Below are 105,522 nucleotides of genomic sequence, written 5' to 3'. Positions count from 1 at the left end.
TGAATTGTGTTCCGCGATGTAACGTGCATCACTGATGAATACCAACGAATGAAGATGAGATTGAGCTCCACCCATTCTATGACGTAAGCGGTCAAACATCTCACTCAGCGTTTAAACATAGATTTATGTCAGCTCAGCAAAACATAGAATATATGTTGGACTTTTTTTTCGTATAAATTTGTTTAGGCACAATTTTTGAAAGGTATAAAAATAACAGTTTATTCATGAGCTTAGAATATTGAACTATTATAAGGATACAAACGTATGCATTCATTCAATTCCTTGTTCCACATTTATCCACTGCAACATGTTGTCCCATATAAACTGATAATTAGATTATTCACATGTAGTGGCACATATCAGTCATGCTTCGCCATAAAAATAATGTTTGTTATTAAGAATTTATTAAGGGAAAAATTAGTTCAACTGAGAAATATCTTTTTAAAAATTAATTATTGAATAAAAACAAATAAAAAATCTTATACTCAATGATTAAATATGAGATTAAGATTCCTTCTTACCCTGAGCATAACTGTGATGTAGAAACTACAAAATAGTGCAAAAGAATGTATGCAGCAAATATCAATGTTGACGACAGTATAAGATCCATTTTAGAACTTTTGCATTTTTAATGCATTTCCTTGTTTGATTCATCACTCCCAGAACGACTTTTGGAATGGTTTGTGTTTGTACTTACATGTTTCCGTGACATTCAAGTAATTAATTTCTATCAATAGATTTTCTATGATTATATTTCAATGTTTGTAATTAATATGATAGAAATAAAGATGCTTTACTTCTTTTAATAAGGCAAGGAGCTAATTGAAGGATGTCAGTTTTTTTTAATTACTCATCTGTTTTATATCATTACATTTATTTCTATTCTGATTTACTACATGTATACTATTCTATATCCTATTCTGAATTCTAATTTGTAGTTATACCTAATTGTAAAGTTTTGATATAATAGGAGCGCATGTTGTTTGGCATTCTACCATATGGATGTTCATCAGTCGTGTTGTTTTTCCTCCGGGCCACTGCGGTTCATTAAACAAAGCTTTACTAGAAAAAATGAAATGAATTAGTTATTTCGTGGTTCAAATTTTAGAGAAATAAAAAAATAGAGAAAATGCCATCGATTGGAAGCTATAAATCTTTTTTTTCAGGTAAGGAATTGAATATCTTGGAATTCGACACGAAAAAAAAAACTACAGTCAAACCTCATTTTTCTGCCATGTCTCCTTTTTGATATCTTCCTCCTAGATGGGACCTTTTTGTGAGAGTCTTAAGCTGATTTAGTATCAGTAAGAAACTATTCGAGAATTAAATAGGTTTACGTGTTTTATTTAATATTGTTTATACATGTACGCTCATGTTAAACAAAAAACCCAAGTACAATTAAACTCTGTTTTCTTCATTTTTTTTTTCTAAAAGTTTATGTGATAAAGAAGTATTTATTATAATGATCAATTGATTAAACTCTTTGCAAAACATAGTTTTTTTTTACAAGCCTTCATGGCGCAGATTTGTATCTTCTGGTATTTCAAGTAGAGTAGCGATGTTTGTAAACCACTAGGCACCAGTCAGTAGTATTTCGAGATTCTTGATTGTCGATTGTGTGGTGAGTGTTACAGTTGTTACATGTAGAACAGTCTATGTAGTTAAATAAAACCGTGAAGGTGTCTCAAATCTTTGTGATTTGGCTTTGATTCGGCTATATGCTATTTCTTTATTCCTAATTTTGACACGGATATTCTTAAACATAATTATGACTTCTGTTAATAAGATATGAATAAAAGATTACCAAAAACGAATAGTGATTATACTTTTAAAAATATAAACATTACAATTTATGAAGAAAGCATAAATCACAAGCCGCAAAATCTATTTTAAAATTGATCAAGCAAATTCACGAATACTAAGATTTTAGTTCCTTGCACCATTTATTGAAAATTCTGTAAAGAAAATTTTAGTTACAATGTAATTGAAGACCTGTATTCATATGCATGATTCTATACAAATCATTCCTTTAAAAAGAATACGTGTTGCATTATACAATGAAAAGAAGTGAAAGAAATCTACTTAAATTTATTATACTTAGGCACATTTTTATAATCATTCTGATACACTTTTTTAATTTAAGGTAGGACAAAACACCCGTAGAATCTATCATATCTTGTGAAAAAATCCTATATATTGATCACCTTGGGGCTTTCATTTTGGAATGTGTTTACTCTATCTAAGTGCAAAAAACAAGCATGTAACAGTATTTTATAAAATGCACTGTGTGTAACTTTTGTTCCATAAACTGTAAAGGGTTGATATTTGGACACATATATCAGGTGTCTATCTTCTTTATGTACTACAAAGGTCATGGTCATATCAAGAGGTAAAAAGTCAAATATTGAATCGTCATCTACTGAATCTTTTAGTTGTTTTTTTCTTTTTGCTAATGAAAATTTTTTAATCGCCAAAAAATCTAACGCACTGTTTTAATTTTCTTTATTTTTACAAATTTTATTTTAGGACCCATTTGAATCATTCTGTTAATTTTTTGCAAAAATTGAATAATACATTTTCTCTCTAGAAAACTTAAATTGTCGGAAAGTTACATGTGAATTTTTAATTCCGACGCTATGTATGTTCTATTTTTACTTAATATTTTATTCAAAATTTCCAGTATCAATATGACTTACTGATTTAAAGTAAGAAAAAGGTTATCTTTATTAAAAGTATAACACAAAATTGTAATAGATCAATTGATAATTCTTAAATAAGGCTCAATCACAAGTCGAATGTTTGAGCTCACAATCATCTTACAGGTCTGTTGGCAATATTTCAGACTATGTGGGTAAAAAATGTGTGGTTGAATTTCTTTCATATCATATATATAAGTTTCAGAAAATTGAATTTGAGGAAAAATTTGGCCTATCTTTTGTGTCCTACCTTAAAGGTACGTTTCATGTATAGAAGAAATGATTAATAAAATCATAAAAACAAATCTTATAGCAAAATTTATAAATTATATTAGGCCTTTATAGAAAAAGAGACTAGACACTACTTAATCTCTGAGCAGAAGCACTGTAGAGGATAATGCATATATAAATAAGAAGAAATAAGCCTGCAACAATTAAAAGCCCCACGATACTGAAAATCATTGATGATGACGCGTTCTCTATCTGCACTTGATCCTTTTTCTTCATGCAATTCTTACCCTCGCTTGTTTCTTGTGAGGCATCTGAAAGTGCACATTACGAATTATATTCTCTTAAAATATAATTCGGAAACATCTAATTTTTTGATAATGTTTAAATATCATAAATTGTTCATTATTCATGTGCATAGGTTTAATCAAATAACAAATGCTTTGATTATGTTCTTGAGAGCATTTATAAACAAAAATAGTAAAAAAAAGAAGCAATCATAGCTAAGGAAATTTCCCTTACCGGTAGTCCTTATACCAGAATCTGTAGAAAAGCTTTCAAATAATTTTGAGGTTTCAGTTGGAACAAGGTAACTTGAATATACTTCAGAAGAGGAACGGTGAGTAGAATTCAAGTCTAAATTAAAATGTAGATTATACATGTATGGTGTAATATCAGGCTTCAAATCATATGATTAAAATAAAAACATATGTTACATAACTTAAATAAAAAAAAATTTCTGAGCCAATGCTCTTTACTAAATTAACCACGCTCTGATGGAAATATACACTATTATATTAATGTACACAAGTTCAATTGATAAATAGGAAGTTTCAAATGCATTCAAAAATAAACCCCACCAGGAAAAAATATGCTAAAATTTCGAGCACCTGCAATGAGAAATTCTTGAGAAACCTAACACAAAAATGCGTTATGTATCATATACATACAGGCAGATGCATATATAAACAGGACGCTCACATTGAATTAAAAAAATGAATCCTACCATATGTCATGCCTCAGCAAAGAATGTTCTAAAATTTCAAGTATCTGCAATGGTCTTCAAATTTGAAATATCTTCAAATATGTTTCGATCATACAGACTGACAAACAAGGGAAAAACAAAATACCCCGTTTCCTATATCATAACAAGCTTAGAAGGGAAATGTGTTTTTAATCTTAATGAACACAAAAATATAATAAGTTCTGATTTTGCAGAATTTTCTATGCTTTTACTTTGGATTCCTTGAGCCATGAACACTTAAAATTCCGACGTGAAAGAAATGGGAAAGAAGGGGAAAAAATCAAAATTAGCATCTACAATTTATTTCTCTGTCTAGCACGAATAACAATATTATGAAATTTTCAGTACGTTGACTTTTACATCATGTAGAAGAATAACTTTCTCTTAAATAAATCTGACGTAACTGAGAAATCTAATAACTTAAAGCAACAAATAAATGTAAATTTGAAAAAAAAAGTTACTTTCACATCCTGTAGATGGATTACAATACTTTTCATCACAGGAACAGTGAAGTTGGCATTCTTTTCCATAGTTAGGGTATCGGCAAATAATTTAATTTTGCTTGTATTCTTGCCTCTCATTGGTTGATTTCCAAAAAGGAACGCATAACATTTTGTATAATCTGGTTTGGTATGGGGACACACCCCCTTGACAACCAGCATAATCATCTGTATCCATCAATCCCCTCATTTCCAGTCCTTGGGATTTATGGAAAATTCCAGATTTAATGAATGTACCTTTAATTTCAAACAGTTACTCGATCTTACCTCATGTAAACAAGCATCATGGCTGCTAGATCTATATGTCCGTTTTTACCTCCCCTTGCTTCCCATCACTTCCGTTACTACGGTTGTATTATTGCGCGGTAAATTTGAACTCATAAAAACAACACAATTTTACACCCCCAGTTGAATAATTATTTTAAAATTAAATTATAAGGAATGACTCTAATTCTTGGCCAAATTATCGAGTATAATATGGTTTGGGTCAGTTTACGCTTTTTTATAATCCGCTTCGCGGATTATAAAGCGTAAACTGACCCAAACCATATTATACTCGATAATTTGGCCAAGAATTAGAGTCATTCCTTAAATAAACTGACAATAATCACCATACCTTCCTAATTCACACTCTTCAGCTATAAACAGAAAAAAATATTTTAACTTTGTGCGGTGCAACATACATAGCAAGATTGTTGAAGCCATTTATCAAAAACGTACCTGATGTTTTTTTGCAGCCATAAACATGATGACAACGTTCAACAGCGCAATGACACGTCTCCTGGCATCTAACGCCGAATGATGGAGGAGGGCATTTAGACATACAGTTTTGGCCATAAAAACCATTCTTGCAAGCTTTAAAGAAATTTACTTTTTAAGCTTACTGTAAAAGGAGTATTAACTAGAAGAAATTCAATGCTTTTTGTTGATAAGTACACTTTCTTTGTTTTGTTTTACATTAAAAAAGGAAACAAGTTCATTTCTTTGTTCCACATATTAGGACGTAATGAAGGATGATTCATCGTTCTTTCCGAAACACGGTTTCATATGATATCGAATTTGTACAATAAATATATTCTAGACTAAATGTATTGTGTCACTATCACATCGCACAGTGAGCAAAGCCTTATAAACTTATAAAACTATATTGGTCATCTTGCCATTTTATATCTTCCTTGAATAAAATTACATTGTATGGAAATTTTCAATAACAGTATTCTCTTATGCGGGTTTTATTTTGCATTTAGTATCAGTTAAGTAAATTAATGTTTCAATTTGTTACTTACCCTCACCATAAGTAAGGTGTAGAAATCATGAAATATGAAAAAGTAAGGACGAAAAATTTTATAGGGAACGGAATGCAACGTATTTAATCACCTTAGACAGCCTGTGTAAATAATGTACTATTGCATTGTGCTTGGAAAACATGGCTCTATTAATTGAATTTAGTGTTGCGATCTATGTTTGATGTAAATATCGGGTTCTACAGAGAAGTACATTCATAAAGATGAAATATAATATTTCTGTACCTATTTATAAAAATGTAGAAATAATTAATGCTTCAAAAATGTTCCTTCATTTAGTTTATAAGTATTAATTTATGTCATACATTAAGGTCCATAACATACATATGCTATATATGCTGTTCTCATTGAATAATTTTTGCTAAAAAGCAAACTAATGAAACAAACAACCAACGTGTGCAGTTAGGAACTGTTCATTCAAAACAATTCCGACAAATCCGCTACAGCATTCCATACCATTGTGCCTATGTAATTAGAGTATAATTTCATTTAAAAAATATTAGATTAAGACAAATTTGAACGTTGTTGAATATGCAACACTTAGAAGGTTGGATGATCGGAAGAAAAAATAAACCTTTTGCAAATCAGTGCTGTAGACTTCTCAAACTGGATATCAATTATCAATGTACAAAATAAAGCCGAAATACACATAGTGTAAATCATGTTGAAATGCAGCGTTTTCTCATATGACAAGATTAAAATGAATCACGTTTCCTGTCGACAATTAGAAGGCATGACTATTTTCTGCTTTTTATATATTTCCCTGTAATCCTATTCATCAAAGAGAGATGTGATCAAAAGTAACTTATTTTTTTTAACTTCCGTGAGAGTATTTTCGTGTTAATACATAAAAGTAAAATGATTGAAACACATACACATCGAATTTACTAGGAAGCAGATTTATGCCAAATAACTACAATTGTTTTTAAACTTTAATATAAGTATGGAAATAAGAACAATACAAGGAGATGAAGTAAAAGAACTTAAATTACGCGCGTGCATTTTCAGTGTTAATTTTTGTGCACTGTTTAAACTTGACTACAAGAAAGAAAATGAAAACTTTTTTATAGAAATTAATAATACAAACGGATGCAGTCTTTCAATATTTCATTCCACAGATATCCAAAACAACAGATGGAAGATCCGATGGGTCTGCAAAATATTTTACGCTAGACAACAAAATGTCAACATGTGTATATATTTAGTATTACTTGATAGTAAAAAGTAGGAAAAAATGTTTTTTATTAATTTACAGAATAAATTAACATCAACCCAAATAATACAAAAAAGTTAAATATCTAAGATATTGGAAAAACATTTCTTACCCATCACATCTGTTTGAAGATGATACATGTAACTGCCTTAGTAAAGAATAAAATAAATACTGGAATAAGTATTCTCTAAACAAATTGTTCTGTGTCATGGATACCATGCTTCCATTAACATTCCCTTTGTAGGCAAAAGTTATTAATTGCCTGTCGATTTTATACTCATTTTCATTGGAATGAAAAATAAATGAAATTGTTTCCTATTTATGTTCTATAATTTGCTTGCAAACAGGACATGTGATTATTTTTTCTGTTGAAATAAACTAAATGCTCTTTGTTAAAAAAATATATAGAATAAATTAAATAATCAAAAGAAATAAGGAAAACAATACTCATTTAACGAAATAAAAGGGTAAAAGGAGATTGTTTTCAAAGTGCTTTTTCAACAAAAAAAAAAATCCAATTGATGATGAAAATAACTTTAAAGGGATCTATTGAAACAACCTCATTTAAATTAACTCAAACTATAAACACTTTGTCAATTTACATGCTAAACTCATTTTTCAAGGGATTGTTAAAAAATAACCCACTATAATTTGCCAGTGCAGGAATCAATTATTATTAATACTACGCAATAAATGTAAATTAATTCTTTATGCTGATGACAGTGCTATTTTTTATGCACACAGAGATCGTACTATTATTGCTTTAAAATTGGGTATTGTTCTTGACAAATGTACTTCATGGTTAGAAATCTGTATTGACAAGTTTCTTTCATGTGAAAATATTGTTTTAAGTATCATATAAAAAGTTAATGCTTGACTTAAGTTTTTATATAGAAATGCATCTAGTCTTAGTACACAGTCTAGAAAGACCCTAATGTTCTGCCTTGATACAATGTTATTTTGACTATGCCTGTTCTTCTTGTGGAATAAACAAGCAACTTAAGCACAGATTACAAGTAAACCAGATCTAGAACAACGTAGTACGGTTCATTTTAAACCTTGGTCCTAGAGAGAGTACTTCTAATAATATTTTAAATTCTCTAAATATGTTAAGTATGGAGGATAGAGCTAAACAATAAAGATTAAATCATGTTTCTAATATATATCATGGTAATGCACCAGCTTATCTCCTTGATCACTTTGTATTAAATAATAATATTACAAGAAGTGAAACAAATAAGAATTTTATTATACCAAAGATAAAAGGGAAAGAGTCTTCATATTTTCCCTATAATGCTATCAAAGATTGGAATACATTGACACTTGAGATCAAAGAGGTGAAAACAAAACAAAGTTTTAAAGCTGTAAGATCTTTTTTTATCTACAAATGCTAGTGTTACTACATGAAAAGCTTGTCTACGCCTAATCTTATTGTTATTATTTATCTTTTCTTATATAAATATAGCCCTTTCATGAAGTCAATCCATAGATATATCGACTTCACAGAAAAGCATATTGACCGAGCACGAAGTGTGAGGTCAATATGCTTTTCTGTGAAGTCGATAAATCTATGGATCGACTTCATGAAAGGGCTACATTTGTTATATTATTTTTTACAGATGTTGATTAAGAAAAAACAATTTGAAAAATGGAAACAAATCACAAGTTTTCTCTCTTAAACACTTGAATCAAAATGAATTTAGCTGTTCAATATAAATGTGTTTCCTTTACATTTTATGAGTAATTTGGTGGATTTACTAATTGAAAATACTACAAATGTACATCTTTTTGATAATGTTTTGTATCAATTTTGACAAAGATATTCAATTTGTTCTAATATTAAGTAGATCCTTATTCAGGCCATTGTTATGTCTTATCAATTACAGAACATTACAAATTTAAATATACAGATTGAAGTATATATTTTTTCAGAAACATCAAGTCGTATATTGTATTAGCTATAATTGTGAAATAAATACTATTAATTTTTTGTTTTACAGAAAATTGCCTCCATTTTAAGAAACATCAAGTCGATATGCATTTCAGATTCTATAAATAGTAACTCAAGTGCTGTTATATACTTAATCATGTGACCAAGTTTAAGCCAAACCGAGGGCTTGGAATATATGATTAAAATAATATAGTATTATAAGCATTTTGTGATAATTATAAAGATAAAAATGTACTATTGTAAACATCTCATTTTTCAAAGCATTATGCTATTCTCATAAAAGTACCTTAATTTTTGTTATTTTTTTTTGTTTACTAACGTGGCTGTTATTTGTAGACCCCATTGGAAATAAGCTTTTTTAAAAGGCTTTTAAGGGCTATCCTCAGGTACTATCTATCATCTGTATGTCATGCAACTTGTTTAGTAATAATTACATGTAATTGTTAAATCAGATCCTCTTTAAGTAGCATAGTGCTGAGATAATGTGTATTTTTTCTATTAGTAGGCTAATATGTAATGTTCTAAATGTGAATTGTGACATTCTATGATATTATTACCTGAATAAAATGAAATGTGTTTTCCTTATTAACAGTTTCCTCAACTGACCTACACTGTAAATATTTTTTATTTGTTTCATTGATATTTTTCAAAGTTCATTATGGGTTTAACATTTATGGTTTCTTATATTAAGAAGAAAAAAAAACATTCAAAAAATGATTAGAAAATACACTTATTGGAAACTGATGCCTAAAAGAATATAAAAAGTGTATCTGTGACTCAACATTTATAAATGCAACAAGACACAGACAATGTCTGATCAACAACATATTTTAATAGTTGTTATTACAAGAGAGATAGTAAAGTGACGCACAATGATTTATTGAATTAATGGTAAAATAAACATAGTTATGAATACTTTAAAGAGCAAGAGCCACGTTATACATAAAATAGCCCTGAACTTATATCAATTAATTAACTATCACCCTCTTTCCCATTTCATATATCAAAATAAAATAGACACTTGGTGCTTTAATTTTTTAATTTTGTTTCTGAGAATCCACAAATTGGAAAACAGGTTTGAGAAATTGCAACGTTCTTGAAATTTGCAGAAAACATGCGTATTTGACTACCTTCAGCAAAGAATTAAAATATGAGCACAGCCCAAGATCCAAAAAATAAAACATGTTTTATGATCTTCAGAAACAGAGCTTTCATTATATATTTGCATATTTTGGATCCGAGGTTGTGCTCTATATGAAGTATTGAAAAAACGCTTCACTTTTAGGTGATTTTCAAAGGAATATGCAGGATATGAGGAAAATGACGCATTTTATGACGTCATAATGCATTGACTTGATGGGAAATTACGTCACGATTAATAGATACATGGTCACCAACACTCCAAGTGATAAATACTGCATTTGCAACCTAGACCGAGCGGTTTTGATTTTTCAAAAATTCTCAGGGCCAAGTAATGCCCAAAGTGGCTCTGGCTCTTTGTCTTAATCTGTTCAAAAATGAAGGTATCTGAAAATTTAGTAATTTTACAAAATTCCTCTAAGTCTTAAAGTTTATATTTACTTGTATAGTTGCAACAAGAGTCATAAACAATTTGGTTTTCAATTCAAGACTACACGACGAGTCATAGACAATTTGATTTTCAATTCAAGAATACACGACGTCTGCTCTTTAACCATTAATTTTTGTTTTCAAATTTTGGAATTATGTCTTTGTATTCAATTTATACTAATTATTTCCTCCTTTACCACGCCTATTTTTAAAAATGCTTTTGAATTTTTTTAATGGTCTTTAAATTGTACTTGATGCACCAAATTTTCATCAATGGCTGACCCTGGGGAAAATCTATTGGCTGCTCCCCTATCTTTACCTTATACAATTAGTTACAAAAACTACAACCCACGCCTGCCAATGAATACATTTTTTGGAGCCGTACGTGTGAAATATGATTCCTCTTGTGGCAATCATATATGCATTTTTTTTATCCGTAAAACTTTATTTATTTTTTTCCGGACAAAATACAAGAACTATATAAAGTTTGAAAATAAAAAGGTACACAGTTTAGCTTAAGTTATCAAATTATCACTGTTTATTTCCTAACTATGATTGTATCTTCCTCTGTTTATTGTTTTTTATACTCTTGTCGACGATAATGGTATTCTCTAGTATCCTTCTAGTAGAGTCGGATATACATGTAGATTATCATAAACTTGATTACATATACACTAGACAAAATTGCTAACACACCATTAAAGAGAATTAACTTTTAAAAATTGTTTATGATGTATTTGATATATATGTTACTTTAACAAAAAAAAGGCATATTCATGTCAAACTTTAAAATAACTACAATGTTTACTGAAGTGTGACCAATTCATAGAAAAACATAGAATAGTGTCTATTCCATTTTCGAAGAAAAAAATCTTTTTTTTCTTTATTTTTGTGTTCTTAGATTTTCACAAATTAAAAACTCAGAACAAAGTTACATTATATGCGGCGTTTGACGCTAGAAGAGCTTGCTAAAGCAGACAGTATAACGTCTGCATAGGGTTCCTTTAGAGAAATTTGTAAAAAATGAAAACAATTAAAATGTTTATGAATTTCACTCATGAAAATTTGTTGAAAATAGATTATCAAACATAAAATGTTTTTTTTTTTTGGCTTTAACGAGGCTGGGGTGTGGCAGCCATATTCAGACTATTTTTATCTCCTTTAAAAGGAGAGCTCCATATGAAGATATAGAAAATGATCAAATTTTAAAACTAAAATGTATGATTTTTTTCTTTGTGAAATGATAGTAGACAGCTTAAGTTACCATATCTAAAAAAATAAGTTAAATCTGGTGGTTAATTTGTGATTAATTTGTTGACCCTCCAGCCTCCTTAAGTTAGCAACAGACAATAAGTTGAAAATTGTTATACAAAACTAGGTCAAGCGGAAGTGAGTAGATTTGTTATGAACATTAAGGCATTAATGATTACTAGGCTATATGAGAGTCAATGAATGTTTGTTATTTGATTTATAACTAGGAGAATACTCCTGTGGCAACCCCAAAACCATGTATAGCCATAGTGATCAAGAATTTCATATCTGGGCAAAACCGGTGTGCAGTGCACAGCTGGAAATTGCTTTTCGAAGAAGAAGGTTATTCAAGGGTCTTTTCATGATACTGTACCAAGGCATTGTCAATCCCACTGTTTTGGAAATAATGCCGTATTATATACACCAGTACTGATCAAGCAAATGTTCAATCCACAAATAAAAGAATAAACAAGTGGTGCGTTAGCAATTTTGTCTAGTGTATGTTTTTTGTCGGAATATTTCCTGTAAATTCGCTGTTGACTTGTGTTTCAGGATGCAATTAGCAATGTACTTGTTTCGAATACAATTTGTATGTGAAAGAGGGGTTAAATCTTTACTGTTCTAAATAACTATTAGATTTTACATTATTGGTCCACGCAGTAAATATATAAGCGAGGTTAAACCGGATGCCGTGGGCGTACGACAGGCTACGCATGCGCGAGAATGCTTGAGAATTATCCCCTTTGGCAACTTGTCTGTAGAACAATTCGCCCTATTCGAATTAGAATATGCCATTCATTGGCAAATCGCGCTTTTAAATCCGCATACCGTATTTATAAATTCATTGGCGGATCCGAATTTCTCTCTTATACATATACTTTTATATAGAAACTAAACATTGATTCTATGACACAAGCATTTTACAATTAGGAAGAACTTGCAGTATATAGATACATGTAGATTAACAACTTGAATAAAAAACGTCATTCAACGAATATTTCTAGCTTTTAAAAGCATTAGTTTTGCCCATCAATGCTCGCAAAATAATTTGGTATTTCATCAATCCAAATACCGTTTGATAGAGGTCTGTAGCAACGGTTTTTAATGTGTGTGTGTGGGGAAGGGGAGGGGGGGGGGCTCCGACAACAAAAAAAATCTGCGTACTACAGAGCTGTGCTACACGTGTACCATTAGATCTATTTTTCCCATGATAGAACAGGTGTCAAGTCCCAGTCATTATGGGTTGCATGTATCAAAATAGCCCGATTTATTAAACTGACAAAACTAAAGGCTAATCGGAAATAAAATTTAACAATTTTGTTTTGAGACTACAATCAGTTAAAAGTAGGCAGATCATTGTAGAAAATGTGAATTTTGGTCAGAAACACATGTACTAAGTATATGGTCCAAGTGTTGCAGTCCTTTTTGAAAAACACCAACTTGTTTATTAAAATTATTCGTTTAACTTTTTATGACTTTTGTGATTTATTGGAAAAAAATAATTTCCGCGTAGGAGGAATTGTTTGAGACCATTTGAGCTGTGTTTTTATTCCTCAACAAAAGCTATCGAATGACGGACTATATTCTCCTATAATTCCGAAAACGATGGAATTGTATCTTTTTTTTATATGGGGAGTATTTGAACTACTTTATAGAAAATTAGAGATGTTAGATTTTGACTTCATCATAAGTGTTTTATCACGTCACAATTGAATTCAATACTTGTTCATTTGCATCTAAAGGATAAAAAAGTACTAGTTATGCCAAACTCATTGTATTTTTTACCGATCTTTTTCCTAGTGAAATCAATAAATTTAGAGGAAACCGATTTATAATTAAAGAAAAGGACAAGATAGGGTAACAGCTGAATCTGGCCCCTTATTGATATAAAAATCAAAACACTGGTAAAAGTGTGATAGTTTGTAGTTAAAATGTTAAAATTATGCTTATTTGCAAACAAGCACTAATTTAGATCCAAAGCTTGCATGGAAACCACCAGAAGGTGGCGAAGTAGGACATTTTCCAGAATCAATTCTGGTGGAATTTCATCATATTTGAGTTACTTTTCTCTTCGGAAAACATAGCGCACAAGCTTGCCTACATGTATCTGAGATTCTTACACATAAACTGCATCTGATAATAGTTTATAAAATATATAAATTTGGTAGATAGACAAGATTGTGCTCTATGTTCTACAAAAGAAAATTTGCTGCAAAATCGATGAAAATTTGTATAAAATGAGAAATTCGAAAATTGACCTATTTCCTGACCTCTCTGTGACCTCTGTATATTCTATATCTTCGAACCAATACTCATTTTATGGCAAGCTGACAACAGGTTCTTATGGATAAACTGTTAAATCATTTTGAAAGACACCCAAAATCGGGGGTCAAATAATGGTCTTACCCCATCTTGACCTTTGTTGAAAGTGTTTGTTTTGTTACTGTAGTAAAAGAAAATTCGTAAATAATGTCCGCAGCTTTTTTTATCTTCGAAATAACTTTATAGGAATAAACTTTATTTTGTGGTATCTTTTTTATACGCCAAGATCGAAAGATCCAAGGCGTATATTGTTTTTGTCCTGTCTGTCTGTCTGTTTGTCTGCAAACTTTAACCTTTGCCATAATTTTTTATCCATTAATAGTTGAGACTTCATATTTGATATGCATACTCCACTAATTAAGCTCCTTCAAATGACACCAAGATCAATGACCTTGTGACTTTAACTGTGACCTATATGCTAAAAGTAGTTTTTTTGCAAACTTCAACCTTCGCCATGACTTTCGAACTATACAAGATAGAGACTTCATATTTGGTAGCATACACCACTGATAAAGGTCATTTAAATTACATCATGGTCAATGACCTTGTGACCTTGACTGTGACCTATGCGCTGAATATAGCTTTTTTGTCGGCAAACTTTAACATTCGCCATAACTTTTGAACGAAGAAAGATAGAGACTTAATATTTGGCATGTATTCTCCACCAATTAAGCCCTTTCACATGACACCAAGGTCAATGACCTTGTGACCTTGACTGTGTCCTTTATGCTAAAAACAGCTATTTTTAACCTTCACTATCACTATAGAACCATAAGAGATAGAGACTTCATATTTGGTATGCATTTTCACTAATCAAGTTCTTTCAAATGACACCAAAATCAATGACCTTGAGAACTTGACTCTGACGTATATACTTAAATTATGTTTTTTTTTAAACTTTGTTGCCGCCGTGCGCAAAGTGTTTCACAAATACATCTTGTTTAATTTAGTTATTTGATTCAATACATTGTAGTAACGAATAATTTGGAAGAACTACATGTACAAGTGCAGGAGAAAGTAGAATATTGCTACATTGATAAGTAAAATTGAAATTGATAAGAAATATTCATCTAGTTTTGTCATGCAGTTTATTTTCTAGCTGACTTTTATAATCTATAATCAATAAAACATTCACATCTATCATACTAGTGAAACGAATGTTTGAATCTCTTATATTAAAAAGGAAACGTAAAAATTGTCAATCATTTCCTTAACGGTTAAAATCTACTTAACAACTTAAGAAGAAAAAAAATCGGAGCTCTTATGTTTTTGAAATATTAAAAGAATAATTGATTTTCCCTCGAATTCAATTTTAATAATAATTATATATCAAAGAAAGATATAGGCACTAAAATATTTCTCTTTTTAAATAATATGCGACGCTGAATGTTAAACGATAAATAAGGATATCTTAAGACTTTTGGCTACTATACGTTCTTAAAGTCTAATTAACAAAAAAGGGAGCTCATGTTTTTTTAATTAAAAAAAATGAACGAATTTCCCTTGAACTCAGTTTTAATAATAATTATATATTTAAGCAAGATATTTCGTTACAAGCACTAAAATAATTCACTTTCAAATAATATGCAATGCTGTGTGTAAAACGATGAATAAAGATATCTGGAAGCTTTTTGTTACCATACATTCTTAGCAAAAGTCATCCTCTAATTGCTTTTGTCCGGGAACAGAACAATCCAAAATATTAATATGGATTGCGAAAGATCTTTCTCCAAATGACAGCAATTCACTTTTTGGAAATGCTAGATGGCGACATGTTTTTCTTGATGCAGGTTGCATTTAGTGCCCAAAAAGAGAAAACTTTGCTTCGAAGTAAGAATAGTAATGGACATGAAACTTTTAAGCAATTAACATGTAAATCGTTATGATTTGGGGAAAATCTTTAGCACTGAGAATTTTTTTGTTTTGGACCAGGTCTTCTAACAGTCTATTTGAATTTCCATAGGACAAATTGCTCCCTGATATAAGCAGGCCTTTTTTGTATTCATATGAAGCAGAATTTGTGCAAAATCTTATGCGTGAAAAGAAGAAAACTCTTTTGTCCTGTTGAGTTTGAAATAAAATATATCACATTCTCGGAAACATCTGTTTCATTTTAGTATATCTTACTACAATAAACGTTATTGGTTATCCAGGGTTCCCCACTGTTTGAAAATTTACTGTGTTGTAGAGTTTAAGCGAAGCACCAACATTTTGCGGTATTTTCACGATCAAATTCGCAAATGAATCACTATTCGTTGTAATCACAGGTGCCTGTGGACAGGACAACCCCCCCCCCCCCCGAAATTCAACCCCAGGCCTTAAATTATATTTATTACACTTATTCAACATATGTACAATACGAAAAAAAAATCATAAAACTTCAAGAAAAATTGCTCCACAAAAAAAAATACCCCATAATACATTATAAGAGAGTGAGGTATGCCACTCCGGTTTGTTTACGTTGTAACCCCAATGATTTTCTGGGTTAAAACACTTATTTATTTAATTAAACCTAAAATGTCGATTTACACCGTCTCTGCATATATTTCTGTCTTGGTCCATGCTATCAGATTGACTTTGCATCTCGCAGGAATCCCATAATTTCTCCTTAAACTGCATTCCAATCAGAACGTTGAAATTTCCTTAGGTAAACGCAACGGATGTGCATAAAGAATGTTTCACTTACGACGATAACGTCCATGAAAATTTTGACTTGACGTTATAATCTCTCTCGGTGTTATCATAATTCAAAGGTGGGGATACAACGTAAACAAATCGGAGTGGTATACCTTTCTCTCGTATTATGTATAGAGGGGTGATTTTGTGATGCAATTAATTTGGTGGTTTTACGATTTTTTGTAATAAATAGAATTTGTGAAAAAAATGTCCAATAAGCCCTGGGATTTAATATCGAGAGGAAGGGGCTCCTGTCCACAAGTTCCTGTGCATCATTTAAATGATTTCGGTACTATATTATTTTTGACTTACAGTGCTAACATATTTCCAGAGCCGTGGCTCTAGAGAAAAGACATATATAAATATATATTTTTAAAGAATACAAATGTACTTTAATGCAATTACCAATTAACAGTTACATGGAAGTGTGAAAACAAATTATTTGATTGATTACTGATTGATTGTGTAAAGTGAGGCCAAAGTGCTATACCTCTTATAATTGAAAGACGGTAGAATTGTTTCTTAGAGAGACTTTATATGTTTGGATTTTCTGAATATCACATTTTACTGTGTCGGCAAAATTTTTTCTGTGTCGCTCCCATAAAATTTTAATCGCTACTGTGTAGGAGGAAATTTTACTGTGTCTGGACCAACACAATAAAACAGCTCATGGAGAACCCTGAGTTATCGAGCAACCAGGCTTTAAGATAAACTTGATGAATTCAACTTCAAACGTCAACTTGCCTGACTTATGCAGCAATACACCTTTGTCACTTGCATTCGAACTATATATCTCTCAGTCGATTCGATACGGTAGAACGCAATAATTTCTAAAATATGGTATGTTATTGACAAACAGGTTGATGAAGCACACGAAAATAATTATTCTTGTTTAAAGTCATCATTTCGTAAGTTACATTGTCGATACAATAACCTTGATAGCAAAATAAAATACAATAGAAAAATCATTACCGATAAGTCAAACGCTTATTGACTTAGGCCATTTTTACAAACTGATTTGTCCACGATTTTTCCCATAATTTCCCATACATAACAAGAAACACGCAGCGGGCGTGACCAGTCGGAAGTGGATGCTCACTCCTCCATGGCACCTGATCCCACCTCTGATTTTTTAACAGAGATCCAGTTATGCTATGCTCAATTTTATATTGTTTGATGTTTGATGGGCTTTAAAGCTTGACTAATATTCGTTAACTCAAAATATTTCATTTCTTTTTTTTTTTTTAAACTAACAATTTTTTGCGTAGTATATATGTAAACAATTCAGTTGAGATTAACCTTCTCTAGCAATACTGTTTTTATTTCATGTTTGGTTGAAAACGGAACAAATAGCAAGTTTAAAGCATTCGTTCATGTTAATTGTTATTGCAGAAAAGTAATGTATAAAACTTTTGCTCATTATTTTTTTTGCAATATTTGCATGTAACAAGTGTGCATTGGTCAGTAGAAGCTATATATGTCAACTATAGTTTTGTTAATGTATAATTGATATGGTTCTTTAAAGGAAATAAAAAAAGTTATAAAACATGATAAACATAATAACCTTTACTTCAAATTCAATTTTAAAACAGTTTTAATTTATCATTCTTACAATTACCATTTTTTTTAATACATTAGGCATTATAAAATAAACATTAAATCATTCTTTACATTTCTGTACTTATATTCATACCAGAGTAACATGTACATCTCACGATAAATGTAAGCATATATAATATAAGTAAGAGGATGGCTACGATCCCGAGACTGATTATTCCATACACCATGGAGTTCAGTTCTTCATCTGTACTTGATGCAATGTCAGAGAGGTGACGATTCATTACGCTACCGCTATGGGTGTTACTGAGGCCATTGGAATTTGTGGCTAAATTAGAATTAAAAATGGAAAATGTTCTTTCTTTCAATAAAATGTTTTTCTTGCGTTGTTATTTTTCAAATAAAATTGCAGCTGTCGCAGAAAAAAATATGTAAGTTTCAGTGGGTTACGTAATTTTTATTTCAAAATATCTGTTCCTGTACTAATAAACAGAGCGGGCCTTTTTTTAATTTATATTCATAAGCGTATATAGACATTCTTATAAATCATAAATTAAAATTTGGCATTTTTGATATGTTAAAAAAATCATTTTTATGTCATATATATTTTTATGCTATATTGTGATTTATTAATAGAAGAGCACTGCTAAAGAAATATATATCCAGGAATAACAAAAAAAAAACAAAAAAAAAACAAATAATAATAAAAAAAAAACAAACAAAAAAAAAATACAAAACAAAGACCGTATTTTTGATAAGAAATGAAAAACTAACATTAACAAAAATATAATCATTAGTGTCATTGCATCGATCAGGCGTTGGAGAAGAAACTTAATTCAGAAGGAAAAATATAGTTTATTTACCATTTGATGAAGAAGGTACAGTTGATTCAGAATGGTGTTGTTCAACAACTACTATTATTAATTTATCAAAGTATGTAAATTAATGTACATGTGTAAGTACATGTGTATATTAAAATCATTTGCACATGAAAGTAAAATATAGTTTTAAATTGAAACTTTTGTATACGAATTAAAAGTACGTGACGAATTTTTTATCTTCTGTGGTCCAGTTTTCTTCAAACAAGAATCACCCGCTCCATGTAAAATTTCTATAAGAGCAACTTCAAATGATATTTTTCTCTATTATTGAAAATATAATATTTCGTCGATAGTATCTATAATTTGTTGTTTGATTTTAGTGATTATGATCATTTGTGAACAATATATTTATGCATTTACTTAAATGTTTGGATTTATTTTATTAAAAGCTACATGTATATAATGAGATGTAAATGCTTTATAGAAATACACCTTCCTGGGTTTTCTCCGGACTAGACTCTGTTACAGTCGAAGTTTCTAAATCTGTAATTCTAGCTGAAAATTCTTCTGAGGATGTCAGAAGAGTAGAAGTTGATGCTAAGGTGTATGGTGTGGTATGTTTAGCTATTAAAAAGTATCAAGAAGAATTAATATAGACCTTCTGAAAATGTAAGTACAGTGTAAAAGTAGCGAATAAAGACATACATCGTCTTTACTAAGTCTATATATAACAAAGTATAAATCATTTCTCAAAATTCAAGAATATAATCTATGTTTCATAATCATAGAACATTAATTGAAACTATATGTACGTTTCGACTTTCAATATGTTCGTAAGAAATATGTGCCTTTATTTCCTTAAACTATATCCTTTTATTTTTATCGAATAACCTGCATGAAAGGGAAACGAATATTAACAATTTATAGACAAACAATACAACATTGTTTACTCTACAGTACTCGTACCGTTAAGGTTCACCGGACCAGAGCAGTGCATGCACAGAGTACACTGCAATACTTCTGGGAAGCCTTACCGTACCTGCGTCTTTAAATTTTACAAAACATCCTTTTGTGTGAGTACAATTATCTTTGGAACAGTTGCCATGTTACTGAAATCCGTAATCAAAGCTAGGGTATCAGCACATTATTCGAAACGTACTTACTGTTGCAACCGTAAACATGGTGACATTTTTCAACAGAACATTTACACATGGACTCGCAGTTGACACCGAATGTTGGAGGAGGTCAAGGAAAATTGCAATCATGACCAAAATAACCTTTTGCACAAGCTGTAAAGGAATTCCAAGACATGAATTAAGCTAATGCGCAACTGAATCACTATTCATAATAATAACCAAAGAATACATGTACACATTTTTTTTAAGAATCGCTAGTTCGTTACACATATGGTATGGTGGTACATATTGATATAAGTAAAAACACGTGTTCTGAAAAGCAGAGGAAATTCTGGTCGATACAGTCGAATTACTTAACATTTTTTAGAGTAAATTTGCTGTGATTATTAGTCAGTTTTCTTGATCGTATTACCAAATTACAAAAAAAAAGAAACTTCAGAATAGGAAAATACATTTAAGAGTTCCTTATTTGAACATGTTGAACATTTTAAGCAATTCATTTACATCAATTAAATGACTTCGGTACGATGTTATGTTAGACTTACGTTGCTAACATAATCCTAAAGCTCTATATAAAAGACTGATTTAATTTTTTTTCTTAAAAAGCAATACATTCTATTTTAATGCAACTACCAACCGTTACAAGGAAGTGTGAAAACAAATTATTGATGTTTGTTTCTTCATGCGTAAAGTCCGGCGAGGGTCTTGGAGATAATTGATTATGCAAGCTAAATTAAGGTGAAGCTCCAGTAATTAAGTGCTCCACCGTTTAGAATTGAAAGACGGTAAAATTGTTTGATTAAATTCCAAGTTAGAGAGAATTTATGTTTTGATTTTTAATTATCACAGATCTGACTGTGTCGGCAATTTTTTTACTGTGTCACAAGCATAAAATTTGAATCGTAACTGTGTCGGAGAAAAATTTTACTTGTCGGAAGCAACACAGAAAAACAGCTCATGGAGAACCCTGATTGGACAGTTTATGAATGAGTATTTTGAATTATTATTAATATACAAACGTATGCATTTATTCACTGCCTTGTTCCACACATATCCACTGCAACATGTTTTCCCACCTATCCTGGTAAGCAAAATATTCACATGTACATGTATTAGCACACAAATATTGTGTTTTACGACATGTATTATGTTTATTATAAAGAATTCATTTCAGGAAATATAACCTTAATTAGAAAATGTCTTCTAACAAAAATAGATAAAGTCAAAAAGAACAAAAACAACAACAAACTAATTTTCAATCATTGCATTGACATTCAACAATCACTTACAGTAATTTTCCCCAAAGCCTTTTACAATATCTATTGTTTTATAAAATATATAATTTTTAAATTATCTACAGATTTAAATTCTTCCTTACCCTCCGCATATCTGTGATGTAGAAACTAGAAAATAGTGCAAGAAAAAGTATCCAATATACATCAATGTAGTTCGTAGAGTAAGATCCATTTTAGAAATTTAACAATATTTTAGCATTTCCTTGTTTGGTTTATTATTTCCAAAACGATCTAAAAATTAATTAGATATGTAATTACATGTTTCCGTGACAATCAAATATCTCATCTCTATAAACAAATTTTTAATGATTTTATTTCAATTTATGCAGCTAAAATGAAACAACGGTGTTTTCTTTACTTCTTTAATAACGTCTGATTTGAAGACAATCATTTTTTTTCTTCATTGGTCATCATTCATTTTTGTTTATTTTTGTATTCTACATAGTCTTTGATTAATATAATTAACTTTTTTCTGTATCTTTCCCTTCAAAAAGAATAAGAAATAGATTTAAATGATAAAAATATAAATACCGGTATATCTAATTATTGATATATAAGTTTACGAAACAGGAGAGATAATAGCAGTTTCGATTAAAGTCATCATTTCGAAAGTTATACAGTCGATACATTGACCTCGTCAGCAAATATAATTTATCATTGAGTCAAATGCTGACTGACATTTTTCACACTTGTTGTTAGTCCAGTATTTATACAGTGATCTGATGACGGACTTCTCCGTTATTTCCCTATCATGTCAAGGAGCACACGGTCGGTGTGACCGGTTGGCAGATAATGCTCACTCCTTCATGGCACCAGATCCAACTTCTGATGTTTTGGAGGTCCGTGATTGCTCTGCCCCCATTGTGTTTGTTTTCTTGACTTTGATATTGAATATAGTTCGTTATCTCAGTATATTTCATTAATTAGATGTTACGTTACAGAAATAGAGGAAATACAACCGGTTGAAAGATACCTATGCCTGTTTTGTATGTTTATAGGATGGTTCTCAGTAAACTGCTTCTTTTGCTTTAATTTCATATCAATTGGTGTTAAGCAAAGGCCTCGCTTATTGGACAACCTTTTTTGAAATTAAATCATATGAATCAGAGAAACAGGAATTATTTACACACGTATTCAAAGATAAATTTTAAGTTTTCACTATTTTTTCCATAGGAAACTTTACACCTTTAGTGCCTGAACTGTATACTATTATTTTGCATGTCTTTGTTGAAATAACAGATTAGAATATACGATTAAATATACTTCTCTCTGTGGTTTGTGAAGTATCCTGCTTATGGATAGTTACCAGATGTTAGTTACATGTTTTTTCCCATCTAATCAGCATCCAGAAACACGGTCAATGAACGACGATGTTATGAATGAACTACAGATAGCTCAGAATCGTATCTTATGACAAAAGTAATACCAAATGAGAAGAATAATAATATAGGTCTGGAATTTTATATCTCAGAACACGTTAAGATAAACGCATTCAACCCTCAACGTACTAGAAGTAACAGATGGGATCTTAATATAAATAAAATAAAAAAGCTAAATTATTTTTCAACAAGAGAAATACTAGTATTAAGAAGTATTTAATCAAATTTATTTACTAAACGTTGTCCTTACAGTCAAGTACAATTACATGTGTATAAATTCAGTCTTATAAACTTTTCTTAAAGTATTTTGACAAAGTTTACGTATCATTCCAAAACAAGTTGATTTTGTTTACAAAAATATTTGTTGACAATCTCTCTGGGCGTAGAATTGTATCGTCTAGTATCTTCTGGTATTTCAAGTTCTTTGACTTTGTTGGTACACCACCAGAGACCAGTCGATAGCATTTCCAGACACTTGAGCGTTTGGTCATAAACAAATAGTCTTTTGAAATTAACCATGAAGCTGTTTCGAATTTTTGTAATCGGTTTTGAGAATCGCGTTTGAATTTATAGACAATACATGAATTTCTCCTAGATTAACACAAAAACAACAATTTCATTTTTCTACTAGAAATATAGACTGACTTCAACATTTTCTGCCTGATATACCAAAAAATACGATTCTTTTCCTGTACCTGAGGCTGTATCAAAGAGGTGAATCATTAACGAATGTCTCTCGTTGTAATATTGCTATGTATGGTTGCATCAGAGACTGGATAAAAAATATGAATATGATAAAATGAAAATTAATGTTCGTTTATAGGAAGCCGTGTAATATTTCTTTGATAGTATCCTTTAACCTTTTTTAAGGAAAGTTTATCTGTTGAACAAAGTGATACATATTTTATTGATTGTAAATTTTCAATGAAATTACTTCAATTATTTATTTACTCTAAGTAATGATTAAACTAATTGCTAATCGATTTTCAAACAACTTAAGTATATGTGTATATGGATAATTAGTTCATGTATGGATTTATGTATTTGGAAAATTTTATTTGCTTTCTGGTTTTGCTGTATGTTCTCTACAGCCCGACAGGTGAATGCAACTTTTAATCCTACATGTACGAATCCCTTTACCTTTCCTTCCAAATGTTGGGAAAGGTCAATGTGAAAAGCAATTCACACCATAAAATCTATCCATACATTCTTGTAAACATAACAAAATGTGGTGTTAAAAAAAACCTTGATACAATTTTACATCTTTTCTGCACTGTTTATTCATTAAGATAAGAGGCATCACAATAATATAATAATTAACTAACTGAAAGAACATGGAATTTTTTTTTTCGAAATTAATAAAACGGATGCAGTCTTTTAATGTTTCATTCCACATATATATAAAACAACAGACGGAAGATCCATCGGATCTACAAAAAATATATCTCACTTGACCAGAAATATATACCATAGCATTGTGTTACTTAATAGTAAAAGGTACAAAAAGGCCCTTTTTACATATACAGAAAAAAACATCAACTCAAACAATATATAGATGTTTATTATCTAGGATATTTGAAAACATTGCTCATCCATCACATCTGTTTGAAGATGATACATGTAACAGCCTAAGTAAAGTATAGAATAAATGCTTGAAAAGGTATTTCATACACCAATTGTTCTGCGTCATCGATACCATGTTTTCATTAACATCCCCTTTTTGGGCAAAAGATATCAATTAAGTCAATTTTATAATCATTTTACGTGAAATGTAACAATAACAGAAATTGTTTCCTATTTATACTCTACAATTTTAATTGCAATTAGGGCATGTGATTTTTTTTATTGAAATTAACTTAACCTTTTTTTATATTCAGTTATTCATGTAATCAAAAGCAATAAGGAATTTCAAAACAATACTCATTCATCAAAATAAAAAAAGGTAAAAAAAAAAAAAAAAAAAAAAAAAAAGGTATAAGGAGAATATTTTCAACATGCCTGTTCACAGAAAATTCCAATGGATGATTAAAATATTTTTTACCAACAGAGCAATATTAAAACAGGCTTATTTCCATTAATTCAAAGGATAAACACGTGCACTTTGTCAATTCACCTACTATGTGTGTATTATTTTAACTCATTTATCAAGGGATTGTTAAAAAAGACCCATAATAATAATCAAGTACAGGAATCTATCATTTTTAACACTACGAAATTTGTTTCCTTATTAATAGTTTCCTTAAATGACCTAAATATCCATTATCCTCAAATGACTTAATATTTATTATCTATTTCTTTTAGAAAAATCTATTGGCCTTTCCTCTGTTTTTCACCCTATACAATAGTAAAACAAACTGCAGAAGTACAAGGCATGCATGTCAATAAATAAATTTATTGGAAATGCACGGATGAAATGTGATCCCTCTTGTGGCAACCATTCATGTATTTTTTTTTTCATTTTATTTTTCCAGCCAAAATATAATAACTATATTTATTTAAAGATTGAAACACAAAGGTACACAATTTAGCTAAAGTTATTATCAAATGATTACTATTTATTCCTAAATATGATTGCATTGCTAGTATGTTTTTGCTTTTATACTCTTTCTGGAATTATGGTATTCTCTACTATTCCCAGAGTCGTACATGTATGTAAATTATTATAAACTTGATTACATATATGTTTCCATGGGAATATTTCCTGTAAATTCGTTATTTACTTGTAGTACAGGATGCAATTAGCAAGGTACTTTTTCGAGTACAATATATATTTTTAAAAAAATAGGAAACTGATTTTAAATTCATTTATTTACAACAATTCGTTTATCTTTTTATACTTGTGATGAAAAAAAAATTCCTGCTTTGGAGATCATTTGAACTCTGTTTTTACTTGTCAACAAATCTGTCAAATAACGGGCGATATTCTCCAAAACTCGACGACGAGGGAAACATAATCTTGATGACTCTAACATTTCAATCGTCGACTTTCCTTACTAACATACATACATCTATTTTTACGTCCTATGGTCGAAACAATAACCTTGTCAAATGCTTACAGACTTTTTTCATACTGATTGTCATGCCATTTTTTACACACTAAGTTGTCCAAGACCCCCCCCCCCCAAAAAAAAGAGAAGGATCACATCTTCATGGCGGGTGTGACCGGTCTGTATGGGATGCTAATACCTCCATGGCACCTGATCCAACCTCTGATTTTTTTAATGGATGTCCTTGTTTTACATGCTCAATTGTTTTTGTTTGATGGAATTTTAACTGTTCGTTATTTACATTACATACAATACATTTATCTATTTTTTTAAAAATAGGTAAAGAGGTAATGTTTCGCATAGTATATAGAAAAACAATTCAGTTAAGTTTAATCTTGTCTATCAATCCTGTTTCATTTCATGTTTTGTTGAAAACTGAGCAATTAATGTATATAAAGCTTTCCATCATAATTTTCCTTTCTGCAATATTTAAGTGTACAATTGGTCAGTAGAAGTAATATATGTCAACGTTGTTTTATTAGTGCATAGTTGATGTAGTTTCAAAAAAGAATGCATAAAAAAAGCAACCAAAATGAAAAACATAAAACAAAAACATGAAAGCTTTTCACTTTTAAATCATTTTTAAAAAGTACTAATTTTAACTTAAACTAGTTTTAATTTATCATTTTTTCAAGTCCTACAGTTTAGTAATACAGTAAGCATCATAAAACAAATAAAAAAAAAAACATATATCTAAATCTCTGCACACATAATCATACCAGTTTTATATCTCTCTATGTATGTTATCATATTCAATACTATCAAAAAGAAAGCTACGGTCCCAAGAGTGATTATTCCATACACAAAAGAGTTCAGTTCTTTATCTGTACTTGAGGCAATGTCAGAGAGTTGACGATTCATTACGCCATTACTGTTTCCATAGGTGTTACTAAGGCCATTTGAATTTGTGGCTAAATTAGAATCAAAATAATAAAATTTTTTGCTTATTCAATATCATTCGGGGTTTCTTTTTTGTAAAGTTAATATTGCAGCTGTCACAAAAAATAATATAAATGTAATCTTCAGCGGGTTACGTATTTTTTTTTTTACCAAAATAGCTACATCGTTTGTTCCTCTACTTATAAACATAGAGGGATTTTTTTTTATAATTTATATCTATATGTGTATATAGACATATCAAGTAAAATTGAACACATTAAAGAGGAGACAATTGATGTTGATGCCAATGATATAGGGTTGTTTTTTATATGAAAGAGTAAACCTTAAGAATTCAATGAATGTATAGCAGAAAAATGGTCATTCTTTGATCAAAAAAAAAAAAAGAAAGAAAGGCGATAATATTTTTAAGGGGGCCGACTGTGGTTTTATTGTGTGAAAACTTCAATAGCGAAACTATTCATTTTTATACCATATATAAGTTAACTTACATTAACTTAAGTGTACTTGCAAAGCGTGGGGGGAAATCTACCGCCCAGGTATTTTCAAGGGACCGTCTCAAAATACAGGTACATTTACTATAGGAATATATGGGAAACTGCAAAATTTTCACACTAAAATAGACTTTTTGCTCAAACTATAATATATGATGTGTACATGTGTAATATTATATTGTACATTATATGGAAGAACCAAAAAAAAAATGGATAGTTTGCAGCATTCAATCCTCATCTGTAATTACAATTTAGATAATGTTAATGTGACAAACTCAGATTTTTGAATTTCTTGTAACTACGATTGGAACTCCACACAGGTAATAATAATAAGATAATGCATATGTACATTACCAACAATAGGACTGCTTTAACTAAAATTCCAACAAAAGTGACAAAAATTAAATGAGTGACGAATTTTCAATCTACAGCCGTCCATTTTTTTTCAAACAAAAATCATTCGTTCCTTGCGAAATATCTATAAGAGCAACTTTAGAATATTTTTCTTTACTATTGAAAATATTGTTTTCTTTCGATAGTTTTAATAATTTGTTGTTTGATTTTGGTGATTATTATCATTTGTGTGCTATATATTTATCCATTTAATTTATTGTTCGAACTTATTTTACATTTAAAACAGTACTGTAAGATGTATATGATATTGAAATATACCCTCCTGGGTTCTCTCCAGACTAGATTCTGATACAGCCGAGGTGTCTGGTCCTTTAGTTGGAGCTGGAAATACTTCTGATGATGTTAGAAGAGTAGCTGATGATTTTAGGTGATATGGTGTGGTATTTTCAGCTAATAAACAAGCGATAAAAAATATTTTGACCATCAAAAATTGCAAATACAAGTAGCAAAAAAAAGCGTACTACACATTAACTTAGTATAAATCATTCATCGAGAGAAAAATTAATGCTTTTTAACATTTGAACAATAATAAAAAATATATATGTATGTAACCACTTTCAAGTTTAACTGAAAAAAATCTGCTTTTGTTTCGTTACACTATTTTCTTAATCTAAAATGACCCAGATAGAAAGGGAAAGAAAAATAAATACTTTCTGCCTGGTAGATTCACAATGTACATGTATAAGTAAAATACTGTTTTTTTTCCTTTAAATTATACCTTTACATCCTTTAGAGGGATCACAATGTTCTTTGGTACAGTTGCATTGTAATTGGCATTCGTCACCATAGCTAGGGTATCGACAGGTCTTCTCACAATTATAACCCAACTTTCCATATTCACAACCAACTATTTGCATATATTTTTTTTAAATAATTGTATCGAATTTTATCATTTTAATTTTCAGATAGCAATTAAACGAGGATATATTCTTAAGAATATGAATAAATACCATTGCAGCCGTAAACATGGTGGCATTTTTCAACCAAACAATTGCACATGGACAGGCACAGGACACCGTAATAGGGAGGTGGACAAGCTAATCTGCAACCGTGACCAAAATAACCCTTCGCACAAGCTGAAAACGGATATAAAGACATGGAATAAACAAATAAATCAGTATTTGACAGTTCCTTAATACGACTGAAATATTAAACTATTATAAAGATACAAACGTATGCATTGCTTCAATGCCTTGTTCCATATATATCCACTGCAACATGTTTTTCCAACTAACCTGGTAAGCAAAATATTCATATGTACATGTATTAGGACTCAAATATTGTTTTTACCATTCATATTCTGTTCATAATTAAGAATTTATCTAGGGGCCTATAACTGTAATTAGAAAATATTTCCTTAAAAAATTAATAAAAACAAAAACGATGACAACAAACTAATTTTAAATCATTGGCATTCAACAATCAATTTCCCCCAATGCCTTTACCGTTTCTTTTGTTTTATATAATATATCATTGTTACAATATATACAGATTTAAATTCCTCCTTACCCTCCGCATATCTGTGCTGTAGTAACAAGAAAACAGTGCAATAAAAAGTATTCAATATGCATCAACGTGGTATATAGAGTGAGACCCATCTTAGAAATTTTACAATATCATAGCATTTCCTTGTTTGATTTATGATTTCCAGAACGATCTAAAATTTTTAAGTCTGTACTTACATGTTTCCGTTACAATCAAATATTTGATCTCTATAAACATCATTTTAATTATTATATTTCAACTTATGCAACTAAAATGAAACATTGCTATATTTTGACTTCTTTAAATAACGTGTTACTTCAAGACAATCAGTTTTATTTTCTTAACTGGACATCATGTTTTTGCATTTTTTTTTTTCTTAATAGTCTTCAATCAATATAACTAACTTTTTCTGTATTTGAATACTGGTATATCTAATTACTGATAAACAAGTTTGTGAAACCACAGAAATAATATGAGTTTCGTTAAAAGTCATCATTTTGAAAGTTATACAGTCGATACATTGACCTCGTCAACAAATATAATTTATCATTGAGTCAAATGCTGACTGACGTTTTTCATACTTATTGTTAGTCCTATATATATACACTGAGATGATGACGGATTTCTGCGTTATTTCCCTATCATGACAAGAAGCACACGCGGCGGGTGTGACCGGTTGACAGGGGATGCTCACTCCTCCATGGCACATGATCCAACCTCTGATGTTTTGGAGGTCCCTGGTTGCTCTGTCCCCTATTGTGTTTTGTTATATTGACTTTGATATTGGATACTGTTCGTAATCTCCGTCTATTTCATGAATTAGTTGTCATGTTACAGAAATAGAGGAAATACAACCGGCTAAGGTATACCGATGTCTCTTTTGTATATGGGATTGTTCTCAGTAAACTGCTTCTTCTGCTTTAGTTTCAATCAAATTGGCATTAAGCAATGTCCTCGCTTATTGAACAACCATTTTAAAGTTAATGTGATTTAACCACTTAAGGTTAAATCCATTTATCAAAGTGCCATTAAGCTTTATAGTACGGCGGCTTTTCGAGGTATCATTCCGGTCCTGGGCCTGTATTTAGTGCCATCCTGTACTCAGGGTTTTGGGGTTATTAGTTGAACCCAAGCACCAAAACCTATGACATCGAGCGCAAAAAATCAAGTTTCTTCAAAATTTCACCCCCCCCCCACAACCACACCCTTTAATAAAGGTAACATGTTAACGAAAATTATCTGCTGCTTTATCGTGTTTTGTTCTGTTTTCTTTTCCATATAATATAAAACCTTAATCCATACCCACAGCAATGACTTGCCCAAATCGTTACCGCTGAAAATGCATCCTACCTGGAGGAACATATTGCCCAAGCGGATATTTGGCTCAACAAACCTATATTCTTAAGAGCGAGTCTACGAGAAAATCATGCAAAATTAAAATTTGTCACACAAGTCACATTTTAAAAAGATGATTCTAAATACATAATTTTGAAGAGAATGGACCTATGAAACTATTGTGAAAAAAAATTCAACAAAGGTGCCCTCCTAATCGAGATAGCCCCGAATCTATTTATAGCCCACTGGTGGGTTGGATTTTCAAGGAAAAATAGCACTTTTATAAGCCCTTCAAAAAAATAAAATAAAACAATGATTTTGAAAAATTTTGTGTTCCATGTTGAATTAATAAGTTTAACTTTTTTGTTTATAGTTGAATTTTGTTTACCAGATCTTATTCATTTGGGAAATTCAAAATGTTTTACAAGTTTGCCTTTCCAGAAAGCCTGAAATATCATCTCTTTGGTATCAATAATGTCAAAGAAATAAAACAGAAAGGGAGATATTTTAATGCAATGAATATATGGATTATTACACCTGAAGTTCCCAAATGACTTATTCAGCAAACTCCACAGTAAAGTACGCAGTTTCTTTTGGCCGCAGTATATATATATATATATGGAAAGCATGGACGTCTGCGAGAGCACCCAAGGCGATTTTTCGTGAAATTTCATTCTAGCGGTCTTTGTGGTTCTGGGTGTTTACAATTTACTTAAATTCAAATACTTTCCTTGATTCTGCTTGAACTATATTTTCTTAACACAATACGGAATTATCAACAATAATTATCATTCATTTAAAAGCAGCTAATCATTAAAGTTTGACAGGAATTAATTTAATAAATCCAATTACAGACTAAAAAATTAACATAAAATTAGCGTTGACCACTCTTCATTCATTACCGTCTTCCAAGGAAGACGGTATTGTATAGTTGAAGTTTTTTACAGTCTTTGGACTATACACTTCCTCTCTTTTGTGATTGGTAGAAATTCCATGATTAGAAAATTTTCATTTATTTCATTGGTTGAAATGCTGTTCAAGGCAAGGGAGATAACTTTCTGATGATCTATTTTTCGTACGACTTAACAATTTTGCAAGTTTTCCAATCTTAAAAAAATGACAAAACGAACAACAAAATGAGCAGTAATTATTTCTTAATAACATGATGTCTTTTTATAGCAATAAATAAAAAGGTCTCTTTAATTTCATTATAAATAAAATTTGATAGTTATTGCTTGCAGGCTTTACAATTTGTTATTATTCTTTTCCCCTTTCTTGTTTGAAGAGTGAATGGGAATCAGTCGAGGTTTGCCGAAAGCTCTCGGCCAGTCAAAGTTTACGGAGATGACCGAGCGACAACCGTGGTAGGGCTAATGCCCGTAAAAAGCTAATTTAGAAATACAAAATCAAGAAATTCAAAAGAATTATACGGCCTGTTAAGTGTAGATCTGTTTACTGTTTAAAATTGTTGCTAAAGACGGTAAGCTTTTTTGAAAAGCTCTACTTGTTTTTTTTGCAGAATCTACTTTTGTGCGAGAACCAGTTTTCCCTTCCCGTCAACAAATCTATATATAGAAATCACGTCATTGTCGATTCTCCTTGTGTGGCTTACCCATTTACAATTGTAATAAGGCATAGTACTGAGGATCAATATATATACGACACACCGAAACTATAGATATTTATAAGCATCGTACTTCTTTTCTAAATTTTCCTTGGCTTTCAAGGAAAAACCCCTACATAAACAAATACATGGGCGCAGACATTTGGGCGCAGACATTTTGGACACCCAAAGTTGTGCGGAGGAGAAAATGCTACCTGGCGCGTGATTGGTCAATAAGAGAAAAGACTTGATATGTATTTGACAAGTGAAATAAAGTTGATAAAAATGTAATATCAAGACTTGGGTTTCTTTGAGATATGTAGGAGTTACAGGTAAAAATTTGAAAGGAGGGGTGCCCTTTGGTTAGAGATTTTCATTTGGTGTCAAACGCACCTTGTTGTAAACAAATGGAAATTGAAAGTAAAAGTGCCGCGTGACGGTATATTTTTTCTGGCATGTTTTGTTTTCCAATATCTCGAACTTTCACGACAAAAAGGCCATTTGCCCGAAATTCAATATATGTATGAGTGACAGGGGCTCAAGTTTGTATGGAAGTCTATGGGAAAACATTTAGTGGTGGTGTTTGTCCAATAGAATAGGTATGTATTTCATGGAAAAACATTGATTACAGCCAAAAAATAAATCAGTTCCTATTTTTTTGGCATTGAGATCATATTTTAATTAGTTTTTACTATTTCTTAAAAAAAATAGAGGGTTTGGGTAAATTGAGGTCCACAATGGGGGCTGCACATGGTGAAAAAATGCAAAAAATTTTGCCCTAGCTCTCATATTTTCAATAAATGTACATGTAAATAATTTTAAATAAATATTTCTGCTGAAATTTGCTGTGAATATTGTAAATAATACAATATTGATGTTTATGGGCATCATCAATACACAGAACATATGAATATCCCCCTCGCAGTTTGAGAAATTCATTTAAATCCATTTATTTTATGAGTGCAGACATTGGAACAGATTGACTAATCCTCTTTCAAATTTGTGTAAATTAGAGTTGATTGAATAATTTATAACAAAATTAGACTGCTGTTAAGTAATTAGGTTACTTTGTTTTTACTTAAGGGGCCTAATCCAGCAACAAAGCCAATTTCAGTCATGTAATCAGTGCTGGCTTGATATAAAAATTATAGTTTGGGGAAAACTTAGAGATTACTAGTAGGAAATTTAATTTAGATTACTGTAAAATATATTTTAGCAGAAAATACATTGAAAATCAAAGAAATTTGCAAAATTATTATTGCAGAAATGATGAAAAAAGTGTCTGAATATCCTTCCTCTTTGCCATATCCAATCTTGTTATTCTGCAGAAAAGAGAGGGGGGGGTTGTACTCTAGATAATGATTCTGGAATATGAAGGAATTTTTTTAAAATGTGGTTTATTTCAACAACAAGAGTCATGCTTATCTGCAGTTATTTTTTTTCAATTTCTTCGATATTTTTAAAAATAATTATCTCAGTAAATTCTATTTAAACATGAATATTTTAAAGCTATTTCATCACTAATGCTTATAAAAAATTCAAAAGATGGTGTAAATAATAAAAAAATATAATATAAGCTACTACATGCATTTATCAGTATGCTTTTATAAAATAAAATGTATTTCAGCGATGCATTGCCAAGAAGGAGGAGATTAATGAACCCTCTCCTCTTACAATGAACAACACATGGACACTCTCAGGATGGTCCCTTTGCTTTCATTAAGAGTTCCAAGGTATGGTTTTCCTAGAAAATCTAGTTAATCTCTTAATATTTAAGTTATTTAGAACTTTTGATAGATTATTAGAAAATAAATTTCTTCAGAACTGCAGTTATTTAAGGATGTACAACACACCTACCCCAAAAAATTCCTGTCGTTTAATTTTCGTTATTTTTGTATATCTAGTACATGACTATATCTACTGCATGTATGCATATTTTTTTTTGACATACATATCATCAAAACAATTTTTAAAGACCTTAAACTGAAAAACTATGAATTTTCTAAGCCTTGAAAATTGCGTATATTTCAAATTCAATTTTTTTTGTGAAAAAACCTGTCGTTTAATTTTGGTAAAAAACTTTCTTTAGGTAGCTGGTAGTAAAAATAATCTTCATAATTTTTTATATAATTTTTGTACGACCAGTTTTGATTTAATAGCGGAAAATTACCCCCTCCCCCTTTCTCAATAAATCACGTTCCCGCGCGTCTTTCAGACGGGGGTCGATCACTTTGTTATATGAATCTACAAATACACATTTAAAAAAAATAAAATGGAATATTGCTTTTGCTTCAAAAATATATTAACTTACAAATTTAAAAGTTCTCATGTGTAAAGCGTATTTAAATGTAGATTTTTAGGCAATTTTTGAATACCCCTTTCACCCCCACCCCTTCCTTTTTTGCGTCGCAGACCATTAGCGTTTGACGAAACATCGTTTACAATGCAAATATACTGGTATTTCGTCAAAAATCCCGGAGGTATGCATTAGTTTTTAAGAATAAATATTGATTACTCTTTTTATATGTACAGTGTATCAGGAAAAAATTACTGAAAGATTTTAGTGTTTAGTCCATCTACGTATGCGTTATGCATTCCATATCACATGAAATCTGGATACGAATTCAAGTTTTCTTGAACTTGAATATGTTGATTTTTAATTTTATTTCTTTAATTTTCTTCATTATAAAAATGGTGTATATCAACTCTCCTGTGATATAAATGGAACAAGTAACAGCTTTTCAAAAAGCTTGCCTGACGTAATCAATCAATATCTGTAAGAGAAGTGATAAACCTTTTGAGCAATACTTTTTAGCTCACCTGAGCCAAAGGCTCAAGTGAGCTTTTCTGATCAAAATTTGTCCGTTGTCTGTCGTTGTCGTAGTCGTTGGCGTCGTCGTTGTCGTTAACTTTTCACATTTTCATCTTCTTCTCAAGAACAACTGGGCCAATTTCAACCAAACTTGCTACAAAGTAGCCTTGGGTAAAGGGGATTCAAGTTTGTTCATTTGAAGGGCCACGCCCTTTTCCAAGGGGAGATAATAATGAATTATAGAAAAAATAATGGCATTTTTAAAAAATCTTCTTCTCAATAACCACTGGGCCAGAAAAGATGAAACACATGTGGAATCATCCTCAGGTAGTGTAGATTCATGTTTGTTCAAATCATGACCCCCAGGGGTAGGGTGGGGCAAAAATGGCCGATCAAAGTTTTACATAGGAATATATAGGAAAAATCTTTAAAAATCTTCTTCTTAAGAACCACTGGGCCAGAAAAGATGAAACTCATGTGGAATCATCCTCAGGTAGAGTAGATTCAAGTTTGTTCAAATCATGACCCCCAGAGGTAGAGTGGGGCCAAAATGGCCGATCAAAGTTTTACATATATAGGAAAAATCTTTAAAAATTTTCTTCTCAAGAACCACTGGGTCAGGAAAGATGATGATCATATGAAATCATCCTCAGGTAGTGTAGATTCAAGTTTGTTCAAATCATGACCCCCAGGTGTAGGATGGAGCCAAAATGGCTGCTCAAAGTTTTACATAGGAATATATATGAAAAATCTTTAAAAATCTTCTCAAGAACCACTGGGTCAGGAAATATGAAACTCATTTGAAATCATCCTCAGGTAGTGTAGATTCAAGTTTGTTCAAATCATGACCACCGGGTTTATGTTGGGGCCAAAATAGCCGATCAAAGTTTAAGATAGGAATATATAGGAAAAATCTTCTTCTCAAGAACCATTGAGACAGGGAAGATGAAACTGCTGTGGAATCATCCCCAGGTAGTGTAGATTCAAGTTTGTTCAAATCAGTACCCCCGGCGGTAGGGTGGGGCCAAATGGCCGATAAAAGTTTTACATAGGAATATCTAGGGAAACCTTCTAAAATCTTCTTTTCTAGTACTTGAAAGCAGTGCTTAGTGATATTTAAAGGGAATCATCTTTAGGTAGTGTGGATTCAAGCTTTGTTCAAATCATGATCCCCTGGGGGTTAAAATTCAAGCCCCAATCCTCAGTAAACTTTCAGTTCTGATCTGATGTGTGCTTTTTCCTAGCCAATTGCTCAGGTGAGCAATGTGGCCCCTGGGCATCTTGTTTGTGTTTGAAATATGTCTTTTTATTTGAGAACCTTGTAAAAATATTTAATCATTTAACTTGTAAAAGAACGATGCCTTTGCTGCATTCTGAAGAGTTGTTAACAGAATGGTTAATGTATGTGGGTTTTCTGCCAATCGCAACTTTTCGGTCCCACTCCTCGGGCCTTATCTAGGGAAGGAGAGCACAAATGTATTGTTAATTTATACGCCATGACACCCCCCCTTTTCACAATCTTTGAAATAAAGCATGGATGATGTATATAGACCTATTTTCTGTGGAAAATGGAGTTAACTTTATTCAATGTAATGATATTATCTAAAATATACTATAGAAGGGACTTCTAACTCCGTTTTTACTATGAACAGGTAACTGATGTATAAATTTTTAACATCCGATAATGTCGATACATTCGAGTTTGACCTCTGACGAAAAGACCCGAGATGATGCGATTGCCTTTTCTGCAAGTAGATTGATCTACCCCTGGATCTAAATTTAAAGCTACACCTATTCTGAAATCTGTTGTCATATCATTCATTGTGAACATTTTAGAGAATGGATATAACTAAATACATATGTTGTAGGAAAGCATTTTCTCCAATGAAGTAAACAGTAGTAGTTTGTGTTCATTGATCTTTTTTTTTTCTGAAACGTGGGTACTATAATTTTTTGAGAACGAAATAGGTAAATCCAACATTAAGGCCTTCGTGGAAAAGAAATCCAAGATTTCGCACAGGTAATTTCTTTCGTCAAATCGTCTGGAACCTGGTTGAACTGCGTCGATCGTTTGTGGTGATTGGACTAGTCCATCAAAATATGGAATAAACCAACAGAGGGGAAACAAATTAGAGAAATTATTTCTTTTGTTTTGCATGTCCATATTCTGATACATACTATTCATATGTTGTTTTAAGGAATAAGATATAATTTGTAGATAGAATTTCTGAATCATAAGAAGATGGAGGTTACAATAACAACTTTATTTAATTCCATGGAAGTTAGCACCCCAATTCATACAAAAGAACAATCCAAGAAAAGGCGCGAAGATCGCTTACTCGTGACATTTGGCGCGAAAAGAGCGATTCACCCCTTTTGTAGAACATAAATGGACTGATCCAGTAGTATAGAAATGCAGAAAAAAAGAAACACGGACACGTTGAAACGGTAAATCACATGGAATAATCTGTTTCATGCAAACAGAGTAAACAAAGTAAATACTGCATTATTTTGCATCAGTAAAATCATTGTTTCCCTGGAAAAAAGTTTCTTTTAAAATGCAGGTAAAAGATTTCCAATGTAAATCAGCTTTCACAAAATCTAGCTCTCTGGGTATGATCTATTAGTTTCGGATCAAGCAATTATCAATCCTTATACAGCCTGACGCCGTGACGTCAGGCAATAATTGTAGTTTCTTTCATGTCATTATTTCAAACGAGACAGTATGTGGCCGTCGGGATACATCGACATTTGCATCAGATGTACATACACCCCTCATGATATTGTACGCATTTCTTTCAATGTCGTTGCTTCTAAAGTTAAAATGAAAATTCCGTATTTGTCCACATTAACTCCAAAATATCAAACGTTAAACTCTTCATCTGTTTCAATTTATATCAAATCCCACATTGATATATTTTTTTTAATCTTATAGGCTACGTTTTGTTTTGATTCGAGGAAATGCGAACCGACATTGTTGACAGAAAGTCAAAGTTACGATTTGCTGCAATAGGATATTCATAAATGTAGACAAGTAACAGCTTTTCAAAAAGCTTGCCTGACTTAATCAATCAATATCTGTAGAGAAGTGATAAACCTTTTGAGGAATACTTTTTTGTGTTTGAAATATGTCTTTATTTGAGAACCTTGTAAAAATATTTAATTATTTAACTTGTAGAAGAACGATGCTTTTACTGCATTCTGAAGAGTTGTTAACAGAATAGTTAAGACGTTGCGCACGGTGTTGGTGTCATTTTCGGTAACGTCAAAATGACGTTATTTTACGTGAAGTTCTAGAAAATTAATTTGACGTTACTTTTTTGCTTACATTTTTTATGAAGGAAAAAATAATCCAGTAATGCCGCCAATTATATAATGCAGTTCATTGAAAATACATGCATGGTAGGAAAAATAAACTTGTTCGACATTGCATTTTAAATTTACATGCTTTTTATTTTATTGATATAAATTCAAAACAATTCCATATCATATCAGTAGGCGCAAAACCACTCCTTTGTTTTCAGTAAATTGTATGATCGTAGATATGTTGCTGATTTAGCATTTAATAAAATTTTTTTTTTCGTTTAAAGTCCCTATTCCCATCCCATCTTTAACCTCCACCATCACTCAGACCCTTACATACTGAGTACCTGTATCTAACAGTAGATCTAAATATTTCAAATAATTCAATTTAAAAAAAGGAGAGGAATCGATTCTGAGAATTGACCTCTCCCTCACTTTAACTTGTCCATAAAAGAATTTTTGATGAAGTGCAGTTTAGAGGCTTCAGTTGCATTTATTCGAAAAATATTTCAGTTTTCTCCTCTCCCCCCTTTTCATCCCCCCTTTTTTATGCGTTGCAACGTATGTGCCTAGCACACAGATCAACGATCGTAGGTTTCATACTCCTTTGGATATCTATGCAGTTTACCTGTTTTTGTGATTGTATGCCTTTTTCATACTTATAAATGGAAGTAAAAGAGTGATTCAAAGAGCGTTTTGAGTATGCTTTCATTAAGATTCAGATTTAATTAATAATTAATGTATGTTGATGCTGAGGAATTTTGGTGCCGGCGGGGTCAGATTTTAATCAGATTAAGGAGATTGTATAGAGTCATTATCCTTTCCCATACATGAAGGATATGGAGATAAACTAGACTTTGATTAAATGAATGGTTACTTAGTACCATTTTGGTCAGTTTAAATGAGTTTAAAAGCATTTTTAAAAAGTTAAGAAAAAATGAAACATTACTAAATAAATTATTACTAAATAAATTATGAAAAAGGAAGAAAGAACATTGCTAACAGGCACGTAACAAGGGGTCGTGCCCCCCCCCCCATTTATTTTAAAATAACTTTTACTATTGAAATGTTCATTCAAAGCCCCCCCCCATTTTGGCAAAATAATATAAGGGTAATGTAGTAATTGTATGAAGAAAAGAAAATTTGATACTAAGAAGTTTGCGTTGAAAGATGTTCGCCTTCAACCCCCCACCCCCACCCAAATGAAATAGGATTTTCGAGTTTGGGCAAACAAAATTTCTCTTTTCTTTTGGCTTGACAACTTTTTTTTGGTAAGTAATATTTATATCCGGCTGCACCCCTCCCCCACACCCCCCCACTTTCACAAAGGATGCTACGTCACTAGCTATAGCTTATGACCCAATATATTAATGAAAAATATTTTTATGTAATAGATCATATTAAGTAAAATTTTAGTGGTTAAGAAGGGGCGGAGGGAGCGAATTAATGTGATCTAATTTACTTAGAACCTATTTCGCTTTTTCATTTGCTAATTAGTCAGCCCGTGGAGTTACTGCATAGACATAAAATCTTAACAATTAAGTGATAGAAAATTTAGTAGCAGCTTATTGGATGAAAAAGCGGGTTAGGTTCTAATGAAAGAAAAATTGCAAGAAACTAGCTTTATTTCGCCATAACCTGTTTCAGAATGTCGTCAATTTCGAATGTAAACACCTTTTTTTTAACATGATAAAAAACAACTTTGTTTTATTTCATACGATGCTACCGGGTTAATGACAAAAAGAATTAATTTTCAAATTATGAAGTGAAAACCTGATACTTTATCTACATTACAACTTCCAACACCCCCTAACCCTTATTCAATATTGGACTATTCAATGTAAACCCGCCATGTATAGAACAGTTTACGCCAGCATCAAATAGAGTTGACACACTTTACTGTCAGGTAATTCAAATTTGAAATCACACCCTTACATAAATTTTGGTTTGATTGATTTTTTTCTGGTGTCTTTATTCGAACTCTGAATGGTACTATTGTACAGATTTTTGACAAGGATATATACTGATACAGTGTACTAGTATATAGTGTACATGTTTTGCTTCTATATATTAATACAACTTTCAAAACTTAAAATTATTCTTAAAATTAATCATTATTGGTATAGTTTTCTTTTATCCATATCAGGCTCATTAGCTATAAGAGTAAAATTTTGGAGAGAAAAAAAATCTTTTGACGTTTTAGATTACATTTTATGCATTGAACGTAATAACGTACGTCAAAACGCCATATTTTTACGTCTGTGACATAACATGTTGACTTTTATTTTTTGGTAGGATTTTGTCACCATTCCATTGAAATTAATTTGGAATATACCAATAACTTTTTGAAGAGATGCACATTTCATAAAAATCCTCTAATTTTCAATATGTCTATTTTTAATGACTACTTATACGATTTATGTCACAACATTCATACAATTATAGTTAGATTTATTACTTTTGGGCAATGTGTGACATTTATTGTTGACTTTGTAAAACCCCTCTAAAACAAATACTTCTTTATAGAATCAATTAATTTTCATATCTACGTAAAGTTTTGATTTTGCACATTTAGTAATAAATGTTGTTTTGTAGTAAATTAGAAAAATTAATTCTTAACACTAAAGTAATTCATGGAGTGTAGCATTTAAATGTGACGTTTTTGCCGTAAAATTCAATTGTGACATATAGCTACATGTTGTACATATATGTGACATGGCAATTATTATCAAAATTTAAGATGCCGCAAGTTAAAATTCTGTCTAGAGGACTTTTCCTTAATAACATGGCAACATTTTGTAGAATTTAAAATAAATTTCAACATTAATTTTTCACCCAGCATTACAAAATTGGGGATTTTACGAATCTTAAAAACTCTGTGACATTGATGAACCTCCAAACTTTGTGACACGCCATCTTATTCCATATATTCAAAATAAATCGGCTTAATAGCAGAAACCCAACATACATATCCACAAAAACGATCCGTCTAATTTAAAATATGCTTCCTTGCACACAAAAAGGATCATTGAGATGCAATTTCAAAATTGATTAAGCTCATGAAATTATTTTTTTAAGTAACCGAAGACTTTTTATGTGTATCCCATATTTCGTCGATTTACGCGCGTCTACACCTCTGTCTTGGATTCTGAGAAACGCGTTCAGAACATACGGATTGAATAACATCACAATTGCTAGAATTTACATCAATTACATCATATTTTGAATTTTTCTGCCAAATTTTATGTTTGTATTGTTTGTTTTATGGAAGTTATCAAAATTTTGTTATTGCATGTGCGACGCTCCTGTTACCCGTCTACATGCGTTTTTGACGTAATTGACTGAATAAACGAATTAATATATTGGTTAAATGGAATTTTTTTAACAATATTTTTGTTAAAATGTATTAAGTATACAAATACCGACCGAATGATATATAGTTTTCATATGGTGAATTGTTTTAAAATCATGAAAATAGGACAAATGCCGCCGCAATAGCGATTTTTGACCTTTTGACACCAACATCGTGACCGACGTCTAACAATGTGGGTTTTCTGCTAATCGCAACTCCTCGGTCCCACTCCTCGGGCCTTATCTAGGGAAGAAGACCACAATTGTATTGTTAATTTATACGCCATGACACCCCCCCCCCCTTTTTTACAAACTTTGAAATAAAACCATGGATGATGTATATAGACCTATTTTTTGTGGAATATGGAGTTAACTTTATTCAATGTAATGATATTATCTAAAATTACTATAGAAGGGACTTCTAACTCCGTTTTTACTATGAACAGGAAATGTGTAAATTTTTAACATCCGATGAAGTTGATACATTCGAGTTTGTTTTTCGACCTCTGACGAAAAGACCCGAGATGATGCGATTGCCTTTTCTGGAGGTAGATTGCTCTACCCCTGGATCTAAATTTAAAAAAAGCCACACCTATTTTGAAATCTGTTGTCAAATCATTCATTGTGAACATTTTAGAGAATTGATATAACTAAAACATATGTTGTAGGAAAGCATTTTCTCCAATGAAGTAAACAGTAGTAGTTTGTGTTCATTGCTCTTTTTTTTCTGAAAGGTGGTTACTATAATTTTTTTAGAACGAAATAGGTAAAACCAACATTAAGGCCTTTGTGGAAAAGAAATCCAAGATTTCGCACAGGTTTCTTTCGTCAAATCGTCTGGAATCTGGTTGAACTGCGTCGATCGTTTGTGGTGATTGGACTAGTCCATTAAAATTTGGAATAAACCAACAGAGGGGAAACAAATTAGAGAAATCATTTTTTTTGTTTTGCATGTCCATATTCTGATACATACTATTCATATGATGTTTTAAGGAATAAGATAAAATTTGTAGACAGAATTTCTGAATCATATGAAGATATAGGTTACAATAACAATTATTCCATGGAAGTTAACACCCCATTCATACAATAGAACAATCCAAGAAAAGGCTCGAAGATCGCTTACTCGTGACATTTGGCGCGAAAAGAGCGATTCACCTCTTTTGTAGAATGTAAATGGACTGATCCAGTAGTATAGAAATGCAGAAAAAAAGATACACGGACACGTTGAAACGGTAAATCACAGGCATTAATCTGTTTCATACAAACAGAGTAAACAAAGTAAATACTGCATTATTCTGCATCAGTAAAATCATTGTTTCCCTGAAAAATGTTTCTTTTAAAATGCAGGTGAAAGATTTCCAATGTAAATCAGTTTGCACAAAATCAAGCTCTCATGGTATGATCTATTAGTTTCGGATCAAGCAATTATCAATCCTTATACAGCCTGACGCCGTGACGTCAGGCAATAATTTCAGTGCAAGTGAACAATTCTTTTCAATTCTATACTTACATTGTGTATATGAGGTCTATAGTATTCAATTCTCTGATTTATCAGGTCTTGCTGTAAATGTATCTGATTCTGTGGAAAACCGTGAATAAGGTGAGGAAAATGAACATCTCCTACATTTTTAGAGTTGTTCCTCTTTGATCAGTAAGGGTCTGAGAACAACATCGATTTTACATTGTAAAAAGTTTATTGTTTATTTATTGTTGTTTTATTTAATTAAAGAAGAAAAACAAGATTTATATCGTGTATGCACAAATTGTAATGAAGACCATTAATCGGAATGTTATATAGCCAATTGTACAAAAAAAAAATGAAAATTTTGGCAATGTAAAATAAAATTTTCAGAATAAAAAAAAATGCTGCGCTTTGATCAAAAATCAATTTATAGTATATGAAATGAAATGAAATAAACATTAAGAGATGGTATTAACTATTTTACGGAGTTTAATCGGGTTAATTAAAAAAAATACTTATTGATTGAGTATGGTACGCACAATCACAGCCAAGCCCCATATCCCAATTTTCTTTCATGGTTGATATACATCGGGATCGTTTTACTCGTCGTTTTGACGCTTTATTTTTGACGTTAAACTTGACGTCACGTCAAACGTTCAATTGAAATCGCAAGAGTTATCTTCCCCAGTGTGTTGTACGTCTTTAAGCACTTTGCTTACAATTGAGCACTGTTTTCAATCAGACAATATGATTTATCTGCCCTTGGCATTTAATCAATTTATCAATTATGTCAATAATAAGAAATGATATACAAATGAAATTCTTTGCCTTTCATGAGAATATACATATTTAACATCAATTCCATGAAATGTCCATGAAAATTGGCTAAAATGTAGGTCACCCCCCTTCAAAATTAAAATTTTTTTAGTGGGGATGTATTTGATTCTCTGATGCCAGCAACCCACTGCTGATAGATTTTTTTTAATCTTATGTACATTTGAACTACATATAATTCTCTTTCTTTCCATTGATTATTTTATCTACATTAGATTTCACTCTTTCCATAACCCAGCGTTTTCTTACAAAAACCTGCTGATTTTCTTCATTTTCCATTAATAACGGGTACCTGCTACCCTGAATGATTAACATGATCTACCTTGAGAAATTTTTAGAGATAATAAGAAAAACAAGCAAAACACATGCGAGATTAATCATTTTATTTTAAAAGTTTGAAAGAAAAATAGAAAAAATGCTTCAATTTATTGACATTTTTTCTGTTTTACAGATGAGGGTCTGATTGACTGGGGTGTGAAATGTAACAGCCAATGGTGTACTTAAGCTAAGACTGTCAGTCCCAATATTCAAGAGGTGAGATAAGCAATGGATATGTGTTCTAAATTTACTAAATTGACCACTTTTTATAAATGTTTCTTTTACTCTATAGGAAAAACCCCTACATAAACAAATACATGGGCGCAGACATTTTGGACACCCAAAGTTGTGCGGAGGAGAAAATGCTACCTGGCGCGTGATTGGTCAATAAGAGAAAAGACTTGATATGTATTTGACAAGTGAAATAAAGTTGATAAAAATGTAATATCAAGACTTGGGTTTCTTTGAGATATGTAGGAGTTACAGGTAAAAATTTGAAAGGAGGGGTGCCCTTTGGTTAGAGATTTTCATTTGGTGTCAAACGCACCTTGTTGAAAACAAATGGAAATTGAAAGTAAAAGTGCCGCGTGACGGTACATTTTCTCTGGCATGTTTTGTTTTCCAATATCTCGAACTTTCACGACAAAAAGGCCATTTGCCCGAAATTTAATATATGTATGAGTGACAGGGGCTCAAGTTTGTATGGAAGTCTATGGGAAAACATTTAGTGGTGTTTGTCCTCAAATAGGCTTAAACCGAAAATAGATCACACACTCCTAAGCTAGTTCTTCTAAAAGAAAACCAGTTTACAGGCTACTTGGAACTCTGTAAAACATCGAGGACTCCCGAAAGAGTAATGGAGGCTTACACTAGGACTTCACTTCCGGCATACAATCTTAATGTGTCATCATCTCCCGAGGGAGATGAAGATGACATGACAATAAGAGAAAATTCATTTGACTTTTCATATCTCTATGAGAAACGCAGTGCTGTGTTTGATACAACGGGTGAACTTTTGTTTATAATTATCTGTCTGCTTTAATGAGTTATTTTTATAAAACATCTTTCAAGGAATTTCTTGGATTTACAATGAATCTCAAGATATACACTTTTGAATCTCTTTATTTTTTACCGGAATTATCGATCTTTTCGAACTCTTCAGTGCATGAAGAGTAAAAAAGTCATTATTTACATGGAAGGAAAATGGCAGCGATGTCGTCGGGTATGTGTGATTTTGGTGAAGATTGTGAAGAAACGGCGATTTATTATTTTAAAGACTGTGTTAAACAAACCTTTTACCACCTCAGATATTTGGACTCTAACTCTAAGGGTATAGATCTGCCCGAAAATTATTTAATTCTATCCAGAGCGGGTGTCAATGTAATCACACTAGCATTTGTAACTAAACAAGAAACAGATATGCGCTTGTTCTGCACTGGAAACGGAGCAAGAGATCTTGTGTACATCCCTTTCATGGTTCATCTAAAACGAAACCAGACTGATCGAGGCATCACACCAGTTTTGAGCCGGGAACTTTGGTTGCATCTACAGCTATCAGTCCCAATAGGTGAAGGTAATAAGAAATTTGTCAAACTGACCAAGTTATGAAAGAATATCCTTGAATTATTATACTTAAACTTATTTTTTTTCCTAAACAAGTCTTGAATATATATGATGCCTAAACTTGCTACTTATGTAGTTAAAAGTTTATGGCAACAAAATACTTTAACAATAGGTTTAGCTGCAGCAGATCTGTTGCTCTCCGAAAAAATACACATTAATGACATCCCGTAGAGCTATTGTGCCACCCATTGAAAAAAATGTATATTTATTGCGCACAACAAAGTGCACTCCGTTCTGGATTAATTCTTCCAAATTCTTACCTCAGTTGCAAAAATCTAGATTTCAAAAAAATCTTACTCCTCTAAAAAGTACTCTTGTAGTTTACATATGTACGAAGCGTGTTGGACTGAATTATCTTGCAAATCAAAATGGCAGTATAAATAGGAATAATTTTCAATGATCTCAATTTTAGGGCCAGAAGACCTATTAAAAAGTAGTAATTAACCCGAACGAAATTCAGAGACGTATTACGCCTGGATTTTTTGCAAATCCTGGCGTACAAGAGACGTATTCTTAAAAATACGGTTCATTTTCAGGCGTACACGTATTTTTGCCAGAAATACGTCTCCTTATTTCTAGGCGTAATTTCTAAATCCGGGCGTATTTTCTACTTAGTCTCTTTGGCACAAGGAATTTAAAACTTAGAAAATTTTAAAAGGCGTATTTTTGAAAATTCTGGTGGATTTTTCAACTTAGCCAAAAAAACTTAGTCAACTCATTCTCTTTTTTAAAAAGTATTGAGTTACATAAGAAACATTTTTATGATATTATATAACTGAAACAAAAAACAAAATATTGCATGATTATATACATTACAATATTGCATTTAGTTTGTAATTACCTATATTAGATATTATTCAAATCAATTATTTTTCATAAATTAAACTGATTTTTTTTTTTTAGAACTTTGTCCCATGGACCTGAAATTTTGTCATTCCCATCCAGAAATCATAAAACTGTTTAGCTTAAACTAGGGGGTTGTAAACAACAGCATCTGAATCCAAGTATTTGCGCCAATTTTAAACCACCAGGCAGGTCATGCCAAGAACAATGAGATTAGAGAAAGCCACAACAAAGCACAGATGGTGTAGAAGAGGTAATTATTTTGAAAACACAGCTTAACATTGAAACTTTTTATCTATGAAAATAAAAGACAGCTGAATTCGCTTTTGATTTGCAGAGCCAGATGTTAATGATTGAAAATTGGGTCAGTAGTATTTTGAATTACATAAATTATTTTCTAGTGTTTTTTCTTTTTATACGCCCGTCTTAAGACGGGACGTATTATGTTATAGGCTTCGTGTCCGTCCGTCTGTCTGTCTGTTAGCTTTTTCGTTTCCGGCTCATAATTTTAATACTACTAGGCCTAGGATTATCAAACTTTGTCATCTGATGCATCTTGGGTAGAAGGTGTATCGCGCACAAAAAGTAGGTCGCTCTGACCTTTAATTAAGAAGTTATAGCCAATTATGGAAAAATTCTTTCTGGCCCATAACTAGAAAACCATTAGACCTACAATCATCAAACTTGGCCAGTTTATGCATCTTAGGTAGAAGGTGTGTCGCGACCTACTTCAAGGTCACTGTGACCTTTAATTTAAGTGAATTTTTTAAAAAAAAATGTGTCTTTTTACTATTCATTTACACATCCCAAATAATGTAAGAATATTGCACTGTTCTTAGTAAAAAAGTGTTAAATCAAGAAAATACTTATTTTTTCTAAGCATATACTTGACAGCAATCTATAACAAATATAATGTATGTCAGAGAAATCCTGCCTCTCCCATGAGTGTAATTATCAAGCACTGGTCAAGAAGAATTTTGATAACAGAAAGTTGCATGTCAAATTAGAGAGAAATTAATGGGTTTTGAGTGCTAGGAGCAAACTGACAGAGCATTGGTGTTATCTGTATCCCTTGAGTATTGGCCAAATGGGTAAGCCTGTTTGATTAAAAATAGCTCTTGTTGACTAGCTTAAGTTTTAAAATGAATTTGATGAAAAGTAATTAAAACTAATTTGATATTGCATAATAGACTAATCTGATATTATGTAATATTATTAATTTAAAAACTAATTTTATGGGGTGGGGTGGAATCAGCATGTCTATATGAATTACATATTAAAACCTCTCGGACATTAAATCTCAACAAAAAAAAATCTTTGAGTATTTTATATGTTTTTTTTAAAAAAAATTATAGTAGATAGTGCAGACCCATTCATCTCTTGGTAGTAATGAGTAGACAAGCATCCAGTTAAAGATTAATTAATGAGTTCAATGTAGGAAGGTTAGCTGTCTCAGTCGCTCCAATTAAGCAGTCTTATCTGTACCCTTTGGGGATTAGACAGAAGAACTGCTGGTCAGTTTATAACGTGTCATTTGATGACCAGCCTTTTCTTTTCAAAATTAATTTGGTATAGATTAAGTTGTTAAGACTAATTTGATGATGGGCATTTGACAAGGTCTAACACAACCAGCACAGAAATCTATCAGTGATGTAATATTTATTATAATTGATGCCTACATCACAGGGGATGGATAAATATTTTAAGGAATGGAAAAATCATCGAAATCTTAGAATCAAGGTTGATGTGATTTTCTTGCACCTAAACTGTTCAAGAAAATTTTTTGACGGGCGTATCATGCTGTGGCGCGGCACTTTATTCCAGAAAATGATTTACATCTAAATCCTTATCACAGTTGAAAAATTGATTGAATGATGAAATGGTCATAAGAGAAGGAGAAAAGATATTGCAATATTAAGAGTTGACCAGCAGCATTTAGCTTTCCATATTTTATTGCAATAATGCCAGTGAACTGCAGCCATTGGAAGATAATGCATCAGGAAGAAGAAGACTGTTTGCAATGCCAGTTATAAAACATTCAAACATCTTTTTGTGAATATTTCAATCTATGAAAATGTGATTGGGGAATGTGATGTGAAACGTGAATGACAGAATCGCTTGTGATTTGCATCTTTTATGCCAATTTAGGAGTAAAAAGAATGACAGGAGTACTCGGCATGATTCTCAAAACTGTGATTCACTGTGATTACTGGAATGTTTCAACTGTTTTACTATAAAACTCAGCCTTGGATGTTAAAATGCTGTGAAATGGTTAATATAATTCTAACATGTAACTGTGCTTTGAAATAGTAAATGTAAGATTATGATTTTTTTAAATTTTAATGACAATCCTTTATTTGAATCTCATTCACATTTTATCACACTGAAAAATATTCAGAAAATAAAAGTGATGTATGCTAAGCTTAATTTGTCTAATCTTTTTTAGCATATGTAGTCAAAAATCTTTGTACTAAAGTTGATTGTACATTTATATTCATGCTATAGTTGTAGCTCCCATTGCAGTAATATAATTAATATTTGATTCAAATCTAATTAAAGCAGGCGTATTTTTTGTACAGGCGTATTTTTTTTGTACGGGCGTATTCTTTAATACGGGCGTATTTATTTTGCAGGCGTATTTTTAGGGGTATGCTTGAAATCTAGGCGTAATTCTATTATTAAAATTTCCAGGCGTACTCATTTGCATATTTCGGCCAAAAATACGGGAGGATTACGCCTCCTGTACGCCCGTATTTTACATTATACGCCTGGTTTTATTATATTCATTTCAATAGAGATTTCCACAAGGATTTTAGATTAAAATACGCCTGGATTTTTTTGAAAATATGTGACTTAATTTTCGTACGGGATTATGTTTTGATGTAGAAATAGGGAAAGAACGTGCTAGGAACACACGGATACACACATTTTTGTGTGCAATAAATATGCATTTTTTTCAATGGGTCTAGCTCTCCAGCCTGTCTATATATTTTTTTCAGAGAGGTACAGTTCTGCAGCTACAACAGGTTGGGACCACTCACCCAAATGGGATATAATAGTCTGTTTGGAATATAATATTCTAAATGGATATAAAATGTGCAGTGCAAAAAATGAAAATTGCGAAAAAATTGCCAAAGTAATAAAAATGCTCATTTTTTACACTGTAAGTTTACATCCCATTTAGGATGTTATATCCCAAACGGACTATTATATCATATTTGGGCATATGGTCCTGACCTGCAACAATGGAAACATAAAATACATTGTATTATGTTTTAATGAAGAACATGTAAGCTTGAATAAATACGTAGATTAGTAGGCCTATATTATTCCCCAGATATTGTCACTTGTTTCCAAGTTTTATTGACCCCTGACCCCAGGACAGAAAAGGGGGTATGAGAGCCCTGTTACGAATGTTTATCATGAAAGCACCACTTACATTGATCTAATTAAGAAGAAGTAAAATAATATTTGGTCAATGCCATAAATAAGCATTTTGCATGTATTCGTAAAAATTATTCCTCTATTTTAAAAGCATTGTGACATCAAATATATTGCAGTGTTATAGCATGTGGCATTTTAGTTAGTACCGAAAATATGTGCTGAGATCAGTTGAATGAAGCTCAATTTGGAGGTAACATGTAAAGTAATGTTGCAGGATAAAAAAAAAATTAAATGGTTACTACCTTGATATATATACAATATTTTGGCTCAGATTAAAATGTAAATATAAATCAGACCATTTTTAGTCAGACAATAGAAAGAGCTTAATTGTTCAAATCATGACCTCAGGGGGTTAGGCGGGTCCACAATGGGGAATCGAAGTTTTACATAGAAATATAAAGGAAAAATCTTTGAAAATGTTCTTCTCAAGAACCACTGGGCCAGAAAAGATGAAACTTGTTTGAAAGCATCCTGGGTTAGTGTAGATTTCAAATTGTCTTAATTATGATCAGTGGGTTGGGGGGGGGGGGGGGATCACAAAATTTATTACAAGGGGGGAATCTGGTTTAGAACAGAATGGTCAAAGCTTCTCAGGTGAACGATGTGGGCCATGAGCCTCTTGTTTTTCTTTTGTTTTTAGCTCACCTGAGCCAAAGGCTCAAGTGAGCTTTTCTGATCACAATTTTTCCGTTGTCTGTCGTCGTCGTCGTTGTCGTCGTAGTCGTCGTTGTCGCAAACTTTTCACATTTTCATCTTCTTCTCAAGAACCACTATTCCAATTTCAGCCAAACTTGCTACAAAGTATCCTTGGGTAAAGGGGATTCAAGTTTGTTCAAATGAAGGGCCACGCCCTTTTCCAACGGGAGATAATTATGAATTAGAGAAAAATTAATGGCATTTTTAAAAAATCTTCTCAAGAACCACTGGGCCACGACAGATGAAACTCATGTGGAATCATCCTCAGGTAGAGTAGATTCAAGTTTGTTCAAATCATGACCCCCGGGGCTAGGGTGGGGCCAAAATGGCCGATCAAATTTTTACATAATAATATATAGGAAAAATCTTTAAAAATCTTCTTCTCAAGAACCACTTGGCCAGGAAAGATGAAACTCATGTGGAATCATCCTCAGATAGTGTAAATTCAAGTTTTTTCAAATGATGACCCCAGGGCTAGGGTTGGGCCAAAATGGCTGACCAAAGTTTTACATAGGAATATATAGTGAAATCTTTTAAAATCTTCTTTTCAAGTACTTAAAAGCCATGATTAGTAATATTCATATGGAATCATCCTCAGATAGTATAGATTCAAGTTCGTTCAAATCATGATCCCCTGGGGTGTTGAAATTCAAGCCCCCCCCCAACCCCCCAACTTTCAGTTCTGATCTGATATGTGCTTTTTCCTAGCCGATGTGCTCAGGTGAGCGCTGTGGCCCCTGGGCCTCTTGTTAGATCTACTGGTCAGAGACCAGAAGAGCTTATGCGATAGTAATGCGTCCGGCGTCCGTCCGTCTGTCCGTCTGTCTGTCTGTCCGTCTGTCTGTAAACAATTTTTCAAAATGCTACTCCTCCTACAGTTTTGGTCTAATTTCAATATAACTTGGCACACAAGTAGACTACATTAAGATACATAATTCTGTATATCGGTTTTTGATTTCGATGAACGGTGTTGCCATGGTTACTAAAAATAGAAATTTCTGTGAAATTCTTTCAAAATGCTACTCCTCCTAAAGTTTTTGTCTGATTTCAGTATAACTTGGCACACAAGTAGACTACACTAAGATACATAATTCTGTGTATCGGTTTTTGATTTCGATGAACGGTGTTGCCGTGGTTACTAAAAATAGAAATTTCTGTGAAATTATTTCAAAATGCTACTCCTCCTAAAGTTTTGGTCTGATTTCAGTATAACTTGGCACACAAGTAGACTACACTAAGATACATAATTCTGTGTATCGGTTTTTGATTTCGATGAACGGTGTTGCCATGGTTACTAAAAATAGAAATTTCTGTGAAATTCTTTCAAAATGCTACTCCTCCTACAGTTTTGATCTGATTTCAGTATAAGATGGCAAACAAGTAGAATACACTAAGATACATAATTCTGTGTATCGATTTTTGATTTCGATGAACGGTGTTGCCGTGGTTACTAAAAATAGAAATTTCTGTGAAATTCTTTCAAAATGCTACTTGTCCTAAAGTTTTGGTCTGATTTCAGTATAACTTGGCACACAAGTAGACTACACTAAGATACATAATTCTGTGTATCGGTTTTTGATTTCGATGAACGGTGTTGCCATGGTTACTAAAAATAGAAATTTCTGGGAAATTCTTTCAAAATGCTACTCCTCCTACAGTTTTGATCTGATTTCAGTATAAGATGGCAAACAAGTAGAATACACTAAGATACATAATTCTGTGTATCGATTTTTGATTTCGATGAACGGTGTTGCCGTGGTTACTAAAAATAGAAATTTCTGTGAAATTATTTCAAAATGCTACTCCTCCTACAGTTTTGGTCTGATTTCAATATAACTTGGCACACAAGTAGAATACACTAAGATACATAATTCTGTGTATGGGTTTTTGATTTTGATGAACGGTGTTGCCGTGGTTACTAAAAATAGAAATTTCTGTAAAATTGTTTCAAAATGCTGCTCCTCCTACAGTTTTGGTCTGATTTCAGTATAACTTGGCACACAAGTAGACTACACTAAGATACATAATTCTGTGCATCGCTTTTTGATTTCGATGAACGGTGTTGCATTGGTTACTAAAAATAGAAATTTCTGTGAAATTATTTCAAAATGCTACTCCTCCTAAAGTTTTGGTCTGATTTCAGTATAACTTGGCACACAAGTAGACTACACTAAGATAAATAATTCTGTGTATCGGTTTTTGATTTCGATGAACGGTGTTGCCATGGTCACTAAAAATAGAAATGTCTGTAAAATTGTTTCAAAATGCTACTCCTCCTACAGTTTTGGTCTGATTTCAGTATAACTTGGCACACAAGTAGACTACACTAAGAACATAAAAAGACTTTATCAAGGATCATTATTCTATTTAATGCTGTTTATAGAGTTTCAAATCCCAGCTGCTTAAGTACTTTCTCTTCCTTTGCTATAAGTTCAAACCAGTAGAGCTTCAGTCTCGACAGAGACTTCTGGTTTTTTTGTTCGTTGGAGTTGGTTGTGTGTGTAGATTGACCAAATTATGCATGCCAAACAAGACATGTATTGATAATGGATTTGTCCCTTGTTATATACAGGTCCATATTTGCCCTGCACCAGATTTGTATTTTTTGAATGGACTTTTGAGCTTGAATACTGTTTGTTATCACCATGTATTTTCTTTTTACTAATACAGAGTTGAGCAGCTGACCAATTCAACCAGTGCCTCAATACCTCCACTTAATCTTAGAGATTGCACTGAAGTCAACGGTATGGTGTTTATGAATGGTTTCATTAAACTTTCAGACTATGCAAAATCATTAATTAGGAAAAAATCTTGTATCTTTCAGTCACCTGAGTTTTTCAGGTGACATATTTCTATTAAAATTTGTGTGTAGATTCTAAATTTTACAATTCATGACCCTTGAGGGGGTGGGGTGGGGGGTGCACAATATAAATTTGCAAGGGGGAATATCTGGTTAAGAACAGCATCATGGCTAAAGTTCCTGGCCAAAGGGTGAGCGATGTGGCCCATAGTCCTCTCTTTTTGTGATTACTGATAATTTTATATAAAGTTAAAATACATCATAAGAAGAATTTTCTACAATTTCAGATGTTAACAACAATGCTAATCCTGCTGAAGAAACTTCAAACAACAGTTTGACAGTGTCCAAGCAATAGCCAATGAACTTACAGAATAAATGGCTGTGACTGAAACTCATTAAGTTCAATATTTTTGTACCGGTAGTTTTACTTATAATGTTTATATAAATAATACATGTACTCAGATGTGTATCCCCCATAAAATTACATTTAATTCATTGACATTTATTCTTGTTGGGATTGATGAACTTCGAGGGTTTCCACAAACTATTATCATTTTGTTGAGATGTTATTTCATTGATATACTGTGTATTTTTCAATAGAATGAAAGTACATCTTTTCCGATTTTTTTTTATTTGTTCTCAAACATGATACATGTACTGGGGTAAAATATTTTTTTCAGTATGTTAATGTAGAATTTTGAATGTTTTTTTTCTTCTTCAATATTCTTCCAATACAGGTTTATAGATTTACAGTCATATTACATATAATATTACCTGCATGTACTTGAATTTATTGCATGGTGGTTAAGTAAATCCATTCACATTCAAATCATGTTGTCTTAGAGGACAGAAACAATACAAGTAGTTTTATGGTATGAAAATTGCATCAATTCTTGTTTTAATTTTTTAGCAATTGTGGCCTTATGCTTCAAAGGATTATTGGAAGTTTAAAATTATTATATGTGGTCTTATAAGTACATTTCAACCCGATGTCCTTCAAAGTCCAGTCCACAAGTACCTGTGTGTAAGAATGGTATATTAGTGTAATATTTTCAGAATGTTGTAATTGAGGCAAAATTAATATTTTTTATACTAGGTGTAGATTTTTATGTTCATTTTACAAAATATGTGATAAATATTAGATTTGTAACATTAAAGAACTAGGTCTAATATGGGCTGAAATTTGCCTTGTTGATTTAAAAATTGGTAAAAGTTTGTTTTCATCATAACTTTGTTATATTTTATTATCCGACAAATTCCAATTTTTGGTAAAAACACTGTTTAATGACCTTTCAAGGAACAAAAAAAAATTCTCTCTTTACTGTGTATCAGGTTTTATGGCTCTTAGAATTAAGGCAAGAAAAATCTATTTTTAGAACATCTTGAGATAGTTGGAGTTGTCTCTCGCTGAAAGTTTAACAAATTTAAAAGTTTTATAATGGAAATGATCAACACTGTTCATTTGTGTATAAAATACCATAAAATACACCATATCTTTTCCCAGAAATTTGTTTGTAATAAAGTAAAGCTGTAAAGGTAACTGGTATTTTTCTTGTGTTTTATAACATTATGACCATTTGCCAATGACAAACATAGATAGTGCTCATGTACACTATGCTAATCAGCAGATTTTGACCAAATTTACAGAAAAGTCTTACATTGCCTTGAAATGAATAAATATAATAATGGGAAGTGAAATTGAGAACCTAACATGAATAGCTCTCTGCATGGTTTTCTAATAGACTCCCTCTTAATATATGACTAGGTGCACAATTGATTGAATTTTGGAATTATTGTCCAAGCAGGCGTGCATCTGTTCCCAGGGCTCACCATTCATGCTTGTTTATTTGTGGGGATGCCAAAAATGCAAGAATTGATGCCGGGCTCCCTTATTTGTGTAATGCAGCCTCGCCAAATAAATATAAATAATTAAATAGAAGTATTTTGTTATCTTTAGTATAAAGGCCCAAGGTTAGGGCATCTTTTGATAAATCATGAAAAGAGGAACAGGAAATATGTACACACGTAGTCATAGATAAATTTTAAGTTTTCGTTATTTTTTTTCCAAAGGAAACTTTACACCTTTAGTGCCTGAACTGTATACAATATACAATCAATTAATCAATCAATCTGTATACTATTATTTTGCATGTCTTTGATGAAATAACAGATTAAAATATACGATTAAATATACTTCTCTCTGTGGTTTGGGAAGTATCCTGCTTATGCCTACTTACCCGTTGTCAGGTATTTTTTTTCAACTAACCAGCATCTAGAAAGACGGCCAATGAACGAAAATGTTATGAAAAAACTACGGATAGCTTATCTTATCTTTGTGACAAAAGTAATACCAAAATGAGAAGAATAATAATTTAGGTCCGAATTTTATATCTCAGAACACGTTAAGATAAATAAATACAATAAACCCTCAACTTTCCGCGGCAGTGTGCTTTAACTTTTAAATTTCCTCATTCATCATACAAGATAAATTATTTTTCAACAAGAGAAATATTAAGAAGTATTGCATTACATTTATTTGTTTTACGTTGTCCATACAAGTACAATTACATGTGTATAAATTCAGTCTTCTAAATTTTTCTAAAAAATTTTTGACAAAGTTTACGTATTTTTCCAAAAATAAAGTTGATTTTTTTTTACAAAAATATTTTTGACAATCTTTCTGGGCGTAGAATTGTGTCATCTAGTATCTTCTGGTATTTCAATTCATGTAGCATTGTTGGTAAAGCACCAGAAACCAGTCGAGAGCATTTCCAGATACTTGGGCGTTTGGTCATAAACAAATAGTCTATTTAAAATAACCATGAAGCTGTTTTAAATTTTTGTGATCGGTTTTGTGAAATGTGTACTATTTTCTCAGCCCTATTTGATAGGGGTATCTTTAAACACAATTTCTAGTACAGTCGATAAAAAATGAAAAAGAGTGAAGATAACCTAAGTGAAGATGGTATAAAATACAAAAAAAGAAATCGATCGAAAAATTGACTTAGTAAATCATAAGTAAAATGTTTTATTTATTTGCAATTTTAATTGAATCATTTTTTAAAAGGATAACACTTTTAACTGATCTTAATAGTTAGTTTTCTTCATAAAGTTTTATATTTTATGTTAAACCCGTCTCATCAAAGTCAATATGATCTATTTATGTCGATAATGGTCGATAAAATGGGTAGTAACTGTTCCTTCGCCATGCGCTTGCACTTTGAAGTGAAAGTTGCGGGTCCTTCGGATGAGAAATTAAAAACTGAGGCCCCGTGTCAACGGCAGGCGTTGGCACGATAAAGATCCCTAAATGCTCAATGGCCCTGAGTGCCGTGTAAAGGTCAAAATTTGAAGTCCTTCACCGGCATACGGTGACGTCTCCATATGAGTGAAAAATTTTCGAGAGGGACGTTAAACAATATACAATCAATCAATGAATCAATTGCAATTTTTAAGAGCAACATAACCTGGTCATCCCTCACACTTCATGCTCGTTTGAGACATAATGAGAAATCAGTTTATGAATATATATACTCATAGAAAAAACTATTTATGTTAGCTTTTTAAATGAAAGAAAAAGTTAACAGAATTATTCAAAGACATGCATTCATGAAGATAACTTTATGATTCAATGTCGTCCAGTCCTGTAGAAGGAAATATTGTTTCCAGCTTACTACACATACATGTAGTATATTCAGTTACATAATTCATACATGTACATGTATGTACAATGGATAATTATGCAAGAATTCTTCGTGTTGCTTATAAAGTAGGACAGATATGTTCTACGTAGAATTTTGACATGATTTTAAAATAAAAAGCAACGTCCAATGAAAAGAAGAAAATAATAAAAGGGATCAAAAAATCTTTAAAAAAAAAGTTAGTATGTCAGCCTTTAAAAATAACTTTAGACATTACTAAAACTTTGTGCAGAAGCTCTGAAGAGGATAATGCATATAAAAGTAATAAGAAATAAGCCCGCAGTAATCAAAAGCCCTACGATGCTGAAAATCAAGGATGATGACGCCTGTTCTACCTTCACTTGATTCTTTTTCTTTAAGCAATTCTTAACGTTTTTTGTTCCTTGTGAGGCATTTGTAAGTGCATAGTACGTATCATATTCTCCGAAAATCATTTTGGGGACTTTTTGTTTTGTTGATAATTTTTAAAAATCATTAAGTATTCATTGTACATATGCATGTACAGGATGTTTCACAATATATGTCACACATCTAAATGGGCATAATCTGAATATCGACCATGATACCAAAAATATCAAATAACTATAAGTAAGCATATTGATCTAAAATGATAATATTGCAAAGTATTGGGTAGATTATAATATACCATGAAGTAACTGATGATATAATCAGTGACCTAATAATTTCAGCTATTCTCAAAATGCAGTACAACTTGCAAAAATTTGTCGGAAACTTTTATTATAAGAACGATATCCTGAATATATTACAGGGTGCAGACCTGAAATTGCTGTCTTGTTTTCATATATTAAGAATTATTAGATAGTTTAAACTAAATAATAATGTAAAGATGACGGACAGAAAAATCCTGCCCCCTCCCTCCCGAAAAAAAATCAAGAAGAGATGAGAACAATATTAAAATGAAATCTATCATTAAGAAAACCTCATGTAAGTTAGATCTGAATTTAGGAAAATGGATTGTAACAATGCCGGTAATTGTATCAAGTGTATTTAGAAATCTTTAAATTTGAGTTAAGTGTCTCTGCATACAAGATTTCAGACGTTCAGAGCCGCTTTAAGTTTTCAAGATTGACTGAAAGGAAGAGCGAAGGAAGTGGACACCAATTAAGACATACTGGTAGTTCTTAAACGACACATTTATTTAAATGCAACTTTAAATGAAAATAGATTTGTACTTTGGGGGTCTAAAAGCAAGATATAAAACAAGAAAAGTCTCAAGTATCGCATGAAACTTACAAAACAGTGGTCAGACATTTCCAAGCATTAACCTTATAAGTTATACAGGATGTAATGTTGGGAAAACACTTGGAGAATAACATTTTAGGATTTGTTGCCATAGTATCTGAAGTGAAGAATGTTGGATACTTCTGACTCAAAAAAATAATTTTGAATATATGCAGATTAAAATGATATATAAAATGTATATGTAGCTTTTGTTGTCATTTATCTATCTGTCTTTAGATGTGTGACATATATTGTGAAACACCCTGTACATAGATTTAATCAAATAACAAATGCCTTGATAATATTCTTAAGAGCAATTATTCAAATATTTAATGGAAGATATAATCATAGACAAAGAAATTACCGTCATAGCTTGTCGTTACACCAGATTCTGTAGGGAAACTTTCAAGTAAGTGTGCGGTTTCCGTTGGAACCGAGGAACTTGAATATGCTTCAGAGGAGGTATGGTGAGTAGAATTCAATTCTAAATTAAACGATAGAGCAAATGATACTATTTTACGATTAAAAGATAAACATTGATTTAATTTAAGCGAGTTTTATATAAAATTTTAAAAATTGAAAGAAGGCGTCTGTGAGCCAATGCTCTCTAGTAACAAACCTGCTCTCATGTAAATGTACACTAACATATTAGATATTTACCACAAGTTCAATCACGGGAAAATGCATTGATAAATACGAAGTTGACATCAGATTCATTCAAAAAAAAAAAAATCCTACCATTGTAAGACATGCCTCAGCAAAGAATGTGCTTAAATTTAAGCATCTGTAATGAGTAGTTGCTGAGAATGCTGCGACTAAAAATTTATGTTTAGAAGAGACAGTCAGACACACAAGAGTAAAACATTATACAGTCCCTGAAATGTTCTACTTTCCTACCTGAACGGTAAACGCACGCTGAAAGAACGCTGAACGAACGGTGCGCGAACGGAAAAATGGGAAAGTAGAACGTTTCAGGGACTGTACTACCTCTCCTTAAGATGGGTGTTTAAGAACAAGAGTGAAATGAGATTTTAAGTAATATTCCATACAGCCTTATAAACCTATACCACTTCTTTCTCTAATCTGTAAAACCGAGTTCCGGTTGCTTACATATAGTTACTAAGTACATTTACTCATGTAGAGGAATGACTTTCTCTTAAGGACCTTACTATGAGAAATCAACGGAAAATAGACGTGCAGAAAAGGGAGACGTTTTTAAAACTGAATTTATTTTATCTAAGCTGTTTTATTATCACAGAACACAAATACTTATAGAAATAGAATAGTATAACCCAATCTGTACTGCATGAAGTTTGGTCCCATCAATGAACAGTCAGGTGATGAATGCATAGTTCGTGTACTGAATGTAGGTCATGAACAAATTTCAATATCGCAAGGGCATACCCTAGTTGAAATTAAAAATTCAAGCTATTAATTGTTTCTGCATACTTTGTACTTTCTGAAAAGTGCTGCTGCTTTGAATAGAATTTGCGTTTGAATAGTTAAATTTTCAGGTTAATAAACCAATGTCGAAATATGTTTGACTTTTAACAAATATTTTGCGTACTTATAAAATCACGCCTTCGATTTAAAGAAAGCAGCAGCACTTTTCAAGTTAAGAAAGTACCCTTTATCTATATTCAAAAATGGTTGAGATCTATTAAGTTTATGCCCTTGCGAAAGTACGATTTTATAAGGCATCTCGATGTAAAACATACGTAACCTGTACATAAAAACACGACATGATTAATAAAATACATTCTCTTGATAGTTAATTAATAATCGCATTAAACAAAGGATATGCACTGGTATTAATCGACTATTTAAAACCTGTAGATAATATTCCGTTTAATAATTAAACGCATTTTTCATTGTTAAAAAAACCCTCAATCTGCCTCTCAACGCACATGAAATACGTCATATTTACCAAAATGACGTCATGTCTACAAGTTCATCGCTATCAGTGCTTTGTCTATAACCAGCTTCATGGGATTTAACTAGCAAGTTTTTTAAATGCATTAATAAGTTTTATTGTTGTTTATTATGCTTATACAGTTAAAAGCTGCAAACTATTTCACTTTCAGGTATAATGAGAAATACATAAAAATCATATTTTGTGTGACGTCACAGAAAACTTTTCCCGTATAAATTAGGCCCCGCCCCCTTATTCAAGCCTAAACAATGCTGCGTAGATCCCGAGTTTTTGAGTGGATTTTCGTCATGTCCTTTACTTATAAAATTCTGCATCGTTTTTGAATTCTAATATTAAATCTGAATTCTACAATGCAAATTGAACTACATTCAATGAAAAAACTGCGATTAAATTCCATTCAATTAAATTAAACTAGGGACTATATTTTGTGGCGGAAGGTTTTTGAGACGAAAATCATCAGTCTTTCCCTTTTGAACTATAACAGTACTCTTTATTTTGAATTCCTATTTTTCCATGCTGGTGGCACACGAAGCTGTTTTTTTTTTGCAGTAAAATGTGTCATGCTGGTTCTGAAATATCTATTAAATTATTTCTGATGAATTCTATCAACAAACTGTGGCAAATATAGTAAAAATATTCTGAAAAACCCGGGAAAAAATCGAGACAAATTGAACGTAAAATTGACATTTTTTAAGTAATATCTGAAAATTAACATCATATACTCCCATTTTTGATGTACTTTTCTAAATATTTCAGGTATCTTTGACCTATTTGCTTAAATTCAGCAAAAGTTTTAGACTTTAAAATAATTTTCTTGCTTCTTCAAATTTTTAAATGCCAGAAAAATCACATTTTATTAGTGCAGAAAGGTCAAATAATTGATTATGCGAAGTAATTTGAAACTTTTCTTAGTTACAATTTTAAAGTGTCTTTTCTTTAGACAGACTTAGAGTTCATTTTGTTTCTTGCTTAAATTGGATAAAAATATTGCAGGGAAAACGTCGAAGGTGTAATTTTTAATTAAGGCACAAATTTCAGTGCAAGAGGGTCATATTAAATATATTGTAGCACCAAAAGAATCATATTGACCCCCTTTTTATTTGAATTAATTTTTAATTAAGCTATGTATGTAAAAAATTATAATATACTTGGCAAAAAAAAGTTTAAGACTTTAAATATCAGGACCGAACGTCGTTAAATAAGTCTGACGTAACAGAGCAATATAATAACTTTAAGCAATTACTAAATGTAAATTTTGAAGAAAAAAAATAGTTACTTTTACATCCTCTAGATGGATTACAATGCTTTTCATCACATAAACATTAAATTTTACTTTAGCATGCTTTTCCATAGCTAGGGTACCGGCAAATAAACTGGCAGTAAGCACCAAACGTCCCTAACTCACACTCAGCTATAAACAGAGGTAGATTTATTTCCAGTGTTTCGGTGCAATATGCATTGCAATTTTAATATTGTAGAAGTCGTGTATCAAAACGTACATGTACCTGATGCATTTTTGCAGCCATAAACATGGTGGCAACTTTCCTCATCGCAATGACACGTCTCCTGGCATCTCACGCCGAATGTTGGAGGTGGGCATTCAGACATACAGTTTTGGCCATAAAAACCATTCTGGCAAGCTTTAAAGGAATTGAATATTTTAAGCTTACTGTAAAAGGAGTATTAACTCTGTGAAATTTAATCCTTTTTGTTGATGAGTAAAATTTTGTTGTTTTGTTTTACATAAAATAGCAAACAAGTTCATTTCTTTGTTTCACAAATTGGGACCAGATGTAGGATGATTCATTGTACTTTCTGAAACAAGGTTTCAGATAATAATGTTTTTGTACAATAAATATATTTAAAACTAAATGCATTGTGTCACTACCACATCATCAATGAGCAAATACTTTAAAAACTTATGAACTATAATTGGTCTTGCTACTTTACATCTTCCTTGAATAAAATTACATTGTATGGAAAATTTTTATAAACAGTACACTCATATGCGGGTCTTATTAAGCATTAAGTATCAGTTTCATTTTCAATTACTCCCAACATAAGCTTTGTGCAGAAATCATAAAATATGAAAAAAGTAAGGGATGAAATTTTTATATGGAACGGAATGAAACTTATTTAATCAATATAGATAGCATGTGTAAATAATGTAAGTTATTGACTTGTGCATTTATTGCATAGAAGGCGGTTCCTGGAAAATCTATACAGTGAAAGATATTTTCCAAATATGCTTTTACTTGCATCATTTTCAATATATTTGGGGAGGGGATATTCAATTGAATTCATCAGTTAAGCAGGAAGACTTTCATTCAATTATTTTCGCTTAAACTGTCAATATAAACAGTTTTGTTGAAATATCAAACCATATTATCCGTTAGAATTTTTAAAGTCATAATATAATAATTAAATTAAAAAAAAACACTATATTGAAAATTACGAGTTCTGAAACCTACATATAGTACGTGGCTGCTTTAACTATCCTAAATACATCTGTTGATATAATATTTCATTAAGACAACTTAAACGGAACTGTGCAAAAAGTAATTTTGCCTATAACCTAATTCACACAGCATTTGTGTTGTTCAAAACTATGTTTCTGATTAGAGCTGATGAGATATGATCTTTATGTACATGTGTTTCACTAAAATAGAACCTTTTAATTTTTGTAACGTAACTCATCTAGCATATTTTGAGGATGGTGACTAATTTCAAATTACGCAACACAGTTAAGGTTACAAATGGAAATATCGGCGATTTTTTAATATAAAAAATGCATACTTTATTAGGATGGGCGAATCTTTTTAGGAATTCACTTACATAAAAAAATGTAACGTGGTTTAAATCTACATGTTGGGGACATTTAGATTTTTTATTTAGACTTGTCATGCGATGTCGACGTCACATGACTTTGGCAATTACACTTGCAGTTTAGAGGTCATTAATAAATTTCAATATTGCAAGGGCATAACCAAGCTAAAAATCTTAGTTTATTTTATAATCCTTTTCAACACTATATGTAATTTGTGAAAATTGCTGCGAACCTATATAGATTCACTTTTTAATTGGTAAAATTGGACGGCACGTTGAAAATTTTGCTGGTCAACTACATTTAATATAGCTATAATTAATTTATTTGCAAGACTTTAAGAGGTTCGCAGCACTTTTTAAATATCTTAATGCTTATTGAGTTTGTGTGTAAAATTTTGACAAGATACGTTGAGGGTATGCCCTTGCAATAATTCGATTTATTTGGGCCCTTCCGTTACTTTTTCAATGAAGCTGCATACAAACACACGACAGTATCGCTTGTCGGATAAATGCACGTACAGTTTATGAATAAAATACTAAAATAAACATCGCATCTAAGTTAATGGCTTTTTATTTTACCGCAAATTATATTTTATTTGAGAACAAAAGACATTTTTCATTGTACAAAATGTGACTTGATCAGCCTCTGACTGTGTAAAAACTGCGTCATTTTTGCGAGATGACGTCACATTGACAAGTGCATTGCGATCGATGCATCGTTTATATACTGTTGTGTGGTATTTAACAAACGACAAAACTGCATGTAATAGTAAGTTTGTATGTAGTATACAGCTATCCAGCTCTTTGAAATAGCAAATAATTTCATTTTGTGGTACATGTATTTTGAAGACCTTATATTATGCGTGACGTCATAGTAAACATTTCCCGTACAAATTAGGCCCCGCCTCCTTACTGTAACCTTAACTGTGCTGCGTAAATCATCTTCCACTTTTTTTTCGCACTTTTTCATCTATGTAAACTAGGTTTTTGTACCATGGCTTTGTAAAATAAAAATGATATAACAAAACAAAAACCATCCGTTAAACAGTTAAGCCCAGTTTTTTTCCCAAAAAGTTGGTAAAAACTCAAGTTCAAGACTATTAGCAGTCTTAAAGATTAACAAACAGACGGACAGCTATACAACAGACAGACCAACACCTGTATACACCCGAATTTCAAATGACAAGGATATGGAAATATAGCTCTGCTAAAAGAATTCAATGTTGCAATCTTTGTTTGATGTAAATATCTGATTCTACGGAGAAATACATCAATAAAGATGAAATATATTTTAGTTCCTACCTTAAAATGTTGGCAAATCGATGCTTCAAAAATTTGCGTTTATTTAGTTGATACGTGTTACGTTTTGTCAAACACACAATAAGATCACTAATATACATATTTTATAAATGATGTTCCCTTAGAACACTTTTTGTTTAAAAAGAAACAAACAATGCAAACAACACAAAACAACTAACGTGTGCAGTTATGAACTGTATCATTCAAAGCAATTCCAACAAATCCGCTACAGCATTCCAAACCATTGTTCCTATATAAGTAAAATGTTATTTTATTTTTTTTTAGATTTGTAGATAAAGACAAATTTGAACAAGTTATTGAACAAGCAACACTCTTAAGTCAGATGATCGTAAAAAAATATTATACCCTCTGCAATCCAATGCTGTAGACTTCTCCGACTCGTAACTAATTATCAATGTCCAAAATAAAATCCAAATACACTTAGTATTTACCATGTAGAAATACATCATTCCCCATGCGACTAGATTGAAATGAATCAATTTCCTGTCAACAATTACAATTTATCATTAAATTGTGCTAAAAACATATTTTTCTGTAATACATTCCTGTTTATCAAAATACAGATGTAATTCAAAGTACATTATTTGTTGAAAACTTCCCTGGGAGTATTTGCCTTTTGATAAATAAAATCAAAATGATTGAAACACGTACACATTAAATTTACTAGGGATTAGATTTATGTCAAACAACAAGACAAATGCATTAAAATTCAATGTAAGAAATGAAAAATAAAGTAAAAAAAAATAAATACTCTGGTGCATTTTCTATGTTAACTTTTGTGCATTGTTAAATCATGAGAGACATTATAATGATATTTTTGACTACCTGAAAGAAAATGAGAAATTATACAAAATTAGAAATACTGACGGATGCATTCATTTAATATATCATTCCACAGACATCCAAAACAACAGATTGGAGATCCAGTGAGTCTGCGAAAATATTTTACTCTAGTCAACAAAATTTCAACATGTGTATAAATTTAGTATTACTTATGGTAATAATAAAAAGTAGGAAAAAAAGTTTTATATTCATTTTCAGAAAAAAATCACATCACCTCAAACAATACATGGAAGTTATATCTAGGTGTTTAGAAACCATTGCTTACCCATCACATCTGTTTGAAGATCATTGTAACTACGTTAGTAAAGAATAAAATAAATACTGGAATAAGTATTCCCTTAACCAATTGTTATGTGTCATGGATGCCATGCTTTCATTAACATCCCCTTTCGGCAACATTTATCAATTAACTGTCGATTTTATAACCATTTTCATTGAAATGAAACAATATCTGAAATTATTTCCTATTTATACATGTACTTTACACTTTTAATTTAAAACAGGACATGCGATTATTATTTTTCTATATGATTGAAAAACTAAATGTTCTTTGTTCTTTTTTTAAATATAGAAGTAATAAAAAAATCGAAAGCAATAAGGAAAACAATACTCATTCATCAAAATAAAAAAGGTAAAAGGAAAATATTTTGAAAATGCTTGTTACAAAAAAGGCAACAAAACAAAAAACCAAATACAAAAAAAGAACAATAATAATGGATGATAAAAATAATTTTAAACTTTAGTTAAAAGTTATATATTAACACAGACTCAATCCCATTAATTCAAAGTATAAACACTTTTTTTTCAATTTATCTGCTACATGCGTTTTTCTTTAACTAATTTGTCAAGTTATTATCTATAAACTCATCAAGACACAGGCACCATCTAATCCACCAATTCAACATTATTATCAATTATTGATTATTAAATTCAACAACACATTTTAAACTTGCTACTACAAGACATAGTAAAGCAAAGCACAATTGAATTAACAGTAAAATAAACATAATCATTTATAATTTAGATTTTTCATAACCTGTACAAAAGTAACTCATTGATTGTATATTGCTTAACGCCCCTCTTAAGAATTTTTACTCATATGGAGAGCTGCAATTTTTTGTCCTATACTCGACACCTAGGGCCATTGAGCAGGGAGGGATCTTTGTCCTGCCAGCACCTACTACGACACGGGGCATACGTGTTAATACGGTGCTACAACGCACTTTGAATTTTTTTCAAAGTGCGTTAAATTTTGGACTAAATTAAGGCACTTTGAAAATTAGAATTTCTTTCCAAAATGTGTTGATATTACCAACCATATAAACCTACTTTTAAAAATATGTGCATTGCTTTGTCAATATTCTTGCAAATCTAAGGTATGGTTAAATAATTGAACCTGTCAGATAACGTTCAGGTGATAAGGTCACATCAATATTTTCCATACTTTGAAATTTTTTTCTCTCTACATGTAAAATGATTTCCTGTAGTTATTTTTTTCTTTTTTGAGTGCATTTTTTGAAAGTTTTGAAAAATTTTTGAAACTAAAATTTATTGAAAGTTTTCAACGTCATACTAGTTATGCAAATACATATATTTAGGTGTAGCATAGACATCGGTACCGGGAGGGGCTCTTAGACATACAAATGTTTTGCAAAGATATACATTATATAGGCATTGGAAATGGGGCTTTAAATTGGCGGGTCCATTTTCAAGAACTACGAACAATAGTATTATTCTCCCTCCTACCTCTAAGTCAATTCTCAAAAGTTAACATATTCGAATGCTTTTCAAAAAAATATAGATATTTATACGAATTTTCATAAAACGTGACTTATTTGGGATACCAAAGAGAGATAACTCTATAATTTTGGTAAAACTTGTGTTTTTCACTATGGAAATCAACGGAAAACGAAAAATATTTCTAAAACATCCCCCCTTGAAACAAAAATTCCATTCTACAGGTAATATGAACTGTCATTTTTCAAATTTATGCCAAAACTTTTTGTGTTTCACGGAGGGGGGGGGGACATATGTTTATAGACAAAAAAAGAAAAAATGCTCATTTTCAACAAATTTATAGCTATTTACAACTAAATAATTGTATTTTATTAGTTTATATATGTTTTATTTATTTGCGTAAAACATAAGAAAAGATATAAGATACGTTTTTATATTATTATCATATTTAAGATAATTTCAAAGTTTGGTGATTCTTGAAAGTTCGATTTCACTTGAAAATATTGTCTACCGCCCTTTTTTCAAGAGCTGGAATTAATGATAATGTAGCGCTGGAATTAAAATGATTTATCAATTACCATAGAACTGTTCTTTGTATGAAACAAAGATGTAAGGGCCAAATTGCCATTGATATTGAATTAAATGGCTGAAAAATGTAGGCGGGAATCAAGAGTTTGAGTTCGTAGTTCTTTGCTACCGACGACTATGTATTAAAATAAGAGTTGGACTGAGAGACCTTCTACACGTCTTCTCCTTGCAATGATGTTAAATCAATAGATGTAAATTAAAAAGCTTAATTCAAAGTGCGTAATTTTTCAAAGTGCTTTGCCACATACAGTCTCATCCAAAGGAACGGTCTCCATGTCCCACAGCGGGATTTGACCCCGCGAAGTGAGGATCAACTCCTTACTTTGCTACACTAGAGCAGACGCTTTAACCACTGCACCACCCTGGCAACTTAAAGCATCTGAAAATTTATCAATTTTACAAAAAATCTTCTCAAGTCTACAAGGTATATTAATCACTTGTTCAATTGCATCAAGGATCATACACAATTTGATTTTTCGCTCTAAGACTACATACTTGTCTGTTCACTCACCACTTATTTTTGTTTTCAAAATTTGGAATTTCCTTCAATTTATACCCTCTTTATTCCACCCTTTACCCAATCCTCTTTTTTAATACCTTTGATTATTTTAACGGTCTTTTGATTTTACTTGTTGAACAAAATTTACTTCAACGGCTGACTTTGAGGAAAATCTTTCAGCTGCTCCCGTTTCTTCATCTTATACAATATTAAAAAAAACTACAACACACGCCAATGAATACATCACCGAACGGGTGAAATATCATCCCTCTTGTGGCAATCATATAATCTTATGTATTTTCTTATAGGAAAAAAATGATTTATTTTTTCCAGTCAAAATACAATATCCATATAAAGAATGAAATACAAAGGTACACAATTTAGCAAAGGTTAATATCAAATCATTGCTGTTTATTCTTAACTTTTATTGTATTTATGCTCTTTTTTTATCGTTTTATACTCTTACCGTTGATAACAGTATTCTCTAGTATTCCCAGACTCGTATGTAGATTACGAGGGCTGCTCAATAAATAAAGTCCTCGGTGCTGGGAAAGAAACAAAAGACGTTATTCAATAATTCACTCTTTATGATTTAACTTAATATTCTCTTATAATTAAACTATATTTCCAATTCCTTTTGCACCCGGATCGATAGATCAGAGCAGTAAATTGTTTTTGTCTTGTCTGTTAGTCTGTTTATTTGTTTGTCTGTTTGTTTGTCTGTTTGTTTGTCCGTCTGTTTTCAACTTTAACCTTCGCGAAAACCTTTAAACCTTGAGATAAAGAGAATTGATACTCGCTATGCATACTTCACTAATAAAGTTCTTTCAAATGACACCAAGGTCAATGACCTTTTGACCTTGACTGTGACTTATATGCTAAAAATATTTTTTTCGAACTTTCGCCATAACTTTTGAGCCATAGGAGATACAGACTTCATTTCTCGAATGCATAGTCCACTAATAAAGTTTTTTTAAATGACATCAAGGTCAATGACTTTGTGACTTTGACTGCAAACTTTCGAACTTTTACCATAACTTTTGAACCATAGGAGATACAGACTGAATTTTTCGTATGCATACTCCACCAATAAAGTTCTTTCAAACGACTAAGATCAATGAACTTGTGACCTTGACCTTAACCCATGTAGTATCAAAAATGTGTTTTGGAACTTCGTTGCTGCCGGGCGCATAGTGTTTCACAAACACATCTTATTAAATCCTATTTTGATTATTTTTAGAACGCATTTCTGGGTATGACCCTTATTATACTGGAAAATGGCAGACCATATGATTTCCTGTACTTTTTTCTTCCTTCTGAAAGTTGTTTATTCAAGTTTGGAAAATGATACAAGTCAAAAGGCGCAAATATTGGCAAATATTGTTAATGTGAAAAAAAAATTAACTTTTTGTTTATTCCAAAAACATCTTTCCTTTTCAGGGCATGCGGGTTTGGAGTTAAGTTGTACTGTATTGGAGAAATTTAATGTAGTGGATTCCTGATTATGGTTCCTTCCTCTCATTAACCTTTTAATTTTTTTTTTGGGGGGGGGGGGGGGGGGGCAAAAAAAAAATATTTTCTAGATTCTTTCAAAAATTAAACTGTCTCCCCTAATACGAATTTTAACAACAAGACCACTAATATTTAAGAAAATTGCAAATAAAGCTGTCATGGTGCTCTTGCGATTCTTTGCTTTTCTTAGATTCTTTGCTGTTTTTGTCAAGTACACCTTTATTGTAAATTTTGTTTCGAGGGTCTTAAGCTGAAGATTCAAGCTTCATTATCTGTTTGAATTTCGAACAAACGTAGATTAATACAATTACTGATATATTTTTTTAAATGTTTAGATATTCTAACATGCTCTCGCTTTCACGCATATTTTACATTACATTATTTATTGAACAGCACTCGTACTATAAACTTGATTACATGTATTCTAATCGGAATATTTTCTGAAATTTTCTGTTAATTAGTGCTACAGGATACAATTAACAAGATACTTGTTTCGGGTACAATATATTCCGTATTTACTCACTTTTTCGGTTATTTTTGGGGGTTTGCACTTGACCTGCTTATAAGTTGGTACAACTTTTTTCCAGAATTAGTTGACAATTTTAAATTATTGCTGTGATGTCTAAGCAAGGTTTCAATTAATATTCTTTAAAAAATGACGTTGATATTTAATTTTAAATCATTGGCAATTATTTAATGCTACTGTAGAATAAATAAAGCTGCAACAATAAATAAATACATGTAGTTTATACATAATGTTATAATACTCCCTTTAGTAATACCAATCTTTCAATGACATACCTTGAAGTCAGTCAAAAAGTTCTGGACCAAATTTAACTCACCAAAATCCTATTTATTGGCGAATACATGCATTCATGTATACGGTATGTAAAAGAGGGAAGAAATCTTTACTGGACTAAATAATTATTAGATTTTACGCTATTTATTTTAAATATCCGTTTAACATTTAATGAAATATATGATTTCCTGAAAAAAAAAATCCCGAGTTGGAGGAAATTGTTTTTCTGTTTTTATTTGCCAACAAAATCTAGAGAATAAAGGGATACATTTTACAGCAATTCAAACGACAAGAGAATTATTTCTATTCTTACATTGCTATTATTTAAACGTATTAATAGAGAATTACAGAAGCAAAATTTGTACGTCACCATATGTCTTATTGAATTGAATGCAACCCTTGTTCATTTTTATCTCAAGGATTCAAATTTAGTGTATTTTTTACTGATTTTCATCACAACTAAAAGATACCTCTATCTTCTTCCCAATTACGTTAGTAAAATTTAGAGGATACCGATCGATTTAAAATTATATATATATAGTTTGATTGTGCTTTTAATTGTAGTAGAAGCGAATTCGAAAATAATGTTTGTGGCATTTTTAATCTCCGCAATAACATTAGAAAAATAAACTTAAAATTGTGGCATTTTTAAATCAAACATTTTTTTTTTCTTTATAAATATATCTTTATTTGATAAATGATAATTTAGTTACGTTTCAGGTTATGCAATTACGTCCATTATACTTGACTGAAATCTGTATAGAATAATGTTGAAGACCATGGACGAAGGTCAAGACAAAAAATAATGATATTGCCCTCGTCTTGGTTAACTCGGAAGCGCATCTAGGAGTTCTCTTGAGGTTTAAAACTCATCAGAAGAGAACATGTACCTTTTGTCCAAAAGATGGTTAAGAGAACAACATGGAAGGAACGAAAGAACTTTTCTTTATTCTATACATGTGTTGATGATTTAAAAAGGAACCCACGACATGATTCCTTATGTACACTACAAAGTCATTGATGCAAAACCATGTGACATTATGTTTTTATTTGATTTTGTATTAATTTATATCTTTGCTATGGTGTTCCTTACACTTTCGGTTTATTTGAAAAAGATATCGTTTCTTGCAAGGACTGGGAAGCATTCAGATTATTTTTTTTAAATTCACAAAATGAAGGACAGGTAAAGTTAATTATTTCAATACATCCTGGTTATGAAAAAGTTGACAGAAAAACAAAACAATCGCGATAGCAGAATATTGATACAATAACATTATAGTAAAACGCATTTTTCACTGTTAAAATATTCCCAAATCTGCCTATCAAAGCACATGAAATACGTCATTTTTACCAAAATGACGTCATGATTGACAAGTTTATCGAGATCAGTGATTTGTTTAAAACCAGCTGTATGGGATTTATCTAGCGATTTTGTTAATGCATTTATAAGTTTTTTTGTTGTTTCGTTTATTATGCTAATACAGTTTCAAGTCGCAAATTATTTCATTTTCAGGTAATATGAGGAATGCATAAAAGTCATTTTTTGTGACGTCACAGTAAACTTTTCCCATATAAATTAGGCCCCGCCCCCTTTTTCTAGCCTTAACAGTGCTGCGTAATTAACATGTATACCTTAAAAATTTGGCGAAAATCTTAAGCATTGAGTAAATTTTCTTTCAAAAATCTATTTGAATTTACTTGGTTACCAAATGCGCCGAATAGAAGCAGACTTACATTTATATCTATACGAAGCAAAATTTGTTTATTATTTTTAGGTGAAAAGAAGAAAGACTGATTTATTGATGGATTGGATGTTTTACGTCCCATTTGAGAATTCACTTTTGTAGAGAAGTCACTATACATGAATATCTGTGAATGGCTTCAAATTTTGACTTTTATTCGGACTAAGAAGGATTAAGCAGTGAGGGATCTTTTTGTGCCAACACACGGACCACAGTTTTTAAGGTCTCAACTTCAAGAGCAAAGCGCATTGCAAAGGATCAGTTGCTACCATGTTTTATCTACTTAGATTGGTCGCGGCTGAGATTAGAACTCATGACCTCCAATCACGTAGTGAGCGCTGTTCCGACTGAGCTACCGTGTGGGTAAAGGAAGAATGAATATACTTTCTGTGGTCTTCAACTCGACATTTAGATATTACTATGGCGAATTTTCAGTTAAAGTCATATACGCTATATGAACGCCGAACTTTGTGTGAAACAAAATGATTAATGATTTAAAACACATGAAGTGTAATGAAAAATAATACTTTCCATAAAATTGTACTACAGATGTCGTTGTAATAACAAAACAATAAAACAATATCTAGGAATTAACATGCATTCTCTGTAAGCACCAAAAAATTTACTATAGGGCTTGGAAACGACATATCTTCGATTTTGATGAAATTTGCACCACAGGTGCACCTTGGTACAAAACCAGCAAATATGGTGTAAGAAGTTTCCCACGTGCACCCGGTTGCCATGGAAACGGATCCATTGAATTTGGCCATTTTCGGCCATTTTTGACCAAACAAAAACATGAAAATTGAGGAAATATGAATCCATTTTTGTCTTTATGTAGTGAACTCAAATATAAATCTTTGTATCATAAGAAAACATTAACTGTTAAAGAAAACAGGGCATATAACCAGTTATTCCAGAATTGACCCCACTCTTAGAAAACGGTTCTGCAAAATAGAATAGATTCTCAAAATGTGAAAAATGGAAAATTTGGCATTTTTTGAGAAATTTAAGGTTAAATAAAAAAAATTGTCTACGGAAATTTTTCAAATCATATGCGTGTCGTCAAACGTCAGTATTAGTAATGTCCCCTCATGAAAAAATTTAAGTGGGATCTCAATGCTATTTTCAGTAACATGTATCTAAAAATAGACATATTTCAGAAAAATCCAAAAAATGAAATTTGGGCAGAGTTTAAGATGCCATTGCTAGGTAATTATGAAATATACTATAAAAGTCAATATGCTATTGTCAGAGACTGGACACCAATAACTACCATGCATATTATTTTCAGGGATTTCTGTTTTCTATTTATAGCTTCAAATGCCTAAATATAGACATGTCTCATAAAATGATGAAAAATGTCAATTTTTCCTCATTTTGAAGCTCCACTGAATCATAAATAATAAAAATATGGATCTCTCCAATATTTCATCAATAAGAACAAGGAATAGTATAATATCTCACAAATTATTGAGGACAGGCTCTCATCTCTATAAATAGTACAAATGTCTAAAAATAGACACATATGAAATTAACTGTTTAATGTTGATTTTCCACCAATTCTCAAATTAGAGATAGGAAATTTACCGACTTTCTGTCATTAAGGTCAGACGACACGTTCCTCTAAAATATATAATTGTTCTTAAGAATTTGTCATTGAAGTAAAGGTATTTCAACAAGTATCCTAACAAAAAATTAGGGTACCTTACCAGGCATAATGCCAAGATACCATAGGGTCATATTTCTTACATAACCCTTATGGGTTATCTTCTAAATGGCCTATAACACAATATTTGGTGTACTTATATTTAAAAATATTTCGAAAACAATGTAGAAAGCAGTAGAGAATGACAAACTTGAAGAATTTTATATATAAAACCAAGAGATACAAAACATATATTTGAAGAACGTGCCATCTGACCTTAAATGTAACTGATATTATGTGACTGACAAGAACAAAAGAGCATTCAGTGGAATGCAGCATGATAAGCAGAGGTTTCCATTTCTATTTATAGTAACCAATGTTTTAAAATAGAAGTAATGCGAAATATCGGGAAAATGTCGTTTTTTGTACTTTTTTCTAGAATTATGGATGAATAATTGCTGACTATCTGTTTTTAACTGCTATTGGCATATGGTGACCAACAAGTAAAAGAAAGTCTTATATCAAATACAAAATGAGAAGCAGTGGTTTCCATTTCTATTTATAGTAACACATGTTTAAAAATAGACGAAATGCAAATTATCGGAAAAATGTCGTTTTTTGTACTTTTTTTCACATTTTGGATGAACAATTGCAGACTATATGTTTTAACTGCTATTGGAATATGGTGACCAACAAGTAAAAGAAAGCATATACGAAATACAGAATGAGAAGCAGAGGTTTCCATTTCTATTTATAGTAACACATGTTTGAAAATATACGTAATGCAAAATATCGGAAAAAGTCATTTTTTTTGTACTCTTTTCTTACATTTTGGATGAATAATTGCTGACTATCTGTTTTTAATTGCTATTGGCATATGGTGACCAACAAGTAAAGGAAAGCATTATATCAAAAACAGAATGAGAAGCATAGGTTTCCATTTCTATTTATAGTAACATGTGTTTAAAAATAGACGTACTGTAAACTATCGGAAAAATGTCATTTTTGTACTTTTTTCTAAAATTTTGGATGCATAATTGCTGACTATCTGTTTTTAATTGCTATTGGCATATGGTGACCAACAAGTAAAAGAAAGCCTTATATCAAATACAGAATGAGAAGCAGAGGTTTCCATTTCTATTCATAGTAACATGAGTTTAAAAATAGACATATTGTAAATTATCTGGAAAATGTCTTTTTTTCCTACTTTTTTCTCACATTTTTGATAAGCAATTGCAGACAATATATTTTTCACTGCTATTGGCATTCAGTGACCAACAAGTAAAAGAAAGCATATATGAAATACAGAATGAGAAGCAGAGGTTTCTGTTTCTATTTGTAGTAACGCACGTTTGAAAATAGACATGCTGCAAATTCTTGAGAAAATGTAGACTTTCGCACTTTTTTCCTAACATCAGGGATGGTCAAAGTGCAGACAAACAGCTTTTATTTGTTATTGACAGAAGGTGATTAACGAGTATGAAAAAGCTTTAGCTAAAGTGTATAAGAATAATGTTTTTAAGGGAATTTTTACATTTCTGCCTATAATAACATGTATTGATAAATAATCAGGAAAATAAAGAATCGTTTGTTTTTCTCAAATTAGGGATATGAAATTTGCGGTCAAACCTTCATTAGCTGTAACTGACATGGCTAATTGTATTCTGTGCGCCAACGCGTCCACCTCATTCCAATACATGTATTACAAAAGTATGTTCTCCCTGCATTAAAACACTCAAATGACAGCGATTTTCTTAATGAATTAAGCATTATCGTTTATATTCAGGTCGACAGCCCGAACCCGATTGAATTTTTTTTGTTAGGTGCATCCAGAAAATTTCCCTAGGACGCAGTCTTTGTGTGAAATGAGAAACTACCAAGTTTATCCATAAGAAAGATATGGACTGGACACGAATTATGAAACTTTTTTCAGTGACCTTGAACTTCCCTAAATGACCTTGGGTCAAGGTTATGACACAATCTTAGGTCATTAGAAATCTTTGTGTGAAATAAGAACATGCCAAGTTTATCCGTAAGAAAGATGAGGACCGGACACGAATTAACTTTTTTTCAGTGACCTTGAACTTCCCCAAATGACCTTGGGTCAAGGTCATGACACACCCTAAGGTCATGGGCAATCTCTGTGGGGAGTAGTAGTTTCTAATGTTCCTCATTAAGGAAGATATGGACCGGACACTTTTGCACAGACAGATGGACAGATAGACAGACGGACAAGCTGATTCCTATATACTCCCAAACTTCGTTTGGGGGGGGGGGGGGGGGGGGGGGGGGGGGAAATAATAAAGTTGAATATTCCAGGGATCCAGATCCCCTTTTGATCCATGCATGCCTTACCAGAATTTGTTCGAAAGTAATCCGAAATTTGCCCAAATGTTTTGAGTTGGCTTACTTTCGATTTCTCTCTCTCTCTATACATGCATATTTCTCTAGACTTTAACTAAAGCATTTAAAAATATGTGTTGTTTTGGATTTATAAAATTATTTTGCGTATAAACATACATGTAGTTGTTGGAACCGGGGGGGGGGGGGGGGTTCAAAGATAGACATCATATAGGTAATAAACATTTGGGAGTAGATTTAGCCCCCCCCCCTTTTTAAGCAGGCATGTTGCAGTGTAGTCGAATAAGGGTAAGTGGTAGTGTTTGAAAGAAAAAAAATGGTACTGAAAGAAGTTCGATCCCTCTCTTCACTTTTAATTTGCTTCCGACACGAATTTTGTTATGACCATAGAGTTTTATCTCCTTTTTAAAGACTTGATTTTCATGGCAATAAGCTGTCATACATTGGTATCCGTGTTTAAAAAAGATTCCTTGTTACGTTTTAAAATACTACTACTACTAAAAAACTAAAAATTAACTTGTCTTTATGAGAGGATGGGGAGTAACTTTAGTTACAGAAATGGCTTTGCTATTAATAGGCATTTAAACAAACTAATTTTGGTAAGAAATATAAACTATTAGCTTAGTGAAAAATTGAACAGAGAAAAGGTATTATTCCTTCATTCAAGGATACTTTGTGGCAAGTTAAATTGAAATTAACCCAGTCGTTCTTGATAAGAAAATGAAAATATAAAAAGTTTACAATGAGAACGACAACGACTGACAAGGCACAAATGATCATAAAAGCTCATTTGAGCTTTTATTTTAAAACGTGTTACTATAAATAGAAATGGAAACCCACCTTATTATGCATTTCGGTTACTGCTCTCTTGTACGTGTCGGTTACATTATGTCAGTTACAGCTAATGAAAGTTTGACTGCAATTTCCTATCCCTAATTTGAGAAAATAGAATGATTCTATATTTTCTTGATTAATTGCTGAATCTCTATTTATAACTATACGTTAGTATAGGTAGAAATGGAAAAATACAATTACACATTATTCTTATACATTTTTGCTAAAGCTTTTTCATGCTCGTTAATCACCTTCTGTCAATAACAAATATCAGCCGTTTGTCTGCACATTATCCATTCCTGATGTTAAGAAAAATGCAAAAGTCAATATTTTCTCAAGAATTTTCAGTATGTCTATTTTCAAACATGTGTTATTATAAATAGAAATGGAAACTTATGCTTCTCATTCTGTATTTCATATATGCTTTCTTTTACTTGTTGGTCACTGAATGCCAATAGCAGTAAAATATATTGTCTGCAATTGCTCATCAATAATGTGAGAAAAAAAGAAGAAAAAAAACTACATTTTCCTGATAATTTACAGTATGTCTATTTTAAAACTCATGTTACTATAAATAGAAATGGAAACCTCTGCTTCTCATTCTGTATTTGATATAAGGATTTCTTTTACTTGTTGGTCACCATATGCCAATAGCAATTAAAAACAGATAGTCAGCAATTATGCATCCAAAATTTTAGAAAAAAGTACAAAAATGACATTTTTCCGATAGTTTACAGTACGTCTATTTTTAAACACATGTTACTATAAATAGAAATGGAAACCTATGCTTCTCATTCTGTTTTTGATATAATGCTTTCTTTTACTTGTTGGTCACCATATGCCAATAGCAATTAAAAACAGATAGTCAGCAATTATTCATCCAAAATGTAAGAAAAGAGTACAAAAAAAATGACTTTTTCCGATATTTTGCATTACGTCTATTTTCAAACATGTGTTACTATAAATAGAAATGGAAACCTCTGCTTCTCATTCTGTATTTCGTATATGCTCATCCAAAATGTGAGAAAAGAAGTAGAAAAAAAAACTACATTTTCCCGATAATTTACAGTATGTCTATTTTTAAACTCATGTTACTATAGATAGAAATGGAAACCTCTGCTTCTCATTCTGTATTTGATATAAGGCTTTCATATACTTGTTGGTCACCATATGCCAATGGCAATTAAAAACGGATAGTCAGCAATTATGCATCCAAAATTTTAGAAAAAAGTACAAAAATGACATTTTTCCGATAGTTTACAGTACGTCTATTTTTAAACACATGTTACTATAAATAGAAATGGAAACCTATGCTTCTCATTCTGTTTTTGATATAATGCTTTCTTTTACTTGTTGGTCACCATATGCCAATAGCAATTAAAAACAGATAGTCAGCAATTATTCATCCAAAATGTAAGAAAAGAGTACAAAAAAAATGACTTTTTCCGATATTTTGCATTACGTCTATTTTCAAACATGTGTTACTATAAATAGAAATGGAAACCTCTGCTTCTCATTCTGTATTTCGTATATGCTCATCCAAAATGTGAGAAAAGAAGTAGAAAAAAAAAACTACATTTTCCCGATAATTTACAGTATGTCTATTTTTAAACTCATGTTACTATAGATAGAAATGGAAACCTCTGCTTCTCATTCTGTATTTGATATAAGGCTTTCTTTTACTTGTTGGTCACCATATGCCAATAGCAATTAAAAACAGATAGTCAGCAATTATGCATCCAAAATTTTAGAAAAAAAAGTACAAAAATGACATTTTTCCGATAGTTTACAGTACGTCTATTTTTAAACACATGCTACTATAAATAGAAATGGAAACCTCTGTTTCTCATTCTGTTTTTGATATAATGCTTTCTTTTATTTGTTGGTCACTATATGCCAATAGCAGTTAAAAACAGATAGTCAGCAATTATTCATCCAAAATGTAAGGAAAGAGTACAAAAAAACATTTTCCCGAGATTTCGTATTACGTCTATTTTTAAACATGTGTTACTATAAATAGAAATGGAAACCTCTGCTTATCATGCTGCATTCCATTGAATGTTCTTTTGTTCTTGTCAGTCACATAATATCAGTTACATTTAATGACAGTAAGTCGGTAAATTTCCCATCTCTAATTTGAGAATTGGTGGAAAATCAACATTAAACAGTTAATTTCATATGTGTCTATTTTTAGACATTTGTACTATTTATAGAGATGAGAGCCTGTCCTCAATAATTTGTGAGATATTATACTATTCCTTGTTCTTATTGATGAAATATTGGAGAGATCCATATTTTTATTATTTATGATTCAGTGGAGCTTCAAAATGATGGAAAATTGACATTTTTCATCATTTTATGAGACATGCCTATATTTAGGCATTTGAAGCTATAAATAGAAAACGGAAATCCCTGAAAATAATATGCATGGTAGTTATTGGTGTCCAGTCTCTCACATTAGCAAATTGACTTTTACAGTATATTTCATAATTACCTAGCAATGGCATCTTAAACTCTGCCCAAATTTGATATTTTGGATTTTTCTGAAATATGTCTATTTTTAGATACATGTTACTGAAAATAGCATTGAGATCCCACACCAATTTTTTCATGAGGGGACACTACTAATACTGACGTTTGACGACACGCATATGATTTGAAAAATTTCCGTAGACAATTTTTTTTATTTAACCTTAAATTTCTCAAAAAATGCCAAATTTTCCATTTTTCACATTTTGAGAAACTATGCAATTTTGCAGAACCGTTTTCTAAGAGTGGGGTCAATTCTGGAATAACTGGTTATATGCCCTGTATTCTTTAACAGTTGATGTTTTCTTATGATACAAAGATTTATATTTGAGTTCACTACATAAAGATAAAAATGGATTCATATTTCCTCAATTTTCATGTTTTTGTTTGGTCAAAAATGGCCGAAAATGGCCAAATTCAATTGATCCGTCTCCATGGCAACCGGGTGCACATGGGAAACTTCTTACACCATATTTGCTGGTTTTGTACCAAGGTGCACCTGTGGTGCAAATTTCATCAAAATTGGAGATATGTCGTTTCCAAGATTTTTTGGTGCTTACAGAGAATGCATGTTAAAAGAATTCAGTCTTTTCATGAATATTGATGAAGGAAGTGCGTAAACAGTAGGCATATATATAGAAACACATGTCGACGGGAAATCACAGCGACGAGGTATGTTGCATTTTGACAAAAAATATTAAAATAAGGTTAATATGCGTCATAACAGAGAGGACTGTTGATACTGAATACATTAAAAGATAAGTACCATTAAGTAAGACGCTTGCAATCCTCGTCAAAAAGTGAGTAGTATCTCAAACGGCCTTGTTTTCTTCACGCCACGTGTGTTTATCAATCTAAAGTAGCGACGGCGTCACGTGATGGATTTATTTAAAAATAGCTATTTTTCTTTCCTTGCAGGATAATAAATAATTATAATTTGATAACTTTGTAACGCGTTTAATTTTAATGGTGTAATTTAGAGTATTTTCGTAACTTTTATTGATACACAAATTATATCAATTTCTAATCGTATTTTAACTGGCGCAGGTTATAGCGTGAATACTTTTAACAATAGTTATTATCATTCTGATATCGACATGATATATCCTGGGGAATTTGAAATAAAAGATATAGCAGAGTCTTACATTGTAACTATCTGTTTTACATTTGTATATCTTACAACAAAGATACAGTAATGGTATTCTATCAACTAAACTTAAAGATAAACTTTATGATTTTGACTTCTCAATCGTCAATTTCCCTTGCTCATGAAGCATGATATCGTTTTCACCTGCATTCGGATTAGATATGTCTGATCGTCAGTAGAAGTTTTATATGTCAATATTATTTCATAATTGCATAATTGATGTGTCTTGTTAATACAAAAAAACTACATAATTTATAGACATAATACCTTTTTTCTTCAAAATCAGTTTTAATTTATCATTCATACAAGTACCATAAATAGGCTGTAAAGTAGGCATCATAATACGAACATGCAGAACCTTCTTAAATTACAACTCTGTACTAATATGCACACCAGAATTACGTCTTACGATAAAACTAAGAATATACAGTATTAGCAAAAAGATAGCTATGATCCCTGGACTGATTATCCCATACACCAAGGAGTTCAGTTCTCCATCTGTACCTCTGGCTATGTCGGAGAGTTGGTGATTCATTACGTCACTGTTTCTCATATACATGTTACTGAGACCGCTTGCATTTGTTGCTAAATTAGAATTAAAAAAAGAAAAAAATGTTATTTATGTTCCTTAGTTCTCCTGCCAAACGACTGAGCTTGTTTTTTGATAAACAGGCAAAAACAAATAACATCATGCTGAAGTGAAATAGGTATGTCATTTATTAAAGTAAATGACGGAAAAGTAAAACACAGTTAACAAACTGGGGGTCAGAAAAAGGAGGACTCAAATATAGAGTATTACACATCTTAGTCAAAATATTACACAATCTGACCCCCAGCACCATAATGACATTGTAACATGATGTACATAGGCAAAAGGGGGGTCAACCAGACTAGAATAATAATTCAAACCCTGTTATCTTTCACAAGGTACAATATACATGCATTTTAAGTTGACCCCCTTATAAACATCTTAAGTTTGAAAGACATATACAAAATGCTCTAAACTGCTGCCTAGAAGGTGGGAGAACAAAATAACAAACAGCCAATAACATACAATCGCGCAGGCATTCAATTGAACACAACTATGTTTCTCTCACCGCCGAGGAAAACCATATAAAAAGCAACACTGCTTTATGTTGAAAAATCATATGGAAACCTGCAGACCGAAGCAAAATTGCGAGGTACACTAAATAATGTCGGACTCATTCTCAGTAACCTAATACATGGATTTGCCATTTATTACAATGTACAAAAAGTTTACTTTTTCAGTTGGAACGTGCGGTAGAAAATAAGTACTATAAATCTCTTTAAAACCCATTCAAACACTATCAAAAAAGATGCGTAAAACATAACAAAAAAATGTCAACCTGAAAGAAATAACAAGCATTGGTTGCAGATGGGGTGGATGGTGGGTTCGAAAAATTCAGCAGTTCAATAAACCATGCTTTCTCTTTTGGTAAACGGATCAATAATGATCACGTGATGGATAAGATCTTTGCTGATTGGTTGAACCCATAGTTAGATGTAGGAAAAGGGGTAAAAGTAGCTCAATAAACAGAACCGAATAGCTGCTTAGTATAAAGCTATGTACAATACAGACACTGTTATATATTAACATAATAAAATAAGAACATGTCACATAAATGAAATTATTTGCAATAATTACTATTGCTATTCAATTAAATGTTTTCCTTGGTTTTTTATTAGAAAAAAAATTTGAATCTGTCACAGAAAAGAATACGTTAGGTTAAGCAGTTTACGACATTTTGTTTAAAAAGCATAGCTGCAATGTTTATTTCTGTGTCGATAAACAAAGAGGGATTTTTATTTTTTTTTATATCTATATATGTTTAAAGACATATCTTTTGAAATTATTTAGTTTCACACCCTTTAATAGATAAATTGATGCTCTGTTATTGTGAGATTCATTGACAGAAGACCACTGCTAGAGAAGTTCATACAGGAATAGCGAAAAAACAACTGTAAAATTGATAATTGAGAAATAAAGAGAATAATGATCAGTAAATATTAATATGTGTCATTTGATCGAGCAGATGTATGAAGAAAAAATAATTGATTTAGACGGTATAAAAACACTAAAATTGATATACCATTTCAAGAAGAAGGTCTAGTTGATTCAGAAACTTGGTATCTATTTATTGTAAAATTAATATTAGCAACCTTTCCAATATTTTGTCGCATACATTATATTATTCAAAATTACGTATTATCTTTATTACTGTAGACGTACTTTTTCCCACAGGGTCATAATTCCGAGGAATCTCAAAGTTTAATTCGTGGGTTGAAATTTACGCAGATTTCTTTCACTGTCACTGTATTTTTTTAATTTACAAAAAGTACGCTTGGACTAATTTCCGCGGAAAATTTGTGACAGCGTATATAGCGCGCCGAAAAAAGTACTTCAGTAGTATTTACGTAAATTTTGTGTAAAAATTCAGTATTGAATGATTGATGTCTGAAATATCATTTACCCTCTGAATTTGTTGTATTTCTTCCACAGCCATACACGTGATTACAAATCTCATTCCTACATTTACAATTACCCTCACATTTCCTGTCAAATTTGGGTAAGGAACAAGGTGTAGAGAAGTTTAAACCATAAAATCCATTTATACATTCTTAAGAACAAATATTTGGTGTTAAAGAAATATATTTGCAATAAAGAACTTAAAGTAAAACCTATAAATTCTTCAACATTCAGTGTACATACCAGTGCATTTATTTAGCGTTTCATTCCAGAGATATCCAAAGCAGGAGACGACAGTTCCCGTTAGTCTGTTGACAGATAATTTATGCAATAAAATCAACACATTTCTAGATACCTTCTGAAATCATTTGACATATTATGGAGTATTACATCAATTGATTTAAGTCCATTTGAATATTTAAGATAATGAAAAGGCATGGCTTACCCAGCACAGCTGATTGAAGCAGTTACTTGCCACATAAATGTAAAGGATGAATACTGGAAAGCGTATCCACTGCAGTTGCTGTATTTCAGAGTAAACGTTGGTTCATTTAAATCACTTTTTAGGAAAAGCCAAGTAATTACCTGGAAAACTTTTTCTTCCTTTTCATGTTGTATTTTTTTTATTTCTAATTGTTTATGTTTAATTCTAGAGCTAGATTATTTGGCGTGCAAATTAATGTTTCTGTACTAAGGTAGGATACGCCATCTTGTTTTGAAACGCATAAAGTACCCCCAACCCAGGTTATATAGTGTACCATAGAAATTAATTAGACTTCCTTTAGCTGCAATATATTAATAATAATTAATTATCATAAAAATATATGAACAGGTTGAAATATATGTTGTAACAGAAACATGTATGTTCCCAGAAAAACACATTTATGTCCGGGATAAAATATTTGCATCCCTCGTACCTGAAAGGTTGCTATTTCCTTAGTTGATATGAAATTAAACAAGGGATGTAAATTTCAAATGTACTGATGCACACACAATTGTTTCAAGCAAAACAGTTTACACACATATTCATGTTTTTATTTATTTTATTTTTGTACACTACTGTTTTTTATAATCTCTAAAAAGAAACAGCATTTTTCATAGTCAGCAGTTAATTTTTTCATAGATAAAATGTGTATATTTACATATTCTATAAGCAATTCTGTAGTTAAAGATAATTAATCTTGAGGTATTTCAGATCTCCATTGATCCTATATTCCTATCACTTTCTTCAAAACAAAATGTGCCAGCATAGATAAATAATAATACGACAGCGACCACATCAAGACCAATGATACCTGCAGCCATCGGGGAAAGGGTTCCTGTCGTTAACCAGAAGTGATTTCTGTTAAAATCTGGTGTAACGATGTTATTGCTTGTATGCTCCTCTGAAACTGTTACATGTCATTGCAAAGTTATTTTTTTGCTACATGTAAGTTGCATGAACTTTCACAAATCACCAAATTTTTATCTACACAAAGCTTTACAAACGTCTTCGTAAAACTGAGGAAAGGGAGATTTATTTAAGCATATTTTATACGACGCTGATCCTAATTACCCTTGAAAACAAAATATTTTCTTGTTTGTTTGTATCTTTGTCATCGAATCAATACTTCATTTTAACTTTAAAAAACTGTTCAAATAAGAAAAAAATGTGTTCATGGGGATTATTATAAAATAATGTATATTTCTAGTGAGTGAAGCAAGATAATAATGAGAGATTGAAATTTTTAATTAGATATTTTTATTTATTTACTAGCATATTTATTTCGCCTTTATTATTTTATTTCTTTTTTTTTTTATTTTGGATGCTGCAAATTTTCATTCAGAACATGATTATGGAAAATTAAATTATATAGTCATGAACCTGATTCAAACTATGAGAAAATGTATCACAAAAAATTGTACTGCAAACTTCTCTTTTGCATTTTCCGGGAGATTCGACTAAAAACACAATAACATTCTTTAAATCTTTTAGGAGTCTTTTGATTTTTCTTAAGGTAAATACCTCTTTTACATGTTTAATTAAGTTTATGAATATATCAAATAATCTGATACCTTTCTGCTACATGTACTTTATGCAATCAACGTTTGAAGGTAAAAATACATTTTAATATATTTAATACAAGTAATTCCTATTTGTACCTTGAACACTTGTTGTGGATATTACAGGAACAGTATTGTTTCCCACGGATTTATCAACGATGATGAGAACTGTAGAACTGTCAGATGGACGTATAAGATATACAATATCTAAAAATCAAACATTAACTTCACTTAACTTAATATTGCATTTTTAAAAGTATTATGTTAGTTTGCTATGTCCTAAGAAAGGCTTTTGAAAGCATACATTATTTACGGGTGTTTTCAAGATTTCAATATTAGATATTTTTGACTCCTCAACGCATTTGCATTAAAATTGTATAAATCTTATTATCTTTAGACTTAAAAAAAACTTTATTAAAAGTAAAGCAGGAGAGAAATATATGTATACTTTAGTAAAAGAAATAATCCTTTAAGATGTCTATATCACACTACTTGTACAATACCTGTAGTGACTGATTTTGTTACAGTATGTTTACATCCTTTTTCAAAATGGCACATATCCTGTTCACATTTGCAGTGTTCTTGGCACATAAACCCAAAATTTGGATATCTGCAACGTTTCTCGCAAAAGTTTCCATAAAATCCGACGCCACAATCTACAAAATAATGTGTCTGACTTTAAATTTCAAAATTCACTCAAAAAAGTATATCATTAGATAAAGACATGAGGGATACCTTGTGGATTTTTCCTACAACCCAACTGATGGTTGCAATTAGATTTACTGCAGTAACACCAGGACTGACAGTCTTTTCCAAAAGATGGGTATGCACAGGGAACATTGCAATATGGTCCATGAAAGCCCAGAGTACAAGCTGTTGAAAATCGATATTACTTGAAATTAAGGCAATGACATTTTAATTAAATGATCTGATTAGAAAGCTTAATCAGGAACTAGATTGTAGTTTAAACATACGGGTACAATTGCCTACAGCATTGTTCCAAACGTAACCAGCGCAGCAAACCTTAGTACCACCCAATCTATAATATATACATAGTCGTAATGATAAGCAGTATATTAAAAAGTATATTATTTGTTCTCTTATGTTTTGTTATTTTGTATTAATATTAAGATTTTAGTCCAAAATATCATGTTAATACATGTTCCCTTGTCAGATGGACTTAAACCTGATACAACTATGAATACACTTACCCACTGCAGTTTGACGAGAAAGACAATCTAATCAGTTTCAGAAATTCTAAGAGAGCGGAGACCATAAGAAGATATCTCATAATTCAAAAATAAATGTTGGTTTTTGACATTCCTCGTCTGTTTAAATATTTTAAGGAAATATTTACATGTAGCTAGCATTTCCTGTATATTACACGAGCGAAAGATATTGGACTTGAATTTAATGGGGTTTTTTCCTGTGCCAGTCGGTCGTTCAATCATTACATCTTCCTGATTTTATATTATTGTATAAAACCTCATATTTGCATGAATATTTCGAGATGTCTTTTATGTCACATTCTTTGTTATGTACTTTTCTGGAGAGAAAATTTGTCTTTTGTCAGATGTTAAAAACGGCTGAGGCTAAGAGTTGATAGCAGATTTAAAAAAAAAAACTTATTATAACATGTCTATGTACCTAAGTTTATGTCGCATTATTTTTATTTATTAATTTTTTTTTTTTGTTGAAGGTCGTGTGTTTCACAACCAGACTCATTTGTTTTAACTGAAGATTATATGCATATTGGAATTAAGATTTGATATGTGAATTTTTTGTGAAAGTCAAATGTATATCTGCTAAAGTGTATAAAACAACATCCCTTCATCCTATATGAAGAATTTTCTTCTATCTAGCGTAACTTTAGCACAAAATATTTAGTTCTAGACCGAAAAAGGTTTCTGACCGAGCCACCTTTTTGTAAAACGCACAAATATACAACAAAAAATTACCTGGATACATTTTAAGACTTTAGATGGGATTAAAGAAAATCTGTCTAGGGTTATGAATGTAGGATGATTACAGAACATTCCGAGATTTCCATTCTGAAGTCTCTGTTTTTTTTTTTCTTCAATTTTAACCCCAACCGAATGTTTTGTATCACATTTAAAGTCTTAAAATGTGTCGAGATTATTTTCGAGGCCTGAATAAATGAGTAGTTTACAATAAAATGGGTCGATTATAGATGTCTGAAACGATTAAATTGACAAAAAAGCATGTTTGTCGAAGCGAACGATGTCATTCTAAAGTAGGTTATTGATTGATATATCAACAAAATACGAACATGAAGCAGTCGTTCCTGAAATTGAGTTTGGTGCCTTGTGGTTAAAAAAAATAGCGTTGCCCCGAATACAAAACAAGTGTCTGTTGTACCAGAGAAGAATATGGAAATAACGAACAGAATTCAATCTCAAAGTCCATAAAACAATACAAAATAAGATCAGAGCAACACAGACCTTCGAAACATCAGAGGTGGAATCAGGTGCCATGGAGGAGAAAACATCCCCTGCTGACCGGACACACCCGCCGTGTGCTCCTTGTCATGATCAGGAAATAACGAAAAAATCCGTCGTCAATTCATTGTATTAATAATGAACTAACAATTGGTATGAAAAACGTCAGTCAGCATTTGATTCAATGATAAATTGTACTTCCTGACAAGGTCATTGTATCGATCATACACTACTAAACGAAAAAAGTGCTGAGAATCCAAAATTTTACTGATAATGTTTGATAATTACTGATACGGTGCTGTTCTTGCTGATAATTACTGATATTTAATGTTATTATTACTGTGTTTGCTGATAATTTTAGTTGTTGCTGAGAAATACTGATATTACTGTCGTCTTTATTGTTGAGTCTGATAAATACTGTTAACGTGCTGTCGTTGCTGAGATTTACTGATAATTACTGTGGCCACTTTTTTTTAGCTAGGAATAAGCAAAACAGAATTAAGGGCTATAAAAACCTTTAATTATTACCTTCTTTTATTTAAATAATGATGACATTTCCCTATTTCTTTTTAAATATTCTATTAATGACAAAAATTAAACACTAATCTCAATTCATTACTAAGATCCTGTTGCGAAAAAACTGACAATTAATTAAATGAAATCTTCATCATTTATTAGGCAAATGTTTTCTCCAAATCTATGAAAATAGTATGATTTATCTGTAAGCTAGATGAATGGATTAATTATTGTATATTTTACTGAAGATATAATTTATGAAATTTGAAGAACGAAGAATGAAGAACTTAAGACCATATCTTATAAAAAGTTAACTTTGGTTTGTTGTGTACATGTCTCCGGCCCCGGGGTAGAAGGGGGTACAACTTGTATATTCCATTCAGTTCAGTTCAGTTCTTTATTCCGTGGGACGTACATCCCATAAGCATCATAAGTAAAACATTGTATTTATCAATTACATACGTAGTACAATAACATGTAATAAACTTACCAACTAGTAATACATACATTTTATTATATAGCTAATTGATTTAAACATTCCATTCGTAATTTATTAGCATGATATATATATTTCCCTAACTGATTTACATCTTTGGTATTTGTACTACAGAATAATTGTGTTAACTTGAAGACACTTGGTCTTCGGGAGTAGTCAATGTGAATTGTAGTGGTCAGAGTAACAATAGGCACTGATCACCTATTGTTCTTCGTCTGCAGCTACCGGTGTACACAATAAACAAACTAACTATCTACACTGTACCTGCTACTTTGAGAAGAAACAATCTTTACTAGTTTTTGAAAAAGAACCCATACGAAAGTTTGAGGCGGAATAGGCACGGCTTGGGCACGGCTAAGACACGGAATCCGCACGGGTGTTTAAAAAGCCGCACGGGTTCTGCATGTCCAAGACACGAACACGGCTTCCGTGACTGAAAGTGAGGAATCCTCACTCACATATTCCGTGTGGAGGCACGGAATCCCTGTCCCAGCTCTGAACGGGGTATAGTTCATTGCAAGGGCTAGCGTACTTCACAAGTCCTTCAATAGTTGCCAAACGTGAATCTGTACACGGAGCTTTAATACCTGTAAGTGTAACAGAGAATTTGAATAATCATTTTTTTTTTTATTTCGTTATCATGTTGTACAACATGCTGCAGGTTTGGCCTTTATCTATGTATAGGCTTCCTCAAGCTTTAAAATTCGTTCAATGCAAATTAGGCCCTATTGCATCACATGGTTCTTTTGATTTTACTTAGTAAGTTATGTGCCTACGTACAACCAAATTTACATAGAGGGTTCTGTCAGGAAATAAAACGAGGTAAATTATTGGCAAACAGGTTGAAGACACAGAAAATATACTTAGTCGGTTTTAAAGTTAAAATTTCGTAAGTCCTATGGTCTATTTACATGTATTGACTTTGTCATCATATACAATTTATCAGTGAGGCAATTGCTGACTGATGTTTTTCATGCTAATTGTACGTAGACCATTTTTTTTTATCTCTAAGGCTAGTTCATGAGATAACAGAAATACATATGTCATGTAGATAAATCAACGATGTTTCCCAGCAGACTTTTAGTCATTTTCAAGGATCGATTTCCAGGGTACGATTTTAGATAATTATACATCTTTGTGGAATGATCAACCAATTTATTATTTCAACATCAGTGAAGCAATTATTGTCATGTATTGCAAATCATTTATATGACATACTCGAATGACAAAGTGAAAAGTAGTTTTGTGAACTGTAACTACACTGTACGTGTATTATCGTACAGTTTGGTTAGGAAATTTATCTGTAAAGACGCATGGTCTATGGATAACATATCGAAGGGAAATCATGTCCATGTATAAAAAATGAATGTTTGCATATTTCAGTATTATTGTATAGTTTCATATACCTGAGTTCGTTCATGCAGAAGAAAAGTGCTACTTACACCGATAGATTGACCTTCCCATTAACCTTTGTAGCATGTCCTGTCTTTGCAATGCAATGGATTGTAACTTAATTCCAGAACATTGATTATCCGTAGAAATTTCAATCCTGTTCTTCAAACATCCAACAATTCTCCACATGCGACTAAACAATGAATAAAGCGTTTGTTTTTTTTTTTGGAATATTAATCGTTCTTTGATTATAATATCGAGTGTGTCATTTTTTTTATACAGTAATAGGTTTTTCATATAAGTTAAATAATTCACCTGTAATTTAAAGCAGCACTGTGCTTTGAGGACTCTACATGTCACTGTGTGTTCCACTTTTGAGCAGATCATGTATATTGTTCTCGGGGTCTGTGTTTTATACCCTGTCCATATGTTTGTATTGTTTCTGGTTAATTACTTTTTAAAGATTAATTAATGTTTGCTATATTTAGTTTTTTTTTCAATTTTTTTACCTACAGCATACCGAGTCTGCATTACAATGAAACTTCTGCATATTGAAGACATATACTTATTTTTTTTATAAACATACAATGAATTTTTGTCTTACCCACACTATAAATCATTTAAATAAAACATTCTCCACGAATTGTGTTTTTGTGCTTTTGTTTTTTTATCAAAGAAACATTGTTGTGAAATTATACGTTAAACTGTTTTTGCACATAAATCAATGCATCATCAGAAAATCAATATGGCTCTTCTATATAATTACTATTTTTATACTTACTTAATTTAACTTGGATCGATAATTAAAATATCATTTAACGAAAATTTAATAAAGAATAAATGATCAGTAAAATACAAGGTTATGGAATGTCTCGAAGCACTGTATTGCTAAAGTAAGGGGTGTTAAGAAAGTTCGTTCCATAATAAAATACTTAAAAAAAAATTTAAGTATTGCTAAACTAAAGAGATGAATTTCCAAGTCTGAAAAAATCAAAATAGCGTGCTTTAGATTTATAGCATTTCATTTCTAGCAGGAATTTATAAGATTTTCTTCCAATGAAAATATATATATTAACATCTTTAAAGCACCCTTACGATAAAAATGCTTGTCATTTTGAAAATAAAGAATAATTTACTTTTGCTTTCAGAAAACCTAATGAGCGTAGATATAAGAACGATAGACCACTTTCAACAGAATAGGTTTGTCATTTTAATTTTTTTTGTACAGATTTTATAATTTTTGCATGGTGTTTGAAAGGAAGTTTTGACGTGTGTGCTTAATATTTGTCACAAATATGCGTCTTCCTATTTTTTCTGAACAGATGTCATCTTTTTTAATACCTGCCCTCCCCTTATTAATTCAAGAAAAGACATTAAAAACCTATTCAGTAGCAAGAACGGACTCTGTAAACATGATATATTACAGATTGTAAATATCTTCTCATCGCATTTCTTTTCCAAAATAAAAGAAAAATTTGGAATGAACATTCCAACACCCTTTATGATGGAGGAAACGAAAATGGCACTTAAGGACAGATGATACAAACACACTTTTGTCAAAGAATTCGAAAATAACAACGTGGGTCATGTTTAAATGAATAAAATGAATAATTTTCACCGCATAGTTTTTAATTGTTCATTCAAATTTGGACAAAAATGGAATTTTAAGTGAAAAATATTTGTATAGATTAATAAAGATGGTTTCAAACTTTTGAACATCACAGAATGTTTACAATTTTTTTTATATTTTAGAAATTTATTGTTTGCATCATTTGCAATGAAACTAGGCCAAAAAATATATACCAATCCAGGCATCCATTTTTTGTTTGTATCATCTGTCCTTAAAGACTAAAATTATTTTTTATGATTCTGTTAAAAATTGACTACATGTGTCAAGGACGGATTGATCATATGAACACCTATGACACTACATAAGGTTTTGACATTGATCTAATGAATTTTGCAATGTTGAATACCTAACAGCAAATTTGTTTTGATATTGATTTTAGGGTGTAACTGTTCACCCAACATATTACAGCAGGATTTGTATAGAAAATAACATTTGCAACTTTTGGTGAAAAGACATGAAATGATCACATAATAAAATCTTATTTACTTTGAGAAAGATTGATAACAATTGAAACAGAATCTTAAATGTGACTTACTAACCTTAAATAAAATAGTGCTAAAATGAATAATCATCATAAAGGTAGAGTTTATTTTCCATTTTAACTATTGTTACATGACCTTGTTTTCGTAAAGCTACTGATAAATATAGTAATAGCATAGAGGAATAAGCAGCTATAATTATAATTACAGAGTTTAATTGTGTAATTGTGTCTATGATGATTTCGTATATTTTGATATAAAATTAAATGAAGTCACTTTATTGAGATTTCTATCCTTATATTCTTTTATAAGAATTGAATTTGTTTAATGCTGTTCTTTTAAGGTTAGAATGTAATATATAAGATAACATACTAGCATTTCTTACAGAGCTGGCAACTAGTTTCTTTGATGACTAGCTCTTAATTAAAAAAAGAATACATCATCCATACTTTTATAAAGTAGTGTATATTTATGTATGCATTGTAAAGAGATTCATTGGTATTTTTTTAAACAGAAAAAGTAGAAACTTGCCTGCAAAATTCAATACCGGTTGGCTCAGCAGCCAAACACTGGGATGCTATTTTTTGAGTGTCAAAAGATCTGTTTAGACATGGAGAAGCTAAAAGAAAGAAAAAAATACATAACGATAAAGAACCAATTAAATATGCATACAAAACAAATGAATATGAAAACATCAATATCAAAACACTTACAAATAGTTAACAACCACTTACAGCAAATGTCCACACCACAAAGCTCCCAACGAACGCTAGAATTTGTAGTGAAACACCATGGCTCTTCTCTGTCAAAATTTCTACAGTAGTTCTCTTGTGCAAGACTAAATATGAAATAATTCTGTTCATGTGGGCTCTGCATATCCCATCTTTGACACAAAAGCCCTGAACTTGTTATTTGTCTTGTCCCTCTGTATAAGAAACCCGGCAATCTACAGTCTTCCGGTGTTGATTTCCCTTAATAATTCAAAATCTTTGATCCAGTATATCTTTAACGTATAGTCTAATTATTCTAAAATTATGCAGTTTGACATGCCATTGCCCTAATCTTTTTTTACATGACGGAAAGTTTAAGTAGCCCTAGCACTTAGTTTAAATAAATGAATTTTATTACAAAAATGGGCTACCTGTTTTGTATATGTGTTACAAACATTTGTACTGCTAGCTAATTTGTCTCACTCTAAATTTTTACTAAAGGAGATCGGCAAGTACACCGAAAAAATAAACCTATAGTTAGATAGCTTGTTTATTTCCTGTTTAACGTCACTTGAGAGAAATATTCACTCATGTAAGATTACACCATACATCAGTGTAGAGCTTCAAATACAGGCATTTATTCTACACTGAGAGCCATTGAGCAGTGAGGGTCCTTTATTATGCCGTCGCCTGCTGTGAAACGGAAACTCAGTTTTTCTGTCTCTCTCGAAAGACTATCTATTGCCACATGTTTAGCGAGCGGACAGTCCCTACCTACGGTGGACGTCTTAAACTAAAATATAAACCGGAACGAAAAATCCACTACCTTATGATTCCAAAAATAAGAAATTCAAAAATCCAAAATCAATTTCACAATATTTAAAAGTATTAGTCACATTATCTATGGATGGGGCATACGACGAGAAACAAATGCGTCTTTTGATAAAAATGGCGTGGTTGCCGGGCGCACACCTATAGTACATGTAATTGCACTTTGACTGAGGCCATTTAGCGAATACGTGGAGGTCATCGGTAAGAAAGGGTGGAGTTCAAAATTCATCTGCAACACATCATTACCACATCTTTCATTGGCCAAAGTATGGCCGAGCATCGCCAAGTGTCCATTAAATCTAAGGTCATCGGGGTTGAATCGTAGGCAACAAACGTCGGCCGGTCATTAGTCGATGTTCAACCAAAGACTTGCCAATAGCTGAACGATGTACGAACGATGTTAACCAATGTATGAGCGATGTAATAAACATCTGCCGATTACTCTGAAACATCGTTTCATGATAAGCAAAGCATCTCTGGGTTTTTGTATTGATAATAAAAACGCATTGGTTACCCATCGTAAACCTCATCGCTGGATAATGTGACTGATACCTCAAGGACAACTAGGTCGATGTGGACCGATGTAGGCGCTTCGTTCACACCGCGGATTACCAGCGATTATCACTGGTCCAGGGCCTCCGTTTGGGACATGTGACTAAGGCATAAGGCATTAGAATACTCCTTTTGTAAGTCCTATATTATTTTCATCAATCCAATCAGTATTAAAGCTATTCGTCTATCTTAGAGCATTCGCACACAACAAAGCGAAGAAATGATTATTAATTTTCATCACGGTAAAACTTTAGGATTAGGAAGTCTAAATGATTAACAATAAAGTTATACACTTGAAGTTTCTCTTGTTAAACTGTTAATGATAATAGTTTTGAAAATGGAAATTGAAAAGAATATTTTAAAAGATATAAATGATTCAATTCCATGTCGACGATGTTTTTACATTCAACAAAATGAAAATATGCTAAATACATAAATCTTGTTCGTCAGGAAATGTTTCTTTTCCACACATTTTAAGCTTTGAAAGAAAAAAAATGGTGAACTTCGGAGAGTTTCAAGCACGGATACCTTAAATGCCATGGATATGTCGAGGTGATTTGAAAGTCTTAAAATGTATATATTCTAATCTCGATATTTCGAATCAGTTTTTTTTTTACTTGAACTAGTGGTTTAGCCTCCACTTCTACGAGATTGATTTTCCAACTACTAGTATATATTCTGTACACAGTCAGTGGCAATTCTAATAACCAATGTTATGTACATCAATAATGAATTTGTTTGAGTTTAATCATAACAAATATAAAATGTCTCTTATAGGAAGAATAAACCTGAAACACGTCTACGATACCTGCTGTTTCTGAATTGCTATGATCTGGAGAAGCTGTGGTTGTTTCTGATTTTGTTTCTGGGAACTCCGAGAGGACAATTGTTGAAATCTCTGGAGAAACATTTGTGCTGCCTAAAAAATCGGAAGATAATCATACATGTATGATATATTTACCTTTGTCAATCAACACATTACACATGTTTATTTGTCTAAGAAATGACCATCAAATGTCGAAGAAAAGAAACTGATGCATTTTTTTTTCTGCATGTATGATATATAAATCAATGCGCTGCAATATTGGATTTTCAATTATTCAAACACGATTTTGCAGTATTGAACATGTGAAAATACCGTTTAATTTTATTTTTTTCAGCAAAAAGGGATATTACCAAAATGCCCCCTGTAACAATATTACCGAGGGTCATTTTTGACGTCAGAAAATGCAATTCGGTCAATATTCGACGTCGAAAAAAGACCCCTTTGCCTGTACAAAAAAGAGCATTACCAATATCTGCAAACCTTACGTATAGAAAACCGAGCCCGTAGACTAATTACTTCATGTATATTTTATTAGATTTTGCTTTTTTTTTGGGGGGGGGGGGGGGGGGGGTAGAGTTGGGGTAGAGATTTAAAAAAAATTAGAATTATATGTAAAGTTAAATTGAGATAAAAATGCTTATATTTCGGACTGTCTTATATGATAAACTGACAACGCCAATCGACTTCAATCTGCACTATGTGGAAATGCATGCATATTGATCTGACAAATTTTCATCATGTTACAGAAGATTTGTTATAAATTTGACCGATCATTAGAGAGAGACAGATAATGATCTACCAATAAGTCTAGTTACGTTTGAGTGCATGTTATTTTTAATTCAAATATCTTAGATTGTGAATACATAGAATTCGTGTATATAGTTCAAAAGTTTCTAATTGTTAAAAAAGAAGAATTGATGATGATAGAGGAGGTTTGTATATATAATGAAAGCCAAAAACAACAAGCAGTGATAAAATATCCAGGGAATATGGCAAACAAAAGTTAAGTTGCACGCAATTTTAAAACAAACTACAAGTAATTTCCATGAAACTTCATAAACCACGTTTTCTTTAGACATGAATTCAGTAAACGATTATTTTGGAAGTAAATCCGGATAAGTATGTACATGTGTAGATACATGTATGGACTTCCAAAAATAAAAGACAAATATATCTCAGAGGATAGAAGACATTTGTTAAGTCAAGTATAACTTTGTCGTTTTATCTATTATGATGCCTTTTCCCTATAGCAGTATTTTCGTCAGTATTGATGACAATAAAAATCTTTTTGAATTTTTTTTCATATAAGTACAACTTTTATCATCAGAAACAATAACACACCATATAGTGTTTCTGCTTTGGTAAGCCTTAAAATTGTCTAAAGAATGAATAAATTATGACTTGAAAAATTGAGTTATATTGTGAGAATGATTATTTTGTTTCTTACATAATGTTTCTAGGAATAAATTGTAGACGATTTTTTTTTCGTTTTTTTTTTTTCGTACACTGCTAGCGGGATTGGTCGGCAGGGGAGGGTCACTCCTTCAAGGCATCTGATCTAACCTTTGTAATGCTTAATGGAATACTATTCGTTGTTTCCACATCATATTAATTGTACAGATGACTATGCAGACTTTGTCTGTTAAAAAAAGATGGATGGGGGTGGAATGGGTGTTTGTTAAGTTATTAATGCAAATAACTTCCTGTAAAAAAGATACAGTTTACATCAGAGAATGTTTAAAATGTATATACATAATAATAAAATGCTCTATCTTCATGTAATGTTTTTCTAAAAATTAAAATAATATCATGATTTTAAAAACATCAGCATAGTTCTGGCCTCGTGATATATATATAATGATATAAAGCTGTGAATTTGTAATATATCCCATCTCTCATTCTCTCTCTCTCTTTCTCTCTCTCTCTCTCTCTCTCTCTCTCTCTCTCTCTCTCTCTCTCTCGTTCTCACTCTCTCTAAGAAATCAAAATGTCAAAATTAGTAACGCTCTAAAAAACTGGGAAAAGTTGCAATGAGATTATAAAGAAAAAAGTACCTAAAAATATGACTTCTTTACCTGAGACAAAGTAGAAAATGTTCCAAAATAGTAATATATTAGTCATATTTAGTATATGTTGTTTACATGATTAATATTGGTGGCAAGATTACACACAAGGGGATGTATTGTGATATAATTTTTTCCGGTTTCCTTTTAATGTGTACAGTACTAGTAAAGAAACATTCAAGTTGTATGTATCCTTTTATTGCTATGTCTAAAAATTTGGGAAATATTGTATCTACTTTTTAGCAGAAAATTAACACCTTTTTATTAATATCTAATTTTTTTAATTTTATTCATAGACCCACACCTTTTTCTGAATGTATAAATTAACTTTGAACAATTTGCATAAATTCAGCAAAAGTTTAGGACATTAAAAAGAGTTTTTGGTTTTTAAATTTCAATGCCAAATAAATCTGATCTCGTGAGTGCAAAACGATCAATTAATTGATTATGCGAAGCAATGTGAAACTTTTTCTTTGTCATAATTTTATGGTGTCTTTTTAAGTTAAATAATACTTTACTTTGTCCAATTGTTTACTTGAATAAAAACAAGCTTATTGACTCACATTTACTGTAATATAGTTGACAAATAGTTTTAGACTTAAGCATCAGGATCCAACCTCGTTAGAAAGTAGACTTTTTTTGAAAAAAATATACTAAAGATGGACGAATTAGGTATTCATATTGATTGTTGTCACCAAGAAACACCGTCAAATAGTTTAATCTACACTTTTTAAAATCTTTGTCCATTGGCTGCCACCTTTGAAGATAAACGCATAGAAACCTCACGAAAGCCTTTATAGTTTGCAGGATTATAATCAGTGTAAATGATCTAAGGTATGCGTATTACACAGTCAGTTAAAAAAGCAAAATTCATGTTAGGTGAGTTTGTTGAATTGCACATACTTTTAATAAAGCAAATAAACACTGAAACACAAGGGAGAATAGTTCTATTGACAAATGCTCAAATCACATTAAAACCTGCAATTACAATCAAAATTACACCAATTGATACTTGATTGAATGCATTTTGTTTCTATTTGTATGAATATATATTTGTCAGCACATATTGATTAAACTCACAACTGTGGGCCTTGTTTGGGCCTGACAATGTCTGAAAAGTCAGAACCTCTCAGTTTAGATTACAAATGCAGTATTTCTCATTTGGTGTTTTGGTGACCACGTCTCTTTTGATCGTAATTTTCCCTCTAGTCAATGCATTTTGACGTCATTAAATGCGTCCTTTTCCTCATATCCTGTAAATTCTCTTGAACTGGAAAAAGGTTGAAGATTTTTTTACAATATTCCAAATAGAGTACAGCCTACGATCCAAAATATGCAAATACGTGATAAAAGATCTGTTTCTGACCGTTAAAAAGATGTTTTATTTCTTGGATTGTTGGCTGTGCTAATATTCTAATCCTTTACTCTAGGTAATCAAATACTCATGTTTTCTGCAAATTTTAAGAACATTGCAATTTCTCACAGCCTGTATCTAATATCTGGATTCTCAAAAAGAAATTATAGTGTAGGAAATGAAAGCACCAAGTGTTTACTTTATTTTGATACATAAAATGGGAAAGATGACGATAGTTAATTAATTGAACCTAGCTCTTTTGTTATGAGTACAACAACAAAGGCTCTTGTCGTATGAAAAATTGCCTAAATTAGCACCAGTGTTTAAATTATCAAAACAAACATCCAGTAATTCATTGTCCTGATAAACATACGGTACGAAGGACATCATCCTCCAGGGCTCGTCAAGCCCCAATTTCATTTTTCGTCAGTCGGGCATCAAATATTAAACATGTTCCTTTTGTAAGGTTTAACACTAATTAACTTGAATAATATTTTTTTCTTTATATGTCATTTTTTTTTATCAAATCAAACTGTAGCTAAAGAGTTACAGAACATGTTTAAATTAGGTTTTTGTCTACATTATGAAGGTTCAATAGTGTCAACAACCTGTAAAAATTTAGTTTTTGTGAACGATCACCCAGAAGAGGTACTGTACATCTAAAAGAAAAAAATGAACAAAGAAATTTCTTTTGGTCAAATAGTAGGTCGTTTCATTTATGAACCTTTGTTTAATTTAAGGCTACTACCTATTGGAGTAGTGGGGAAAAAGTATTTGGATTGGTATCTCATTCACCACCTTTCATATCCTTCTTTTATTTTTAGTGTTAATGATTTCATAGACCCCGAAGCTCGTTCTTTTCAATACACTTCTTTTGATGAGGTTTTAGACTTGGTAGGGTCACTGGGAAAAGGGGCTTATCTTGAAAAATGTATGTTAATCAGCTTTAAGATTACTTCCGGTTCACCCTTCAGACCATCAATTACTTGGTTTTAAGTTTAATTACCAATATTATTACGATATGTATCTACCAATGAGATGTTCTATTTGTTTTGCTTCATGGGAAAAGTTTCCACATTTTAATCAATGGGTAGTAGAAGTAAAAACTGCAGTTCACACACTGAACCATTACTTAAATGATTTTATATTTGCTGGGCGCATGTTAGAAACATGTAACTTGTTGATGTTTTCATTCAAAACAACATGCTTTAAGATGCGTTTACCTCCATGGACAATGGGCATATCTTAGTTGACCAGATAGCTGGAAGAATCCAGACACTATTATAGACAATATTCCATATAGAGCACAAAATTACCCTCTGATCCAAAATATGCAAATACATAACAAGAGATCTGTTTCTGAAGGTCAAAAAGATGAATTATTATTTTAGATTGTGGGCTGTGCTAATATTTTAATTTTTTACTGAAGGTAGGCAAAAACGCATGTTTTCTGCAAATTTCAAGAACAATGCAATTTCTCAAAGACTGTTTTCTAATATCTGGATCCTAAAAAAGAAATTTTATTATAGGAAATGAAAGCACCAAGTGTCTTCTTTATTACAGAGATCCATATTTGATATGCTAAATTATGTATTTTTTTGAGAGACTTTTTATATTTTGCAACTGTTCGTTTGTCACAGAATTGTAAAAGTTGCTCTAAATGCTATTCCATACATATTGATGTGTTTAAATTGCATGCATCAAAGGTCATTGAAATTTAGTAAACAGAGCTGCTGCATCACTTGGTAAACCTGTTTGTCAAGTTTGAATATATTAATATTTACACTTATCCAGGGATTTTGGCCAGGTTTCTTATATAGTAGTTTGGCACAAAAGTTTGTAGACGATGTGAGATAAAAACCCATACTTTGTAAATTGGGTGCATTCATGCTTTGTAGAAATGGGACGCATTACCGGTACCTTGAATCATTTATGAACCTTGGATCATTTGAAACCTTTGTGGATCATTTCAAACCTGGTCCCTTTTGTCTTTGCATGAGTCAGCTTTTTTAAATTGTGATCAACTACAATATAGTAAGTGTTATTTTCTATTTTTCTTGGAAATTTATGTAAACAAGGGCATGTGTTTGTTGTATACATTTTTGTCGATAAGGGATGTAAATTACTTGGTTTATATGTTTAAATACTTAAATACAAGAGTACATACAGAACAATGTATATTTGTACTTAAGTTTTTGTAACATATATATGTTATGCGTGATATTAAGGATTTCATATGTTAATAATAAGTAAAAACAATAAACAATGAGAACCATAATAATGTTTTAATTCAATTCAATTTTAAAAAGTCAGATTCAACAATGCAGTAATAGAGTAGTATCATAAAGCAATAAGCAAAGTATTCTGAACATATCTGTACTAATATTCATACCAGAATAACATCTCATGATAAATGTAACCATATACAATATTAGTAAGAGGATAGCTACGTCCCGAGACTGACTATTCCATGCTTCCAGGAGTTTAGTTCAGTTCTGTATTTGTTGCTATGTTAGAATGATGAAGATTCATACAGCCACTGTTGCTTGCAAATGTGTTTTGTAGCTACATTAGAAAATTTAACATCTTTCTTATGTTGCTATTTTTAAAGTTAACGTTGCAGCTGTTGCAGAAAAAAATAATATACAATGAGATAATCTTCAGTGGGTTACGTAATTTTTTCTTCGAAATAACTGCATTGTTTGTTCCCATACTTATAAACAGAGAGGGACTTTTTTGTAGTTAATATCAATATGTATATATAGGCATATCAAGTAAAATTGAACACATTAAATAGGAGAATTTTGATATTGATGCCATTGTGTGCTTTATTGATACAAGAGTAATACTTAAGAAATCTAAAGAGGAATAGCAGAATGACAGTATTTTGATAAGAAATAAAGACGATAATATTTTCAAAAGAATATATTTAATCATCAGTTTCATTGCATCAATCAGGCGTTAAATAAAAAAAACATGAGTCAAAAGAAAAAACTTAAATAGAATTTATTTACCATTTGATGTAGGAGGTGTAGTTGCTTCAGAATGTTGTTCCTCAAATTCTATTCATTGTTTAATTCATGTAATTACATTTAGTACACTGCCATCGTTTTTTATGTATTAAATTGAACACGTTTTATTTTGCAATAATAGAAATTAAAGACGAATTGTGTATTTTCCTACTAATGTTGTTGCATGTCTTTAACAGGCGGACACTTGATGACAACTCTCATTCTTACAATTTCAATTCCTTTCACACTTCCGGTCAAGGTTTGGAGCATTTCACACAATGAAATCCATACATTCTTATAAATATATCATAATGAGATGTTTAATGAAATGCATTTTCACTTAACTACTTGAAAGAAAAATGAGGTAATAGTCAATATTTAGAATACATACGAATGCATTTGCCTAGCCTTTCATTCCACATATCCGTAGCAACAGACATCAGTTCCCGAAGATCTGTTGGCAAAATTAAATTACCCAATTAATTCAAAATGTCTACACGTTTTACTCGTACATACTAACTGCTTACCGATGAAGATACAAGTTAAGATCCAAATCATTTAACATAATGTTTTAATTTTAAATCAATCGACTCATTCATTTTGAAAATTTAGAACTAACACAATGAAGAAGCATTGCTAACCCAACTCATATGCTTGAAGCCTGTACCCGCCACATTAAAGATAAAAACTGGAGAAAGCATTTTTCAAACCAGTAACTGTATTTCATAGTAACTATTTTTAGGTCACCTGAGTAAACTCAGGTGACCTATTTCTATCCGTTTTCGTCCGTCGTCGTGCGTCGTCCGTCGTCCGTCGTGCGTCGTCCGTCGTGTGTTAACATTTGAATATTTTCAGCTTCTTTTCTGCAACCACTGAACCAATTTCAACCAAATTTGGCACAAAGCATCTATGGGTGAAGGGGAACAAAAATTTTGAATTTATTATCCCTGCCCCCCTGGGGCCTGAGGGGTGGGGCCAAAACCACTAAAATTAATGCAATCTTTAAAAATCGTCTCCTTTACTCCTGGACATCAAGCAGTCAAACTGTTTGCATGAATGTATTCAGCATTGAGTCCTCTACAAAAATTGTGAAATTCATGGCCCTGGGGTCAGGGGTTCTAATGCTAGGGTGGGGCTAAATAAGTAGGTAGTGAAAAGGCATTATTTCTTTGAAAATCTTCTTCTCTGCTCCTGGGTATTTAATAAACCAACTAAGTACACAGTTATGATGAGCAAGAGTGCCTCTACCAAAATTGTGAATTTTATGGCCCCAGGGTCAGGGATTCTGGTGTAAGGGCGGGGCTTTATTAATTATATAGTGAAAATACATGAATTCTTTGAAAATCTTCTTCTCTGCTCCTGGGTATTAAATAAACTAACTAAGTACATAGTTATGATGAGCAAGAGTGCCTCTACCAAAATTGTGAATTTTATGGCCCCAGGGTCAGGGGTCTTGTTTTAGGATGGGGCTCTAATGGTTATATGGTGAAATGCATGAATTCTTTGAACATCTTATTCTTTGCTCCTGATTAATATGCTAATGATCTAATTACATATTTAATGCCAGGATTTATTTTATTTTCAGTTTTACAAACCCTCCGCTCAAGGTTTTAAATTTTCAGAAAAAAAATTTCTTTCCGATGTCGAATTTGAGTCGGGATCGAGATTTCAAATTTACGAACTCGCACTTCCGGTTTTAAGATGAAACGGCGGGTAAATAAAGCTAGCTCTTAGAAGAAGCTTGGTTTAGTATAAAATTCATCGATACGAGTGCCATTCAAAACGTTTCACCCGTTCAAAGGACAAATAAAATGCTGACAACTTTGTTGCACAATGACATGTTGGTGAGATAATTATATATTCGTTTCAAAAGTATCTGTCTGTAAATTATTTTCCTCCCCTAGGTTTTAAACTAACCGTGGTAGCTATTGCATATTGCCAGCGACATTGTTTAGGTCTCTGTTATAGCTTACAGTCTAATCATCATTCTTCAGAAAAGGGTTGCTTATGCATCAGATGTAATAAATAAAACTATGGGAGAAGTTAAGTCCATTTCAGGAAGAAATAAACAATAACCTGAAGAAATTAAAAAAAAATCAACTATTAAAAGGCAAGAATATACAAATATATACAGGCATGTAGTATCAGTTGTATCAGCCAGAAAAATTATTTTACAATTGATTGAAAAAAATGTTCACCCTACTCCCCAATACTCCCTGTCTGTTTTATGATAGGAATTATAATTTTAGGCATCAAGTAAATTTTAGAACAATGTCCACACATTCACCTTACACATATTAAAAAAAAGAAGATATATTGAAAGACTTTTAAAGAATTGATTTTTTAAATTATATTTAGACCAACATCACAAAATTTATATAACTGGGCCAAACTGGCAGATGATGAAATAAGCAATTAAATGTTCTACCATCGTCGCAAACCACGACAAAATGTACGCTCCTCTCCCATTCTGGCCGTTGTTGAACGAGGAGAGAATTCTTCGTAGTTCATTACAATATTGACCAATGCGAGTAAAGCATAGTGGGATGATGAACTTTATCGCGACCTTTCAATATCAGCATAGGAAGTATTTCTTGTATACTGTTGACGTCAGTTGTTGATTTCGATTGCGATGGAAACAAAACTTGCCACTGACTGAATATGAAACAATAGAGAGGCATGAATATTCAAGATTACGACACTTTTTGTGATCAAGCAGCCACGGGTAGGAGAGAGCTATATATGCGGACTCCGGACCGTGGCTTGAGACGATGATGTTCTACTTTCCTATTTGTAAGCATTATGTGTCCGGTGGTAAGGAGCCTATTAGAATAGCCTAAAAAAAGAATGTACAAATGTTAATAACTGCATGAATTATCACATTTTTTTTTATTTCCTTCTCCTTTGGGACTTTTTTATTCTCATGTTCATAACTAAACATAAACATAAAAAAAATGCTGGCCTTATAATGAAGAAAGAGGCCTCTTTCAAAATAGATAATTTCAGGGCCGCTGGGTCGGGGTTACCAGGGGGGTACTTTGACTAAAAATAAATTAATGCCTTGAAGTCTGCCCTTTGATAAGCAATATGGTGCCTCTTTCAAAATTTGTGGATTTAATAGCTTTTGGATTAAAACACGAATCAAATACAATCGCTGGAAAGTTGTTACATGATACTCAGTTGACCTATAAGGCCCGTGGGCCTCTTGTTTTCAGTTAAGTCGCTTTTAAGGGAAAACAAATTCATTTCCTGTCGCATTTAACTTTCTTTTCAAGTTTTTTTTAATTCCTGTTGCATTTTGTAAATGGTACCATTAAGTCCTACATGTATTCTTTTACTAAAACTGTTTAACAAATGAACGAAACACACTTGATGGAAAAATGCTTCTTTCCAAAAATAAAAAAAATGAAAAATAAAAAACTGATAACTTAAAATAATTAAAGATATTAGAATTCCATAAGTAAAAACTCAAAATGTAAGACACATTCTTAAAATAACAATCATTTTTTTTTTAAATTCATTAAACGTTATTGACTTCGTCAATTCAAACACTTAATATTATAATTAGGAATTGCAAATATAATATTTCCTTATATGACTTTATCATTTTTTATTTCATTCACAAATATATACAAGAAGAACACTTGTTAAATGTGACAAATAATTGTTTCTATTACTATTTCAGCCAATTTTAGATATCTTATCAAACTAGGAATTAGGAAATT

At 31.6% G+C, this 105,522-nt stretch overlaps 1 protein-coding gene and 4 long non-coding RNA genes across 6 annotated transcripts; 2 read left to right on the top strand and 3 right to left on the bottom strand.

Moving 5' to 3' along the window:
- Window positions 1-20,277: 20,277 nt before the first annotated feature.
- On the bottom strand, window positions 20,278-21,705 carry LOC134269893 (uncharacterized). The gene is made up of 3 exons (XR_009992670.1): window positions 21,627-21,705; window positions 21,268-21,329; window positions 20,278-20,401 (listed from the first exon to the last, which is right to left on the bottom strand). It is a non-coding gene; the product is annotated as an uncharacterized LOC134269893 (long non-coding RNA).
- Window positions 21,706-28,088: 6,383 nt separating this feature from the next.
- Window positions 28,089-28,792, bottom strand: LOC134269892 (uncharacterized). Its single transcript, XR_009992669.1, has 3 exons — window positions 28,725-28,792; window positions 28,493-28,621; window positions 28,089-28,164 (listed from the first exon to the last, which is right to left on the bottom strand). It is a non-coding gene; the product is annotated as an uncharacterized LOC134269892 (long non-coding RNA).
- A 3,578-nt stretch (window positions 28,793-32,370) lies between these two features.
- Window positions 32,371-44,725, top strand: LOC134269891 (uncharacterized). Of its 2 annotated transcripts, none has more exons than XR_009992667.1 (2): window positions 32,371-32,529; window positions 44,414-44,725. It is a non-coding gene; the product is annotated as an uncharacterized LOC134269891 (long non-coding RNA). The 2 variants fall into 2 exon arrangements; XR_009992668.1 differs by lacking the exon at window positions 32,371-32,529 and adding an exon at window positions 33,875-33,930.
- Window positions 44,726-46,908: 2,183 nt separating this feature from the next.
- LOC134269890 (uncharacterized) lies at window positions 46,909-49,173 on the top strand. Its single transcript, XR_009992666.1, has 2 exons — window positions 46,909-46,999; window positions 48,571-49,173. It is a non-coding gene; the product is annotated as an uncharacterized LOC134269890 (long non-coding RNA).
- Window positions 49,174-84,209: 35,036 nt separating this feature from the next.
- Window positions 84,210-87,040, bottom strand: LOC134269888 (uncharacterized). The gene is made up of 6 exons (XM_062752074.1): window positions 86,690-87,040; window positions 86,453-86,517; window positions 86,214-86,351; window positions 85,982-86,134; window positions 85,578-85,685; window positions 84,210-84,826 (listed from the first exon to the last, which is right to left on the bottom strand). Exons 1-6 carry the CDS (start codon window positions 86,767-86,769, stop codon window positions 84,627-84,629), a joined length of 744 nt encoding a protein of 247 aa, XP_062608058.1. The 5' UTR covers window positions 86,770-87,040; the 3' UTR covers window positions 84,210-84,626.
- Between the last annotated feature and the right edge of the window lie 18,482 nt (window positions 87,041-105,522).

The sequence above is a fragment of the Saccostrea cucullata genome, unplaced genomic scaffold, assembly GCF_032062105.1.
Source record: "Saccostrea cucullata isolate Sc308-1 unplaced genomic scaffold, CSIRO_AGI_Scuc_v1 ctg1807, whole genome shotgun sequence".
In the NCBI taxonomy this organism is placed as follows: domain Eukaryota; kingdom Metazoa; phylum Mollusca; class Bivalvia; order Ostreida; family Ostreidae; genus Saccostrea; species Saccostrea cuccullata.
The sequence above is the reverse complement of the archived record's forward strand: the minus strand, read 5'-3'. Positions and strand labels throughout refer to the sequence as shown.

Bases quoted from the DNA above. Each gene is read 5' to 3' on its own strand.
- LOC134269888 (XM_062752074.1), bottom strand. From the start codon at position 86,769: ATGAGATATCTTCTTATGGTCTCCGCTCTCTTAGAATTTCTGAAACTG. The intron at 85,686-85,981 runs GTATTGTACAAG...TTTGATTTTTAG, and splicing joins AACAAAATCAGTCACTACAG to ATATTGTATATCTTATACGT. The intron at 84,827-85,577 runs GTACAAATAGGA...GACATGTAACAG, and splicing joins ATCCACAACAAGTGTTCAAG to TTTCAGAGGAGCATACAAGC.